Source organism: Mya arenaria, chromosome 2 (genome assembly GCF_026914265.1).
Source record: "Mya arenaria isolate MELC-2E11 chromosome 2, ASM2691426v1".
Taxonomy (NCBI): Eukaryota; Metazoa; Mollusca; class Bivalvia; order Myida; family Myidae; genus Mya; species Mya arenaria.
In genome coordinates, this window is record NC_069123.1 from 32834845 (window position 1) to 32959135 (window position 124291).

General features: G+C 35.8%; 5 protein-coding genes, 2 long non-coding RNA genes and 1 pseudogene across 9 annotated transcripts; 1 reads left to right on the forward strand and 7 right to left on the reverse strand.

The window, feature by feature from the left end:
* Positions 1-21623: 21623 nt before the first annotated feature.
* Positions 21624-22274, reverse strand: LOC128214292 (class A basic helix-loop-helix protein 15-like). The gene has a single exon (XM_052920690.1). It carries the CDS (start codon positions 22272-22274, stop codon positions 21624-21626), a length of 651 nt encoding a protein of 216 aa, XP_052776650.1.
* A 4192-nt stretch (positions 22275-26466) lies between these two features.
* LOC128224755 (diacylglycerol kinase epsilon-like) lies at positions 26467-36252 on the reverse strand. The gene is made up of 10 exons (XM_052934774.1): positions 36120-36252; positions 35076-35738; positions 34519-34662; positions 33957-34102; positions 33299-33353; positions 32458-32571; positions 31414-31485; positions 30682-30812; positions 29880-29991; positions 26467-29164 (listed from the first exon to the last, which is right to left on the reverse strand). The coding sequence occupies exons 2-10, from the start codon at positions 35736-35738 to the stop codon at positions 29033-29035; spliced, it is 1569 nt and encodes a 522-aa protein (XP_052790734.1). The 5' UTR covers positions 36120-36252; the 3' UTR covers positions 26467-29032.
* Positions 36253-44557: 8305 nt separating this feature from the next.
* On the reverse strand, positions 44558-48686 carry LOC128246485 (meteorin-like protein). Its single transcript, XM_052964712.1, has 5 exons — positions 48247-48686; positions 47511-47567; positions 45523-46057; positions 45177-45265; positions 44558-44939 (listed from the first exon to the last, which is right to left on the reverse strand). The coding sequence occupies exons 1-3, from the start codon at positions 48551-48553 to the stop codon at positions 45750-45752; spliced, it is 672 nt and encodes a 223-aa protein (XP_052820672.1). The 5' UTR covers positions 48554-48686; the 3' UTR covers positions 44558-44939; positions 45177-45265; positions 45523-45749.
* Positions 48687-63846: 15160 nt separating this feature from the next.
* Positions 63847-65591, reverse strand: LOC128246551 (uncharacterized). The gene is made up of 3 exons (XR_008263275.1): positions 65417-65591; positions 64869-64928; positions 63847-64103 (listed from the first exon to the last, which is right to left on the reverse strand). It is a non-coding gene; the product is annotated as an uncharacterized LOC128246551 (long non-coding RNA).
* Positions 65592-65694: 103 nt separating this feature from the next.
* On the reverse strand, positions 65695-68113 carry LOC128214302 (uncharacterized). Its single transcript, XM_052920699.1, has 2 exons — positions 65875-68113; positions 65695-65708 (listed from the first exon to the last, which is right to left on the reverse strand). The coding sequence occupies exons 1-2, from the start codon at positions 68078-68080 to the stop codon at positions 65695-65697; spliced, it is 2220 nt and encodes a 739-aa protein (XP_052776659.1). The 5' UTR covers positions 68081-68113.
* Positions 68114-74667: 6554 nt separating this feature from the next.
* On the reverse strand, positions 74668-99093 carry LOC128203538 (uncharacterized). Of its 3 annotated transcripts, none has more exons than XM_052905001.1 (3): positions 98989-99093; positions 79477-82413; positions 74668-79197 (listed from the first exon to the last, which is right to left on the reverse strand). In XM_052905001.1, the coding sequence occupies exon 2, from the start codon at positions 82388-82390 to the stop codon at positions 79484-79486; it is 2907 nt and encodes a 968-aa protein (XP_052760961.1). In that variant the 5' UTR covers positions 82391-82413; positions 98989-99093; the 3' UTR covers positions 74668-79197; positions 79477-79483. The 3 variants fall into 3 exon arrangements, with proteins under 3 accessions (XP_052760961.1, XP_052760969.1, XP_052760953.1); XM_052905009.1 differs by having other exon boundaries at positions 74668-79207; XM_052904993.1 differs by having other exon boundaries at positions 74668-82413.
* LOC128203557 (uncharacterized) lies at positions 95785-98832 on the forward strand. The gene is made up of 4 exons (XR_008255974.1): positions 95785-96131; positions 96438-96564; positions 98321-98405; positions 98507-98832. It is a non-coding gene; the product is annotated as an uncharacterized LOC128203557 (long non-coding RNA).
* Positions 99094-115923: 16830 nt separating the features above from the next.
* On the reverse strand, positions 115924-121068 carry LOC128214311 (leucine-rich repeat serine/threonine-protein kinase 1-like; annotated as a pseudogene).
* Positions 121069-124291: the final 3223 nt, after the last annotated feature.

Genomic DNA, 124291 nt, shown 5'->3' on the forward strand with positions numbered 1-124291 from the left:
GGCAGCGACATGCATTGTTTTATCGGCATCTTAGTTATCAAATTGAAATGTCCGCATAAGATATTTTCCATGGAAATTCGACACTTGGATTGAATTTGTTTATTGTAAATTTGCATTTCTCAAAATTGTTATAATTACAGGTGACAACAATATTGATGCATCCATTGTAATAATGTGTGCCCATATAATACCACTAAAGACAAAACGCTTCAGGAAGATTTCATGAACATTAGCGATTTAGATCATAACTGGAAACAATAAATTACAGACTTGAATGTATAACATGACGGTGGGAGTGACTTTTTCCGGAAAATTTCTCTTCTGCCGAGTGCTTCGAGACCAGAAAATATGTGATCAAATTTTATAGAAACTTTCCCGAAGGTAATCAAACGTGACTTCAGACCAAAAATCAGCGTGGCTTCGGGTAAAATTTATCGCTCTGATTTCAGCGACATTAATTACAGAGCCGGGTTCCATCTAGTGGCCACGCCTCTTTCACGACTTCTCTATTTCAAAACCAGTAATTACAACAAAGTCGGTGCTTCTCAGAGGCTTGGATCGCTGGAAGATACTCGTTTTTCTGGAAGATACGGGGAGCTATGCGTCAAGTCTTAGATCTTGGCAATGCAGGTGTACCCTGTTAAAAAATAAATCAGCAAGAAACAAAAGCCCCATTCTCAGCGAATCAATTCATTCTTTAAAGCATTTTCATAAAGTTGAAGTCTTCTGACAGCGTGTATTGTACCGTCGAAAATTTCCTACGGGTAACAAGACTGATTCTTGGATACGGTTTGCTTTCGGCTAATTGCGGGAATTGGGTTAAAATAGAGAAGGTTAAATGTCAGGAGGCATGAAACCGGAAACAGAATGAGCTTGTCAAAAAGTCAATTTCACTCATAATTAGTTATCAATATTTCGCATAATATATTAAGATTGAGGTAAGAGAACATTCTAATAACATGTTTCACTTTTGCTGCCTTTGTTATGCGGTTAGATTTTTTGTTAGATTTTTTCGATTGCAAGTTTCTTTTTCCGATCATTGTCGTAAAACGGTTCTTTATCTGTGAAAAATGCACATTAAGAGGCACGGATTCGGAAAAATCTGCACATTTTATGATAAAAAGTACCGCCATCTCAAGAAAAAAGAAAAGACCTGCATTTTTAAGCATGCAGGTTTTTGCAGATTCAAGATTTTTTTATGATTAATGGCAACGATAAAAAGACAAAAAAAACGTTGTTCTTTTGAAAATATTAGGCCTGATCGGAAACTAACAATATGCAGCAGTAAACGAAGCATTCTTTCTCCTTCTTTTCTAGCACACTGTTTTTGGCTCTAAATTCGGCCATGTAATTTGACACCGAATGTCCAGTTTACTTTACACTCAGTAAACAAAATTGTGTATGATTTGATACCATAGTAGAAAATGGAAGCTTTAACAAAATGATCGGTTTCAGTTACGGATTTAACGCCTTGTGTGACCTTTCAGCGGCCGGTAAGGTCATTTGTTTGCCTCGCAGTGGGCGAAGGTCCACCCATGTTGACCACATACTGACCAAATGGTGTCCGGTTACCATGGACGTGTGTCGTCTGCGCCGAAATCTGCAGGCACGCGGCGCCATGTATAAGTCGTCTGCTGAAATTGTCAGCACGTGCATTTTCCCCTGTATCGTCTGCAAATATTGATATTAAGATGTTCCAATGCAGTGTCCGGTCATTTATCACCATTTGACAAAACTTTATCTTATTGGCATCACCTGCCGCTATTGACCACTAAAACTTCATTGAATTCTAAGATAAATGATCTACGACCACCGCCGCCATTTCTCGGGAATTAATTCACAATTTACAAAGAATACATCCATACAACCACAGAAAGAAGAAGAAAACAGTGGTTGCCATGTTGTAATAATTTTATGAACCTAGTTTATCAAAATATGAACATGTATTTTTGATAAACATTGTTCACCCCTTTGCTCTTGTAATGGGGAAGTTGGTGCTATACGCCATCGTAAATGGTTAGACGTAAAGAAATGTGTTTGTTTTCGGTTTCCCAACCTATCTTGTATTTTGCCCCGACCCTCAACCTTCTCATTGCCTTGAGAAATATTTGTTTGTCATTTGTCATTTTGATTTATTTCTTTCTTTTAAAATTAAAAAAAATATAGTGTTTTGGGTTTTTTTAAACAATACCAGTGATGCTAATACTGATTGAATAGATATGCTTCAGCAGATAATTTATAACTTTCGGTAACTGAAAAGTCTCAAGAAATAATTGGCCTAATAAAAATATAAAAAAGAATTTCCGACGTACCTATCCTATTTATTTGGGGGACAAGAAACCGGAAACAAGCATATTATTTTTAGGCCGTATTTAGCATCAGTCTAATCCAACCTGGGCACGTTTTCTTTGCTTGCCAAAACGGACACCAGTACTTGACTTTACAGAGAAAAGGGGCCCGAGAGTGATTCATACCAAAATGCAACTTGCTTCACAAGCTCGAGCTTTAAAAGATAAGTATACATTTACATGTATACTTAATGTATCAAAGTGTTTCCACCGTGTCCTCACCATCATCCATACGACACAGGTCCACCAAAGGCGCCCCCTAGCGGACAGCTGATCACCCGGGCACGCACGTGGCCCCAATAAAACACGGTTTTACAGTCCCTTAATGGATAGGCGGGAACCTGTTTATGACCGTAATGAGGAATTATTGTAGGGGTTTTGATACTGAATTGTTCCAGCCTAACATGGAACATTTTCCGTGAATGATTGATTGTCTGTTACTGGCGATTGACAATAGTTCATAATGTCATATCTGTTCTTGGCCAATACATGGTGTTTTTTGTTCCGATCAGTCGAAGGTTGAAGAATTCAATCGATAAAAACAAATTGTCTGTTGTATTGCGTGATTCGCTTTTTAGCTCGACTATTTTAAGAATATGGAGAGCCTAGCGGCACACCTTGGTTAGGGTTATGCATGTAAGCACATTTCAGTTATTATCTCAGCAAGTGCATCATGTATTGCATTCAACTATCAGACAAGTGTTCCCAACTATTCAACCTATCTTAGAAATTTCGATAACTTTAGTTTTCATGTAATGCATAGTACGGCCCTTTACTATTCGATTTAAAAAAAAAAATAGTCCAGGTTTTGTATGCAGGCACACAAAGATCAATATCTCAGAGCAATTTCGTGACTTTATACAACGGTACTCACCAATCAAACCTACTTACGTATAATCCAGTAAGATAACTGTATTAAGCATATTATGTAATTTAGGGTCCTTTAATATTACTTCCATCCGAACTGTTATTGGGAGGGCGGTATTGTTTTGGTGTTGTCTGTCCGTTACACTTTTTTGTCCGGAACCATATCTTGGAACGGATTTGTCAGAAAGTGTTCAAATTTGGTCGGAATGTTCTCCTTGATTAAATTTCGACCGATTGCAAAAGTTGAACAAACCTAGGTCGCTTTGTCAAATCTTTTGAAGACTCTAGAGACATTGTAGTTGGTCCAATATTCATAAAATTTAATCAGAATGTTTCCTTGATGAACTCTTGAATTTGTTTGAAAGTAGGTCATGTGGTATCAAACACTAGGTCAAAACATTCTAGAGGCAATATGTCTGGTCTCATATTTATGATTTTTTTTTCAGAATGTTTTCCTTGATAAAATCAATGACTGGTTTGAAACTTGGTCATTTGTGGTCAGAAAATAGGTAACTAGGACAAATCTTTCAAAAATCATGTCCGAAACCAAATAGTGGTATTTATTGGTCAGACTTTGTTCAAATCGTGACCAGAATGTTCCCCTTGATGCAATCTTGGTGGACTTTAAATATGGGACCTTGTGAACAAACAGAGGCAATATATCCACTCAAATCTTCATGAAACTTAATCAGAATTTGCCTCGATGAAATCTTGGCTTAGTTTGAAACTAGGTCACAAAATTCCTGTTAATGTTATTTTGGTAGACTTTAAACGTGGGTCACATGGGATCAAATGTTAAAAAATACTTGTGAACAAACAGTAACAATGTTGAATTGCTTTCAAACTTTATAAAAAGATACTATAACATCCAACCTACATGAATAATCAATATGCATATTACTCCAATTGTGGCCCTTTATTAATTGATTTAGACATTCTGATTAAGGTTTTGCAGCTACAATGTAACCATAATTATTTAATTTCTCCGCAAGTACAATTTTTGTAATGGAACTTTAGACAGGAGATCCCAAATATGAAAATGACTTAATTAATCAAGTAGGATAACTATATTATGCACACAATGTAAATTATGGCCCTTTATTACTCGACTCAGAAATTATGGTTAACTTTGGTTTGTATGTAAGCATGCATTAGTCTATATATCAGTTACTACTTGATGCATTGCATTGAATGTTTATACAAGGACTCCCAACCATCCAACCTATTGGACTAATCAAGACAAATAATTATCTTGTATGTAATGCAAATGATGACCCATTATTTTTGAGAAAATAACCAAACTGTGAGCATTTTAATTATTTTTATTCACGGTTTGACAGTTTTTGTAATGTTCAGATTGAGTATGCAAACCATATACATGTACAACGAAAACAAATTGTAAACAAGTTTTAACACTACATGTATTTACCGTCGGACATGGTTAAACTTTGTACATGAAAGATAATCTGCCAAGCATACTGATTAATGTCTGAAATTACAATGCTATGTGTATTGTATGCTCTTACAAATGTCCAGATCTAGTAAAAGCTATCAATCCATCAAACCTCATCGAACAGATTTGAGGTACTTCAGGAAGCTGTTGCTTTTTATTTGTTTAACAGAACACCGTCACTTGTTGTGATGAATTGGCTTCCACCTTGGAATGGCAGTTTGCGGTACTTTCATTCTTCGTTGGAGAAAGGGTCAAGACTGTGACATGTTCAAGAGTTGCAAAACATGGCAACATGAAAAATACATATGCCAGAATTCCCATCTAACATACTTTTTAATGCTCCATTTGATTAAGATGGATTCCATCTTGATTTGACACTTTCAAGACCGGTTGTTAAGAGTGTCCTGATTGGTCAACGCCAATTATGTCATATGAGTGTATTGGTCAGCTGTCAAAGGTCGAGGTTGACACGTGGCAGTGACGTATGTTTACAGGTGAAAGGTTTGCAAAGATCCCCCGGTGCCAGCATCATGCTATGGTTACCTGTTCAAACAATTGCTACAATAAAGACAAACGATGAGGAGAAATAACAATCATTACCGTGCAAATTGTGACATGGCGCTTGCAACTTCCTTTTTTCCTCATGTGACGAATATTAATTGTTTGCATTGAGGGTGACAATGGCGTCCAGCAGGGATGTCGTGGATTGCATTACCGACATGTTCCCATAGTGCACCGCGCAACAATGGCGGTCCCTATCTGCTTACATCGTGCATGGATGTCAGGGGTTGCACTTGTCCTGGGACAATTAGAAGTCTCGCTGTGATAAATAGTCCTAGATGAGCCCAATATAGCAGGTGAGTGCGGCCATACAATGGTCAGTATTTATTGGTGGACAGTTACATGGTCATCAGGATTTTCTCTCTGTCTTGAAATATTTGACAAGATAATAGTTTTAACGAATTGAAGATATGACCCAAGACAAAGCGCTCTCATTTTCTATTTACTTGTCACGAACACACAAGATGGATATGGAAAAGATCGAATCATGGGAAACAAGCGATTGTGATTAGCTGCTGGCCAGTCATGCAAATTACGAAAACATAGAAATTACGGTTGGCACCTACTGTCACCATTTCAAAAGTTTGAAATTACTTTTCAGGCTTCATTCCGTACTGCACATTATCATTTGGATACACAATATGCGACAATATGGCTGCAAGACACAACTTGGCATTCTTACAATGCAATTGCTTGCAAACAACACGCCAGTTCTGAAATAAGTCCAGAAAAAGGCATTTTTAAATATGCCTAAATTTTGAAACTTGTCACAAGCTTTGAGGTACTTAGTAGTACTTCTCAGAATCACAGCTACAGTTTAGTCTCAAATAGATAAGTTAAACAACATGTAATTTTCGAAAAGTTTTACGGTATTTTAGACAAATTTCGTAATTAGGTACAGTTTATTTTCCCGCTAGTATACTTCAAAGAATAGTTCGGACTTATTTGTTTGACTTGAGCTTTAGCTCAAGACTTTTGTAAATGCTGTATGAATGTTTTCTATCTCGCAACTGTTACAGTGGTATTTTGTGCTTGCTTCTTGATATAAGACTAGACTTGAAGAGCGTCAAATTAAGCAACCTTCACAAAAGCCAGGACAAAGAATGCATATATGACTTTTGAGGTTTCTATTGCATCTCTCCTAGAAGATCTACCCTTGATATGGAAAGATGTAAAGTACTAATCAGTGCATGTGAGCATTGTTGCGAACATGGACACCTCTTTCATATCCTCATCTGGTCTTATTTGTTGTTGACCATGCGTTTAACTATTGCTAAAGGGCGCAAAGCCTGCAGCTGCAACTGGCTATAAGAGTTGCACAATTGTCACAGTCCATCTTGAATAGCCGAGTTCATTGGAGAGCAAGCTCCGAGTATCAATCAGACTCAATAATATGAACCATAATCTGGGTCATCCGCGGACAAAAGATCAAAGGTCGCTGCAAGATCCTCTCCGAGAGATGCATCTGTCTGTTTATGTCCATACGCGGTTGATTCAGTCCTCGGGGCACTTGTTTTAAGCCCATTCTCCCATTCTATGTGCACATTATCTGCTGTATGCAGGCCAAGCCCCGGTTATTAAATGGATATAAATTTGATACCCAGTGATTGGATAGGGCTTTGGGAACAAGTCCTTTGCTGGAATCATTCAATATTTGAAAGAAACCCTTGAAATTGAATGCTGAACACCGGACACGGATGTCATCTAAGTCCAAGAGTGTTTATATCTATGCTACCTGGAAATTTGCATACATTTTAAATTCATGTTCTATTTGTTTTGGTGCATCTCCTTTGTTACAAACTATCAATTTGGAGCGTGCAAAGGTGGATATCCCGTGGCTATCCATGAATAAATTCAAACTTAAGACACTGGAATCACTATGTCGGGTCCACAGTTTAGGGCAAAGGGGCTATTTAATGCGAAGGTTTTGTTACAATTATCTCTTAACACTTTACAGTGACCATTATGTGTTGACATTTATCTATTTTGAATCTAATTTATTCTCCACCTGATCTAAATTGTACGCCTTATCGAAAGCATCTTCAAAATCGCTTAAACCAAAAAGGTCATTTTGAATACTAACTATACATGATTTAAGACTTCACTTTTCTTTGACAAGGTTAATGCATTCTCATTTCCCAAATTATCAGAAATTTACATGCTTAAAAAAGGAACACTTAATGACTTATTTCCAAAAACGCCTGCGCGTGCTGGTATCGAATAAGCATGAAAAAGCAAGTTAAGGAACAATGACAAAACTCTAACTGAGTTTAATGGTTGACCACCAAAGCAAACGAGGCAAGCGGCACATCAACGCCGCATGGGTGGCTCTCAAAGTAAGAACTTTATGTGCTAAACTTGCGTCCCAAGATCAAGAGGTCAGCATTGTTGTCCAGCGGTCATAGACGACTGGACATCGGTGCAGACCTTTCAGATGTAGCTCAAGCAACTGCATCTATCCCAGCAGGACTGGGCAGTGGTTAGGACCCATAATGGGACTGATGTCGTCTGCTGTCGGTATGGTGCAATCTTTATGACGGCTGGACGCAAACAAATCACAACACTCGACAAAAAGTTGAAAAACTGCAAAAAGACGTCTATTGAAACCAGTAAAGACATTCCATCTGATTTACCGATTAATTGACAAAGAACAAAACCCCAGAGAGCTTGTTTACTGAACTTTAATGTTCTCAGATGTTTGTTTGGAGTATTGTACTCAGAGACCAAAAGTCTGGAGGCTACAAAATTATCCGTGACTGGGGCCAATGGATGCTGAAAGTGAAGACACGCGAAAATACACTACCCTGTATTTACAATGGCCTTATGTAGAAACAAAGATCCAATTAGGGATTATTTGTTGAAATATGCATACAAGTACAGTTGAATTAGAAAAAGAGCAACTGAAGACAATACCGATTATTAAGTTGTAACCACAGTGGTCACGTTAAGAAAAACAACAGCAACAACAACAAAAACAACAACACGGAAATGTTATTTGTGTGATGTAAAAGACGGATATACTAGAATGGGCATGCATGGGTTTTGTTGTTTGTCTACTAGCTTTTGAGTGTGATGCAGGCACATCCTAATGATTAGGGAACACTACAATACGTTTAGCAGGAAACAGCCAAAATGGATAATGATGGAACAAATGTTTACTTTTGTCCATAGCATCAGCCACATAATTTATTATGTACCTTGAAGGTCAAAAACATCTACTCATTAAACATAAATTCATTGTTTACCTCGTTTATTGTACGGTAACACACAACTATCATAGAAAGCAAAACTCGATTGACAATTCATTCTTGCGTTTAGTTTTAAGTGTATGTAATTTCTTTTGTTGTTGTTTGTGTGTTTGTTTGATAGTATACACAGTTTTGCTGTAAAAAGCCACTAACACATCAATATCAACAAGCTTGCGTCTTTGACGTCTTTTTGGCCAATGTTCTTGACAATCTTTTTTTAATATGGTGACAATGGAAAAGACTAATACAAACCATAGTGATCATGACCATAGACGTACAGTTGGCTTTCTTGTACTAGACATCCCTAGGCATTCATTATGGTTTTCTGTACGATTTTTAAAACCTCTGTGCAACAAAGATCGTCAAAGCGGTAATCATGTCGTTGAAAACGAATTCACTGTTTTGATGTTATGAAATGTGCACTCAGAAATGGTCTTCAAGTGTCAGCTTATGAAAATAGAATTAATTCTGATCAAAGGTATTACGGTGCAAGGCTTCATTGGGCTTTCTGTTTGTTTTCATTATTAAATCTCCATTCTTGTACGCAGTTTTTGTAGTTCAGGAGTTGGTTTTATACAGGTTTAATGCACTGTAATCTCATCAAAGATTACTATTAGTTCAACCCCTAATTGACAGGGGGCACCGTTTCCATTTTAAGAACGTTGACAAGAAAGCCACCTGAACTAGCTTTAACTGTCTCTGCTTAGTTATCAAGTGTTTCTATTTTCATTTCATTTCATATTCAATTTAATTCTGAAAATGATAACGTGCTAGAGAAAGTGGCTGTTGAAGACCGGAGTTTAATTAGCCATAGATTACCAGTTTCAATCCCCTTAAAGGGGCAGTGGCCACTTAAGGCTGAATACGGGTCCAAGGCAGGGTGACGTAATGTGTCCACCGCTTTTCAGTTTGACCTAATGTAGCCTGGCGAATTATGGAGCAAACCCAAACAGGACTTCTTAAAGGCGGGGTCACAAGTCGCATTTATTCCCCAACTTTCTAATTTCACGGCAGTTAAATGCTATTTAAAGCTAGTAATGTTAGGGAGGCATGGAAATTGATTAGCAAAAGCAGCCATTACCACCAATTAAGGCACTACATGACGAGAAAGCGATGTCAATCCTTTAAACGTATGGATTATTTTTCTAAGATTTTCTGGTTAAAGAGTTTAACGGGTGTTCAATAAATGAAGTAACTTTAGAAAATAAAAACACGGCAAAAAGTGAGTTTTGTCATTAACTATTGTTCCTTGCCAATTTATTGAAATGGCGTGGTCCTTAATTATAACTTCAAGCTGATGTCTATAGAGTTATTTAAATATCTAGAAATATAATACATGTATATTTATTTCTGTGGGAGGTTAAATGTTGTGCCTGAAATCCGTACTTGGAACTTTTCATGGCATTAGTTAAACTCTTTGTTTATATTTCAGAAAACAGAAGTGGATTTTTTTTCTTTCAAATACATTTAGCTGCTTTATGATTAATCTTAGTAAATACATATGTGGATGGGAATGGGAATATGATCATTCTGGCCCAAAAATGACATTTTGAGATATTGTAACCTTTATGATGCCAAGTATTTCTAGAACAAAAATCCAAAGTTTCAAGTCAAAATTCACAAAAACTAAAAAAATATAGTACTTTTCGTAACACGGGTGTAGAAATCGAAATGAACAAAATGTATGGTCTAATGTGTTTATTTAGAATGAAATATCCATGTCAGATAAGTATCATGTCAAGGACTATTTACATGTAACATATAAGTTTTAGCATGGAAACAATAAGCACTCATAGTTTGATTACAAAACTTAACGAAAAGTTCATAACTGCATTTGGTTGCTATGGTAACTATTGATAATGCCATTTTCACTCATTTTCTAAATGTTTCTCAAAACATAATGTTTTTCATAAAGTTGTGTTTTAAGTTATTGACATTTTTATGATACCAAGCAATTGCAGAAATAAAATCTGAAGTTGTAAGTCAAATATTATTTAATTTAAATATCAAGTTAACCATTCCAATTTTATTCGAACAAATTATTTTCTATGAATCTTAGTGATTGTATATACATGTAGTATTATAGATATATAATATTTTTAGATATCCTGTTTACGATTTAATTTTTATTAAACTATTGACTTTACTCTCAATTTCAGTAAATATAATTACATGTATTATCAAAATCATATGAAGTTTTTTTTTTTAAAAAACAGATTTTTTATTCCAATATTTATTTAACAATTATTGCAATGTTACATTTAAAAGTGTTTCTTCAGCTCTAAATTTCAAAGGTGATAGTCCTAGACATTCAGTTATATGTAAGACATTTGTGTTGATTTTTTTTCACATGGAAGCACAAACGTTACAAACAATATGGCTGAACATCATAATCTGATCCACAGCATATTTCCAACACCTTAGTCGAATGTTGTAGAACCAATCTGCAATTTAATAGACACGAAGTTCTTAATGATAGGTCTAATTTCAAAACAAACATCAAAGCAAATTAAACAGTGGCAATTTACGGGTACAAATTAAGCCGTGTTTAGGTAAACGCCCCAGCCAGGTTGGACCGGCATGACCTGACGCTTTAGGTGAACATGTTACCTCTGTTGACCTGGGGAAGGAAGTTTACCTTACGCTGGATCTCTTGAAAGATCTAACAGTCTATGGTATCCATGCCATCTGTTCTAAGGCTTCCAAGAGGATTAATTTCCAGCTTTAGTCAGATATAATAAACTTTTGGGGAATACTAAACAAACAGTTTACACAAGCTTTTGGATAGTCATACGTTGACAAAGATTCTTTGCGTTTTTTGAAATTCAGGTTTTTGAATAGTGTTTGGCTATTCAAGAAAGAAGTTATTCGTATTATGTTATGTGTAATTGTTAGACTCTTGGATCAGAGGGTTTTGGAACGCAGTGGGTTGTGATCGGAATGCGCCAACAATGTTTGCTAACCTAAGAACATGGAGACAAAGTCGTGTGTCCGGCGTCCCAGCACGAGTCTAATGTTTATTCTTCGGGATGAATAATTTGCAGTTTTGGAAGCCGTTTTTCGTCTTTTTTGAACATAATTCATTTCACCGGATTTAATATCTTCGCATGCGCGTTCGGTTTAATGAGTGTATGTATTAATAATCGGCACCCCCTGTGACCACTGGCTCCCTCTAGTGGACATGCAGCAATTGTAACAATGGTAGATGACCCATGGTCACTCCAGCTTTCATGATTCGTGAAGTCCAATTCTGGCCGGACAATAACAATGCCATTTCGGACCGGTCACTCTACGGACATGAGGTCAAAATGGGCAGGAAATAGCGCGCGCGGTCAGCGGTCAACGATTGGCCAAAATTGTCCGGAGTGGTCACCTGGCGTAAACCCAATTTCGAATGGTCAAACTTCTTGAAAAACTTTATTCAGATATAAAAATAGTAAATGGGCTTTAATGAAGCTTTAATATAAAACGTTGCAGATTTCTTTGCCGAGTTTTGACGGGCTGACACCCAAGAATTTCTCATGTTGGCATAACCTTTGGTCCTTTTAAGGGGCCATTTGAGTTCATGTTGCGCTGTGATGCTGAGTTAAAAATTTGAATTTAAGAAAACTTGAATTTATATCCGAATTTGATTACTTTGGGTTTAAGTTTCATTCGCGTCATTGCGTTTTGTCGGAAGAATAATGTTTTGACAGTGCAATGAAATATGGAATTCAGTTTCGAAGAGCATCATATTTTGCCACTGTGGAGCGAACTTAAAGATAACGTTTTATATTTGAGCAATATAACTTGGGACAGCTTGACCATAAGTCCAAATGGATAATATTTATGTCGAAGTAGTTTTACGGTATTTAAGGTATCTGATGTACAATTGAGATTGTAATATAATCAAGCATTGGAAATGTTAGGATTCATAGGAATGTCTGATACACGTTTAGTATCATTTAAAACGGAATTTGTTGCCGATAACTAAGATGTTAAATAATTAACAACATTACACTTCATATAAGTTGATGTCCTTTTTTTCAACTGAAAACGGACGTGACTGACTATCATAGTTTGCAATCTCTCAATGCCAGTTCTATAGGCATAGAACCCATTCAAATGAAGCAAAAAATAGGTAATTAAGCATCCAAAACTCAAACTCCCTGGTATTTGAACATATGTTACATTAAAAAATCACTTCTTTCAATGCCAAGTAAGCTTGTTTGTTATTTGTTTACGTATTACTTTTACAATTATTTCTCAACACATTCAAAAATGATGCCAGTGCTTTCTGGCATACAAAAAGCACATACCCTGTACAGAATATACCTTAAAATCACTTTAATTGGACATTTTGCTATTGTTTGCTATACCTCTGACATGTTGTTGTAGTTGTTCATGTTGCTGTTGTTGATGTTGTTGCTGCTGCTATTTCTTCTGTTGATGTTGTTGCTGCTGCTGCTGCTGTTATTATTGCTGTTTATGTTGCCGTTTGTTATTATTCAGTAAAATAAAACGGTGATTCAAGATGACGCAATAACAACAACAATAATAACAACAACAATTACTTTCATTTTCCATGGTAACATTTGTTACAACAAACTATAAAATTGCCGTTTTTTACTTATTTTTACTATGGATGTACTGCGTCTTAATTCATTTTCAAGTGAATCAAATCTGTTTTGACGTCGAATTATGGTGTAGGATTAAATGTAAATCCTTCTCGACAAACGATTGAGTGCATGCTAGTGCATACTTGCAAACATGCAATCTTATTGGCTTATCAGCATTGCTGCGGTTAGGCTGGGGACATTGAACCACTACACACCGAGGCACGCCTACTTTCAAAGGAGAATTGCACAAACTCCGGCACTTTTATCAGTTTTGATAATGTTCATTTGCTTTTAGTAATGGTCATTAATTTTTCGGAACGGAAGACTTGACGGTATTGATATCAAATGAGATCGGGCTGCCATTTACGAAGTTTTAAACATTTTAAATATTTTTCGCAAACAGTTTAACAAAGGGTAATGTGAAATACTTTCTTGTATATACATACTGGTAAGTTACCTCAAACCAACCGGTACATCAATTCCAGCCAACCCTTTTAAAGAACTTCTTCAGCCCTCTGACATTTATTATTAAAATAATATATACAATTAGACAGAATATGTTATAAACGTATAAACAACTTAAGACATCCGTCTTTATGATTGTTAAAGCGCCTTAAGTGTGGAGCTCGGACCAATGCGCCTTGGTGTGGAGCTCGGACCAATGCGCCTTGGTGTGGAGCTCGGACCAACGCGCCATGGTGTGGAGCTCGGACCAACGCGCCTTGGTGTGGAGCTCGGACCAACGCGCCTTGGTGTGGAGCTCGGACCAACGCGCCATGGTGTGGAGCTCGGACCAACGCGCCTTGGCGTGGAGCTCGGACCTACGCGCCTTGGCATGGAGCTCAGACCAACCCGCCTTGGCATGGAGCTCAGACCAACGCGCCTTAACATGGAGCTCAGAAAAACGCGCATTTGTGTGGAGCTCGGACTAAGACATATTAATTAATTATAGTGTTTTATTGTGTAAATTGTATTACTAAGTTCAAATTGATTCCCAGTGAAGTATAATATTGCATAAACCTTTTAAGTTCCAAAAAAAAACAAAGTCCTTAGGATTCTCTGCTGATTGAAAATACTACGCGATCTACATGCAGGGTAGTTGAAAGAATTCTGACGTAATAAACCGAGTTTTATTTTTAAAGGAAAATGGTCGACGTGCTCCACTTGCTTACAGTCAACTAAAATGGTTTCACTTCATAATGAAACCTTGTAAAAGGCAACTTCATGTTTCCATGCAAATTGCTTGATGTGCACGTGGTGCTCCAGGAATTCCATCTCGGTTGTTGCCAAGTGCCTCGGGGCATTCTTTGATACGTACCAAAGTTTGCTTTTCGGTTTGTTATAAAAAAAATATATCGTTGTCAGTATGGGGCACCAGCTTCCTTGAGGGCCTGTCTGGTGGGGCCATTGATTTCTATATTCTATCTCAATTATCTTCAAGTGAGCCATCACTAGGGATCTTACTAGTTTGTGATCCCTGCCGAAGATCTGCATATGAAAACATTCTTAAGGCCATATTAACGCGCTACACGTGCTTGTTTTTTCGTGCAAACTCTTAGAAGCATTGAAACTCAGAAGTTCCTGGTATAATGTTAAAATTTTGTATGCATAATTAGCTCTGATTCCTGATAGGTTTTGAAAGAGATTTTCAATAGATCACGCTGGGTTTGAAAAGGAGATCGAATCGAGCACGTCAAAAGAATAAATCGTCCTTTTGGGTCTGCTCGATTGATAAACCGGTTTAGGTTAAGAGTAGCCATTGTCTGCGAGTGAGGAAAATGGAAGTTTTTTTGTTATTTCAACAGAAGACGCGTGAATTGTTGAAGACCTTTGCGTCAGAATTTCAATTTACATAATTAGTTTAGATTTTCCCTAATTATTACGGAACCGTCAGGGCCAGGGATTAGTGGTTGTTACATAAAGACAATGTCGTTACTGTAACCACGTGACGTGGAAGAATAGCCATTAAATCATTTCTAGGGAAGTTGAAATACGGAATTGTAGCGTGTTTCTCTTCTTCTTTTTCTTTTTCTTTCTTTTTCATTCTTTACATTATAAATTTACAAATGACTTTTCAGTAGATTTAACATTTATTTATGTATTCAACATTGTATATCGACACCTGTGTGACATATGCATTGAAAAATCTGTAAACACTGTTGAAAAAACTCTAAACTATTTAAAATCAATTTATCAATATTGCGTTGAAACGATTAAACTTCCTTTGTTGATGGTATTTTAAGGGACTAGTCAAAATCCCAAAATTATCAACTATAGTATTGCCTCAAACAAGTCTAGAATTATCAAAAAGAACTAGTATGAGGCCGATAATACATGATTTAACATGATTAAAAATATTTCGACGCTGTAAAAAGTAGCATACTGGTTGTAAAGTTAATAATGTGTGAAAGTCACGTGATTTGTACAGATACAAATACCGACGCTATTTTTAAATTTACTGGGAATACGGGATAGACAAACCCAGTTAGTTTCGAATAAGAAATAAATACGCAAATTCTGCGAAAGACACATGTGTCGTAATCGATGTGATACATCAGTTAGTAAGATTCAATGAGTGTACTCAACGACATTAATTTTATGTAAGTTTTTAACAATGTTCTTTTTCATGCAATGGTCTCATGTGGTGTATAGTCCCTTTAAGAGTCAGACTTCATGCGAATACGTTGTTATTTAGCAGACAGAATAAATGCGCACCCGTGGTGTTTGGTATTTAAGTGTCAAAATAAATGCGGATCTGTGCGTGTTGGTCATTATGAGACAGAAAAGTATAAATTTAAACTGGTCAATTCGGTATGTACGTGAAGTTAGCAGCATAGCGGCCTAGCGGCGTGAAGCTAGCGGCCTAGCGGCGTGAAGTTGGCGGCCTAGCGGCCTTATTTTCCCCTCTTTTAAAGCAATTGTTAATGCGGGTTTTTTTGGAAAACAATGATAAATCAATGTTTTTATTCATATATTAACATAGATTTTTAGAAGAAAATGCATGTATACATGCTTTGAAATAGGATGCCATTATAGGTCGCTAGGCCGCCCAGGCCGCTAACTTCACGCCGCTTGGCCGCTAAGCCGCTTTACTACTTGAACAACATTTTGGAAACAATGTTGATAATCGTTTGAGATTGATAATTTGTGCATTAAAACAGTTAATTTATCATTGTTTTAGAAGAAAACGCATTATACAAATGCTCTGAATAGAAAACGATTTATGGCCGCTATGTTAATATATTAATAAAAAACATTGATTTATCATTGTTTTCCAAAAAAAACCCGCATGAACAATTGCTTTAAAATAGGGAAAAATTAGGCCGCTATGCCGCTAACTTCACGCCGCTAGGCCGCCAGGCCGCTATGCCGCTAACTTCACGTACATCAATTCGGTTTACATTCGTAGGAGGATTAAACATACCTTACCTCGAGCGAGTATATATGTGTGTAATACATAAAGGAAAACGCATGATTATACATTTAATTAATAAAATTGCCCTTAGATGATTTCTAATCCGTGTAAAATGATATTTAAGAGTGAGAAAACGAAACATAATTCAACCTTTTCAGACTGTTTTCAGACCAGATGGTAACGTTGATTACAGATAAAAATGCACCATACGGACTGTTTGCGTTTCGTTTTATAGTTCAATAACTTAAAAAAAAAAACATGCTGTTATAAATTGACTTAAACAATTAAAATCTGTGAATAAAGTTGGATTTTTCGAAGCTCGCATCAATGACCCAGTTATGCATTAAATTCAGAGTCACCATCAAATAGAATTAAGATCTAATCTTTTTATAGCATTACTATTGTAACTTTTTCATCACAAATACATTTAAATAATTACGCATTAAGATTAATAGAAAGATATTGATATTTGGTGTTACTGACGTTGTTCGACACATGGGCGTAAGGTTGAAATGCCCGCCCGTACTGCAAAGAATGGGGTAGCAGTCAACATTCGAAACATGTAGGCATGGTTGAAATGCATTCGGAACTCCTCGGCCATTTTTATCGAAAACAGCCTCGGATGTATTTGGACGGTTTACATCATACTCAAAAAGCGGTACGTTTAAGGCCGCTGCAAGTAGTAATTTTATTTACTTTGTTTCAAAGTGTCCTTAAACTATTTCCCAACTATTGTATAGTGTGCATTGTATTTTACAATTTACGTTTGAGTTACTGAACAAACTATGTTGTATCAACAATGTTGGGAACGATGTAATTTAAGTGGGCACGAATATATTTGTTGGTGCTGTTAATTTCTTAAGGCTTCCAGAAAAGACGCAGCTACTCAGATGGTGTTGCCTTTGTAATTGATCGCGATGATTGACGTCGTTGTCAGCAAATGTAAAAAGTTTACTTTAGGCAACAAATTGAAATCGAAATTTATCGAAAGGTGACGTAATTTGCCAAATTGCAAGGTGATGGAGCCACACACATTAACCTCGCGTTTTTTTTCTTTCTTTAACACTTCTGAGAGATTTCCAAAATCGATAGGAGTCAAAAAGCAAATTAAAAAATGCGTTAAGGTTTCTTGGAGTGTCAACAAATCTACAAAAGATCATTGACTTTCTTTTGAAATAAAGAAGTGTCTCCAATATCACTTTGAAGATGGGCACGCGAAGTTCGCGTGCGAAGGTTTCATTTTTAATTAAAGCTGCACTCTCACAGATTTATCGTTTTGACAACTTTTTTTGTTTTTGTCTTGGAATGTGCCAATTTCCGCGGAAATATCTGCAAACCAGTGATTTAAGACTGCTGACAAAAGATCAGATCGTAGATTTTCATATTTCCGTTCGAAAATTAACGTTTTATGACTAAAAGCGTTACTAACAGTTTAAGAAAACTGCATTTAACATCAATTTTTGAACTTAAATATCAAAATAAGCGTTCTGATCTTTTGTCACCAGTCTTATGTCACTGGCTTCTATGCATTGTCGCAAAAATTGGCTCGTTCAAAGACAAAAAATAAAAAAAAAGTTGTCAAAACGTTCAATCTGTGAGAGTGCAGCTTTAATCTATACGGACTTGCGCGCATTTAAAATTCAGCAAACATTATCTGTTAACCCTAGATGTTATATTAAGATAATTATCTAAATTTATCACAGAGGTTATGATGATGGCCATAAAGGGCAAAACTAGATGAAAATGACTCGCGGCCGTTCGTTATTGGTTAAAGTCCCATATTTCTACGTCGGCTGATGTTTGATGTAGAGTTGTAATTACAATTAGGGCGCTTTCATGGCAAGAAAATGAACTTCGATTTCAACATCATACTTTATGCAAAATGCACTATTTATGACTTAATTAGGCTCATCGTTTATGTTCGAGTTTAACTACAGAAAGCAATTATGACAATTGGAAACAGAAAATGTACCCGTTTAGGGGTTACTATAACTCTCAGTGCGCTAATAAACGAAATACGCAGTGTATTGACATCATCAGGCGCGTAGCTGACTGTACGCAGATACGCAAATGCGTAATGAAATTTTGAAAGGTCGAAGTTTTTGTCATACCGAAAAATTCCGAATTTGAAATAAAAACCGAAGGAGGGTAGGGGTGAAGGGGTTAATATGCTGTCCGTTATCGATCTGCGTAATCCCAAACCGGCCCTAGCTACGCGCCTGATTATGGTTACTATCGATTTTCAGCAAACTTGCCGTCATTTCTTACGTATGATTATATTATTGTGATCGTAAATACTTTAATAAGATTTGCACTTTCAAGTTAATTGTTAACTGTGTTAGTTTTCTATGTGTTTTTATGATGCGGGTATTTCATTTAAAACCCTTATACACGTGAGGTTTGTGGAGATGGATTTCTATCTTTACGATTCAGTCAAAACTCGCTATGTCGAAGACGTTGGGATCCCGGGAAATACTTCGAGAAAACGAAAGCTCGAAATACAAAAAAGTGTATAACTTAACCGAACAAAATAAAAAAAAAGATCGACATGACCAGAATGTCAAGATGAAATAGTTCGGCATATCGAGCTTATGACAACTGTACACTATTTTTGTCAACGCTTCCTAGAAAGGAACTAAAAGTTCACCACACCATAAACTTATTGAGTTCTAGAGTTTACTTATACCATAGCTTTCAGATTCAACACATTTATTCAGTTAATTGAACACAAACGTATTCCTCATTACATTATCAAAATATTAATACAATTATACATATATCGACGATAACACAATAGGTTTGGATGTGAGACAAGAAAAATATAATATGATCACTATTAATAATCAGAATTTTAAACATTAAATTGTATTAAATATTGTTTTACATAAACATTGAGGATGGACAAACAAACGTTATGTCAAATATTTATATTCTATTTGCCACGAACAAAGACATATCATATAACAAACATAGGTTATGAAAATACATAGAGGATAATTGTTTGATACAGTGTAAGATCGTAATAAATTTCACCGAGTGAGCATGAGTTGCGCAGCATAAAAGGATATTAAATGACATTTAATTGCAGTTTTTCAGAAAAGCGTCAAGTTGTATGCGAACGTAACGTCATTTCTGAAATGACGTCGTTGAATGCGTGTCCAAGCCCTGTGCGCGCTGAAGAATTTAGACGTGAGAACGGGCCAAAATTTCAAAACAGTGAAAACTATCAAAGTGATATTTTCACTGTTTTAAATATCTATAAACCACCGGAAAGCATATAATATTAAAGTATATTATTAGTGTGGACATATATAGCTTAAAATTTATTCAGGCCGCATCAGAAATATTCCCAGTTTTTTTGTGATACCAATACTTTCTGAATGTTTGAACAAGAATCAGAAAGAGTGTGATTTATTTTCTTCAAAGACTTAAGTTCATTGTTGGTGGATACTGTTATAAAACAGATACATGTATTACAGATGCAAATGAGCAAGATGCGAACTCAACAATAGGAATACAATTAAAATTTGAAGTTTGAAATTCTAAACCGTTCTTATTTGAAAATAAAAATCGAAAATGACGTTGGTGGTATTGTTAAGTCGCGACCTTTCTAAAACCCACCGAAATCAATGACAATTGATAACCAATGATTAGAACATTATAGTAAAACTCATTCGCCGATTTAGAAATGTGCACTGTTACAATTTTGAGAGTTTGAATTAAAGATCAAAGGCAGTAAGTGATCCATTTTGACAGGCTAACTGTCGTTTATGAAGGATTGTTTCCACGCGTGGCACGAGGGTCCCGAGCTTTGCCCATCTGTCAACTGTAGGGCGCCGTTTTTTTCTGAGACGCTTCCGGATAGGACAGTTTTATAGAAAACAATTTTAAGTTATGCTCTAAATATTCAATAGAAAGGCATTTTTTCTGTAAACTTTTTCTACCAATGGTCGCAAAAAGTATAAAATGAAGTCTATCCAAATATCACATTTTAGATTTTTTTTTGTAAAAACCCATGATTTTTAAGATATGTGTTTTCAAAATGCCACCTAATATTCCATGCTTATTTTCAGTTGCTATAGGAATTGATTATTTTTTGAGATGTTCGTTTGTTGAACACTTTTGTTATTTTTTTAAATCCAGAAAAAAATAATTTGTGAACATGCAGAAGGCAGTAGACATCCAAGTCCTTTCTTAGAAGATTCAATTTACTTCATTTTTCATTTAAATTAATGCAGATTGCATTTAGCTCGGTTAATCGAGTTAGGTTCATTAAACTCGGCAATACTGCTGGGCCTCTTAATTTTATGAAGACCGAATCCCAAAAGACTATAACCAACAACTGCGTATGGACAGAATTTAATGGTCAATTAAGGATTTATTGTTACAACAAAGAAAGAAACACTCTTAAAAAAGCATCCATATTAAAATTTAACCCGCATAATTTAAGATAAAGCCGAAATTCAAAATAGGAATTATGCATTCATCATAACCCATAAATTACACAACGCTTTTTATGATCGATATTTGATAAAAGTAACTACTTTTAATCAACTATATTAGCATAAAGCAATTAAATTCTCATAAACATAGATTATCAGTGTAAGACCTTAAAGTGGGAACAATTTTACAGCATCAGGCCAAACCTTGTAGAACAACACTGGTCTCTTATTTCCAAAAGGATGGAAACGCTGAAAAGTCAGAGTTTATTTGGTGAGCAGATGAATTAGCGCCAATTATGGGCCGATAGTGGAAGATTTTCTAGATTCTAACCCCTCATCAAGCCTTGGTATCGTATCTTTGTTCATCTTGGCAGAAAAAAATGAAGCTGCTACCATAGGGTTATCGCATCAAATCCTCAAATTGCGAAGCCCTTTTCTGTTCATGCAAAGATTTACGATCTCCTGGAAAATGCTTGGACGACGTTCGCGATGGTTGAAAGATTCACTTGCGAAAATCTGTACATTGTATTCCTGTCTATCAACACATGGTTTCAGCCATCATAGTTTTGTATAACAAGGGCGTTGTAACAAAACAAAATTATCTTTTATGCGTCACTTCAATTTCATTCATGTAACACATGTATAAGAAAATCAAAATCAACACAGCAATTGCGAGTCAATCATACACTTTTTACTCTAACTGTACAGCGTTTTTTTTCGCCGACGTCTTTCGACGTTTTCCACGTCGATCTCCGACGCAATGCCCCCGAATTTTCCGTATCTCAACTCCGGAATTCTGAAGGGTAAACATCAGTGAAGAAATGTACTGAATCGCCAGTCGTAGGGTCGCAATTTTGGACATTTTCTGATGGTCACCGACGTTCTGGCGAGGAACTACTTTTCGCAACTCATCAAAAGCGTCGTTCAGCATATGCATTCGGCTCCTCTCGCGTACGGTTGCTCCGATACGAACTAGTTCCGGAACTTTTCGTTGCTCCGAGTTCTGTTTGCCCGAATTCGTTCGACATCGGGAGCCAAACGCGTAAGCTCTTGTGGATTTCGTTTGCTGATGTTGTACGCCGTCCGGAAAAGGCGTTGCTATTTCGTTGTCAACTGTCAAATTTCCTGTGTAATTTCCAGATACACTTTCTGAAGATTCGCAACTTTCAGAACTATAATATCCGGTGTCTCCAGTGCGTCCGTCGACAGTTGTCGTATCGTAATTTGTATTGTAAAAGTGATATTCGTTATCTACAACATTGCCTGTGACAGCGTCGGCAATTTGTCCGTACCGTTCTAAACACTCGTCTGACCCAAAACTACTGTAATAAACCACATCCATGTTCAACGTTTGGTTTGCACAAACAGAGTAGCTAAAGTCGTACATATTTTCTATGTCGCATAATGTTGCAATTAAATCATAAACGTATGTTTAACAACTTCTGCAAATGAAGTTAAATTACTGAAAAAAGTTCTTTTCACAATAGTTCTCGAACAAGATTGTAAGCCTTTTTTAAACACCAAGACGTGTCAAAACTCGGATCTCGTAAATCTGAGAATTAATGGGTTGGCTCTTTAGACGTTTTTATATATTTATATAAGTTTTCAATCAAAAACACCTCCCATTGCTACTGTATACTAAAGAACTTCAACAATTATCCCCTAGTTCCAGCGATTGGGATCTTGTATTTCATGGCTGGGATTAATGCATTTCTAATGAAAATAAACAATAATTCTTATTGCACTTATCATCAAAACTTTGATAATCTAGGCGATAATTAGAAACCATTTTGCCGCTGTTTACTAAAGAGAAGTAAAATTTGTAAAACTCACTAGGAATAATAGCGTTGTATTATGATAAAGACTTTCATGACGCCAGAAAACAATGTTTTGTTGACAGATATAAACAAGTGAATCATTTATGGAACGTTGAGTAATTCTAGTCATCTTTTTTATAAAAATGCTTGAAATGATGAAACAGGAACCTTCGGGCAAAAACAACAACATTTCCACAGCACTGAAATGCCGACAACAGGGTCTTAACTGATTGGCTTTTCGGATAACAACACATTTAGAACAGATCTATATTTATATCATTCTTGACGTAAGTTCAAGTCGAATACGTATCTTTAATCATCGCCATCCTCCTCATTTCCTCCTCCTCCTCCCCCTCCTTCCCTTCCCCCTCCTCCTCACCATCAACAACAACGACAACAACAACAATATCATCAGCATCATCACCATCATCATCACCACCATCACCCACAACCACTACCACCATCAACAACAACAACGACAACAACAGCAACAACAATATTAATAATAATAATAATAATAATAATAATAATAATAATAATAATAATAATAACCATCATCATCATCATCATCATCATCATCATCATCATCATCATCGTGCTCATCATCATCGTGCTCATCATCATCCTCATCAATTTAATCATCATCAATTCCATCAGCATCAACTTTCGGTTCGTGTATACATGTACACTTAACTACTATAGTGGTTGGGTTGAGCGACATAAGATTGTGACTACCAATACATTTGATACCAAAACATAAATAACAACATCGTTGCCAACTTAAAATGTTATTTTTTCATGATGTGAGGGCTAATATATTTAAATAAAACAAGTACAGTTGGAACAGCTGTCTAAAAGCTTGTTACAAATATTGCAATTACATATGTATCTAGACTATTAAACTTCCAGAGCAGTAAAAAAAACAATAATGTTAACAGCGTTATTAACTTTAACAAAGTAAAGTTATGAACAATCGTCCAAATGTGTTACAATTGCTTTCATCAAATTATGATTCTGTTTATAAAATTGTCTGTATCCCATCTTTACAGACACCCGATTCATGTTAACATTGTAATTCCCGATGTTGATTTTAGATTCCAGGAGCTTTTGAACAATATAATATCTTAAATAAAACAATGGTTTCAATAACTATTTAGTATTTATATATGCACATAAATTATATGATTGATTAATGAATGGTTTTGTTGTTTGGATAAATATTTTGCAAAATACCATTCCTAGGCCTAGTCTTGTAGCACTAGCACGTTTGAATACAAATGCTCTATGAATTGATTTCTGTTAAATTCATTTTAGCTCATAAAACTCAAGAACGAGTATGAAAGGATGCATGCTTGCTCAAGATTGGACCTTTAAGAATATTTTTGGACTAAGGGAAACAACTCGTTTTCGATTACAAAAACAATCATACACCTCAGGTTATTTCCCTTGAATTGCAAAACGCCTCATATTAGAGGATCGAATACTTGAAAGGACTTTTGAATTATACCTACAGTTATTGAAAACACACCCCGATGTCGAAATTATCTATTATTGATTTAGCATGTTCAATGAAATAGGGTTGGCAGTATATAGCCAGCAAATAACCAGCAAAGTTTTTGGGTTTCGTGCACCTCAACCGGCAAAGACACGTTGTTTGTGACTGCTTGATTCTACACCTTCAGTAAACTTAAATTTTGCGATAAAACAGAGCAGAACAGTTTATATGGAGAGTAATTCGTACGAACAATTGAAAAAGCTTAATTAGACAACTGATGAACATGAAACACCTTACCATGAAAAATATTATAGAGATTATTTAATTATAAAGAAAAAGAGTAGGAAATAATCAGTTAAACATAGGTCCTATTAAAGACAGGATCTTGCACCAGACCGTTACTTGTCTTGTAGCGCTTTCACGTTTTAATACAAATGCTCTGTGGATTGATTTCTGTTAAAATCTTCATTTTAGCTCACAAAACTCCAGAACATGTAATGAAAGGATTCATAAATGTAATAGTTGTGGACTAAGGGAAATAACTCGTTTTAGATCACAAATAAAATATACACCTCAGGTTAGTTCCCCTGCAATGCAAACGCCTCACTCATATTAGAGGATCGAATACTAGAAAGTACTTTCGAAATATACATATAGTGCTTGAGAACGCACCACGATGTCGAAATTATCTATTTTTGATTTAGCATATTCCGTGAAATTGGGCTCGTAGTAAAAAGCCAGCAAATTACCAGCAAAGCTTTTGTGTTTTGTGCACCACATCGTCAAAGACACGTTGTTTGTGACTGCTTAATTCTACAGCTCCAAAAGACTTGAAGTTTGCGATAGAAACAGAACAGAATAGTATATTTGGAGAAATTCGTACGACCAATTGAAAAAGCTTAAGTAGACAACTGATGAACATGAAACACCTTACCGTGAAAAATATTTTAGAGATAATTTTTATTATAAAGAAACAAATGTCGTAAATAATCCGTTAAAAATGGGTCCTATTAATGACAGGATATTGGTCGTACCTTCAAAAATCTCAGATCTGTGGTAACATCACAGATGGTAACGAGCTGACCTTTTATTACCTCAACTTCTGTTCAATCAATACTGGCATAAGTTCTGTTCACACAAATATACAGGGCCGTCATTCATAAACAATCTTAAGTCATTTTCCTGACGTATCTCACTGATCATTTGATATAATAACTGAATAATATCTATAATACTTTATCATCATTAATTTTATTGAATATACATACCTTTATTTTAAAACACTTATGTTTCTAATGTAATTTGACTATGACAAAAATGACTCAAGATGTTTCATGAATACCATCCCATCAATATAACGAAAATATAACACTAAGATTCATTCATACTAACGCCTTAAGGGCAACACATGCATGATAATATCACTGTCTCGAAGGGATATTTCTGAGAAGTTTTGAAAAGTTTTTAACTTAATATAAAACCTTATATGTTAGTTTAGGCAGTTGTTTTGATTATGCAAATACATTTTCTTCAATTTGATTTGTGGCATTCACCCAATCAGGTTCATCTCGTAATATTTTTATATCCCAATATTTATGATATCACAATATATAGATATCCCTATATGTTTGATATCCCAATAGTTTTGGTATCCCAATATTTTTATCCCAATTTTTCTGATATCCAAATATTTTTCATCCCAATTCTTTTGATACCCCAATATTTTTTATCCCAATTCTTTTGTTATCCCCAATGATTTTGATATCCCTATATTTATGATATCCAATAGTTTTGATATTCCAATAATTTTAAGATCCCAAAATTTTGGATATCACAATTTATTTAATATTAAATTTAAAGCAAATCAAATCCAAAGCTTATTTTAGTAAATAAAGCCTCCAGCACATATTATAAACACATATTACACTGTTGTACAACAGAAGTATGTATTTAATAAGTGTGACAAAGGTATAAGTATGCTATATCTAATCTTTGGTACACAGTTCATTAGATGGAATATAATGTACAGCGACTCTTCTTATTGTTCTGTGGTTACTACTGAATAATATTATTAATTCATACAAGTTATTCAAATGAATGTCAGAGTCACACCATTTAACAAATATTGACTTCTTATATCTGTATATCTTGACATCTTGAGTGCTTCCAGAAAAAAGTTTGTTTATCATTTCAACTTATACAGAAAACAACATACGATAGAATCATTTATATCATTTATTGAGCGACATAAACATAACATAAAACACGCACTAGTGACTATGTTTTGAGTAAATGTAATAGAAAATCTCATATAATAGAAAAAAAAATCAAAAGAAGATTTTCTTCGAATGTATAGCGCTGTTTAAATTAAGAACAATAGAAATAAATAATTTAAATATCACACTATTTTGCACTAAAAAAAGGCTACAACTAAATTATACAACAAAATAATCATTTATAATTCATAAACAGTTAACTACATCTCAATTCATTCCACCAATTTGCACCATTCTGGGTGGATTTCAATATACATGTATGTTATAAAACACTTTAAAAATATATTAACAAAAAGCGACTGAAGTACTGCAGGCTAACGTGATGATCTGATGTTTACATATTGGGATGCATGATTAGAGGGATCTGCAGCTATTTATAGCAATGTGCCTTACGATTATATATGTGCAGTATGTTTTAATGAACCAGTCAATTGTAACCACGCCCCCCTCCCCTCCAGGTCCCGGGAATAGCGAGGACTTTGACTTTCAGTCAAGCCAAACATAGGTAAAATCCCCACCCTGAAGGGGCAAACTGCACCCCTGGGACTTCCTGGGTAAGGCCTATTATGATGTACATATTTAAAACATACCTTTTGTTCTTGTTAAACTCTGGAAAAAGCTTGACTAAAACGCCAACAAATCCCATTAAAAGAACATAATTTCAAAGCATAAAGCCCATTCTCCACTATTTTCAGTGTGAAAACAAAACCACTACTTTCACTCAGCACTGCGGGGGCCACCTGGAAGGTAAAAACACTGCCCATTTCCCCCGCTATTCCCTGTCGACCCCCGGCCCTTAATGAGCTAATGGATTACAAAAAATATGTTGAAAAGTTTGCTTTAACTTTCAATATTATATCTCTGTTTCAATTTTGGAATCCCAGCTGCCTATTGGATAAACTTTTTTGCTGACTGATAAAATTAAATAAGGAAGCCTTGGATGTGCTGACAGAAAGGTCGCCAGAAGATGGCCTCCACTGTGTGATCCCAAGATAATCCTAAGAATCTACGATCACAGAGTGTACATTTAAGATGATTTTAATGGGATTGCACATAAAAAAGGTGACAATAAAACAACATCATAAACATTCATAGTTCATAAACAACTACATTGCAATGCTATAATTTGAGTGGAATTCAATACATGTGGTTGTAACAATAAATATACTATTAAAATACAATAATACAATTCGATGAAGACAAGCAAGTATGAGCTGTAAAAAAAAATCTCTCCAATTTTGAGTCTGTCGGATAGTTCAAGATTAAAAATCTAACAAAACCCGTAATAGTTCATTGGACAGACATTTTAGATTGATTGTTAAAAATTGATACCAGCTAAAATGGAAAGAGATGTTTAACATTAGTATCTACGTGTTTTATATTATTGACATATTAGATAATTCGGCTCACTGGTAGTTAAAATCTTGCCCCAAACTTCCTAGGAAGCTGAATATAATATATGGTTTGGGCTAAATAACGTAATAAAATGTCCATTCCGAATATTAATATGTAAATTCCATTAGAAAAGTATAATTGTTATTGTTAGTAATAATACATTTTAAATATCATTTGATATCACTGACTTCAGATGGAAACACTCAATCTTCAACAATATTCAATAATCTTTTGATCATAATCAACAAACGTTTGTAAAACTCAATAAAATAAAACATTTTTGATTGGTGTACATGTAATTCACTGTTTTTTTCCAAATGGTTGAACTTCTGTGATACATGGACAGGGTTCTCAATAAGTTACAGTTAAACTGTCTAAAAAAGTGAGGTAACCGACCAGCTACTGCTTGTTCTACTTAAAATTCAATTACTTTTCCAAATGTGATCTTGCCCAATTGCCATTTGAACCATCTATTTTGGCCAGCAGCTGGTTCTTATTTCAGAACACTGCCTGATTTCTTTAGGAAAGGTTTGTCCTGTGATAGATGATTTTGTTGAAAGTTTAATTGGCTTAATAAATCCCTAATCTAGTTGAATTATCATACAGACTAGTTGAACCTAGCCAGTCTTTGTATGCAATAGAATAAGCATGGTGGCCCTTGTGTCAAAGTTGAATTTATCATAGCTTCATTCCTTGTGTGATACCTGTAGATGATTTAAATAAAAGATTTAGTAACTTTGACAAAAAGTAGTTTAAGTTGAAAATTCAGGTTAAAATTCACTTGTGATAGGTGATATTTGTCAAAGACTTATTAGACTTTCACCACAATCAAGTTGCAATTAACATATAGTATGATATAAATTAGTCCATCTTATATTCTTGGGTGAAGTTATTCAGTCATAATTTCTGGTTGAAGTAAGCCTGTCTCAACTTTCTGGTTGAAGTAAGCCTGTTTCACTTTCTGGTTGAAGTCAGCCTGTCTCACTTTCTGGTTGAAGTTAGCCTGTCTTCCTTTCTGGTTGAAGTTAGCCTGTCTCACTTTCCAGTTGAAGTTAGCCTGTCTTACTTTCTGGTTGAAGTTAGCCTGTCTCACTTTCTGGTTAAAGTTAGCCTGAAGTTAATCCGTCTCAGTGAGTGCTGGTGAGAGCATGGTGGCTCTTCTGTGGAAGTTGATGTTAATCTCTGCCGGATGTTGTTCCCATGGTTCTCCGTCACATTGCATCGGGGCATTGCTGTCCTTCAATGTGATCTAGGGAGGAAACACAATATTTACATCATTCTAGTTTACTTTTAAGAGAAAAATTGACTTTTATGTAGTATGAATAATTATTTCAATGTCAATAGAAGGATAGCTTAGCCTTTGTTTTGTACAATTATGCTGAATGAAAGTAGCAGGGCACTCTTGCAAATTGTCTAGGAATCTCTAGTACACTTTGTTGCTTAGCTCACATGCCCTCCTACGTTCATACAGCATGAACACACAAACTATGTGAACAAACCTTTAATGAAAGCATACAATTAAAGATAAACTATATGCTTTTTATAATGAAGAATCTGACTTTTGGTATCATATTAAAATTTAAAAGAATGGGACAGAATGGCTATAAAAAATAATATATATCATTCCATGAAATAAATCTGAATTTCACAGATGTACAGACTATGAACTAACAAAACAACACTGTAACTCCTCATTTAATTACAAAACGTTATACCTAGGGTTATACCATTTATAATAATTTTGCATGTATTTTAATATTAATCTGTCTTCTAAAACTGCAATGAACTCAGTAAAACACCAGATCATTACGACATAATTATGCACAGCTGCAATGGTTTGCTTATTGTAAACCAAAAAGGTAAGTTCCTATATAGGAAAATGATTTGTCAGAAAGTAACAACTCCACAAAATAAATTATGTGTCAGAAAATAACATTCCCACAAAATGAAAGATCTTGAATTACCTTCACATGTCGTGCCTGGCCTAGGAGTATTGGAGCGGCAAGCCCCACTTGGATTTGTGCGATATGGAATGATGAGTAGAGAGCCATCACTTCTAGCAGACCATCGTCGTACCTTTAACGTGGGGGAAATAAACATTAGTAAATACTATTATACTGCCATGATATTATGTCATGGTAACGAAGTAAGATGGAAACAGTATATTGAATAAAATCCATTTAACACCAACTTATATAATATAAGATGTAAGCTGATAGCCTCCATCCAAACTGGCAATGTTCAGTGCAACAAGACCTATAATTTTCAATTAATTTGAAACCCCCTTTCTAAATAATGAAATGCATGTAACATGTACTTTCTTTTTTCAAAACACCCCTCACCTACTGGATTTGGTCATAAGCCAATACCCACAGGGACCTATTTTCTGTGATGTAATTGAAAACACCTTCTTGTTAACCTTGCTAGATTGAAGTCATCTTCACAAATTTCCATAGCCAGTCCCAAACATCCAAGATACCTTTAATTTAATGTTCTGTGGTGTACTAGAAAAAAAACCTAAACCATGAAAAACTTCTCTCTAATATTCACACAAAATAACACCACTAACCTTGCATAGTTGTAATCATTTTTAACGTCCACCAATTTCCATAGCCAGGCCCCACCATCCAAGATACCTTTAATGTTATGAGGTAGCCAGGCCCCACCATCCAAGATACCTTTAATGTTATGTGGTCTATTGGCAAACCTGTTTATTAATCATGAAAAGCTTCTCCGTTAAATATTCACCCAAACCACACCACTAACCTTGCTGGATTGTAGTCATCTTTACTATCCGACAATTCCCATGGCCGACATCCGCCTCCCCAACTGGCAATGTTCAAAACAACGAGACCTTCTATGTTATCTAGCTTAATTTCTTCACCATCCAACTCAACCTGGAGACAAACACATAGATAATAAAAACATTGCGATGCACAGTCAAAAACAGATTACCTAGGCTATTGCACAAGAAATATACAGATTTATGATTCGACAGGAACACACTCACTTACGTTTTCACAAGGAAACATGGATTTATGTTTTGACAGAAATACACAGATTTATATTTTGACAGGAATACACAGATCAATGATTTGACAAGAATACACTGATTTATATATTGATGGGAATAAACGGATTAATGATTTGACAAGAATACACAGATTTATGTTTTGACAGGAATTCACAGATTTATGTTTTGACAATAACACACAGATTTAAGTTTTTACCAAAAAAATGGATAATGTTTTGACAAGAAAAGACGGAATTATGTTTTGACAAGAAAAGGTGGATTTATGTTTTGACAAGAAAACACAGATTTATGTAGTGACAAGAAAACAGATTTATGTTTCACAAGTAAACATGAATTAAAGACACAAATTTTTGTTTGCACTAGAAGACACAGATTTTTGATTTGATTAACTACTCTAAATACATGTTTGCTATAAATGATCTGGCAAAAACATTTCCTTTTATGGTAAAATATGAACATCGTACCTTGACTTTTTCATTGAGATTTTTACACTCTCTCTCCAACACATCTTTTGTGCCATAAGTCAGGTAACATGCCTGGAAGAAAAAAAACAGAGTATGGAAAGTTAAAGACATAAACAAGAATAAATAACTTTCAAGGATTGATTTCCATTTTTCATGCAGTCTGACAACTCAGGTGCGATCTTGCAATGTGCGTCATAAGACATTTGAAATATTATGCCAGAGAGTTCAAACTGCATGAACCAGTTAAACACACAAAAACATGAATCACTCCTTATAATTACCAATTTTTGTCTGTTATTTACAAGCCTGTCTGTTTTTTTCAAAGGAAATGTTGAGTTTTCGTCAAATATATTGGCTTAGTAATGTCTTCATTGACCTCATTATCGTAACGCTTAAACTTGAACTAAAGCCGTTCTCAAAAACAATTTTTAATATTCAAATGGAATACAAATGTTGCAAGAGGCAGCAAGCACAGGTATTGCAAGGCCCATAACTCTGTCATTAAAAATGGTGGAGTAATGCACCTTTTTCAACTACAACAAAATGGGTGTTAAATCAGCGGTCTTGTTTTTGTTTGTTTGTTTCTTCGGCTAAACAATATTAGTAAGGTTAAGGAAATACATTTTAATTGACATTTAACACATATGATAAGCAACCAATGGCATCACACTTACCGGTATTCAATCTGAATGTGGCAATGAAATAAACAATGAAGTCAGAATGCCTTGCATTTCATGCAATATGAATGTCAGTTTTTCTCTTTAGAAAATACAAGGTCAATGTAAATATTAAGAAATGAAACAGTTATGAATTAACGAAAAATTGCCTTTGTGTCTCTTTACTTTGTATGCATTGACCATAAAGCATAAGTATTTTACTATGAACATACAACTGTACACGAAGCTTTTAAAATTAATATCTTCCAGCAAATACATATTATATGCACATGTAACTGTTTTAAACACACTGTGGTTCATTATTTTATGACTATTTAATCTTATTTAAAATACATTAACTTAAGTTCAGTTATAAATGATTCCTTACCTTGTTAATTAGCCTGTTGGCAAACAGCCATGGCCAGGATTTTCTTGACTTGTGGAAGTTGAGGGTGACTAGAGCATCCACACCAATGGACACATAGTTGTTCATGATCATCTCCTGGTAGAAAACAATACAGCATACATGTATAATAATGTCTGTAGCATGATTTAAAGATTGTGGGAATTCATATTGCATTTAAATTACATTTTTAGGACTCTACAACTTGAAGAAAAGCTTTTCAATAGAATCACAATTAGAAAAGTATGTTTTTGGCCTTACCCTACCTTGAGATAGGTTTTAAGTGTTTTTTAAAATTCTTATGGCTGTCTCTCAGCTCAAGAGAAATGGGACTGGGACCCTTTGACCCTTTTGTCGTCAAAAAAAGGGATCCTCAAATAAAACTATCATTTTAAATCCTTAACAAAATTAGGTGTTACAACTGAAATGCAGTGTCATCTAGACAATAACATTCACATTAATAATCTCTGGTATCAGTTGAATTTGGACACAGAATTGGGGAAATATACTTTTTAATTGGCGAATCGAGTCAACATTCGGCCCAAATATCACTAGAAAGACAGCCCAAATTTTTTAACCCTTTAATTCGGTAAAAAAACTGGAGAAATAAATATGACCACCGGAAAGACTGAAAATTATAATTGTTAACAACATCCGAACAACCACCTGCCCGGCCTACAATCTAAAACACAGATTTTGTTTAAAAAATCTGGCTTAAAAATGCACAAGCTTGCGGTGCACATGTACAATTTTGTTCTTTTGTTGCTCATATGACCTAAGAGACAAATACAAATATTTTTATTAAGGGCATTGAATAAAACATTACCTTTTTCGGTCTGGCTATCCCCAAATGCTTCTTGTGGTTAATATTGATTTTCCATCTGAAAATGTGAACATTCATCAAAGCCTAGTGATGTCAAAAGAGTTGTGAACAATTCCACATTATACAGTATCGGTGATTTTTTTAAAATTATATTTACCGCCTGTGCCTTGCAAATTGGGGGAAAAGTCGACTTTGTAAAAATACAAAACCATGCCAAAATAGCTGCAAATATATATGTTTTCAATTTTTTATGCATTCATTTTGCTGTGAAAGAGTAAGTCTTGTCAAGATTTCGTTTATTTTTTTCAAGAATTTTGTTGCTTTTTTTATTCATTTATGTAGTCTGCATTTATCAAAATGGGAAAAAATATAATTTTTTGGGAAAAATGGACATTTTTTCTCATGGGGAAACAGCCTATAGAAGGCAGTAAATTGCACCAAAGAAATCACTGAGTATATTTAATTACAGTGGTCGAAATTAACAAAAGCCGGCAAGCCCTGCACTGGTAATATGTCTTCCGGGGTTGCTCAAATTCTTAATTTTATATAGCAGGGCTTGTTGAAAAATTTGATGCCAAGCAATAGAAGAAGAATTCGGGCTTGTTCATTTAAAAGTCTTATTTCAATGACTGTAATTATATTTTAATTCTGAATGCCATACCTATCGAGGTAGACTGGTTTAGCTGTGATAACGTCCTGGACAATATGATCAATGCCATCATCTGTGTTGTGCCCCTCACCCCAGCCCAACACTCTAGCAAGGTCATTACCGGTTCCCAGCGGTAAGATACCTATCTCTGGGAGGGTCTGAAAATAAGAAGTTACAAGATTTACTAAATTAGGCAAACAAATCCTTTATCATATCTTCTGCACTGAGTTACTAGTACATAGACACATTTGTTTAGTGTAACATCGCAATATAATTCATGGAATGAGCACCAAAAGCTATATTTCATGACTCACTTTTGGTGTTTGAGGTAAAAAAAAATGAGATTTTACATCGAATAAATGTTTTTATCTTGTTATCATGTGCCAAAAATGAAAATAAAATTGTAGTTAATGAGAGACGGATGTCAGATCTGTAATAAACTGTATGTCATATCTATTTCAAAACAAGATTTTTAGTCAATTTGAGAAAACTGTTGGGGAAAGAAGTCAACTTTTATTCTATACAAAATTAAATCTAATTATTTTGAAAAAACATTTTTTCACAATGCATATACCTGTAGTTTAAGATTTTCTATTGCATTGAGTACCCAGCCAACTGTGCCGTCCCCTCCACACACGATAAGTCTGAACACAGTATCAGGCAGTAGGTGGCACCACTCTAGGGCATTTTCTGGCTGCATGTCATGCAGATCTACAACCTGATGATTGTTGCAAAGGTTAATATTTGAAATTGGTATGGTGTAGACTGATTTAGAAACAATGTATATACTGCTAAGCCATAAGGGTCTTGTATTTCTGAATATTTCTTAAGCTTTGATCTAGGCCGATTTTGCTGAAGAATGCTGCGTTTCCTTTTTACCGAACAAAACTGCACATTAATTTGTTAAAGCTACATGCATACTAATAAATAAATTAATAAACAACCTAGTATGACCATCCAAATTGTAATTTAATTTATTAGTGTCTGTGATCAACTTCATTTGAGAGAATGTTAATAAAAATACATGGAGACCCACAGTTCATTTACTTCTAAAATTGATAAAACTAACAGTACATTACCTAAGTAGAACTTTTACTACTTTTAGGAGGTGTTCACAGTTTCATTACATACCTGTGCTGGATTGAGAAGGTCTCTAAACTCACTGAGCACAACCTCGCCTTCCATATTGCCACTTTTTCTATTTCCAAGAACAATCAGTGGTTTCCAGTTCTCAAAGTTTGGAGAACGAGCTTTAGATACAATCAAATGTCTTCTACCTTTAATTCCCACTCGCTTTAATTCTACACAATGTGGTGGCATTATTACAGGTCTGTAAATGCCAAAATCACAGAATTTGCCATTACTATTACAGTCATCATGAACAACCCTTTTGCACCAAACACATTTTCTATCACAAATTTGAGGCAGTCTGCCGCATTCTGTCCCGCAGATGCAACACAGACTGCATCCTTGAAGATTCCCTTTGATCCACTGATGTTGTGTCCCTTCACCTTTAATTGATAATGGTTTGCATGGCATTCTTTTGTTCGCCTCACGCATGTTACTGTCATCAACACAAATGCCGCATGAGCTACATTTAGCTCCGTGTTTGATCGAAAAGTTTCCAACATTGCAAAAGGTAGGTTCAGTGAACACGTCCATCATTGACCACCTGTGGCCTTTGGTCACATCCCAGACAAGAACGTCATAGTGCATGCGGCGATAGCGTTTGTACATTTGCATCATAATGAAGATAACCACAAAGATAGCACCAACCAATAACGGCGCAGTCATCTGTCAGAAAAAAGGGAACAATGTTATTAAGTCATTAGTTTTTTTAAGTAGTTGGTTTATCACCTCCAATTCTAACGTGGAGTTTTATTCTTCATATTTGATCGACATTTAATGTTAAATTAGTTGTGGTTCGTGGATGCAACACACACTCTGAATTCTCCACAGTTTTAGAAAGGCTCCTGTTAAATGTTTTTTCAGCTATCCAAAAATCATTTCTTAGTATTTTTCATATAAAAATAAGAAAACACTTGAGATAACTGACGTACAGTCATTACCGAATGATTACGCTACAAATTACAATGTTATTCAATATTTTAGACGTTTCCGGGTGGACAAAATAAATCTGAAGTGATCTGTTAATGAAACATAGTTTGGATATACCTTTTTCCTGTCAGATTTCTTCAATACGCAAATAGATACTTAACATCGTGAGAAAACTCTTCAAATAAGGTGAAATGTCAACAAAAACGAAGACATCTGGAACATTTTTGATCATTGTCAACAGACGCTTGGCTTAGAAACCATGCGTTTCGCTTAAGTCAAAACGGCTCGTCATAAATCGGCACAAGTAGCACACAACACTTTTTTCTGTGAAATATGATTTTGAAAACAGATTTATTTTTGAGTCTATGTTTCTTCTGAACGCAATTCATAGAACGTGCTCGCTAGAAGATCGGTAAATATCATCTGGGATTAGATAGTAGGGAGAGAACATCAAGCAATAAATAGTAAGTCAGTCTGAATATGCTGTTGTCGCTTGATTTAGCCATTGACAGCACTGATTCGGCCGATATCAACACTCGCTAAAATAAAGGGTATATCTGTATAGTATCACTGAGGCCAATGCGATAAGCTGTCTAATGTCGCTTTTGATCATATAATGGTTTTTATTTATATTATATTTCAAAACAATAATGCCGCTTAACATCATTAACTTCACGGAAAATTCGTTATTAGCGAAATGCTCATATTCTGAAGGGTGTGTATAGTCCGTAACCCTGAACCTACACACGAGATATAATGCCAAAGCTTCTTTGCTAAGTATGTGTATACCACTTAATTAATTACGTCTTTTGTGCTACGGTGTATGGCAATGTTTGCCTCAGATAACGACTTAAATCAAAGATAACTTTGGTATTTCTTCATCTTTTTTTTATATGACATGGCGCAAGTCTGCCCTCTTTTTACTGACCAAAGACAACCGTTAAGCTCAGCTCTGTGGAAGCTTTGAGGGACTTTATGCGTCGCAATTTATAATATGGTGATACTTCCCTGACATTAGCAATCGAAACACCTCGGCCATTATCCAACATAATTGACCATTTCGAAGCTTGCCGGAGATGGTCGAGTTGTTACGATTGTGACCATAGAGCAAAAAAAAGACATTGTTCGATGCAGTTCATCTCTTTATTTAAATGTCAAAAAGATCTGATAGCCAGTTATCTTTAACATCCAATTATGTTCTAAACTTGTGATATTCAGCACTTTTGATCGTTTCTCAAAGATTGGTGGAATATTTGGCACTGGGAGTATACTATATGTAAACCAACCACTCTATCCTCTTTCGTCTTCTTTAACTTTCTCATAAACCGAATTTTTGAAGTCGATTTCTGATAGTAAACTAAGATTACATTAACATTGTTAATAACACAAATTAGTTGTATTACACACTACTATCCTGCCAGTTTAACTCGTCTGTAAATAATTTGCCTTAAAATATTTATTAGTATTAAATAATTTAAATTATAAAAAATAATATTTCACAGTTAGCTTTAATACAACTTCTTAATTAAATTCAAAAATATCCATCTCATTGCCATCGTTACTGTAAGCTGAAAAATTCGTATACATCGTGGTTCGTCTAGAAACACATGTAAATGGTCTCTCATAAAAAAGAAAGAGCATGGATTTAAATGAATTAAAGATAAAATAAAATGTCACCCACCGCCCCCATTTAAAAAAAATGATGACAATCTAGCAATTAATTTATATTGGCCTTCTGTTCGATTATCTATAAAGCACTCTCAACAACTTACATTTTTTTTAGGAAAACAAAGACATGTTGTTTTATCAAAACTCTCCCTCTGTTTTTTTTTACTGACGTTCCCTTCAGTTTTTGACTTCTTAACCTTTTTTCTTATATATGTTTATCGCCAATTATTTATCAAAATTGCTTTTTAGCTCGACTTTTCGAAGAATAATGAGGCTTTACTCTGGCCCATGCATCGGCTTTGGTGTTGGCGTTGCATTTTCACTTATAGTAGTAGATTGTTTATTATAGTGACATGTGTATCATACAAATAAATAACATAATTTATACAGTGAGAGTACACCCGGCCCCATGGGCCTATAGGTCACCTTTAAGAGTGAGTTAACATAATTCGATATATAAGTTACAAATGATTTTCAAACATATATAGTAACAACATAAGATATGATTCACGATTCAATTATGTACATAGAAAATAGGCAGAATTAAACGTAAGTATTTTAGAAAAAAAAACAATGATGGTATTACATAAAGTCGCGAAACTTATAACTCCAACACCCTTCATTCAATTCACTTAATACTTCACACAGTTGTTTATGACGATCACACAATGAGGTTACATAACTCAATGTTATCCTAATAACAAATTATGGCCCCTGATTTATTTAGGAACTTAGGTTAAAGTTTTAGGGCACATTGGGCCAGGTTAAAGTTTTAGGGCAAGTTGGTATTTTTATTTACTTCTTTACCCTCCATTCAATTGGCTTTATACTTTACACAATCAATTACGACCATCTTACCTAAATACAAATTTTGACCCTTGCTTGACTTAAAGTTTTGGGGCAAATTGTGTCCGGTTTAAGGTTAAGGGCAGGTTGGGATTTTCACTTATTACTTCTATACCCTTCATTCAGTTGACTAAATACTCTACTCAGTTGATTATGGCCATCACACACTTAGGTAACAAAAACTCCATGTTAACTCCATAATACAGTTTATGGCCATTGATTGACCTTTTTATCTCTTTTTATTGCTTTTGACAGACGTATTTTTATTTTTAACCGTGGTGAAACCTGGTTATTAGAATGACGTACGCCGTTGTTGGGGCAGGATTCAAACTCACCTATGGTGTCGAATAGTTTAAGTAAGGTTTGACATAATGCGACCAAACTTGGTATATAAGAAGAGTTTATGCAGACCTTTCATGGAATTGCGTTTTGAGCCCCAAGGTCAAGGTCACTGTTACTAAAAATAGAAAAAAATGGTTGATACTGAATAGCAACTTTAATTAGGGTTGACATATTGCAACCAAACTTGGTATATAGGAAGAGTTTGTGAAGACCTTTCATGGGATTGGTTTTTTGACTCCGAGAGTCATAGTCACTGTCACTAAAAATAAAATGAGCCGCATCGCGCGATTTTGGGCCTTCGGACATAAATATTACAAATGAAATAATCATTAATAAAAAATGCCAAAAATTATGATTTTTCTATGTTAATCAATTTCTTCCAAACTTCTTTCTTTTTATGGTTTGTCATTGGTGCGTCATTTTCTCGACAATTTATGACCATTGGTTTACTCATGTTTCCATAGCAACCATGAATTTTGTCCCAACATATTTTGCCTGCATTAAAAGTCTGTGTTTAAAACTGCCAAATGTATTAAAAATACAAAACTGATTCATTATGTTTATCTTAATTTATGGTCATTGAAGATTCTATGATAAGAAAATAATTTAAATTGTAAGCTAAATGTGATATTGATACGTTAATTTTGCACGTCATTTAAAGAATGTGCTTTCGTGACGACGTCATTTGAATGACGTCATATTTAGTATTAAAAATGTGCAATACATGGTCTTACTTGTAAGCACGTATCTTACGCAATTTAAGTGATATCATCATGAAATTTTCAGAATATCTTCCTGAAATATAATTTCATTCAAATACCTTAAAACATTGTAATAGCAAATATATGTCCGAAGGCCAAAAATCGCGCGACGCGGCTCAAATGTTAAGTACTGAATTACTTAAGTTGGGGCTGACATATTGTTATCAAACTTGGTATATAGAGACCTTTCATGGGATTGCGTTTGGGGCTCCGAGAGTCAAGGTCACTGTTACTAAAACTAGAAAACAAGGTTGGTACCGAATAAGTCTTGTTATGGCTGACATATTGCAACCAAACATAAAATAAAGGAACATTTTATGGAGATCTTTTATGGGATTGTGTTTGGGGGCACTAGGGTCAAGGTCAAGGTCAATATTACTTAAAATAAAATAAAAACGTTTGGTACTTAATAACTTTAGTTAGGATTGACATAGTGTGGCCAAACTTGGTATGTAGGAAGAGTTTATGAAGGACTTCCATGGGATTACATTTAAGTCTCATAGGGTCAAGGTCAAGGTCAGTGTAATTAAAAATTAAAAAGAGTTAAAAATGAATCTCACAACGAAGGCTGAAGTTCTTTTGTCAATCATTGAAAACCTGGTTTCGTTGCATTCATTTTTTTATTTGTTGTTTAAAGGCACATATTGCATCATTATTATATTCACTTCTAAGACAAAGCATTTTTATTGGTGTAAGTACTGATCATGTGAAACGAAGAATAAAAAAAGATAAATGATTGCCTCTGTGAATTTCAAAGAACATCAACTTATTTTCATCATGTTGGAGGGGGGACAATAGCGTCTGGAATATATTTACATTATTATATAGTTGCTTCCCTTCCCTAGTATTTACGTCTGACTCTCATGTGCAAATTACTATCAAAACCTGCATTCAAAATTGTTGACCAAAGCATCGCCACTGATTTCCCCAAAATGGTTAGAAACAAAACATGGTATATCCCTCTTCTATTTGAGTTCCAACAGCACCGAGTGTTTTAGCAATTTAGCAAGTCTCAATGGCGGATCCAGGTTTCTCAGTTGGGGGGGGGGGGGGGGCGTAACTTCTGAAATTGACTTCTGTTTGCCGCTAAGGCCTCCATGTGTTTTCATGGTAATTCAGGGGGTCGGAGGCCTTCGCGACGGCCTCAAGCTCTTAAACGATTGCATGTGTTTACTATGGAACGCCGGGGCTCAATGCTTCTTGCGAAATGCGTTATGCAAATGCTATATATAGAACAATAGTTTCATTTTCGACCAATCGAATGGCCGGGTACGGAATTACGGAAGCTCGTGCTATGTGAAATCTAAATATAGTAGCACCTCCTGAATAACTGATTTCCTTCGCATCTCGCATTTCGCATGAAGCATTTTAAAAGCATTTAGCATCTCGCATTTTGCACAAAAATCATTTCCCAAAAAGCATTTCGCATATGGCATAACACAATCAAATTGAATCGGACGAAATATTGTGCACGTTCCGAACTGCTCCCGGCAGTGAAGGGGATGTAAGACATAGGCTACTGATACTGCTACAGAAATATTATTATACGGTGGAAGAAACGATGCTCTTTCTAACCTAACGCGTTTACAGCAATATACAGAGTTGCACATCTTGCTATTCGCAATCTAACTGACTTTCTGGCATATTTTCTCTAGGACACCTCTTTACTTTACCGTTTCTGGATATTATATTGTATTGGTGTGTTTATATATGTTATTCTAATGAATTGACACAACAAACGTATTATTTTTCACCTCTATTACATGCAGATAAAAGTATTTTTCAAATTAATGTGTTCCTTTTTTCATTTCATACAAAATGATTCTGCTCAATTTATGCTAACAACGATAAAAAAATATTGAATCGAAGCTTTTCGCATTAAGCAATTCGCAAAAAGCATTTCGCATAAAGCATTAAGCGTTTTGCAAAAAACATTAAGCATTATGCAAAAAGCATGAAGTATTTTGCATTTCGCAAGAAGCATTGCGCCCCGGTGTTCCATAGTTTACACTGTTTTTACAAAGCTTGAACTGCGAGAGACACTTTGTAACGTAGTAACGCCGTTAAGCTGATCGTCACCTCCCTATAGATCAAGTTTTTTACAATGATGGAACGATATTAATAATTTATACATACATTTAGTTATTATGACGAACGGTCGGAAAAGTGAAACAGACGAGCAAACGTCTGTTTCACTGACTTCTCAGGGTTAATACATTCAACACAATGTCGAATAAAACCAGAACATATTTTATTAAAATAACTGTTGTGTCCGATATTCCCCGCATGTATTTCAGCCGTCCGATATTCACTACAAAACTACGCATGTGTCCGATTGAACGGCGTTTTACTTCCTGCGTATAGCCGTAAAAACGGAGGATAGCCAAACGCTAACACATTCTACTGAATACGTCATAATAGATAATTTAATCGATAAGAGCTTCCACAACGTCTCGGACCAATTATGTTTCGTAAGAGTCCAATGTGGCCAAATAGATGTTCGATACAACCACGGTAAATCGAGATCTATTTTTTGTGTGGAGCAAATCATAACCTTAAAAGCTACCTACAATGATGGAACGATATTAATAATTTATACATATACTTGGAAAAAAAAAATTGGGGGGGGGGCGCCGGGTCCCCCCCCCCTGGATCCGCCTATGAGTCTGTTCGTTAAGAGAACACGTCGAGGTATTGTGCCTCTGCGTCGTTCTCGTTGCCACCGTGCACAGGCATTTAGCTTGGCCATCACTCTTAAACGTTCAAGATATTCAAATGAAACTTGGTACATTTGCTAGAGACAAAACGAACTTGTCCAACAAGGCCCGTAACTCTGACTTTGATGTTTGTTGAGTTATCTCCCTTTCAATACCATACAAGAGTTGGTGTTCGCCTTTTCATTTTTCCATACAGGTATAAAACCGTTCATTTACCTTTATATTATCAACTTGTATGCAGACTGCGATTTAATCCTTGCCAAATGTGATCATTTTATTGCAACTGACTGTTATAGCTGCAGTCTCACAGATTGGTCGTGTAAACAACTTTTTTTGTCGTTTTGGAATGGGCCATTTTGGGGTTAATGTCTTAAAAAACAGTGATATCAGACTGCTAAAGAAGCGCAGATCGCAGTTTTTCATATTTATCCTGAAAAATGATATTGTATGGCTAAAAGCGCTACTATCGCTTTAAAAAATAAATTCGGCAGTTCCCTAAACAATTGAGATCTGTACTATAATAAGTTATCTTATGTGACTGAATTGAAGGCATTGATACAAAAACCAGCTGATTCTAAACTAAAAAAATGTCAAAACTGTTCGAGTGCAGCCTTATTACTGAGTGACTGTATAACGCGTCCAAATTCAGGGCACGTGTCGGTATCTGCCAATCATTTGATATCAGTATCAAATTTATAATCTTCTTGAAAACCGGAAAAGGGACATAGAGTAGACGCATCTTCACATTCTTTAAAAAAATGAAAAAAATGAAGGAAATACGTTCAATATGCCCATTCAAGAACAGGAAATCGAAGTACTCAGTTTTTGATATCGTGTTCAGGTCACGTGTCGTTCGTCTTATCTCCAACAATTAAACAAATTATAAAACGGTAATGACGGTAAAGGAACAATGCTCCTCTTGTGGGTCCGCCATTAAAAGAGTATACATCAGCTATTCATAGAAGACATTTCCTTTCAATAGAACATTGCGCGTGGAGAAATTAGAAAATAATAATACCGCACTGTTAAGGACTCGAACTAATAGCCCGCAAGAGCTGAATGATCAAAGATATTTTAGGTTTAAGGACAGGGAAATAAAAACCAGTGAATGCCACTTTTTTGGAAGGCCTTAGTGAAAGAAGTTTCAGTTGAGATTTTTCTACAATTATTCATCCTTGACGCTATCGTAGTAAAAATCACGAAAGAACGCGCCCGTTTTTGAATACACCTTTTATTATTTAGATTATTTGGTTAAGGCTTTACCTTGATCGCATCACTGACTGCTTACCATACACCCGATTCAGACGATGTGTAACTTCTTCAACTACTAATTTCAATGCGTTTGCGGTAAATTCAGTTGACATTTCTTTTGAATTCACAATGTAATTTTTGTATATAAGAGTAGATTTGTAATAAAGCATTGAAATATATTCATGACAAGTGCATTTTACTTACAAAAGTAATCCGACTTAACATCAGTTTTAAGTACAGTTTTATTCGAATGTATTGTATGAAAGACGATTACAGATTCAGTGCTCAAAACATACATTATTCATATTGGCTAGGTAAATAAGAAATTCATGCAAATATAAACAGCTGTTTTATTTATGTCATACCCAACATTATACCTCGAAGGAAAATTAAGTATTCGGTTGCAAAGACGGTGATAAATGAGTAGATAAAGAAAACATACAAAACATCAGAATGTGACATACATTCATAGATATAAATTTTGGTAAATTATAATCCCCAAATCATACTTTTCGTCTAAATTCGTTTAAAGATGCAGTCTTACTTCCAAATCAGATTTACCACAATTAAAACTTTTGTATTAATATTCCAAAAAGGATGAATAAATGTCAAACTCAATGGTTTCTTATGAATGCTACCGAGTACAATTTGAGAGAAATGTGCATAAAACGCCGTCTTTCTACCTTATGAAACTATACTAGATCACAGTAAAGCTTTTAGCATTCACCAATCATTAAATATGTTTGCGTTTTCAGTTGTTAAATAAACGGTTACAATCTTGTTATCAGTTAATAATGTTTTCCATAAATGCATTATTTAGTAATAAGTTTTATCAGTCAAATATACATGTGTGTGTGTTATTGGTTATTATTCCATAGATGTAAAGACATAATAGTCATTTCATATACAGCTATTAATTTCTGAACTTGTAATGTCTTTTTTGTGTTAGACAAAAAATAAACAACGCAGCTTATGCAAGTTCAAATTTATTTTTAATATATAAATAAACATGCTTTCAGAAGAAAAACAGTCTTGTAAATATGGATATGAGTATGGCATTTCACTTGAACGTTAATGGTCTCTGTGAAGTACGATTAAGTATGTTAATTTTATCACTTCATGGAAACTCTATACAATCTGGTATAGGTATGCCCTGCACTGGATTTCCAACGTCATTCTTCGGAACACTCGAAACACGGCGACAATCTAACGAGCCAATCGAATCACGCTCCGCTATTTCCACGAAATAAACCGAGTCTGTCGAAGATGTCCGAGTTGTTACGATTGTCTGGCGAGCATGTCGGTGACGTCCGAGTATCGTCCGTTGTGATCCGAATTGTAACCATAGTGACCTGAAATGAAAACACAACGCTATGAAAATAAGTGACACTTAGAAGTAAAACATTTTCTATATCGTATATACTATCAAAATTTTGAGGTGTAAAAAAGTATGGCCCTAGGTTTTTTTCACTTCCGCCGGCTGAACCTTTTGAATCCCGTTGTTATAATGAACTAAAACTCAAATAAGGGACATTAAGTAATCCACTCATGTTTTAATGTAAACTGGATTTAAATCAAGTAATACACACCTCATCTCCTTCAGCAAGGTTGCTTGGGCCAAAGGGTTTGAATGCTGCTGAACTCCAAGGCTTGCGTCCACATCACTGGTCCACAAATTCTGAAAAAGACAAGTCGTGAGTGAAGGAGTTGAATCGGCATTGTTCCGACAGACAAACATATGATCACCCTCCAAAAAATGGGCTTATAGTTGTATAGATGATGAATAAAGGTTTGGTGCCTTAAGAATTTTAAATTGCAATATTTATCCCCACAATGGGTCTTACGAAATTTCAGTGCGGTCTTTAGAAATTGCAGGATTCATCCATAAAATCGGGCAATTTCGAATAGAACAAACTTCAGACGAATAAAACCTACCATTAAAATTGCACCATTTGTCATGACGTCATATTCACATTATGACGTATATCACCGCGCCGCCTGTTAGTGCCCGCGGACCCATCTCTTGGTTCCACAGCGCCATGACGTAACATCGCTAGCGAGACGTGACTTAGGTCACCTGGGCTAAGGTTGCAGTGAAACTTTCACATGAGGTAGATTACCGGTACCGAAGCCGTCATGGACGGCAGAGGTTCCGGTTGCGTTCATTCTCGGATACACTGCAACTTCCCATCACGTTCCGCGGCGCTGACGATAGACTCCCATTCATCGAGGTAAGGTGCGCATCCCAAACGCAATTCACCCAGTCTTTCTCTTCCGGTCAGGAGGAACATTCCGTCGCCTTTGACAACACCGCACTTCCGGTGCGTGGTAACGGTTCCCTGGAGTTCCAATGTGTCTCTGCGCATGCGTGTGAAGTGGGAACCAATCTGACGCACGATCTGGGTAACAGCGACGCCAATACGCGTTTTCTGGTCAAAATGTTCAACATTGTTCATCTTTCCGACAACGACTGAAAAATACAAAAAAAGAAATACTAAAACTTGATAAGTAAATGAACAATTAGTAAAAATAATAGTAGGTTAAATAATATAGGTTAAAATAAAGCCTCGGATTTGAATAAAGGGTTGTTACAAGGGTGGTGACCTATTTTTAGAGATAAATTGTATAAAAGGACTTATAAAAGGTCGCTTAGATCTTAAAGGTAATGGAATACCAGCCAATAAGTTATGCCATTGTATCTTTCAATTAGACATTATGAAAAGTATCCTTTGCTAGTGTCATTCACTTCGCTATGTCAAACTGTTCTTAAAGTATGAAGTTTTTTTTGTCCTAAAAAATGAAAACGAGATGCTTCATCCTATTTCAGTATGAGATTTTAATTAAAACATAGGAATCATGTCCAGCATCCCTCATACTTAGCGTCAGCCACGCGAATGCGGCTTTTAATATGTATGTCTGCGTGACAAGATGTCTTTTCAGATAAATCATGGGTACGTAATGTTCAAGATATGTACGGAACTCGAAAATGAAATAAAACATCTCATAGAAGTTACACAATCGCGTGAGAACAAATGATAAAGAGACCAGATATCATGTCAAAAATGCGACTAGGATGTGTCTTAGCATTTATTGGTGATAAAAATGGTTTCAGATTTTAGGTGTTTTATGCAATTTTCTGACACATTCTTTTATAATCATGGGCAGACTCTACTTGGCTGTTTTTGCAATGTTTGTACGACACAATTGAAACTCAGCATATTCGCTATGCATAATAATTACCTAACGCTAAAAGCACATTACAATAAAAGCAAACTCTGGTTAATTCTCCATAAAACACAAGAAGGTGACATCAAAATGCGTATCCATTAAGCAAGAATGTCTTAAGAGGAGTGATTACACTAATTTTTACACTTGTATATAATGAACACCACTCTAATAGCAAGTTTCTTATGGAAGGTGTATTTAAATCAACGACTTTATTGTCGTTTTACTTAAACCAAATGAGCAAAAAAACTTAGAAACCACTAGAATTAGCATTCCACAAGGATGAATTACTCTAAAAAGCAGAACCTTTGAACTATATGTACTGAACACTGATGTTAGGTCACCTTTCACGTGTTCATTATGGCAAATTGACATTTTTATACGTTATTTTATAACAATAACAATTCCACATTGTTAATTTATGAGGTGTTCAAAACATGTGGGCTGTTACAACTCATGCAGATTTTAACACCCTGGCGTCAACGTTAAAACTAAACGTCGATAAAATTAACTTCGTATATATCGCTATCCTTGAAATGGCTCTTTTAGATCGATTGAATTTTATTGATTTTATTACAAACGGCCATGTATTTTCGCATCAACCTCACACTTGCTTAAGTTATGCATTCTTATTTTTTTAATTAACTGATTATTGAGGAAAATGGCGACGTCATCATAGTTATTAAATTGTGACGTACCAAAATCGCTGGAGCAGTAGGCAGTAAGAAGCTCTTCCGGACTGCACGGGCGACACTCTGAAATAACGGAAGAAATGTTTATACAACTTGTCAGGTTACTTAAGGTCAATTGTTAAAGCAGTTATAAACACATCTTAACCGTTTTATCCTGTGTTACTGACAGACGCCATGATTGAGGTCCAACTTGACAAGGTAAGGGAGGCTCATGACCTTAACCATGGCATATCATATCACGAATAATTGGTTTTGTCATAATTGGTGCCTTGTACATGCATGTACGTGTATGCTAACCCAATATATGATATGTACAGTCGATCCCCGTTGGCTCGAACTCGGTTGGTTCGATTTCCTCGTTAGCTCGAACTGGATATAAAGCAACGATTTGTTTTCTACTGAATAAAAACATTCCCGCTTGGCTCGAATTTCCTGAGGCTCGAGAATTGTTTTCGCCGGTCCGTGGGAGTTCGAGCCAAGGGACTGTAGACAATACACTATCATATCTATTACAATGTGTCAGAGTATTAGAGGACATTATGCCAGTGAAAATATGTAAATACAATTATGGCATAATCTAAATATTTCAAACTCGGCGCTCCAGCGTATCATTACCAATATGATATCATATAGGTTGCCGTGGATGAACTATAGAAGCCCAACAATTAAATCATCATTTAAATGGTTCATGCTCCGTGACGTTATGAAATGAAAAATGAATTGTCCATTGTTTGCTTCTTACCTTCTATTGAAGTATCCTGTTGATCGGTTCGGTATTCAGATATGTCATACTGAATTACCACCTTTCGAGAGCCTAGCACAGCGGATTCTTCCGCTTCTAAATATAAACTCAGAGGCCCTTTTGAAGTCAGGCAAATCTCTTGGCTGCGCCCCGTCCCTGTGTAGACCTCTTTCAAGTTGTGATCATTTAATACGTGTCTGGTCCGCTCCGTTGGCGACCTGGTGTTCACTGTGATGTCATTTTCGCGCGACATCTTTAACATGACGTCATCGGAATCGATGATCATGCACGCAGTGAATGAGCGCATCTTTTGAGGTTTGACCTCGAGTCGTAAAGCGCTCGTTGGATTGTACCACGTGACTGATCCGCTTTGACACGTGAGCTGTGCCACGTGGACACCTTTTACGTCATCTCCGCCACTGAAAGAATAAAACACAGATATTGTATGAAAACAGTCAAGTTAAACAAAATACATAGTGTCATTTTGTGAGATTCGTGTCCTTCAATCATTGAGCAGCCAAGTAACATGTTTGCAACACATGAATGTCGTTCGAAAGAAGGTTTTTCAGGGGCGGTTCCAGGATTCGACGTTAGAGGGACGTAACTTAGGGGGCGTAACCTTTTGACTTGCACCACTCCCTTATAACCGAAATTTAGTTGGTTTAAAGTCTTGGCAGGGGTGGTTGGGGGTACTCCTCCAAGAAAATGTTAACAAGTTTAAACAATTTCCGGGTGCGCCCACTCCCTCCCTGGATCCGCTAGTGGTTTTGTATTGGGGCGGACTTCGGGCGACCTGCTCCAACCGTAGACATATAACATTGGCATTAGTACAGAAGAATTGCAAACATTTATACAACATATCATTCAGTTGTTGTTTTGCTGGGTTTTGTAGTTTAATTCATGTGTTGTTTTTGTCTAACTGTTTTTCATATTCAATTGAGACTTGAAATGTCTTTCTAACTGTTTTGCGACGTATGGCACTTCACTGTACTGTTATATCTAGCGCACAAGTGCAAATAACTGGGAAATGAATTACTTAGTCATAAATTCTGGTCCGATATTAATCATGCACGTACACATGGTTTCTGTTTTATATTATAGAATAATATACGAGACAAATAACAATCTAGGGTTTCACTTGTAAAAGCTATCACTAACAAGAACATGATTGTTTCGTAATAACCGCAAAGACAGGTGGGTTCTAGTGTTGCAAATTGAAAAAGTCAACTGCAAAGGCCTTTTAGTATTTTCCGCCCATTAAAAAGGACGGGAAAAATAGACTGTCAATTTACCAGCACCTGTCTGTAAAGGCGTTATGGATATCTAATCAGACAAGATTTTAAGTAGACATCTACTTAAAATGTATAATACTGACGGCGGACTTGAAGCCCTAATTTCACTGTAAAAGTGGTTTCATTATTCAAATGCTTGAAAACCCACTAGATAAAAGAAATGTATATATCAAAACGGTCTGAAGAATACCTTGAATGATTATAAATCGGTCGTGTGGCGGGGCAATTTATTACAAAAACGTTGAAGCGAAATAAGTATCATTTATACACGTTTTCTTTTGATAATTTTATGCAGTTTTTGACGAAACGGATTTTGCTATTATAAAAAAGTCCTGCGGAGAAATGTTAATGCACTGTTAAATATATTTTCTTTATAATGCATGTACTGTTACGTATCCGGGGTTTTCTTTTTCAAAAGAATGTATACGATAATGATATTAATGACAGCATAGCATGTAAGAATTTGGTGATTATAAAATATAAGTATTAAATGTGTTCATGCATTTTATTGTAATGACTACGAATCACGGTATTTATTAATCATAAAAATGGTTTGAGGAATTTCGATAATTACAAATATTCATTGTGATGAACTGATTTATAGAAAACTTTTATATCAAAATGTCAATCTTGCAAGTTTCGAAGGTAAATATGTGCACTCTTAGAGTCATAACGAAAATAATGATGTATTTTTAAAAGTATCGTTCATAAATTCTTAAATCTTAATCATAATGCCATAAAATGGTCCAATATTAGAGAACTGATTATATAGTAATAACAACAAAGAGTGTCTTGTACTGTAGGTTACAGAACAGAACATTAATTAACCAGAAGGTCACAGACCCATGTGGCTGAACATTGAAAAAAAAAACACAAGTATTCATACATTTTTTAGAAATCGGAATTAAAAAAGAAAGTTTACAAACTAAATACACGTTATAGTGTTTAGTTTAGGGGAGCCCTTGAAATTTAACCAAAGTTTAAGGTATCTGGGGCCCATGTCATCAAGGGGGACCCTAGAAGAGATTACTGAAAGATTATCAGTATTACTGCACTGCCTTACATCCTAGGTTTGAAATTGCCCCTAGGATTATTAATGAAATGCTTCTGGTTCGGGTTACCCGACCCTACCTAAGAAATATGCGCCGACCCTACCGTTTCTATAGTCAGTTGACGTTATGACCAAGGCCTAAAAAATAAATCTGGTTCGGGTTACCCGTCCCTACCTACAAAATACGGCGCCAACCATACATTTTCTATAGACCTTTTTCGTTAAAAAATGTGTGTTTTATATGAGGCTGTATACGATATACTGAAGATTACTTTCACGCCATCACCCAATGATGGCAATAACAAACGTTTTAAAGCCTAATAAAAAAACTTCTACCCTACCAGTCTTTGGACAAGATGCAACCCTAACCACACAATTAACCACACACTTATTTGGCCTAAGATGGACCACCGATATACAAATAAGCGTGTCACTTCATCGGGTCACTAGCCGTAATGTTAAGTGTGGCCCCATATAGTGTTGGTATTATTTGGAACGATATCGTTTGCTGATTACAAATACGTCTAATAAGTGCAATGCTGATAAAGTTATGACGGTTTGTATTTGTGTTATAATTTTAACTGAAATCGGATCTAAACGTACAGACAAAACTCGCTATGTCGAATTCGTTGTGACCTAGTGAAATACTTTGAGATAACATATATTCGATATAACCGGAACACAAAATGTATAACTAAACCGAAAAAGCGTTCGACATAATCAGAACATCGAGATTATAGAGTTCATCATAACGAGGTCTGACTGTACCTATTTTGGCAATATTTCAAGGCCACAGATTAATTTGTGTTTGATATAGTTTAAATATTCTGAATCATCCAAAAATAAAATGGGATCACTAAACACATAATTGTTATTATGACGCCTTCGTTAAAGAGTATAGAATCCTTGAAGAAAACAGGATCAAGGCTTGAGAACAAAACGTATGCCACGCCGCTGTGGTTTCGTCCATAGTCAGATCGGTAAAATATATCAATTATCAGTTTTTCAAACCATATTCCAACGCTCCATCCAAATTCCAAAGCCTTTTACAGCATTGACCACACGCAGGCAAGTTTAACTGCGTACAAAAGTATTTCTTAAGGAATTCAGAGGTGCAATACACAACACTTGAGCACCATAGTTATCGGCATACCTTTTATCCATGAAACCTTTACAACCAGAGTGGTACTGCATTAATGGAACAAAAGCCCCCTTTGGGGTCTCCGGCTTAGCCCTTTTCATCCACAACTATGAGTGATAAGTACCGCCATTTACTGAAGACTGAGTCAGATATCACTTTCGTTGATTTTTATTGTAATTATATTTTATGTGAACTATGGTAAGTCGTCATTAGAAGTTTAAAGAGAGAGTATTAGGTTTGTTTTGTTTTTGAATACTATTTATTGAAAATTATGACTGAAAATACTACTATTTTGCAGAATTTTTTTTGCAAAACTATTGAAAATTGGATGAATTTTGGTTTGGATATTCGAACTTCGGATCAAATAAATATGTGTCATTTTTTGTTTGGTCTGTGCTCAAACAGATAAAAACTCCGGATAAACATATTCTTGAAAAAGCGTTGCCAACAAAATACGCGCGAACGTCTCTTTAATAGTTGCGTAACCTGGTGAATGTTTTATCTAGCAAGAGATACAGTAATGTAAACATGAAACGCCTGTCGTAATTTTATGTAACCAACCAGCTGGATCTTAAAACTGATTTGCAGTTTTGTCATGTCAAATGTCAAAGGCCGTCCACTTAGTTGTACCTGAGCGTCTATAGCCACGAGCCCAGGGTTCGTATTCAATATTGATCTTAATAGGTTTTAAGAATGGTGTAACTAATCGGATTGCGTCATAAAAATAACAGACCTATACAGCAAACGGAGTCAATGATGTATGGCCATAAGATCGACTAAAGTTGCATATTGAATACCACACCAGTGCAACCGTTGCCTGGCAAGTTTCGTGCCAATAGCTACGTACATAGAATTAGGCAAGGTAATACTTATTCACATAGAAAGATTGCAGCGTATTCAAAAATACGGCCCTTAACGGCTCTGCATGTTATTCTTGCAAAAAACTTGATCTAGTGCATGCAAACTTTACTACAACATATAAAATTTGAAAGAGAACATGCAAATCCAATTGCAATATCGAATAAATTCACTTGGATACAGACTTAAGCCTTATAAAAATCGATTCCAATGTTGATTATGTATTCGTTCTTGCCCTCTTAATGACGGTTCGTCCCAACCTCTTTTCAACTGCTTTATTTAAAAGGATTTTCAGACAAGATCGCAAAGGTGCGCCGCATGTTGAGTGCATCACTCAAGTGCACACAAAATCAATCGGACCATCTCGGTCATTATCCAACAGACTATCACGAAGCTTGCCGGAGATGGCCGAGTTGTTACGATTGACACAGTTATAGAAGGGTTGAAGTTAAGGTGGGCCACAGAACATTCAATTGACGGCTTCCTGCACGCTGTTGTGTAATAAACAGCTGCAATACAGAATGAATTTTAAGTTGTATATTCTATTTTTAACAAGCTGTTGCAGGCAAATGTATGTGTTGGAATAGCTTTTAGAAATAGAAATTCGTGATCACAGTCTGATCCATCTTAAGTCCCTTATAACCGGATCAAGCTAAGCCGTATCCTTTTGATGTGGTATAATTTGTGAAACATTCTAGTTTTCAAGAATTTTGAAACTTTTAAGGAAATTGTATTGCTTTCAATCCCGATAAACAACCCTTTATTTCGTTTACTCAAGTCTCAAGAGACTGAAGTATGTCCAGAATCCTTTACTGTCCTTAGCTGAAATACTGCTTTGTATAATTGAAAGAAATTTTGTAATCAACATCTGTATCCCATAGTGTCGTTGTTTTGAATTACTTCTTTGTATTTTTAAAAGAAAATTCGGTAATCCACTTATCAACATCTGAATCCCATTCTTTCGTTATCTTGAATGGTTTCTTTGTCTTCTAAGACTTCGTAGACAGGGGCGGCTCCAGGATTTGGTATTAGAGGGGCGTAACTTTTAGACAGGGGCGAATCCAGGATTTGATGTTAGAGGGGCGTAACTTTTAGACAGGGGCAGTCCAGGATTTGATGTTAGAGGGGCGTAACATTTTTGACTTGCGCCCCTCCCTCAGAACCAAAATTATTAAGTGTTGACAGGGGGATACTCCCTTAAGAAAATTGTAACAATATCTTGCCCGGAATGGTGCATTTGGGGCGTATTTCTTTGCCCTTTTTCTCCTTTATTGAAATAAAAGGTAAACTTTGGCATTTAAGGGGGGGGGGGGGCGAGTGCCGGTTGCTCCCCCGCCCCACTGGATCAGCTAGTGGTAGACATTCAATAGTGATTCATTCATGAATATTGCATTCAAGTGTTCGATTATTGCTTTTATTAGCAGCCTCTTGAAGCGACATAAATGTTAAATGCTTATCCCTTATCCAGGCAGTTAACCTCTAATTGCTGAGAGCAGACGGCTATAAATTATTCAACCTCAGAAATATCTGCGTCAAGATGCATTTTGTTTGTCTATAGGTCAAGAGGGGTCGTCTGGGAGATGCACTATTAATTGATATAACGCAGCTGGGTATTCTTTTTGGAAATCGTGAAAAATCAGCGGTATTTTGTGAACAAATATTTATATCAGTTAAAGAGCCCCGTCTACGTTTAATTACCGAAGTTTCATAAGGTGATTAGTTTTATCAAACACTTCGACAAACCTGTTTCGAAAACAATGTTTTGACAGTGCTCCGTCAGACGGCCGTATTGTAAAAAGGTTTGTCGAAGTGTTTTAAGAAACTAAACTCTCAATCAATCTCTTGTAAAAGACCGAAGGCAGAGCCACTTAAGAGGCGTATGAACAAATATTTATATCAGTGAAAAACATACAAAACAACAAGCTTAGCTTTCGTTTATCTGAACAGGATTTTCATGTCACAAAAATGTTCCTTTTAAAAGTGAATACCGCCCGTGCACTGGGAAATCTACAGTTAATGAGCATAAAAAACAAACTTTGAAATATACAACGTAACGAGTTTGTCATTGCGGCCTGCACAGTGTAGATAAAACATGCAAACTTTGTAAAAATTGCATCTTTGCATGGGCGCTCAGTGGTTTTCAGTTTCCAGATTGTAAGAAATTGAAGGTGAAGATAAACTGATTATTGCGCAAAAGTATGCACGCTCCGCCAACGTGCCTCTACTAAGCACATGCAAAGATGCGAAGATGTAACTGCAAGTCGCATTAAATTATATTTTAGGATACATTAAATTGCGTGTTTTCAGTATTATATTTCGTATATGGCGGAATGAATTAATTTCTTTATTTGGACATCTAAAGGATGGGCGCTTTTAGTACTTTTTCGAAATAAGAGGGGTGTCCAAAAACTAGTGTTTGTGCAATGTAACTAATGCTGTTCTAAAATGTACATGCAAAGGGCATTAAGAAGCACACATACTTCTTAAATTCCAAAATGTGTCGCTACATTGCGATTGATTTTTTCCTCTAGAAATGACGAACCGAAAAAAATCCCGGTATTTTATAGACAAATCTGAGATTTCTGCAAACACTTCATTCAACCAAGTGCACAAAGGTTTTTTTCCTGCACGTGCACACCTGAGTCACTGCACGATTTATTAGAACTTTATGTTGCATATTTTTTGGCACACCCCTCTTCATAGCTTAGGCACTTCTCAGTATTTAATTAAAATCCCATCAAACATGTCGTCAAAGGCTCATAACTTAGTCACCATTTGCAGATAAATAATATTAAATATGATTCGCCTTGTCTTATGTATAGTTTCTTAATAAATGTAGTTTTAATAGTCCCCTCTTCAAATAACAATGATTTATTTTCAAATAATAAATGAAACATAATCCCGGAGGAAGAAGATTGCTCCTTGTATAGGGTTTTATTATATCTTTATATCTAATAATATAATGTCAACAGTCCCTGATCTAAATCAGCTTTCGTTCGAGACTGTAGAAATGCTATCGATCAAGATTTTTTCGATGCTCGCATCTTAAACAACATAAGCTCGCCGTTAACATGATTTTAATTCTTAAAAATATATTAAAGCTGCACTCTCACAGATATACAATTTTTACATTTATTTTTTGTCTTGGAAAGAGCATTCTTTTGCGTAAATATCTGCAAACCAATGATATAAGATTGCTGACAAAAATCAGATCGCAGATTTTCATATTTCCGTTCGAAAAATAATGTTTTATGGCTTAAACCGTTACTAACGGTTTAGAAAAAATGCATAAAATATCATTTTTTGACCTTAAATATTAAAATCTGCGATCTATTATTTTTGTCAGCAGCCTTGTATAACCGGTTTCCATGGATTTTCGGAAAAAATTGGCTCGTTTCAAGACAAAAAATAAAAAAGTTGTCAAACGTTCAATTTGTGAGAGTGCAGCTTGAATACAACCTGTTCAACTGTTTTACTTGTATATCAGTTTATCAGGTATTTTTATTTTGTAGAAAATTTGCTCTATTGGCATTTTTTAGTAAACCAGATACCAAATAATGAGACTGTTTCTGTCTTTTACATAAGGAACAGCAATGGAATTTACTTTGATTTCATTGTTGATTGTGATGGGTCATTAATAAAAGGAGGTCGAAACAGCGCATCTTGAGCTACCAAACTAATTAACAGACTTTTGTCTGCACCCTAGCTTTTTGGCGGGAAATGTGGAACTTGTAGGAAGTGATTTGGAAGCTCTCGAAATGCTTCGTACCTTTTTAATTACATTTAGGACTCTAGCGATTAGAAAGTATTCGGGAAATAAACTGTAAGATGGGGATCTTTCAGTTAATGTCAATTTTGTTTACCCCTTATCTCGAATGAAAATCATGCAACGTGGAAAATTTAGAAGCTCGTAAGCGTGACAGCGCGCTCATTTTGCACGGGTACTTTGCACTTGAAATATATCGACTGGTAACATTAGAAGAGGGATTTTAAATGAAATAAATGATTCCAGGCTGGTGGTTTGAGTTAAGGCTAATTATATGGTACCAAAGTGATACTGATACCAATCTATGATGTCTTAAGGGTGTGTGGTTGTTTTCTTTTACCCAAATTAAGTACAAATGGGAATTTTAGAGACTGAATTGCCAAGATACCATTTCAATTCAATAGAATGAATACATTTAGCTACTTTTTGGTAGATTTTTAAGCTTAAACTGTCGCCGGATGAGCTAAAGGATATAATGAATTGTATGTATTCAGAAATAAAATACATTTTGCATGGTGATTTATTTTCGTGTCTTCATTAAAATGGAAAATGGAACTAAGGAGATAAATCGGTGACATTTTGATTGATGAGGAAGATCCCATTAATTCTGTACGCGTGCAGTGTTAAATATAAAAAACGTTCTGAATTAATATATTCTAAATTAGTAGGCGGTCCAGGCTTGCAAAATAAAGAAGTTCTGGATCCGACGGCCGACATCATAAGTGTTGCACGCTTCAAGCCGCTTTTATGAATAAATTATACTACGATTTGCATATGGTTATAAATGGGTAAAATTTCACAGATTATTAATTTCACATTTGAAAACTTAAAACATATATTAACACTCGCGAGTAAAGAAAGTCATAAAAACATAGCCATTACGTAATAGGCCCTGTATAAATCAAGGTGTCGTTTTAATGCAAAAGGAAATTACACCTATTACAATTTACATTTTGGATCAGATAAAATTTGAAGTAGGGTAGTATGCATATATTACTTTTTAAAAAACATACCAAATGGATGCTTATGGAAGATTGATAAACATCGGTTAAGTGATATTGTCGCATATATATGGTTTCGTTAACTGCTTTCCTATGACGCTTCGTAATGATATAGAATGTCTGTCTGAAATTACAGGTTTTCAAATTTACCCATTTAAGGGTTTTATTGCAATTTTTACACCTAATTGCGAAAACAACATCCAGTACGGTTTTCAATACACCTAGTTTAATGAATCTTTTCATTGCATTTATAACCAGGAGATGTCGCCATTTTGTGTTTAATTGGAGGTTTAGATGTTTCAATGAACTCTTACAGATGTCTGAATGGATTTCTCCGATAATATTCTTCTTTATCTACGTAGGTTTTTGTCCAATTATGGTGGTCTAAGTATTTATTGCCATTGTCAATTTGTCTATAGATGTAATGACATGCATTGCATAACGAGAAAGAACTGCACTTGATTCAACCTTTTACGGTATTATATAAGAGATACTTGTACAGGGATTTTTTTACGCTTTTCAGTCAAACCTCGTTGGCTCGAACTCCCAGGGACCGGCGAAAATACATCGAGCCTCGGAAAATTCGAGCCAAGCGGGATTGTTTACCTTCAGTATAAAGAAATCGGTCCTTTACCTCTAGTTCGAGCCAACTAGAAATTCGAACCAAGCGAGTTCGAGCCAACGGGATTCGTCTGTATATATAGTTTCTTTACAATATAATATATAGGTTTGGTCGTTAATAAGGCTTGTAGCACAATATGAGTTCGAAAATTAAATCACCGACAAGCAACCCTTCCGTACCCCCTCCGACGCCTCCGTAACACACAAGTTCCCCTTCTCCATGTGAACTACTTAAACAACAACCTTCAACCGAGACATTCCTAAACAATCAACCCCAAAAACCTTTCGATTCTACAAACTTCTTTATTTTCTCGGATAAACATGTTCGCATATAATGCATTAACCAGTTTAATTAATGAGAATTTACCGTTCTATTTGGTGGTCCAGGCCATGGACATATTTTATATATCACTCAACCAGATACTCGACTTTGTAAACGTAAATTCGTTCTTTACTTCAGTGCTTAACTATAGTTAAATGCCAAAGGAAAAAGTCCATGTTCTCCCTTTCTTTTTTTTGTTTTTGTTTGATATAGTGGGATTATTGTATCGCTACATCATTGGTTATGGGTCATACTTCTCACTTGTTGTGAAACAGAAAACACAAACAAACAATTAAACGTTACTAATCGTATACCAACGTGATTGCCGCCTGTTTATTTTTACTCAGAGTCATATCACTATTGGTACTAACCAATTTAGCATAACAGTATAATATATAAAAGGCTGAGTGTTCACAGATTCGTTTAAGTTAACAACGTTGTTAACCGCATCGTTGTTAGCTTTGAAAGGTGATTGAGCTATTGTGTAGCATGCTCATATATTTAGATTAAACTCGTACATCTGAAAAATATGTCATGAACGTTGTTAGAAATACTGCAGGTCACAAATGTGTCCATTTCAAGATTCAGAGCAATAAAGATTGGAAAGTTAACAACGATGACCTTAACAACGTTGTTAACTTTAATATACTTCTAAACAATCGGTCCAAAAGTCATGGTTCACGTTCATAACAAAACCATTTAGATTGTTCATATGGTGTAGCCAGTCCAAAGCTTTATAGCTTACAGAGAGGTGTCAAAACTAGCCTTTACGCATCCTAGCCCAAAAATTAAACAACATGCCATGCAGTTGCCAGTAAAAATAAAACGTAAACAAAAATTGTCTGAATCCTCTATGTTTACGTTTGCGAAAACATTTAAAGAATAGGGCATTTGTAAATCCTATGTATCAACTGCTGATTAGCGTGATATTTGAGTGACAACAATTTGTTTCAAACAATAAATAAAGTTTATGTCACCTGGCGTGGCCTATCAGTCAAGTGTAAAAACATATAGGGCAGACGTATTTGACAGATATACGGCGGTGGAGTTTTGTACCCCCATCAGTGTAAACATTATACATGCTCATACAATCTTGAGCAAACATTTGAATGTGTTTGAAGTCCATTTGCAAACAAATAATGGCTGAATTTGAACGGCAGATAAAAAGGAATTTTAAAACCGAACTTTTTCACATCTAGTACACAATTTCAGCAATCAAACGAAATGCAAATCTGAGGATGTTTATCATAAAATGCACACGTAAATTTATCGCTTTATCATAAACTCATTCATGGCTGCAACTCAAGGAGATAGGTTTCGGAGAAAAGGTCACCGCGGCGATGAATATATGTCACGTGATGTAGATTACGGTCACATGACCTAATGTCACGTGCAGATCGTGCCGTTTGATGCAGATAAATTATCTGCACGCGCTAGCGTGTGCAGACGACAATATCTTTAACCAGACGTCTACTAAGTATTAAACTATCTAAATTATCATATCACGAAATGTAAATTTATATAATGATTGTTATACATTAAGAAACAGAGCAATTAAAAAAATATGTTTATGCGTTTCAAATTGTTTGTCAAATTCAAGGTTTATGTAAGGCGAAAAAAAAAGTAAACTTCGTTGTCGATAAAGCCATTAGAATCTCATTATTGAAGAATTTTCGCGTAAATTTATTACTCATTATCTCGACTTTTTGTGCAAATTTGAACGATTTTGGATCCTTAACTGAATTAGCCATTGAGTATAATAGTAAAATAATGAAAAGTGTCAAATTGAAGTGTGATTTATACTTTCGGGTCATTTACCTTGATTTGAAAATTGTAAGGTAACGAAAAACAGGGTTTTTGAAGCGGTTTGATGCCGTAAACATCAAGTGAACAGCTTTTAGACACTGAATTCATTGCTTTATGCGTTTTAAACTGGGTGTTATTGTTTTGTTTTATCTGGGTGTAGGATTTTTATTTGTCACAGGTTTCATCAACGACTTGGAGCTAAAATAGTGTTGTTGTTTTTAAAGGAACTAAACATGCATCATAACAAATAATAAACGAATAATCTGTTTCTCTAGATTGGCATATGTTTTCAGTTTATGAATATAATATGTGTAATAAAATGATATATGACCGTATCAACTATTATTTACCTAATTATTGTGTACATAACGAGCTTTACGAACGGCATACTTGGTCTTAATAGCATATATTTTCAGAGGTATGTTGTACAAGTTTCGTTCAAGTCCAGCTACTTCTGACATCGTCAAGTTAAATATATCAAGAATATTTACGTGTATACTTAGATTTCTCAGTATCATTTTCAGCTGATCTTCTTGTGTAGCTAATATAATGAGGAACTCGTTCACGTTTGATAGTGTCAGACTTTAAAATAAGTTTATTTCGTGTGGAATGGGAACAATATGCTTGTTATAATGATAAAACATCATATTCATCACGTTCAAAAAAGACCTCAAATATAAATAGATTTCGAAATTTGCTGCATAAACTGCTCGATTTTAGTAACGTGATTGAAAAATATATTTTTTTAGGATAACAAATGCAAAATTTCGCTTAAATGAATGGTAGCTTACAGTTGGTGTTTGGTGTCTGTTTACAAAAGCAGGTAAGATAAAAAATAAATTATTGGCCAAGTTAGAAGAACGTAATGTTTATTTATTTCATTATGTTAGCTACTTTATCGATGCGTTGGACAACAACAACAATATTATATTTCTATTTCCTTTTATTCATGGCTATTACAGTATTTTGTAACAACAACTTTTATTATTATTGTTGTTATTATTATTTTATTATTATTATTATTATTATTATTATTATTATTATTATTATTATTATTATTATTATTATTATATTTATTCTGAACTCTTAAAATATATATATTTAATATTTAACACCTACATGTAGGTCCGTTATATTTTGTTTTTGTTTATCTCTTATTGAAAATCTAGTTCTTAATCATTCCATCAAATTTATATTTTTCCATAATATTTCTACATACAGGAGCTAGATCCCAATATAATGTTGTGTCTTATATTTTATGTGTGTTTATCTTAAAAAGCAATTTAACAGATAAAATCAACTGGTGATACTTCTTCAAAACAAAACAAATATAAAAGCATGAGACAGTCAAATGACTTGTCTCCTGTGTTGGGCGAGGCGCTGTGCTCCAGTGAGATTCACCATGTTACGCATAACCCTATGGTGCACAGTTGTCTGCTTCGAGCTATTGCAGGGATTGGGGAGTGAAGCTGACCAGCCAGGAATCTATATTTCAAACCGGGATCACAATCGGGCAAGCTCCTCCCCCGTCTGGTCACAAGAGCAGTTCCTCGTGGGCTCTTCTCCTTGAACTGGTTTCGGCCCAGGCTATTTGCAAACTTTTGAACATGGGCACTTGTTCTATTTCTATATCGTCTGCACTAATCACACAGATGAATTGTTGAGTTTTGTTTTATTTCTATGTAGTCCGCAAAATTCAAAAATATGTTTTGTTGAGTTTTGTTTTATTTCTTCATCGTCCGCACTATTCAAATAGATGTAATGATGAGTTTTATCCACTTATATGTCGTCCGCAGTATTCCAATAGAAGTAGTATTGTAGTTTTGTTTTTCACATCCCTTCTTCGTCCGCACTATTCAAAGCTTTCTATATCGTTGCTTAAAGGACCGCGTTTTAGTGCGACCCAAATAAAAGTAGAATTTTAAAGTATTGAATAAAAATTTACCTGTTCATCAAGAGTGAAAATTCCAACATGGCGGCGTATTTACAATTTTATAACGTCAGAGTGCTTTAGAGGGTGATATTGCGGGGTGATTGTCGAAAATATTGCTCTGGCATTTTTACTTTAATTATGTTCTATATAAATGATGAATAATGATAAATAAATATTGACTGCCTTGAGGGTGACAGTGCATATTGTCAGCGTGAGGTAAATACTGTCGACCGAGGCGATGACGAGGTTGACACTATTTTCCAAAAGTTTACAATATGCACTGTCACCCTCAAGGCAGTCAATATCTGGTAATATTTGATTATATTGAACAAAACCTGTAGAACTTTAAAGTTTTCGAACTTCACATATAAAGCAAGAGAAAAAAATCCAAAATGGCTGCGCATTTAAAGCTACTAACTGGGCTTGCCCCTATAGTTTATATTATATTATTGACATTTGGAGTGCAGACCTGGGTCGTTTACGAACCTTCATGGCAAGCTTTTTTGTAAACCTAATAATGCGTGGTCAAGATACAGACTGGACAAGCATCATTTCTACCTTTGATCTCCTGACCATAGCTTTTTTATGCACAAACCGGGGACTTGTGCACGACACGCCACCTTAACATGGTGAACCTTCATTGTATTTTTTTAAACCCTATAATGAATGGTCAAGATACAACCCGAACAAGGATCATTTCCATTTTAGACCTCTAAGGGTGACCTTGACATTTAAGGTACATACAGGTTCAGTCCGGATGAACGCACTACCGCACGAACAACTATGTATCGCCCGGGGTCGACAAAAAAGCATTGACAAGTCCTAGCACTAGTTATGAAAATAACGGTCTCGCTCAATCGTCATTTATTAAGAGCTATTGTTGTGCGATTGCAAAATAGACGATGGAGAAATCCACATATACATAAAATGACGGTGCCATAACTGCCGGCTCATCATTAGAAAACGGGAACTTCACTTTCCTTAAGAAACATCGAAAGGTTAATCAGAAATCAAAACTAAAAAAATGAGCAAAAAAGGCTAAAAACTACTTGCAGTTATTGTGTTCGTGTGTTATGCAGAGATGCACTTAACGCCATTGACTCCCATCGGCAACTGTTTATGATTGACCGCTTCTATTATTTGAGCATGAGACAAATTGTGACAAATACCATTGTTTATGTCTAAAAAAGTGTTTTATAGCTTATGGGGGGACCGGAGTACCCAGTGGAAAGCCACTTTTCCGGCTTGGCGGCCACTAAGCAAAATTAACATACGCCAAGGCCGGGAATCGGGTTGCGTAGGTAAGAAGCGAGTGTGCTAACCACTGCGCTCTTTATTGACACTTTGTGTCATTATCAGCTTTTTAAATTAGATTATTTTTTGGCAATACTTTTTAACGTTTAGAATACTCAAACCTACATGCCCCACGACGTTAAGCATTGATATAGTATAGCTTAAATATTAATCATCACATTGCAAACCGGATGTACAAAGCATCCCATTGCAAATCTGGCAAAACAATATAACAAATATATAAAATGATATGATTATAATTTCAAATTAAACTAATCGATAAACTGCTAGTAATGTACAGATAAATTTAAATCACAAAAAGCGAGTTGAGAATTTAGTCCCTTTTTGAACACATTCTTCAAATGGATGCTGCTAGTAGCAAACCTGCTTCTGCATCTTCCTGTAAAACCAAGTACCGATACCCATATCAGTGGTGGCTCTATATGCATAATGACAAACGAATAAAATCCTTCATTGAAATGAAAAGTTTATTGGCCAATTCACAAACAGAATATACAATAGCAAAAGCATGAATGTGCCAACTGTAAAACAGACTGACGAGTTCTTACATCACAATGATTAGACGGGTGATTTCCCGCTTCACGAAAACCTTACACTCTAGACCACTTTCACTACTCTATAACTGGAGCTAGACAAAATGTTATGTCTGTAGCCAATACAAACACTGAACACGACACAGCCATGTTTTTTCATGAGTGTACACAACTGTGTTTACTGTTCCCACGTAACTTATTCGGAAGTGCCTAGAGCTCCTGAAACAAATGGCATAAAATATACCTTTTACATTTTATAACAGAATATCAGATGAAGAATAAAAGAAAAGGGCAGATAAAGAGTTAGACTGACACAACTTCAGTGATATCACCTTGGCAAAGGTTGGTATGAAAACATGCATGTCGAAAGAGGTTTTCAGTTTCCGGTCCTACTGCTTTTCATAAATCATAAATTATATTATAAGTGTTGCAAACCACCTAAACCCATCCCAGAAAATAGAAAAATATCTTAATCGTTAACAACGCTAGACTCACACTTCACCAGCCTTATAAGAGCTGCTTATTAATTATTTTTATATATTCTTGTTAAATAAACCAATCAAGACCTAAGAATGATTTAAAGTCAATTTTTGTTTGATTGATGACATATAGATGTATATTTTTCTGTCAAACAAGGGTTATAATTTAACAATGATTCCATCAAGTGTTCTGTGCCTTGACGTATATTATGTGTACCGTGATTGACAACAGGGCTACCAAGTTTAGTTTGATTATATTGTTTTTGAGTTAAGGTCAAGCTGAAAGGTTTTACATAACGATGCCGATCCTGAATATGTCGACGGCTATGACAATATCTTGACATTTCTTTCTCGTAAAACAGACTAACAAAAAACGTTTATCACAACAATCATAACTTTGTTGAAGCTCATAAATGTGCTTGTATTAATTCAGTTTTATATGAGACACCATACACATTGTTTCAATAGACCCTAAATAGAAATATTGCTCTAATTCCTTACTCACCAGTTTATGTGTCCATCTCAGAGCTCTCTGGCGCTTCATCATCCTGATCTCCAGTTTCTTCTGAATAAAATGTTGCATAAACATTCCGTTAAAACATGTCACAATGATGTAACACAAATTGTAAAATAATGCATGAGACTAAGTGTGATGAAACAAGACCACTGCGCCAATGCTTCTTCAGTACAACAAGGGGCATAACTGAACAATTGTTAAGGCCCAATTTATGGGCCTGCATGTGCATGCTATCCCTGGACACATGTGTATCAAGTTTTATTTGAATATTTTGAACATGATTTGTTTTAAATAATTACCAAAAATAAATTGGTTTAATTTGTGTAGTTTTTACATACTTAAGAGGTTTTGGAAATACCTGTATGGTAATCAAGAAATACTAATTTTGCATGGTTCATGAAATAAGTTACTAAAGCTTGCTACGTATAAAAAATTTTCTAAGAAAACGATGTCATTCATAAGCAGAAATTTGAATTTGTATACAATTTGTGACAAGCGGATATTATTAACATCATAACTAACTAGCAATATAATACCTTGGCTTCTTGTCCCAAGGCATCTGAAAATGCTGACAAGATCAATATCTGAATTCTTATGGACAGCAAAGACCTTCCTCTTCAAACTTGAAAGGGTTGCATTTTTGCCCTGTGAATGTTTCCACTCATATAACACATGATATATGAAAACAGACCTTGATTCATTCCAATGATCTTTTTTAATCGCTCCATGGTTGGTTGAGAGATGCCCAGTTCTATACCCAACAGCCAAAACTCTTTGCTACCTGCAAGACCTCTTGCTATTTTTGGCAATTCCTCTACTGCAGGAACCCTTAAATCCCCCAAGTTATTCTGTTTAATTGTTTCCATCTCTTCTAATGCATCGTGGTACCAACACTGAAGAACTGATTTTTCAATCAAGTGAGCATCCTTGGCGTCATGGTCTTCGCTGCAACTCATGTTTTCATAAATTATGAAATAATTGGCTCTAAACAGGCCATGAGTGTGTTTGTTCAAATCTGGACACTGAATGTATTCTTCGAAAGGTGTAGTCTTTGTGATATATTTTGATCTCGGTAGTAGTCCAAGGATTGCCATAAGATGTCTATGCAATTGTCTGCGAACATACTGACATTTGCATCTGTCTATCGCCTCTTCTGTTTCTTGCTTCTGTTTTCGCATGAATGTCATTCTGGCATAAATAATGTGGTCAATATACCACAGTCGCAATTGTGATCGTTTGCAAGTTTTGAAAACTCCTATCCCACTGAACAGCAGCGTCTCTTCTCTACCGTCGTCCTTTTGCTTTGCAATTTCCCAGCTGCGAATACAAGCAGCTAGCAGCCTATGAAAAACGGCTGGAGGCATGAAATTGTCATTGAAGACAAAACACGGCGCTGGAGTTGTTTCCCAATTCTTTGGACAAGTAAGTTCTTCAATTTTCTTTTCTTTTGGTTTTACCTTCAGCTGACATGGAACAATATGAAAATCATGCATCTTCGAATTGTAACTTGGTATTCCAACAACATTCGTTCTGCGGTCAAAACATTCATCAGCCATCTCTGACAATGCCTCCTCCTCCCCGAAGTTTTCAATAAAGACAGGTTTTGACATTATGTTCAAATGTTCCATGTACTTTACAACAGCTTCACCATGAATTCTGATTCTGTCTTTACTACGATTTATGATTTCTTTCATCAGTTGTGGCTTTATGATAGCATATTCTTTGTACTCGTTCCAGAGCTCTAGCTGTTCTGGTTTCCGATACTTCTTCCGTTTATGGGTTATAAAACATTTGAAAGCTTCAATAATCCACTGGGGAGCCAGTATTACATACTTTTTGAGCTCTGCTGTATCAAAGTGTAGGATATTTCCAAACAGGTGCTGCAATTCCAGAAACAAATGCAATTGTCGTTCATCAACAGGCTTTATATTGTTCATGTTTTCATCTTGTATATCACACAAAAACACCAGCTCCTTGCCTTTTGCACGCATGTTATCAAAAGACTTCTCCAACTGAACAAAACTTGTCGGGCTTTTTTCATTCCAGTAATGCTGCTTTTCAGCCAGCATCTTCACCTCAGCTCTGAGTTCAGCAAACACTGGATCTCCTTTTGCAATGTTATTCACAAGAAACCTTTTTGCGTGTATATGTTGTAGAATTTCCTTATTTTTCATAAATGATTTTAAAGCATCCTCGAAAAATTCATTCATTTTGTCTTCCTTTTCTTCTTCTTTGCATTTCATTTTATCTTTGTGTGTTCCAACCAAAATGACTGTTGGCTGTACTTCATGTTCTTGATCGTGAATAGAACTATACATGTGAATTGAGTTAAGCCAAAATTTGAATGCTTCCAAGCAGGTGAAATTTTTATTCAACAGTCCACAAAAAGAGTCACTTTCTTCAATATTAGTGTTAAGGTCTTTCGTCATATTCATCAAAAGCAAGTAGATTGAGCGCTTGTTCAGGAAAAAGTGGTGGGTCGAGTAGTAAAGGTTTTGCCCAGCAAAATCCCAAACAGATACCAGAGGTTCTTTACCAGTGATTACTCCTTTTGGGGCATCTATTTCATCTTTATTCGATTCAATCTTGTTTTCTGTCAACTGTTCAAGAACTTCCCTTATTTCTGGTTCATTTTTCCTTTCTAAAACTCTTTGCTTTGTTACTTCTAACGTATAGGCAGCAGTCGGTTCCGGCGGTTCCTCTGCGTCTTGAACAACTGTGTTAACCATTGTTTCTTTATCATTATCCATAGGGTATCCATGCCCCGCACCTACCCCATTTACATGTGGTTCTTCATAGTGCTCATCAAAATTTGACATTTTAATCCTATCAACAATTCGAGACTTGTTCGCAAGTTTCTGTTTTCTCCACTGATTATCCCTATCAACTAGACATAAATGGACATCTATTCCTTCTGTACTTGGTGGAAACTGATCTTCAAATGGAGCGTGTGCTTCCTTTTTATTCGAAAGGTCTTCAACCAGATTATTTACAAGTGAGGTTTTCCCAACTGAAAACATGCCAACAACCATCAGGCGAATCCTTTGGACCTCTTCAAAACCTTGATTCAAAGCTTTAGCATACACTGCAATAGCATCACTATCCATTCCTTTTATTTCAGCTGGCATCTGTCCATCAACCTCATCTTGTCCATCAACCTCATCTTCTTCATTCTTATCCTCACCGTAAATCTCTTTCATAATGGTCTCTGACAATCCTTGCTTGTTCCAGCAAAGAAGGAATATTCGGATAAGTTCATTGTTTCAAGGCGTAGACCAAGTTTCACATTCACAGTATTTACAAAGTTCTTCATGAATTCTGACATTATTCTTAAACTCAGTTTCCCTCTTTCTGTGCATTCTTTGGTAACCTGCTTGACCTCATTATCAAGCTGGGCCTTTCTGTTATCACTGAGTTTAGCCCTTATATCTTTCAGAATTTGAACCACTTCTTTAGTCTGTTCATCGTTATTTTGCATGCGGCTGTCTTCTGAGGCTCCATCGTCAGCCATGATTAATCAGACCACGCTTCAGACTAAAAATAAAATATGCATGGTATGATGTGATGTAGAAATACTTAAAGCTGGTAGCTAAAATATAAATAGAAAGGGAGATAAAAAGATATTTGGGATGGTATTATTGACAAACACTTTAAAAAAAGTTAATGCGAGATTTCACTACTTTTCATCAGCGTTTGAAATAAAAAGGAATAGTTTATGGTAATTTTCATTTGCAATGTTTTTATAACCATTTCATCAAATCTCTTTACAAAATATCCTATATATAAGTAGTGTATTCAGGTATACTTGTCGGCTTGCAACTGTTTAGACATGTAGGATGTTAGGCTGACTACAATTTAGGAACAGTTTTACTGTTTTCAGCTTATCATGTACATGTATCATGCATAACTATTCATTTGATTGAAAAAGTGGCAATGAATACAACTTTCAAGGAACTATTAAATACATAGTAATAGGCAACCCACTTTGCCATATAATAGTAAATACAGATGAAAAACTGACATGGCAACCCCTATATACTGATATCTATCACTTCTGTTCTGTATCGCAACATATCGGTTCATTTTTCTGCCATAATTAAAACTTTATTATCTAATGCAAAATTTGAAAAAGCAAAAGGACAGTCGGATGCACGGACGGATGAACGTCATGATTTTTATATGCACACCTTCATTCAGGGACTACAAACTACAAAGGGCATAGCCTATGTCTGACAAAATTACAGCCAAGAAACGATCACCTTTTCTTTATATTAGATAACATGCATCAACCCATATCGTTCAGCCTATAACTGTGACCTTGACACATGTTCTTTATGTACCAAACACATGTGGCAAGTTAAATTAAAATTCCCGCAGCATAGCAAAGTTACAGCCCGCAAACAACCAGCTATACTGCATATAAATTATTCCATAATAATAAGCCAGTTATTGTGACCTTTGACGTAGGGACGAGGGTCTTGCACGCGACACATTGTCTGGACGTACCGAACACAAGTAATTTTAAACTCCCTCCCTGGATAAAATGCTACAGACCAACCGCGACCAACTATACTCTATATATGTGCATATATACAGTATTCTACAATGATTAAACTCTAAGTGTGACTTCAACTTTGAGGTAGGATCATGGGTCTTACGCATTACACATCGCCTTTATTGTATGTTTGTGAACACTTTAAATAATGTAAACAAAAGAAACAAAAACCCTAGCACTGGATTACATTTAAATAAACGTTGTAGGCAAATGGTTTCATTATATTAACCGTATTGAACTTCTGGTATCCAAAAGGGTCATCCATGTAGCCGAAAAGTTCAAAATGCCTACCAACTTTAAGGTTCCCATGCCCAAGTTTTCGTCAGTTATTAATACATAACGGATTTAAGCTGAAGATCACCACAACATTGACCCACTGACCAATAGGGTTCATCTACTGGTCATGACTAACCCGACTACCAAGTCTGGGGTTTCTTTGGCCCAGCCTTCTTAAACAAATTAGTTAATGATCAGAAACGGAATTTCAACCAAATGTCACTACAACATTAACCTTTGAAACCTAGAAATCGATAGGATTAATCTATTTGTCATGACCAACCTTCCCACCTAAACTGAGATCGATCGGAAATCGATATTAGCTCATGGTACTTACCTCACCCTTGGGCTTTGACCTCTAAGTCAATAGGGTCCACCTGCTAGTCATGACTAACCCGCCTAACAACCGAGGTTCCTGGAATCAGCCCTCGCATGTTAGAATTGTGGGATGGACGGACAGACGGACGGACAGATGGTCCGATAACTATTATGCTGGCATAAAAACATGGTACATGTATTATTTACCTACGCTTTTTAATCAGAATGCTTTTTCCCTTTGATATTTTCACTGCTGTGTCAAAGACTAAACTATCAGTTACGCTAAGATTTGAGGACTGCAAAGTATTGGGGAAACATGCATCGATCACTGAAAAATTAGATTGAAAAACCTTCCAAAAAGCGCCCAAATTATCCTCGAAATAGCGGTGAAATTGACGGTCATATGTTACGCTGAAAACGTCCCAGAATGCAATGCAATATTTTGGCGCCTTTTAACTGGGAAATATGTGGGAACAAAATCGTTTATAAATGCTGATTATTTTTATCTATTCACAAATCATATACTTTTTGTTTTCATCATTAAAACATATTAATGCATTAAAATTAGTACGTTTTTTTCTGTGCATCGAACTATATTTTTCGCTTTTAACGCCGACTATAAAATTTTCTAATAACTTTTAGCATAAAAACAATAGAAATATTCTTGAATTTCACAGTAGGTTCAAAATTTGATTTGTTGTAGTAAATGATTAATTGTCTTATTTGAATCTTGTACTGTAAAGAGATTTCTCATTTTTAGAAGTCGCAAACTTGGATTTAAATCGCATAATCGATGTAATATTTGCCGTTTTAATCATCAATCCAGTACCATGCACATACATCACAACATATATTTTTGCAGCTATATTTCATAAATGATATTTTGATACTTTTGCACAATGCCCGGCAAGATTTGTTCAATTTACCAAATCATCATTGTTAAAGTGCGTCTAAGATACATGTAACAGAATAACAATAGTAAATTTCAAATCTTTGTTTTGAGGAGCTCTATTTATTTATACATAATTTGCTTAGTTCAGATCTAGGGTTCATTACCAGATAAAATAGTTACTGCAACTGTTCACTTGATGATCATAGAGATAAAAGACAATTGGAATAATAGTATATATAGCAAGTGTCTCTGGTCAGCATAGAATAATCCGACCCGAGGGCACGCGCGTATAGTTTGCTTAGTTTCCGGCACGCAGCGTGTCCGAGAATCGATTTTTTTTATCTGAACCAGAAAAACATAATTGATATTTTTTCTTGCATGTAGCTCAAATTATAAATTTGTGAAAACATTGTGGAAACATTGACATAGAAGACGCGTTCTTGTGCATTTCACCAAAAAGCGCGAGCGACATTGTTTATTGCAAGACAGCATGAAGCGTAGTATTTTTAGATCACTGTTGACGACGAAAGTTCCTCTAAATTGCGTTTATGACGAAAACATTTTTAATAAATGTCTCCAATACTGATTTATTTATTTGGCTTTATTGAAACGATCAAAAGTACTTTTCATTAACCATACAATAAAAGAAATAAGAAGTGGAGCGTTGTTACGCGTGACTCATATCTGGCATGGAGCTGCCAAATTTGATTTTCGAGTAAGGCAAAATTCATCGGAAATGCCTATCCGGAAATGCCTATCAAGAAAATTGATACACTTGACATGGACATAAGTGCTCAATCTTTGTAGAGTGCTGCACTTACTACTATTTATTAAGATTAGAAACCATGTATAATGTAACGTATGTTCAAGAGGTTCTCTCTTAAGTGTTAAATGCTTTTGTTTCGTAGTTCAATTATATACATGTTAATTTTGTTTTAAATAAATTTGTACATATTATGATACACTTATACAATATAGAATAATTAAAATAAACATTACCAAGAGGGCCAACCGTCGCAAAAAAACACCAGTCCAATTTTAAGGACACCAAGTTTGGAAACTTTTAACTAACTACTTAGATAAGTTTAGAGAGCGGTCGCTCTAAATACAGTTTTTGCCAATTCATGTTTCATAACTCTGGATTGTCTGAGGCCCAGTAAGCAAACCTGACCGAGATATTCTGCCCATACACATTCTGATCAAAAATGGTGATCATTGGACAATATCTCAAAGACTTTTCAAGTTATGCTCCGGACAGAACATAAGTATGAGAATTAACAATGGGCAACCAATTAAAATACTGCAACCAGAGTTATGATTCCCGTGCACTGCACTTCTCCTAAATTAAATCTCGCAAAAATCTACAGTTAGAGCTATGGGTCATGAGCACTAGACTTCTACTCAATGAGATCTATCTGTATATGAAGGTTGTAGTATATATCTCAATGACCTATAAAGTTATGCTACGGACACACAAGCACGCACGCCTATCATTACTACACCCCCTTTGCCTTTCGACGAGAAATAATAAAAGTGATTTTCTGAGTCTGAGACTTGACCTTAACTTGAGATTGTTCGTAATCATGGCCTCTAAAGTTAACGTCATTTTGACCAACGTTGATGCAACATCAGCATGCTATCTGGGTATATATAATGTTCTTGATCAGTATGCCCACTTTATTTGAGGATCATTGGCTAAAGTCTTCTGGATATAGTGAGAAGTGAAAGTCACTATGGTATTACACTTTTGTCAACTAGTCATGATCAACCCTACTAGATTTGAGGACCGTAGGTCAAGTGTTTGGATATATTAAGCGCAACACAATTTTAATGTCACCACTTCCTTGACTTTTTATCAACTCACCTAAAAACAAAGCGTTAATGCGGAAACCGCATTAAAGCCGGATTTTTTATTTTGACGAATGCGATTTTCCAGCAGGATCTGTTAATAGAGGAATAAGTAAATGCTGCTTTTCACTACCATTTATAGCAATGCTTGGAGGATAATGAAGGTGTTATTATAATTATGAAATACCTAACGTAAAATTAAGATGCTGAATATTTAAAATGCATTTATCATAACTTTATGGTCACCCTTGAAGGTTTCCATGGCACCTGTTTTGTGAGAGTGACGTCAACCATACACCCGCCGCCCTTTCGATTTACGCAAATCTATGACTCGGATTCTTTCGTTGATAAATCCAGCAAATACAGATAGATTATTAACTTGTTGTTACCAGTCATCTAGTGAGGACCACTATGACGTTGACCTTTGACTTACAAACTCAAAACCGGATGGGCTCAAAATTCACCTTTAGCAATGTGCATTTATGGCTTTCGGACTCTACTGCAAGTCGTACAAAATTCAGAATTCGGAAACAGTTTTCACTTAATATGACCTAGATCATTGACCCAAAAGTCAAAGATCTTTTGTTTGCTGCTTATATCTGAATGAAACTGCTACGGTTTTACCCTTCTTCGGATCATTAGTGAATGTCCCTTCTGAAGCTTACAGAATTAATTGCATTAACGGGACATATGTTGGCAACAGTGATGTCGTACACACCACAACTACTGTGTCAAAGACACAAGTGTGACCTTTGATCTTGCACGCGACACGAATACTCATCAGGATTAAAGCAAACTCATTTTGAAATGCCTCAATGCAAAGCCACGTTAAAAAACAATTAAAAGAACATCCGACTAAAGACCTGTTGAATGTGACCATGGCCTGCACGCGACACGCCGGCTTCTCATGATGAACTACGCTGTCAGTTAAATTTATAATCAGCTTATGCAACTTCACACACAAGCTTATAGTGGTCTGCTATTCTGACGACCGTGGTTAAACAAACCTAAATAGGTCTGACCAATAGACCCGAATGTGACCTTGACCTTTGACTCAAGCGACACACTATTAAACCGATTAGGTGAACATATTCTAAACTTTTTCTTTTAAATCCTCAAATGCATGGCTAGGTTACAGCACATCCAAGGAAAATACAAGTAATGTTGACCAATGACCCTTTGAGCGTGATTTGACCTTTCAAAAACAGACATGGTTCTAGTAGCAATAAACCTGCTGGTCATGGTTAACATCTGTGCAAAGTTATGTTCAAATCCCAAATACACGGCTAAGGTAAAATTTCGACAAGTAACGTGCTAGGAATTGTCAGTGTGACGCTGACCTACTTATAGCAGTGTTGAAGACCGGTCAAGGCAAAATACAAGTTAAATTTACAAATGATCCTTAAATATGTCCATGATCTTTAACTTACAGATGTTGGTGTTGCATACGACACGCCGTCTTCTCGGGATGAGCATCTAGGTCAGGGTATATAAAAACAACAACACTGCACGCCAAAGTCAATGTTCATATCAGGACAATGCAATATACAATGAATTTTGACCAGTGACCATTTTGTGACCTTGACATTTGACCTATCGACACACGTCTTATACGCGACACACCGGCCATATACGCTGAGCCAGGTTAGTTTAACATCTCAGATATTCGAGGACAAGTAAAAATACAACGAATTTTGACCAAGATCCTTTTTTTGACAATGTTTTAGCCAAGACAACAACGGACAAGCGCACGCATGCACCTAGACTAACACAAATTCCGTTTTCATTATTTCGGTCTCATCATAAATTCACAATTTTAAGGTGATCAGGTTTCAGAATGCGGCAGAGCAATGTCATGGGCATTTAATGATCTGATGGGCTTAAATACAAAGACGGTGTATAAATCGAACATTTTAATCACATGCACACATTCTGTCCATAACAATCAACATTATGTCCTTTAAAGGAGGCGCATAAATAATCGATACATACATAAGATATGTGGACTTAATTTTGGAAGTTTTAGCCCGTTTGTACGCATTTGTATACGGTTTATATGCGTATTTACATAGTGCTATATCAACATGCTAACACTAGCATATATGAACACAAATATTAATAAACATATCACATATACAGTCCTGTAAATGAAAGTTGAGAGAAGTAAAAATTAGGTATGAAAATAATCAAAGGGCAATAACTGGAAAATTACCATATATAAGTAATGTTTCTTTTACACTGCATTTCTCCTGAACCCAGTCAGTATAAGAATAAAGTTCGAAGTCAATAACTCAGTAACAAGAGTAGTAATGAAGAGAAGTAAAAATGTATAAAAAATAATTAGTAACTCTAAAAATACATTCGCAAAATAATGTTTTCTTTTTTACAGCACTTCTCAACAAAGTCAATATGTGTATGAAGTTATGGAGAGAAATAAAACAATAGGTATACAAAAGTCAAAGGGCAATAACTCTAAAAAATGCCATACACAAAATAATGTTTCTTTAGCACCGCACGTTTTCCCAACACGGTCAATATATGGATGATGTTCAAATTCAATATCTTAAAATATATGGAGTTATGGAGAAAATTCGACTTCTCCCAGTAAAATAGTGATCAAACAAGAGATGTTTGTCAAACATTATGCCCCCCCCCCCCCCCCTGAGCGCCATGTTGTCAGGATTATATGGACAATTGAATGAAATATGCATGGACCGAAATGACAGCTGATTTGTCGCTAACATTGTATGCCGTTGAGGCAGTTTTAAGATTATGACCATTCAAAGTTTGAGGATAGAGTGTGTTATGACCATGACCTTTGACTCTATGACCTCAAAATCCATAGTAGTCATCAGCTGGTCACCAAAAATCTAAATGTTAAGTTTGAGGGCCATGGGTGCAGGCATTGACAAGTTATCACACAGACAAGCAATTTTTTGTTCAAGGTCACTGTAACCTTGACCTTTGATCCAATGACCTCTTAAATCATAAGGGGTCATCTACAGGTCAGACACAACTCCAAGTCAAGTTTGAGGGCCATGGGTGCAGGCATTGTCCAATTATCACTTAAACATTTTCGCATTCAAGGTCACTGTGAACCTGACCTTTGACCCAATGACTAATAAAATCAATAAGGGTCATCTCCTGGTCAGGCCCAACTTACATGTCAAGTTTGATGATCATAGATTCAGGCATTGTTGAGATATCACTGGGAGAAGATTTGTTAACCTTTTTGCGTTAAAGGTTACTGTGACCTCGACCTTGGCCTGATGACCCCCAAAGTCAAGAGGGGTCATCTACTGGTCAGGCCCAACCTTCATGTCAAGTTTGATGACCATAGGTCCAGGAATTGTCAAGTTTACTTTCAAGGTCACTGTGACCTTGACCCCTTAAATCAATAGGGGTCATCTACTGGTCAGGCCCAACCTCCAAGTCAAGTTTGAGGGCCATGGGCGCAGGCATTGTTGAGTTATCACTCGGGCAACCTTTTATCGTTCAAAGTCACTGTTACCTTGACCTTTGGCCCAATGACCCCTAAAATCAATAGGGGCCATCTACTGGTCAGGCCCAACCTCCAAGTCAAGTTTGAGGGCCATACGTGCAGGCATTGTCGAGTAATGACACGGACAACCTTTTACCATTTAAGGTCACTGTGACCTTGACCTTTGGCCCGATGACCCCCAAAAACAAAAAAAGTCATCTACTGGTCAGGCCCAACCTCCAAGTCAAGTTTGAGGGCCATGGGTGCAGGCATTGTCGAGTAATGACACGGACAACCTTTTACCATTCAAGGTCACTGTGACCTTGACCTTTGGCCCGATGACCCCCAAAAACAATAGGGGTCATCTACTGGTCAGGCCCAACCTCCAAGTCAAGTTTGAGGGCCATGGGTGTAGGCATTGTCGAATTATCACATGGACAACTTTTTACCATTCAAGGTCACTGTGACCTTGACCTTTGGCCCGATGACCCCCAAAAACAATAGGGTTCATCTACTGGTCAGGCCCAACCTCCAAGTCAATTATGAGGGCCATGGGTGCAGGCATTGTCGAGTTATCACTCGGACATCCTTTTACCATTCAAGGTCACTGTGACCTTGACCTTTTGCACGATGACCCCCAAAAACAATAGGGGTCATCTACTGGTCAGGCCCAACTTCAATATCACTCGGACAAGCTTTAAAATTATTTTACCATAAAAGGTCACTGTGACCTTGACCTTTGACCCGATGAGCCCTAAAATCAATAGGGGTCATCTACTGGTCAGGCCCAACCTTCATGTCAAGTTTGATGACCATACGTCCAGGAATTGTTGAGTTATCACTCGGACAAGCTTTGGTCTACCGACGGACCGACCGACCGACCGACATGCCTGTGCAAAGCAATATACCCCTCTTCTTCGAAGGGGGGCATAAAAACAATAGTAAAAGATACTATACACAAAATATTGTTTGAATCTGAACACAATGCTACATCTTCGGGACAAAATAGATTTACCGGACAATTCAACGCGCTCGTCAATTTGTGATTTGATATTTTCGCTTAGATTGACATAAAAGTCGCAACCATGCACACCATAATTTTGATAGACAAGTCGAACCAGTTTTATTCCCCGCTGTTTCACATTACATTAAGATTAAGTTATTTACAGAACGATTTCCTGTATGTTAAAATAAATATTGAAGGAAAATATTTATGAAATGTACACTATATTTTAATTAACATTTAGAATAAATGTATGGGTACAATCGAAATGACTCTTTCGTCAACAAAAACTATTACATCTAACCGGAAAATGCTGATCACAACCTGAAATCCTGTTCCAAGTCAACATATTCATATTGTTAAACAATGTAACGATGTCAATATTTTCACTGAGCATACTTTTCTTCCACCTTAATCGTGTAATTTTGATGTGCGTTTTATTTGCTCAACAAACCAAATATTTATTTGTATAAATATATATAAGGACAACACTTTTCTTGATTGATATGAGAAGGTAACCAAACTAAACAATTGACAAACACAATTGTCTGAATTCTGAAAGCATAGTATCATGTAGTCGAAATATGTTTTGAAGATATCATAAGCAATGGCAACACACGTACGTTAATCATCAACAATGGAAATTTGCAGAATATACACACGTACGATAATCATTATCAACAATGGAAATTTGCAGCATATACACACGTATGAAAGTCATTATAAACAATGGCAATTTGCAAAAATTTACACACATATGTCAATAATTATAAACAATGGAAATTTGCAAAAAATACACACATATGCCAATCATTATAAACAAAGGCAATTTGCAAAATATACATACGTATGCCAGCCTAAAAACATCTTTAAAAAACAGTAACAGTACCTGATAAAATGATAACCTTAAATTAGTACTGCATAAATGTTTTAAGGCTATCATATTTCTGACCTACTTGCGACTCGATCTTAGCAATCAGTTTCATCAATCAATATCAGCACACGTATGCCAATCATAACAGGCGATGACAATTTGCACAATATTCACACGTATGTCGACATAGAAAATAAATTTGCAATAAACAGTATCAAATAAAAATACAAAACCAACATGTATTTAGAAAACTTCATAAAAAGGCTATCATATTTCAATCATTATCAGCAATGGCAATCAGAGAATAAAGACACATACATGAAACACTATCAACAATTGAATCTTGCAAAATTGTCAACTTACGTCAATAATTATCAGCAAAGCCAATTTTAATTCGGTGTCCGCGTTACAATATGCTATTTGTTTGTATAAACAAAATGCTGCTGACGCACATTCTCACTGGTCCGACCCAGTGTTTGACCTGACATGACCCATAATCACCCTGTTCATAAATGGCATGCTGCGAAATTTTCTGACTGAGTTTCTTGAAGATTGGATGCACTGATGAATTTGTAAAAGAAAAAAGAAACTTTAACATATTTTCTGTTTAATACTTCACCTAGTGCCCTACTTTTTTTACCTGAAATGACCCATATTGACCGAGTTTCCTGAAGACTGAATAAATGTTTTCCTTGATTTGACGTAGTTATCTAGTTTTTTACCCGAGATGATCCGAATTCACACTAGTCTTAAGTTTCATACTGACAAATATTCCGACCAAGTTTCATGATGTAAAAAACATTCTTTCACGACACCCGAAAGCCCACCCGCCTAGTTTTCGCTAATCTATAAAACATGTTTTCGATGAAAAATCGGGCTTAAAATTAATCTTAAAACAACAACAAAGATATAATTTTGAAAACAATTCACAATCTGATATAAAACCTTTTGCATCAGGAAGACCTATCACCGTTTGGTCTGAATGCAAAAGTTCTTGACTGTCTTGTTGTCATTCCGTGTAGTTGAAATGCCATTTACTTCAGGTTTACACACAATCGATAAACCAATCTCTAGAAAAAAATGTAAAATAAAAGAGGTCATATAGATACTGGTTGAAATAATCTTTCGTACATTAATTTGAGAACGACACTTCGAGCAACAGGTTCGTTTATACCTGTTTAATTGCCTCTACTCAAGCAGCTATAGTTTTAATATTTAACTTAATGAGAGAATTCTAGATCATGCAGCATTAGTGAAAACATACGATAATATAAAGCTCATATCAGATGCTTTAAATCTATATTTTAGTTTTGTTAGTGCGTCATTATTAGCAAGATTTGCATATATACCTTTTGTCTACTCCTTAAGGGCTGCAAATATATCAAAGATGTCTCCTGGTGAATTTTTCATCACGGCGACACAAACTTGCTTCAATGTCTTGAGTGTTTCATTCTTCTGTTTTCTCCATTCGAGTAGCACATGGAATACAAAGTCCACTCTTGCATCAAAGTGGTCTTTTCTTATTCGTTTCATATCAACTTGCTTTAATCCAAGCTCTATGCCTATAAGCCAAATCTCTTTGTTTGTTCTCAAAGATGATGCAATCTTTGACACGTGTTGATCAGTTGGAACAATATCTAAATCTACACCTATGAATGTCGTTTCTGCCTTTTCCCTGTCGTCTAGAACATCGCTGTACCAACTCTTCAGATCTTCGTCTGTTTGCATTGCATGTTGGTCACATATCTCGTGATCAACACAACAAATTTCTCCATCTGTAAGTAGGGCATTTACTCGGAAAAGTCCGACGCCTGGTTCATTTATATTAGGACACTGAACATATTCTTCGTATGGTGTTGTTTTCGCGAAGTTCTTTGACCTTGGTAAAAGGCCCAGGATCGCCATCAAGTTGCTGTACAAAATACGTCTGACATCCGTACAAACACCGGAATCTATTGCTTGTTTCTTATGCTTCGACATAAATGACATCCTTGCATAGACGATGTGGTCGACGAACCATAATCTGAGCTGAGCCTGACTGTTCACTTTAAACACGCCGAAGTTATTGTACATCATATTTTTCCTGTTCAGTTTTGCAATTTCCCAGTTCCTAATGCAAGCAGCTAATAGCCTGTGGAAAATAGCTGGTGGCATAAAATTGTCTTTGAAAACAAAACAGAGTGCTTCAGTGTTTTGCCATTTTGGTGGATTTGTTAATTCTTCCCGATCATCTTTAGGCTTTGCTTTGAGCTGGCAAGGTAAAATGTGAAAGTTTGTACCTGAATGGAGAGGCGCACAAATGGGGCCTGTGTAATTAAGATCCACACAGCTGGTGTCATCTTGTTGAACTCTGTCTTCATCTTGTTCTTCATAATCTTCCAAATGTATTGGCTTGGACATAATATTTAAGTATTCCATGTATTCAACGACAACATCAGCGTTGGCTTCGATCTGTGGAGCACTGTGCGTCAAAATTGCCTGCAGCAGTTGCTGTTCTAATATAGCAGACCCTTTGTATCTTTGCCACTCTTTAAGGAGCTTTGGTGGTACATGTTTCTCTTTGTGGTTGATGAAGCACTTAAAGGCTTCAATGATCCATTGTGGGGACAAAATGACATGATTTTTCAATTCCGTTGTGTTAAAGTAAAGGATGTTCCCATACATGTGCTGAATTTCCAAGAACAACTGTAGCTGGGCACTTTCCAAAGGCTGTGGGTTCTCTCTGTTTGCAGCTTCAACCTCACGCAGTGTTACCATTTCTATTCCGTCCCCTCTCATTTGTTCAAAGGTTTTCTCAAGCTGTATCCATTTCAGCGGATGCTTTTCATTCCAATAGGGTTGGACTTCAGCCACCTTTTTGACTTCATTTCTGATTTCATCAAAAACTGGGTCTTTTGCATCAAGATTGTTCACGAGAAATTTTCTATCATGCACATGCTTTAAAACATTTGTGTCAATAAATGGTCTCAATGCTTCATTAAAGAAGGCATTCATGTGTTCTTCTTTGTCTTCATCTGTGCCGGACATCTCGTCCTTATGAGTGCCAATCAGGATGACCGTTGGTTTATCTTCGTGTTCTTGATCATGAATTGAGCTGTACATGTGGATGGAATTCAGCCAAAACTTGAAGGCATCCAGACAGGTGAACTTTTCATGAACCAGACCAGCCAATGATTCACTTTCTTCAACAAGATCACTTAATTTTTTTGTCATATTCATCAACAAAAGGTAAATTGACCGCTTGTTCAAGAAAAAGTGGTGGGTTGAATAGTACAAATTCTGCCCTGCAAAGTCCCACACTGAAACAAGTGGTGGATTTCCTTGGATGTCTGTTTCTTTTATGATTTCTTCATGAGCTTTGGTAGGAATTGTTCGAGGAATTTCTTCTCTTGGTTCTATTTCATCTGGTTGAACAAATTTCTTTAACTTCTCCAAGTCAACTTGAACATTAACAGGAGGCTGAACAGTCTCCTTTACTTGTGTATTTTCCTCAGGCGGTTCAGATACATCCATATTTTCTTCCTGCTGTTGTTCATGCTCTACAACAGGCGTAATAGAATCAGGAAAGTCATACTGTTGAAAAGCCCGTTCTAATGTACGTTGTACATTTCGTTTCTGCGTCAAGGCCAGCTTTTTCCATTTTTCATTTTCAATCTTACACAAGTGTACATCAATGCCTTCAGTACTTAATGGATATTGCTCATTAACCGGAATCTGTGTTGGTCTATTATTCTTTAAAGCGTCAATTAGGTTATTGACAAGGGATGTTTTTCCAACGGAAAACATGCCGACAACCATTGCTCGAATTCTTTGTACCTCTTCATGGCCCTCTCGTAAAGCTCTAGCATACATGGCAAGTTTTTTGTCATCCAATCCTTTAACTTCCATTGGCATCTTTTCATCAACCTCTGGTTCTTCTGGCTCATCCTCATTATAGATATCTTTCATAATGGCCTCTGCCAATCCTTGCTTGTTCCAGCAAAGAAGGAATATTCGGAGAATTTGCTTCGTTTCTTCAAGGCTTACACCAAGCTTCACAGACACAACATTTACAAAGTTCCTCATTATTTCAGACACAATTCTCAAGCTCTGGTCTCCTTTTTCGATGCTTTCTTTGGCTACCTGCTTTATCTCATCATCAAGTTGGGTTTTTCCGATTTCAGAGAGGTTAGCCCTTACTTCCTTTAGAATGTTAACCACTTCTTTAGTCTGCTCATCATCATTCTGCATCAGGCTGTCTTCTGAGCCTCCGTTGTCAGCCATGATGAATCAGGCGACGATTTAGACTGAAAATAGAATATTATGCACAGTGTGATGAGTTGAAGAGATACTTACTCTTCGTTGTTTAATTAATACGAATATAGTCGATTGGATAGCTCGGAAGACATGTCAAAGGTTTCAATGCAAAACATGATGTATTTGCTATGATATTGATTTAAATGTGGTTACATGCAAAACATAAACCAGATTTTGTAAGAAGAAGAATTATGGCCATAATTTGCATTATATGTAAAACAGAGTTATTTAACTCGATTATATATGTAGGTTTGGTGGTTGGGTTCCGTTGTGTAAAGTATCAAAGTAATACATCAAGTAATTGCCGAGATATTAAACTATGATTTTAAGTCAAATAAAAAGGGCAATCTTGCATTATATGGAATCTGGAAGAGTACCAACCAAGAAACATTTCTGTGAACTTTGGTTGAGATTGTCCCAGTGGTTTAAGAGTTGTTTGAAGGAAAATGTTGACGACGGACGGAAGGACGACGTACAATCATCCTATAAAATAGCTCACGTTCAGCTTTTTCTGCTCAGGTGAGCTAAAACTAGAGCTGTCACAGGAGTGACGAATACCCCCAAATGCCGCCTGGACACAGGAATGGCAAACCATTCCTTTGAAAAGAGGCCATAACTCCAAGGTTACTGCATACTGCATCTTCTTTTATCATGCATGTATTGTTTAATTTAAATCTGTTGAGTAATTTAGAAGTTACACTGCTACTTGACCTGTATCTTCTGATGTTACACCTGTGTACCAAAAATTGTTCAAATCTGTCTAGCCTTTCATGAGTTATCGTCCGGAAACCGTTTTTCTATTTTTAGTAACAGTGACCTTGACCTTGGCCCCACCAGCCCCAATATCGAACTTGACCTGTATCTTCTGATGTTACACCTGTGTACCAAAAATTGTTCAAATCTGTCTAGCCTTTCATGATTTGTCGTCCGGAAACCGTTTTTCTATTTTTAGTAGCAGTGACCTTGACTTTGGCCCCACCAGCCCCAATATCGAACTTGACCTGTATCTTCTGATATTACACCTGTGTACCAAAATTTTTTCAAATCTGTCAAGCCTTTCATGAGTTATCGTCCAGAAACCGTTTTTCTATTTTTAGTAACAGTGACCTTGACCTTGGCCCCACCAGCCCCAATATCGTACTTGACCTATATCTTCTCATGTTACACCTGTGTACCAAACTGTATATTCTGATGTTACACCTGTGTACCAAAAATTGTTCAAATCTGTCTAGCCTTTCATGAGTTATCGTCCGGAAACCCTTTTTCTATTTTTAGTAACAGTGACCTTGACCTTGGCCCCACCAGCCCCAATATCGAACTTGACCTGTATCTTCTGATGTTACACCTGTGTACCAAAAATTGTTCAAATCTGTCTAGCCTTTCATGAGTTATCGTCCGGAAACCATAAAAACCGACAGACCGACCGACCGACAGACAGACAGACAGACAGACAGACCGACCGACCGACCGACCGACCGACCGACAAGACCACTCCCATATACCCCCTCAAACTTCGTTTGTGGGGGTATAACTAAGGTGAGCATAAAGACAATCTTTGCCCTTTTGTTTAAAATATGACTGGAATTATTTACATAGGCAAGTTGTACCATTCATACCAAAAGCTAGTCTGTGGTTTCATGATAAATAGGCCTGGTATGTCATTACGATGGTTTAATCATCGCTGTTATAGTTAAGTGTGATCTTATTGTTTCCATACTTTTTTAACAATATTCGCATTGAACTGGGTACACTTGGGCAATTATCAACAAAAAGCCATGAACAACAATGTATTATTCTATAAATAAAACATTTATTTAGGAAAATTTACAATCATAGGAGTTACACAGTATTTACAATATGACACAATTATCATTAATGTTTGTGTCTGTAACACAAATGACAAAGCCATGAAAATATATATTTACATTGAAATGTTACAAATTGTAAACAATGATGAATTTAATCAAGAGCTGTCATAAGACAGCGCGCTCGACTTCGCCGCTTTGACTTAGAAGTGAATACATTAACAATGTAATATTACTAAGTTTGGTCTATTTATGTCAAACCTAACTTAAATTATTCAATACATAAGGTGACTTTGATGCTGCCCTCCCAACACCCGAAAAATGACGCAAGTCATTCAAATAACTTGATTTCCCATTAAGAAAATGTGGTCAAGAATATACAAACATGCCTTTTAAAAGAAATTAAAATAAAATAAAAATAAAATAATAATAAAAAAAAAATAGTATAGCCCTCTTTGTTTTCCCTTGGTAAAAAACTGGTTAAGAATGTAAAAATGTGCCTGTCAAAAGAAATTTAAAAATAAAATTATTCAAGGGACATAATTTGTATTTAGGGTTAAAATGGAGTTATGTTTCTTGTTGTAAGATGGTCATAAATAATTTTGAATTTTATTAAGTGCATTGAATGAAAGGAATAGAAGTATTTTTTTATTAAAATCCCAACTTGCCCTTAACTTTTACTTGCCTAAAACTTTAACCTAAGTCAATCAGGGGCCATAACTTGTATTAAGGAAATGGAATTATGTAACCTCATTGGGTGTTAGTCCTGAACAATTGTGTGTAGTATTAAGTCAATTGAATGAAGGGTATAGAAGTTATTTATAAATATCCCAACCTGCCCTAAAACTTTAACCTAAGTTCCATAGTCAATCAGGGGTCATAATTTGTATAAAAGATAATATGGAGTTATCTAACCTCATTATGTGATGGCTCTGAACAACTGTGTGAAGTATTAAGTCAATTTAATGAATGGTATTGGAGTTTTAAGTGAAAATCCCAACTTGCCCTAAACCTTTAACCCGCCCTAAAACTTTAACCTAAGTCAATCAGGGGCCATAACTTGTATTAAGGATAATATGGAGTTATGTAACCTCATTGTGTGATGGTCCTGAACAACTGTGCGAAGTAATAAGTCAATTGAACAAAGGGTATAGAAGTTATTTATAAATATCCCAACCTGCCCTAAAACTTTAACCTAAGTTTCATAGTCAATCAGGGGCCGTAATATGTGTAAAGAATAATATGGAGTTATCTAACCTCATCTTGTGATGGCCCTGAACAACTGTGTGAAGTATTAACTCAATTGAATGAAAGGTATTGGACTTATAAGTGAAAATCCCTGGGGCGAATAGTATAGCCCACCTATTCTTCGAATAGTCGAGCTAAAAATGAAATGTTTAAAGTTTTCCATCTTTTTCAAATTAAATAGTATTCTGACATTGTACCGGTAGCTTAAAAGTTGATCCAAATTAAAACTATGGCGAACAGTAAACACCATCTTTTCAATGACTTTTTCATTGTTTTTCACTTTCTTCACTGACATTATCCGAAAAGTGTAGTTAAAACTTACATCCTATATTTTAATTTCTTGCAATTAGTAAACTCATTTACATTCGCACAATGAATACATTGGTGAAAGTTTAATAGTTCAGAAATACTGAAAATCGTGTGACTGTAATGACATTTTTTCGATGAATTGTATAGGAGAAATGTTTTCCATAGTACGGAATCAAGGGTCTTAATCAAACTGAAAAACTCTTACCAAGTCAGAACAATTATTTTATTAGACAGGGCTTCCATCAAAGGAAGTTTGGAAGTATATTACTCCCTAGAAATGGGTGTAAACTTCCAAAATTGATTCTTTGGAAGTACAAAAATTTCCATAATTTCAAAGAAAACTTCCAAAGTTGAAAGCTTGGAAATTCAAAATATCAAAACCTTTTGTCAATATTACTTTTGAGGTCACAAATGCAATTAGTTTAACTGTTTTTAAGTAAAACTAATGAATATACGTCGGTCAATTTGGCAATTTAAAGTTGCAAATTATTTGATTTTTAATATACTTGATTAAAAAATAGTTGAAAAAGATATTGTATTCGGGAGACTTAAACTTCCACATTTCAGTGTACAACTTCCAAAATTGATTGACAGGAAGTTCATACTTCCAGTTTCAAATTCTTAATGGAAGCCCTGACTAGAACTAGATATTGTTTTATATAAATGTGATGGACACGGAAATAAAACAAACAAGTTTTTTTGACCTTCAAAGATTTTAAAACATGTCAATTGCGTTCATTTTCAGTTAAAAATTAAGAGCAAAACACAAACTGTTATACCTTGATATATGATGTTTGTAGCCGTTTATTATAGATATTAGAAATCAGCAAGCAGATAACATTATGGGTAAGGGAGCTATCAGAAAACTAGCTTTTTTGTTGTTTGGATATTCCTAAAAGAATGATGATGCAAATTTTCATCATGATACAATGCGCATCTGTTACAGTTTATGCTAAATAAACTTAACTAGAAGCGCCGCAATGTGACGAAACCAGGTTTTTGTTATGGGCAATCAGAAATTATAGCCAATTAATTTGTTGTATGAGCAAGTTCAATCTGCAGCTTCATATAAGCTATATTCACACTAAGATTCATCACTATCCATCAATTCTAACTAAGATGTTGGGCAGAAAAACATTTTTCTATTTTTAGGAACAGTGACCTTGACCCCCACCTCCCAAGCTAGCTCTTCACATAAGCTACTTTCGCTCTAAGTTTCATCAATATTTATCAATGCTAACTAAAGTTATTGGGCAGAAACCATTTTTCTATTTTTAGTAACAGTGACCTTGACCCCACCCCCCTCAAAAGAAATTCCAAGCTTGCTCTTCACATAAGCTACTAGTACCTACACACAAATTTCGTCAATATCTATCAATCCTAACTAAAGTTATTGGGCAGAAACCATTTTTCTATTTTTAGTAACAGGCGACCTTGACCTTAGCCCAACACCCCTCAAAAGCAATCCCATGCTAGCTCTTCACATAAGCTACCTACACACCAAGTTTCATCAATATCTGTCAATGTTAACTAAAGTTATTGGGCAGAAACCATTTTTCTATTTTAAGTAACAATGACCTTGACCATTTTTCTATTTTAAGTAATAGTGACCTTGACCTTAGCCCCATCCCCACTCAAAAGCAATCCCAAGCTAGCTCTTCACATAAGTAACTTACACACCAAGTTTCGTCAATATCTATCAATGCTAACTAAAGTTATTGGGCAGAAACCATTTTTCTATTTTTAGTAACAGTGACCTTGACCTTAGCCCCATCCCCACTCAAAAGCAATCCCAAGCTAGCTCTTCCCATAAGCTACCTACACACCAAGTTTCATCAATATCTATCAATGCTAACTAAAGTTATTGAACAGAAACCAATGTTTGACGCCCGCCCGCCCGCCCGCCCGCCCACCCGACGACAACCTCATTCTAATAACCCGGTTTTCGTTAAAAACCTGGTTAAAAACAGGCTTAAATGATTAAAACTTAAATGTTCTGACTGCAGCTTTAAATTCGGTTATAAGTTTATGAGTACAAAAACACATATTTACAACCAAGCCTAACATCGAAGCAATGCCGATCTACCTTCGGTGTGTAATAATCAATACATTTCTATACGAGTGTTCTAAAATATCAAAACATTTATCATATCCAAAAAAGAAACACCAGCAACAATCCAGTCTGTGATCACAAAACTCACGCCACATTTGTCAGTTTCGGAGTTTCTACAAGACAGCACCCTGAAAAAATATTATACACATATTTTATATCAAGTAACAAGTACTTACAGTAAAGCTCTGGTCCCAATTTCTTAAAACTTCATAGCTCAACAGATTTATGTTGCTTATTTCAATTAGCATAAAAACATTGAATGTTGATAAACGATTTTTTTAATTGCGGCCATAATATTTTTTTTTGGAAGTATAAAAACTCTGAATGAAGTCAATATTGCTCATATTCCTGAAAACTAAAATAGGGGTCTTAGCTCAATCCTGTTATAAGGGACTTAAAGCTGCACTCTCACAGATTGAACGTTTTAACAACTTTTTTATTTTTTGTCTTGGAACTAACCTATGTATGCGAAAATCCATGGACACCAGTTATATAGGACTGCTGACAAAAAATGAGATCGCAGATTTTTATATATAAGTTCAAAAATCGATGTTTTATGCATTTTCTTTAAACCGTTAGTAACGGTTTAAGCCATAAAACATTAATTTTTGAATGGAAATATGAACAAGAGGCCCAAAAGGGCATATGCTCTACTGGCTGGGTTTGTGTGGTCAACATCACTGTTTTCGAAAAGAACCAACCCCTTATGGGTATCTGAATACTCAAAACTGAAGACTGTATCATGTTCGCAAGCATTTATTACACAATAGCATTTTTTTATACTATCAAGGCCCATAATCTAATCATTTCAAGGCCCATAAACTAGGCATGCATGGGCAGATCTAGTTGGTTTTCGAAAGAAACCCAGCTCTAATTGATATCCAAATACTGTACAAGTTTCATCAAGATACAATCAAAACTGAAGACTGTATCGTGTTAATGAGCAATTGTTTACTGACATACTGATTTTTTTTACTATCAATGCCCATAATCTAGGCATGCATGGGCGGATGGTTTTCGAAATGAACCGAGCTCTTATGGATATGTAGATACTGTACAAGTTTCATCGAGATAAATCAAAACTGAAGGCTGTATCGTGTTTACGAGCAATTGTTTACTGACACACTGATTTTTTTAAACTATCAAGTCCCATAATCTAGGCAGGCATGGGCGGATCTGGCTGGTTTTCGAAAGGAACCGAGCTCTTATGGATATGTAGATACTGTACAAGTTTCATCGAGATACAATCAAAACTGAAGGCTGTATCGTGTTAACAAGCAATTGTTTACTGACACACTGATTTTTTTATACTTTCAAGGCCCATAATCTAGGCATGCATGGGCGGATCTGGCTGGTTTTCGAAAGGAACCGAGCTCTTATGGATATGTAGATACTGTACAAGTTTCATCGAGATACAATCAAAACTGAAGGCTGTATCATGTAAACGAGCAATTGTTTACAGACGCACGGACGCACATACTACGTACACATTACCATTGCATAAGCTCTTCTTGCCTTTGGCCAGTAGAGCTTAAAACTACGATCTGATTTTTTGTCAGCAATCTTATATCATTGGTTTGAAGATGTTTACGCAAAAATTTGCTCTTGCCAAGACAAAGGTAAAAAAGTTGTAAAAATGGTAAATCTGTGAGAGTGCAGCTTTAAAAGTTTCGAGAAGCCCGGTGGTCAAAGTACAAAGGACAAGCTCAAAAATCAGCCTAGCATTCATCAGTCTTGATACCTTATATCAACACAAAACGTGATCAGAATCTGTCAGAAAAATACTTTTCTAAATTATATAACACTTCAGATGGTTAAAGGAGTGAACTTATAATCTAACCTTAATGTGAAATCTTTTTCGAACTTCAATTGTAAGTTTAGCCTCAATCTATTCGCAATATTGGGTGTGGGGGGATGTTACTATTTTTCCCTTTTTGCCAAAACAAGCTATTTTTTCCCTATGAAAGCCCCTGCCGCCATTCTCTTAAAAGTGGAGAAAAAAACCCATAGAACTCATTACCAATTTCAACTTACCATTTTCACTCCAATACTTTGCAAGCCATTCCAGATCTGTGCTTAAACTGAAATGCGTATGAATATTTACTACAATGTTAAAACAAAGCACCAACACAATTATGCCAAAATATAGTATAGCCTGAATAATTGATATTGCTACATATACATGCATTAAATATTATATATTAAATGAAGAGATGTTTGTCAAGCATTTTGCCCCCCATCTCCACTGAACACAGACTATAGATACATGCTTGAATGGTACAAATTGCGTTGATAAACAAGCAAATTATGACCTAGTTTCTGACCTCAACTAGTCATTGATATTATCAAGGAAAACATTCTGATAATTTCATAAATATAGGACATATTGCCTCTAATATGTAAGATTTTTTCTAATATTAGACCTACATTTAGTAACCTATAGTTTTTAAACCACACGACACTGTTTCAAATTAATCCTAGAGTTCATCAAGGAAAACATTCAGCAAGTTTCATGAATATTTGACAAAATGTAATTATTCTAAAGTGTTTAAAAGATTTTTCCTCAGATTTGACCTATTGACCTTGTTTTTGATCCTATATGAGCCACATTCAGGAGTCGAGATTTTATTAAGGAAAACATTCTGATCAAGTTTCATGAATATAGGACCAGATATATTGGCCCTAGTATGTTCCTACCATTTTCTCTAAGATTTGAAATAGCAAAATAGTTTTTGGCACCTAGTTTCAAATTAATCCTAGAGTTCATCAAGGATAACACATTTAACATGTTTGTTTTTTCCGAAAAGTTTCAAGAATATTAGACCAAATATAATATATCCAGTGTTCACGAACAACTGTTCTCACATATATATCAGCCTTTGTTAGGTACTTTCCCATTACTCCCATTATAAAAAATACCCACTTATGCCCTATTTAGTACCCAATATATACCCAATCATGTGTGCGGATTAAATGACGGAAGGACAAACAATGCCAAATCAATATTCCCCTCCCGAAACCTACAGTCTAGCGTGGGATAATCATTTAATGCACATTTTAAAGAATATCATGAACAAATTAAACTTACCACATAACTTAGGTCATCCTTTACAAACGACACACAGACTTCTGCCACTATCGACTTTGTATTCTGGGTATTGACTGGACATTCTGGCCCAACTCCTCCTTACAGACCCTGTTTGTATTAACGACACAAGAGTACAAAATAAATCAAATGGTAAATGGTTTTCAATCATAGGTATACATGTGTAGCAGGGTTTGTATGTTGGAGAGTTTTGTTTGTTTTCGTCTAAACAAAAACTCTAATATTCGAGTGATAACATGGAGGTTGGGTTGAACCGTGCTGTACCTATTGTGCAGATTCAATTACATGCAGGTTAATAATTGAAGGTCGTCCTTGACAACATTGTACACAAATACGGTTTCTTCACCCACTACAATCATGATCGTTTCAATAACTTTGGTTGTGGGTGTAGGTACTATAACTTAAAATGGATTGTCCTATGATCGCTATGAAAGCCTTTTGATTTTATGTTACAGTAAAACTGCAATCCCTCGAAGACGCCGGGAATTGAGCAAAACCCTCGAGTGATCCGATGTTTCCATTTTAGTCTGTAATGAATGTCTTACAATGTATTTTCAAAGTTTGAAGTCATCAGTTTAATTCGACATCGATTATGAATTGCAGTGTGTAAATCGCTCATACATGTATATTCAAAAGCTGCACACTATATGTCTAAAGAAAAATGAAAAAAAAATTAATTAAAAAGCAAAGTTTAATGTTATTTAAAAAGAAATTGTAGACAAACAACATAAGAATATGATTTATTTCTCTTCATTAACTTTTCACAATTATCTCCTAAACTGCCCTTATCAAGTATTAGCGGTCATGCGTAAACGGGGATAATCGTTTTTTCATACCTTTTCAAATTCAATTTCATCTGTCATTGCAATTTTTACAACTTGCGAAAATGTTAGCAACTGCCAATTGTCTTTTATTTTGGAACATGCTTTCGGGAAAGTGTATTGATTTGTGTATTTTGGACTGGCAATGGTGCTCGTCTCCTTGACTTATTTAGGTTTCAATAAATAATGTGCGATATAAGTGAAAAGCTTAGTTATTTATCCAAATGTTAGCTAAAGAATGGTTACGCCTATTCAATTTGATACCATTCCAATATATGAGAGTAACTACTTTGATACCATTCCAATATGACAGTAACTTCTAACTTCTTTGATACCATTCCAATATGAGAGTAACTACTTTGATACCATTCCAATATGAGAGTAACTACTTTGATACCATTCCAATATGAGAGTAACTTCTTTGATACCATTCCAATATGAGAGTAACTACTTTGATACCATTCCAATATGAGAGTAACTACTTTGATACCATTCCAATATGAGAGTAACTACTTTGATACCATTCCAATATGAGAGTAACTACTTTGATACTATTCCAATATGAGAGTAACTAATTTGATACCATTCCAATATGAGAGTAACTACTTTGATACATGATTCCAATATAAGAGTAACTACTTTTCCGGTTATTGCGTAGGCAAAAACAAAGAAACCACTCTCAAACATTGTATAAGTTAAAATTGAGAAAAAATAACTTATTTTACTTATGTAACTTTTTTAAATCTTTTTTTTTTGCATTGACTGTCAAACTGAAACATATTCATTATCATATGTTTAGGTTTTATGATGACGATGTTTGCAGTTTAATCTTTCTGAAATAATTTAACAGTTTTGTATTTGTAGAGAATTGTTGCCTGTGCTTTTACGAATAAATTAATGTACGTTCATCACTTCTTTCCAGTGGTATGACCAACTTATCTGGCTAATGTTTTTCTTTTCTTTTTATAGCCGTGGCGTATATATTCAGAATCACTTTAGATGCCATACTTTTTATTTTCGCCACGTGACTACCCATGAGTTCTTAACTTAACTGCATGATATCAATAGCGTTATGTTTAATTGATTATAGCACAATTCATATATACATGTACAGTTTCCACTGCATCATGATGAATTAACATACATGTATAAATGAAATAAAACACACAAAAACATGATGCTTGTCACCACTTACTTGTCATCTTGCTTGAATGCAAGTTTGTGGTTTAAGTCTTTCAGTGTTTTCATTTTCATTTGACAAACATGTATAAATGAAATAAAACACAAAGAAACATGATATTAATCACCACTTACATGTAGCTTGCTTGAACGCAATTTTGCAGCTTACAGTCTTTCAGCTTTTTCATTTTCTTTCTTGCCAAATGACAACCAAACGGAAACTACACTAATGCTATAAACAAAAAACATTCAAATGATAACTGAACATTTTTATGTTTTCTGACAAAGTTAACAACAAAATGTAAAATTATGAAAATGGCATAAATATAAAAATATTGTAACATTTCATGACTGGTTTACACATTAACTTTTAAATTTAAACAAGAGATGTTTGTCAAACATTATGCCCCCCTGAGCGCCATGTTGTCCTGATTATTTGGACAATTGAATGAAATATGCATGGACCGAAATGACAGCTGATTTGTCACTGACATTGGATGCCGTTGAGGCAGTTTTAAGATTATGACCATTCAAAGTTTGAGGATAGAGTGTGTTATGACCATGACCTTTGACTCTATGACCTCAAAATCCATAGGAGTCATCAGCTGGTCACCAAAAATCTAAATGTTAAGTTTGAGGGCCATGGAAGCAGGCATTGACAAGTTATCACACAGACAATTTTTTTTCGTTCAAGTTCACTGTAACCTTGACCTTTGACCCGATGACCCCTAAAATAATAAGGGGTCAACTACAGATCAGACAAAACTCAAAAGTCAAGTTTGAGGGGCATGGGTGCAGGCATTGTCGAATTATCACTTGAAACATTTTCGCACATAAGGTCACTGTGAATTTGACCTTTGACCCAATGACTCCTATAATCAATATGGGTCATCTCCTGGTCAGGCCCAACTTCCATGTCAAGTTTGATGATCATAGGTTCAGGCATTGTTGAGATATCACTGGGAGAAGATTTGTTTACTTTTATGCATTAAAGTACTTTGACCTTGACCTTGGCCTGATGACCCCCAAAGTCAAGAGGAGTCATCTACTGGTCGGGCCCAATCTTCACATAAAGTTTGATGACCATAGGCCCAGGAGTTGTCGAGTTTGCTTTCAAGGTCACTGTGATCTTGACCTTTGACCCCTAAAATCAATAGGGGTAATCTTCTGGTCAGGCATAACCTCCAAGTCAAGTTTGAGGGCCATGGGTGCAGGCATTGTCTAGGTATCACTCGGACAACCTTTTATCGTTCAAAGTCACTGTGACCTTGACCTTTGGCCCAATGACCCATAAAATCAATATGGGTCATCTACTTGTCAGGCCCAACCTCCAAGTCAAGTTTGAGGGAGATAGGGTGCAGGCATTGTCGAGTTATCACTCGGACAACCTTTTACCATTCAAGGTCACTGTGACCTTGACCTTTGGCCCAATGACCCCTTAAAACAATAGGGGTCATCTTCTGGTCAGGCCCAACCTCCAAGTCAAGTTTGAGGGCCATGGGTGCAGGCATTGTCTAGTTATCACTCGGACATTTTACCATTCAAGGTCACTGTGACCTTGACCTTTGGCCATATGACCCCCAAAAAACATAGGGGTCATCTACTGGTCAGGCCCAACTTCCATATCAAGTTTGATGGTCTAGGCATTGTTGAGTTATCACTCGGACAAGCTTTAAAATTATTTTACCATTAAAGGTCAGTGACCTTGACCTTTGACCCGATGAGCCATAAAATCAATAGGGATCATCTACTGGTCAGGCCCAACCTTCATGTCAAGTTTGATGACAATACGTCCAGGAATTGTTGAGTACTCACTCGGACAAGCTTTGGTCTACCGACGGACCGACCGACATGTGCAAAGCAATATACCCCTCTTCTTTGAAGGGGGGCATAATAATATGTAACAAAATGAACATACCTTTCAAACAGCCAGTTGATATTTTAGTAAGTTGTCCCTGGTGATTGCGGGAAAATCTACGCATGAGTAAGTGTCGGTGGGCAAATAAGATCGGATATAAATTTTATCAATAGTTTATTGTGCATGTAAGATTTGGGACAGCGTTTAAAGTCACCCAACAAATATTTCCCAACTTATGGTTGTAGTATATATATATGCATGAGCGCCTTCGGATATAATACTTGCCAATAGTATTTGTTTGCTTTTTTATGAATTAAAGCCACACTCTCACATATGTCCAAATGTAACCAAAAGGTCCCTTAAATCGCATTATTCATTTTATTGTGCCTACATGTAGCACCAACCTCAGTGAAAACTAAAGTAATGTAGTGTGTGTGGGTTAGAACCAGCCGCCCGGTTAGCTCAGTTGGTTAGAGGGCCGTGCTAGTGTTCCGGCGGTCGTGGGTTCGAGCCCCACACCGGGCGCACTTTTCCTCCCAGGTTTACTTTACTGGTGGCAGCGGTAAACGGCAGGAGTGCCTTCGTCGGCCATTAAAGGTTAATGGGGGGAGGAGTGTAGTGTGTGTGGGTTAGAACCAGCCGCCTGGTTAGCTCAGTTGGTTAGAGCGCCGTGCTAGTGTTCCGGCGGTCGTGGGTTTGAGCCCCACACCGGGCGCACTTTTCTAGCGTCAACCGCGCATGTGCAAAGCCAATTATTGCGCAATAGGTGTTTTCGCTAAAACCTGACCCGGAAATTTAGCATATTTTATATGCGTCAATGCGAAGAAAAGAAAGGTTAACCAAATGAAATATTAGCATAAATGGGTGGGATTAAGTCCAAATATGGCATATATGACCTACATATTATATAAATGCTGATTTTTAGTAGGGAGAATAAGGTTTGAAAACTAAACAAATCGCGATTTTGTTGAAAACGGCCATATACGCGGATCTTTCTGTGGTTTTAATGAAGTTTGATCATTATTCTAAATAAAATGGGTAACATTTACACCGTACTTAACCGTAATATATGTGAATTTAGGTTATTTTCAATATTGGTGCGCGACCGCGAGGGGAGTTAAGAATGGATAAAATTACCTCCCCTGCCAATCGAGCACTTGCTAATGTGGACGTTTCCTGAACAATTGCAAACAAAAACTAATGCGTATTACTTCGTAATTGCAACAGCGATTTGTATCTGGTAGATGACAATATTGCCGTTTGGTGCAGGTTGGTTATATTGAGTTATTGCATGTATGCATTTATTGAATCTTATTTGTTTGTCTGATAAATTGATGCATTTTTGTGATATCCTTTTCGTACTCAAAATCGTTCGTACTTTTCATACATTTTTTTTGCAATCGATGTTAAATATATAATCTAAAAAAAGCAAAACTAATTTTAGGCAAGGCTTTCTTCTCATTTATCATGCACAAATATTGGTTCCAGTGTCAAACCTGAAAGTAATGTGTATAACTGAGTTAACAAATGGTTTTGTTTAAAAAATAAGTGCATTTGTATTTAATTCATTTTCAGAAGAAACTCACTGACTCCGTGACAGAGTGTGTCCGCCTCGGGCTGGTTCAACTTTGATTTGAGTTTTATTATGAGTGACCGAGACCTATTCACAACTGATATCAGTGGTTCCCAGCTTTGGAGAATGGTATAATGTTAAATATGACAATGATGATGCTATTTATGCATATAACTTATGTCAGGATTACAAACAAGGTGATTTGCAGCTTGTGGTAGAATAATTGTGCTATTTATAAAAGATCAGCTTAAGCAGTATTTAAAGTTCAATGAAGATTATTTGAGCTTTTCAGATATTGACATAGAAACTGGTGTTGGCATAATCCACATTATTTACATGTAAGACACATTTAACAGTGCACATGTTCCAGTTGAAATCCTCTGTGTCTGAGGGTGTTAACTTTCCATTAACATTTATTATTTTCAGGTGCCAGTTTAACACTCTCATCTCATCCCTCATCAATCATGTTTCATTGTTAAGTTAATACTATTAAAAGGCACTCATGTTTCATTGTTAAGTTAATACTAAAAGCATTCATGTTTCATTGTTAAGTTAATACTAAAAGCTAGTGATGGGCAATCGGTTGAATTTTACAATCGATAATCGGTTACAATCGGAGACCATCAACCGATTAGACATCGGCTATAATCGGATATTATAGAGCAGTGGTTGCTAGTGATATACTTGAAGGTAATGGGTATCACTTCGTCTATGTAAGCTGAATTGAATATATAAACCAAACAATAGAACTTACATATTCATTTTTCAGGAAACTAACAAACATAAAACATAATTTTTTTATATTTTTAAGTTAAAAAGAAAAAAAACATTAAATTGAAATGTATACATCAGAAATTTCAAAGTCACCAGTATGAATCTACCAGTAAATGTTTATTTAGAAATATAGTCTGGTCAATGAGATATGGGTTCATTCTACATCTCTTCTTGCTCATCGCCTGTGATCTAGTTACTGTATACCTATTTTGCGTAAGCCTTTTTGCAAAGGCAACAATACGCCTTGCTTATGTCAAGGTTTTCTTTGGTTGGAGGTCCTGGTTTGATTTTTCTAAATGCAAAAAAGAGCCAGACTTTAGATTTTGCTTTCCCACCCGGATAATTGTACAGCATATCTTCATTGTCGTCTGCCATTCTTACGAATTGTACCCAAAGAAAAATGAGCGGAAATGTCGGCAAGATAAAAAAAATCGTATATGATACTGAGTAACCTCCCTTGATAAATTTGTATGATGTTCCGCGATAATCGATTATGATAATTTACAATCGATTATCGCCGATTTTGAAGCTTTCCGATCAATTTTCGATTATAATCGATCATCGGCCCATCACTACTAAAAGCATTCATGTTTCATTGTTAAGTTAATACTAAAAGCATTCATGTTTCATTGTTAAGTTAATACTAAAAGCATGTAGCATGTTGTTAAGTTTAGATGCTTTATAATGTTAACAAATGTTGCTTGCCTAGAACAGTAGATTAGTTTCCGAGTTTTAGTTAAGAAAAGTTAATTATTTTTGAATAAAACATAAGGCAGTTTTTTACATACTAAATGACAAATATCACATTCCATTCTTTGGTTCTTAAGCTAATAATGCTTGCTATTTTGGTTTATTTTCTGTAGATAATGTAAAATAATAACACATGCTAACAACTCTTCAGTTTATCTTCAGAATTGTATTAATAGTTGGTTTATGGGGTAACTTCATAGCTTCTAACCTGACATTATATCATTCTTGCAGTGCATTATCATTTCATAATTGAGAAACTAACCTGTTTAATATGTATTTTTATAAAACTAATGTAAAATATAATGTGATGAACATTTTTTCCCATATAAATGTCTTATATGTATGTTTTGCCTATTTTCAGGTATTTCTGTCTTGGCGCGGCGCACTTCGATTCATCTTAGCAGCATACTAAGAAGTTGCCTGGTCCAATACAAGATACGGGATAGGTCAGTTTAATATGTATTTATATAAAAGTAATGTAAAATATAATGTGATAAACATTTTTCCCCATATTAATGTCTTATATGTATGTTTTGCCTATTTTCAGGTATTTCTGTCTTGGCGCGGCGCACTTCGATTCATCTTAGCATACTAAGAAGTTGCTTGGTCCAATACAAGATACAGGATAGGTCAGTGATGGTTATAGAAGCAGTTTGGAGTGAATTGTGCACTGGAAAAACATTCTAGAGTGGAATAAAAAAACTTGGGTCAGCTTTTTGTGAAAAGTGAAAAAAGTGACTTTCCGAATGTTGATTTTTTGCATAATCTGGAGTTGTTAAATTCTATGTGCTTTGACATAACATATTAAAAGTATACATTTTTGTTATAAGTATGGTTATATCTATCTGAAACAGTAAGGTTTAAGCTGGATTTGATTTTTTTTTAAATCACTGATTGTTGCTAACTTTTCCTCCCAGGTTTACTTTAGTAAGTTTTTCGTTTCCTTTACAGACTGACAAAGAGTGAAAACTTGTAAATAATAAAAATAATATTAAATAGCACTGAACAAGCACGACAATATTATCTTACCGGCTGATTTGGTGTGTATATTCTATTATTTCATTTCTACTTTCTTTTTCGCCATCGTCAAAAAAAAACCAGAAACACTTCAAAACCCTGTACCGTAGGGTAGAAGGTTACGCACTATTAACTTTTTTCAGTTCGTTTGCCTAAAAGTCTCAGTACGTATGGAGGAGTCCCAATTACACATTACCAAAATTAAAGATGTGTGATGGTTTTGTCATGCTAAAGTTATTGTGACGCTGTGACTAAATTTATTTAATATCACTATTTTCGCCTAAGTATCATTCGAATTATGAGCAATGTACATTTACCTACTAATTGAAGGCATGCATCACATAATGTTTTGCAAGTATTAAAATGATAGTTACATGATGTGATTGGACAACGTTATATTAACGTTGTTAACACTTTGAGAGACTCAAATCGCTCAGGGTCGCGTCCCACCTTAAACAATAAAAAAAATGTCCTAACGTTGTAACAACGTAGCTCTGAATAATGTATGACTAATGCACGTTGTGCTTGTTACAGTAACATAAGTGCCACCGTCATGGTTTAAGTTTATTTTATTAATATTCGCACGTGTCAACTCGACCAATATAAAGTGCATGATTCAGAACGTTAGTTTTGAAATATATACTTTTCTTTTCTCCAAAGAAACAGAAATTGTTTTATCAAATTCATTATAATAAATACTTTACATTATATGATACTGGGCAGTTGCCGGACTTGTCTTAAGGATTATTTCAGATTTAATAAACAAGTGGATTCAAGCGTTTATACATATTGCTTATCTTGTTCAGTGATAGGATGACCGATATAATCAGCCAATTATCATGGCCTTCCGCCCGAAACGTGATAAGGTTCAGTCCGACCCTCGAGTCCTTTCAACAGTACCCATTATGATTTTTGCGGCCTCTCAGTATTATCTTGACCTTTGAGGTTTAGACCTGGGAGTTGTACGCAACACGCCACCTTATCTTGATGAGCATTCAATTCAAGGTTCCATGAAATCCATTACAGATTGGGTATTGGTATAGTCTTATCAACAGTTATCATCTGAACTTTTGACCTATATGCGTGACCATGACCTTTGACTTAAGCGTGCGCGTGGGCGCGCGCGCGCGTGTGTGTGTGTGTGTGTGTGTGCGTGTGGGCTTGTATTACCACCGTTTTGAGGACGTATAGTGTTACGCACACCAACGGTCTGAGGACTGTTCGTAGTATGAGGACTTGCACACGAGTCCTCATAAAGATTTTTCATTATTTGGCATCTTCGTGAGGACTATGTTTAAATTTTCCAAAATCTACGAAGTCCTCATAAAATAGCGTTGTCTTGAATTCGTGTATGCCACCATGCACATTTTTCCCCGGTCTCTTAAAAGTGTGCATAGGCGAACCAATCAAATTGCGCCTGAGTGGTAGTATCTGTCCAATCAAATGTAAGTCCTCATTTAAGCGATATGGTGTATAAAGTGTATCCATGTCCTCAAAATATCGGCACAGCTAAACATTGTGCATCCGAACTTGAGTTTGTATGTTCGTTAATTTGTTGTTTCTTTTTTATTTACCTATTGTGACTGATAAATAAGAGTGTTAATTATTTAGCAAGTTATGTAGCTAATGCCTTTTGTTACGTTGCGTTACTAACGTCTACTGTCTCTGTTATAAAAGTTATAAGGAAGTTATAAAAAAAATCTCAAATTAAGCCATTTTAAGATTTGAAATTGTTTATCATTTCAATGAAAAAAACGAAATGCCACCATACTTCCCTGTGATTTTTATCTGGTCTAACAAAGCATTCGCATTCAGTTTGACGCGTACTTTATTTGGACGTGAAAAGTCCAAGATCACGAATTTACAATATGCTTTATAGCTTGAATTGTATCCTTTTTATCAGCTAGAGTTCGAGTGAAACATGTCTGGTACCCGTGTTTGATTTTCAAAGCGGGGGTATATGGACATAAACATTGAAAGAGTGTTAATAGAAATCAAGACCGACTTTGTATATATTTAACCATGTATGCCCAAATCTTTGAATAAGCCAGTCGTCTTTCAATAATTGGACCAGTTCATTTTGGTTTTCACGGTAATGTGTACATGCATTTAAATAATGACAAATTATGAATACAAACACTTCAGACCCAGGCCAGAAGGGTCCTTCCAGGAGCTCTCTCGTCTGGGTCTACAGTGTTTGGAGAGCTCAAATTGATGGGACCTTGGGCACAAATGGGTTTTTATTTTTCCGAATGTTAGTTGAAACACTAACCCAGTCAGCAGACGTATATTGGGTCTATATAGCAAATATATCGGCATGGACGTCGGCTGGATATCGGTACCGGATATCGGGGCGATCGAAATCTTGCACATCCTATGCTAAATCCCCTGGATATCGGTATTGTTATAGACGGTATATAGCCTCAATATAGTTCCATATCCCCTGGATGTCATATTTCTGATATAGGATCTATATATCGGCATGGATGTCGGCTGGATATCGGTACCGGATATCGGGGCGATCAAAATCTTGCACAGTGTATGCAAAATCCCCTGGATATCCGTATTGTTATAGACGGTATATAGCCTCAATATTGTTCCAAATCCCCTGGATGTCGATTTTCTGATATAGGATCTATATACGGAAGCTGATGTCCTTTGAATTTCAATATTAAACCATAATCACTTTACCAGTTTTGCATATTTATTATATCTATATATTTAGATTAGCTTCCCATTTACAACTTTCGCTGTAAAAGGGCAGCTGCTTAAATAGAGATGCCAATATCCATCTTTTCAAATATTACTATAGCTATTTGAGCTTTAGTTTGTTTGATGACAATTTGAAATATACAAATATTAATTCTCCTAATTCTCTCTACTCTTAATTTAAAGATATTTATTTTTTAAAGAAATGGTGTATTTATCCTGAAATGTAACAGCAAACAGAAATAAAGTCTTATTTAAAATTATATGCAGGATAAAATATACAATTGAAATGGTCAACTCATTTTTATTCAAATTGTTTTGGTTTTAAATGAATAAAAAGGGAGGTAATAAGACAATATAGGGCCAATATTGGACAAATATATTTTCAATCTCAATGTTATCTACAGTCCTATATCATACCGACATTGGGCACACTGAACATGCCTCAATATCATTAAAACTATATTCTAATTCATAAATCAATGCTACATCTGTAAAATATCCGATTTTCTGTGTGTAGTGGTATCAATTTGACATCGAGTTCAAAACATCATACTAATATTGCCTCAATATCATTAAACTATATTCTAATTCATATATCAATGCTATATCTGTGAAATATCCGAATTCCTATATCAGATTACTGATAATCCCCGTGATATGACATCGAGTTCAAACATCACGCCGATATTGACTCGATATCATAAAAACTATATCCTAAATCATACATCAATGCTATATCTATGTAATATCCGAATACCTATATCAGATAACTGATAATCCCCGTGATATGCCATCGAGTTCAAACATCACGCCGATATTGACTCGATATCATAAAAACTATATCCTAAATCATACATCAATGCTATATCTATGTAATATCCGAATACGTATATCAGATAACTGATAATCCCCGTGATATGACATCGAGTTCAAACATCACGCCGATATTGACTCGATATCATAAAAACTATATCCTAAATCATACATCAATGCTATATCTATGTAATATCCGAATACCTATATCAGATAACTGATAATCCCCGTGATATGACATCGAGTTCAAACATCACGCCGATATTGACTCGATATCATAAAAACTATATCCTAAATCATACATCAATGCTATATCTATGTAATATCCGAATACGTATATCAGATTACTGATAATCCCCGTGATATGACATCGAGTTCAAACATCACGCCGATATTGACTCGATATCATAAAAACTATATCCTAAATCATACATCAATGCTATATCTATGTAATATCCGAATACGTATATCAGATAACTGATAATCCCCGTGATATGACATCGAGTTCAAACATCACGCCGATATTGACTCGATATCATAAAAACTATATCCTAAATCATACATCAATGCTATATCTATGTAATATCCGAATACCTATATCAGATTACTGATAATCCCCGTGATATGCCATCGAGTTCAAACATCACGCCGATATTGACTCGATATCATAAAAACTATATCCTAAATCATACATCAATGCTTTATCTATGCAATATCCGAATACCTATATCAGATTACTGATATCGCCCATATATATGCTTGCTGGCTAGGAATAATGTAGACCTGTATGGCGAAAATGTCCACTTAGTGTAATTCCAAAATAGAAAAAAAGCGTACATATGTTTTATCTGAATTTAGTTGATGATTTTTTACGAAATTAAGACCGGCTGGCTTGCGGTAGGTCAGTGGTTCTACCCAGTTGTCCGTCTGTGCAACTCAGACGGGTTTCTGGGGTCTTTCTCCACTTGAGGTTAGCCGGACTTCGCGCAATGACTGCAATACTGTCGAAGTGACGTAAAACCCAACACAAAACAAAACAAAACGGAATTTAGAAATGAGTGAATATTTAGCCTACCAATACATTTCCATGAATTCCCTTGTGTGAATTGGGTTGATGAGAGGGCTGAGTTGTTTTTGTTGTTGATGTTGTTGTTGATGTTGTTGTTGATGTTGTTGTTGATGTTGTTTTTGTTGTTGTTGTTGTTGTTGTTGTTGTTGTTTAACGTACGCAGTTTTTATCACCATTTAGGTCGTATCACGATCAATGCGATCACTTTACCTGCATATACTTTTCATGGTCTAAACTTACCCGAACAGAGTTTGTTTAATCATGTCGTTCACTTAAGACTGACATACAATGAATCAGAAAAAAGGCAAATGGCCGTAAAAAGGATTTTGTGATATATTTAGACAGTCACAAACTATGTGACGGAACCCGGGTTCAAACCTCTACGACGAGACGACTCTAGGACTAGGAGCCAGACCTCTAATTATTTCGCTTTCGGGCTCCGCTAATTGCTTCAGCGCATTGCTTTGTCAATTAAAGACGACATGATACAGATAATTTGAGTAAATAAGTTTAGATGAACGGATTTTTTATATATCCCGTTTACATGTTTGATGGTTCGGCTAGGGCGATGGTAACCAGTCAAAACGTACCCAAGTTAAAACGTACCCAAGTCAAAACGTACCCACATCCTGGTCAAAACGTACCCAAACCAGGTCAAAACGTAAGCGCTTTTCTGGTCAAAACGTACCCACATAAAAAGTTTCACACAATTTTTGAAAAAATGACTATTTAATATAAAAAAATGTTTCTGCAACGCCGAATTATGTTCTTTTTCTGTGTTTAAAGCCAATTTAATCTCATATAAATCGTGTTTGTTAATGTTTAATGAAAGATTTAAAAATCGCTTTTCCGGATATTTTATTGACTAGTATTTTGGGGCGATTATGGAAGATAATCCCGGTGCAATCGATGAAAATTGAAGACAGGCAGGCGAAAAATTAAATAAGTTGTTATGATATAAACAAGTAATTTTATATTGCCGGCTTCCCAATGTGTGTTTTGTCTACGTGGGTGTGTATCGAAATTCGAGGGAAGTTATTGACGAGGGCGGAGCTTACCTTTGGCACCGGAAGACCAGTTTCCATATTATATTAGGGTGGTCAGTTTGATCCGATAATCGTCGCCATTTCCCGTCACTTGACTTTATCGAGAAGCAAGGCATTTACTCTTAAGATGTCGCTGTTGAAATAACAATAGCAATATTGTTACTCCTCCATGCAACTACGCAAAACGGAAACAGAATGCGAAAGTTTGCCAGAATGCCACTGACCTACCGCAAGCCAGCCGGTGGCTTCCTCACATAAAGATATTCACTCCTTTTGGGATTCAAACCCACAGCAGTGAGGGGCTAGAGATTATGAGTCAGCGACTCTAACCTTGCTACCACAGAGGCCCTGCTAACATATTTTTAGGTCTCCTGCAGCAGAAAACAGTTGAAAATATTTGTCAAAGGGGGAGTAGCAGTAACAATTTCTCACTTTGCCACAATTTTTCAATGCTTTCTAAACATGGAATTTTCATTTCGATAAACAGTTAGATCTTTTATCCACATCTTTCTAAATGTTGTTTGCTGCAGAAACCCCATATTAGGGAATGGGTTAGAAGTCATTTTATGCTGTTTTTTGAACAGGTCAGAATGATGAGATGCAGGAGAGGTCTCCAAGTGATGATTCCCAGCAAGGGTACCAGTTCCCAAATGCTGTACTATCCAATACTGACAGACAGCTCAATGGTAAGATTAGGTTGAGTAAGTTGTGGCTTGTTACTTATTAATATTTAGCAACTCAATTGATATTTGAATGCCTTTGTTTATCGTTCAGTTTGTATAATTTAATCTAGAGATATTTAATTAAAGGGTGCTTTTTACGCTAGTTTGTGCAAGTCGTCTTCAGGATCGCAAGGTCCTCAAACTGATTGTTTATCTTCCAAAGTGCAAGTCCTCTGAATGTAAGGTCCTCAAACTGATTGTGGGATCTTTCAAAGTGTGTATTTCAAATGACTTGTTATGCTGTTTTTTCCAACAGGGCAGAATGATGAGCAGCAGGAGAGGTCTCCCCCCAGTGATGATGGTCAGCAAGGGTACCAGTCGCCAAATGCTGTTACATCCAATACAGACACACAGCTCAATAGTAAGAACTGGCGGAGATAAAACTGGCCTGTTATTTAGGAAGTGTTTATCTTGTTAATCAATAGGTATTAAGTTGAAATTGGAATGCCTTTGTTTATCTTTTAGACTGTAGCACATAATCTGCAGGTATTTAATGAACTGTTGCCTTTTAACGATAATTGGCTATATTTTGTGGAAGTCCTCTGAATGTAAGGTCCTCACAAAGATTGTGATATTTTTCGAAGAGTATATTGTATTCCAATACTAGATACTAACATGTCTTTGCTTGTTTTGTCGGGTTTTTCACATCACTTCGATAGTATTTCTGTCATTTTGCGACGCCCGGCTTATAACAAGTGGAGGAAGATCCAAGAATCCCACCTGAGTTACACAGACAGACAACTTGGTAGAACCACTGACCTACCGCAAGCCAGCCGGTGGCTTCCTCACATAAGGATATTCACTCCTTTTGGGATTCACACCCACAGCAGTGAGGGGCTAGAGATTATGAGTCAGCGACTCTAACCTTGCTACCACAGAGGCCCTGCTAACATGTTTTTAGGTCTCCTGCAGCAGACAACAGTTGAAAATATTTTGTCAAAGGGGGAGTAGCAGTAGCAATTTCTCACTTTGCCACAATTTTTTAATGCTTTCTAAACATGAAATTTTCATTTCTGTAAACAGTTTGATCTTTTATCCACATCTTTCTAAATGTTGTTTGCTGCAGAAACCCCATATTAGGGAATAGGTTAGAAGTCATTTTATGCTGTTTTTTGAACAGGTCAGAATGATGAGATGCAGGAGAGGTCTCCAAGTGATGATTCCCAGCAAGGGTACCAGTCGCCAAATGCTGTAACATCCAATACTGACAGACAGCTCAATGGTAAGATCAGGCTGAGTAGGTTGTGGCTTGTTACTTCTTAATATTTAGCAACTCAATTGATATTTGAATGCCGTTGTTTATCATTCAGTTTGTATAATTAAATCTAGAGATATTTAATTAAAGGGTGCTTTTTACGCTAGTTTGTGCAAGTCGTCTGAACGTAAGGTCCTCAAACTGATTGTTCATCTTCCAAAGTGCAAGTCCTCTGAATGTAAGGTCCCCAAACTGATTTTGTGATCTTTCAAAGTGTGTATTTCAAATTTTTGATTTTGTGCTTTTCTCATCCGGTAGGGACTTATGTATTATGTATAACTTGTTCTGACAAAGTGGAAGTGGGGACATCTGTGTCCTATGGACACATTTTCTAGTTTTCTATTGGAATTCTGTTTTATGGAAATACTTTAAGGGAACCCAGGGGCGGATCCAGGGTTTTCCGATGGTTGGGGGTGGGGCAACTGTTTGGCAATGTAACCCCCCTACAAATGAACAATAAAGCGACCATGATTATATGCAAGAAACTTTGGGTCTTCCCCAAGGGTATCTTAGACTCTTAAAGTCTTAATAGACAAATTAATGTGTTTAACATCTAAAAATACATGTAAACTGTGACGAGTTTAGTGAAAATGCACACCAGGTTTTACAAAGCAGGGGTCTGTCAATGGGTATAAACGACAGTGTTTGTGATAAAGGAAAAGTAGATAAATACCGTATTTCCCCTAATAGAAGCACCCTCCCTAATAGTAGCGCCCCCCCCCATGTTTTGAATCCAAATGTCAACCCCACCCACTGACTAAAAGATATCAATGCACTGGTGAATCTTGTATTGCGATCGAAAAAAAAAAGGTTTCTATTGCTAATTAGGCTGAAAGTAAACTAAACATGAATACATCATTTGTAAAAAACGAGATTTTCCGCCGTTTCCATACACAAATTCTATTAGAAACTCTTAAGTGTTTCGTTTCATCGTAAAACGTAAACATTACTGCACTACCATTCGGGACCGGTCTCTTTTCCCCCGGATACAGCTGGATTGTTTCCATTCGTAAACAAAGATAATACCTGATTATTTTAATTAAATTCCCAGTTTAAAATATATCCGTCAAACATTCTGTTATAAAAAATGAATTTCATATTTGGTTAAAGTAGATCTTAGGGTACTCAGAGAAAATCCGATCCACTCCCGAGTGCTAGCCATTGACTCCAATATTGTCAACTTCTGCTTTCCTCTCCGATGATATTACAAGTTAAAATTTGCGGAAAAGATCGTTTGGCAGGCATTTTGGATCTCTTGTAGATAAAACTTGGTGTCTACAATTTCAAATAATTGAAAGATAACGTCGTACTATCAGAGAAGCTGCAATTACCGATCGGTATTTGTGTATAGAGTTTCATAGCACTTAGTGACCGTGAAATTTCTAGATAATGAAAAATAAGGTCTGAAATAAGAGCGCCCCCTGATCGGTTTGCACGGCGCCCGGGCGCTACTATTAGGAGAAATACGGCACTACAATAACATGACTTATTTCACTCAATATGGTTCTTTTCGATCTCATTTTATCAAAGTTTGGTCTTTTTTAGGCGATTTTCCTCTTTGAAAAAATGCACCTTGGCAAATTTTAGTGTAGGCGTACGCTGCTTCCTACCCCTTTAAATCTGCCTTTGGAACCCTAGTTTACTCCAGATTCAAAATGTTAAGTATATGAGAATCGGGTCATTCAGTCTTTTGATTGTCGTGGAGGAACATAAGCATGTCAACATTTTCTGACCATTCAATTGGATCTTGCTTTAATTTTGACAAGAAAGCTGTGTTTGTGAAACAGCAATGCCCCCAAAGGTTACTGTCACAAAAATTGACATTTGACCTTGAATTGACCTGTGATCTTGAATGGTGACCTTGACCTTGACATGAGACCCCTCAAATTGTTTGGTTCCAGGATACGTACATGCATGCCAAGTATCTAGTATGTTAAAAAGCTATGTAAAATGTTAAAATTGGTTATTTGACCTATATATTTGGCGTATGACCTTGAACAATGACCTTGACCTTGACATGTTTGCATTTTAAATGTGCAGCTTCATGAAATACACATGCATACCAAATATGAAGTCTCTACCTGTATTATTTCAAAAGTTATGGCCAATTTTAAAGTTGCACACAAACCAACAAACACAAACAGACGGGGCAAAAACAATATGCCCCCCCCCCCCCCCCATCTAGATCTTGGGGGCATAAAAAGTGTATTGTTACTTATTTTAAGTGATTTTATATTAAAATGTTTGTGTGTAAAACAGATGGAATAAGCGAAATTATTATTAAATGAATATTTTTCATGAACTTGATTGGTTTAAATGAGGTCACGTGAGTTTCAGTAATTTTACTATATTGAATCATAGGCGTGGCCTAAAAAAATATGGCTCGTAGTCGTGGTCTAAATATGAACTGACCGGATCCGAAGTTTCTGACACAATCGCATCTATTTAACTCACGCTTAACGCTTTCCTACTGACGTCATGTACAATGTCCTGCGCAGCAACGTCACACACGACGTCCTGCGCAGCCATGTTGCACACAAGGTCTGGTATTATTTCCGACATACTTAGAAGTCCGATTTCCTGTAAGAGCAAATTTTCTAAGGAATTCCTAAGGAGCTTTGTGAATACGCCTTAGGGAGTTTCGCTACTTAAGGGAAAATCTCACTTAGGTGAAACTCCTTAAGGGAAATACTTAAAGGCTTTGTGAATATAGGCTCTGGTGCGAAACGATAACATTAAGTCAAAGTTATTGAAAGCGTACATGTAGGCTTTATTTAATTATTAAACAATTGTTGCCTTTCAGATTCAGTCGATATGACGATTTATCAACCTGGAAAAAGTGATATCGACCTCGGGCTGCGCCCTCGGTCAATATCACTTTTTCCAAGTCGATAAATCCTCATATCGACCTCACTAAAAATCAATAATTGTATATTGTTACCCTGCAAATGAGTTTCAACAAACCATAGTATTAAAAACAAATTTTACAGCAGCTTATTATTTACCTTGCTTTTAAATTTGGCACCAACATCGAATGAGATTGTATGGTATAATGTATTGCATCGTATAGTGCACTATACTACAGCTGACACTATTTTGTGTGTCCTCTGGACTAAGGTCCTCTCAAAGAGTGTATGATATTACAGAGAGTGAATTTTAAAGGTCTTATGTTGTTTTGTTTTTAAAACAGGGCAGAATGATAAGCTGCAGTTGAGGTCGCCCATTAAACATTGCCAGCAATGGTAAAATACCAACACACAGCTCAATTGTAAGATCTAGTTAAGATAATGTCTCTTCGTTAGTAAAAAAATATTTACAGTATTAGTCTCTAGCAACTATGTTGAAATCGGAAAGCCTTAGTTCATAATTCAGACTTTATCACATAATTTGCAGATATTTAAGGAACTGGTTAGTTATGTAATAGTTGACAATATTTTGTTTAAGTCCTCTGAATGTTAGGTCCTCACACAGATTGTGTGACCTTACAGTGTGTATTATAAATGTCATATTGTGCTGCCCCCATTGAAGTTGGAATGACTTATGTTATTTTGTCAAATTGTTTCACATAATCTTCAGATAAAAGATGAACTGTAACAATATAATATTTTATAATTTTTGCAAGTTCTCAGGATGTTAGGTTCTCATACAGATTGTGTACTGATCTTACAAAGTGTGTTTTTTATACCCCTAGATCTAGAGACATATTGTCTATTTGTTTGTTGGTTGGTTGGTTTCTTTGGGACCAACTTTAACATTGGCCATAACTTTTGAAATACAGGTAGAGAATTCATATTTGGCATGCATATGTATTTCATGAAGCCGCACATTTTGAATGCAGACAGGTCACGATCATTGTTCAAAGTTCAGAATATATAGGTCAAGGTCACCATTTAAGGTTAAAGGTCATTTCTTTTGTGACAACAAACTGTGGTGGCATTGCTGTTTCACAAACACAGCTTTCTTGTTAATGTCATTATATTATGTTTATAAAACAGGGCCAAATGATGAAATGGTGAGGTCGTCCAGTGGTGATGAATGTGATGATGGTCAGCTAGGGTACCAGTCGTTGGTAGTTCTACAACCCCACCCCGACATACATCAAAGTGGTAAGAACTAGTAGAGTTATTAGGCCCCACTGATGGGGTGTGGGGACTAGAGATTTACACTCTGTCCATCGGTCCTTACGCCTTTCCATGCTTCTGTCGGCCTGACATATTTTGTCCAGACAATATCTAAACCGCTTTGCTGTTAGCTGGTTACTTGGTTGTGTCAATACATCATGGGTAGGAAGTGTGCCATTTCCTATTTGTGTTACTCTGTGACCTTAACCTTAACCTATGACTTCAGTTAAAGAAAAAAACTATTTTGGATCATTTCTCCTTTACCATCCTGAGAATACCAAAAGTAGAAAATAGAAAACGCAAGCCAAGTTAAATACACCCCATATCCACATCCAAAAAGCCAACCTGTGTAATGGGAAGCAAACAAAAGAAAACACTTAAATGGCCGAATGCAATGCAAAAGAAGGTAAAGCAACACATGCTTTATCTACACCGACATTACAACTATAAAAGTACAAGTATCAGCAATAAAAAGGTTTTAAAAAAGATGTGTGTTTGTGGGGAGGGTGGGGGTAATTAACGTTTTCAAGAAACCATTAAGTACCTGTTAATAAGCCAATAAATCAATCACTAAACCAACACTATATAGGCATATTGGCAAAAGAGTGCCATACACATTGAGAAACCCGTTATTGAGAAGGGGGAGGGGGGGGGGGGCTATGGGATTGTATTTAGTAAGTGTTTACCTTTTGAATTCAAGGGAATTAAATTGAATTGGGATATTTCTATGCCCCCAGCATCTATAGATGTGGGGCATATTTTTTTTTTGCCCTGTCTGTTTGTTGGTTTGTTTGTTTGTGTGTGTTCAACTTTAATATTGGCCATAACTTTTGAAATAATACAGATAGAGACTTCACATTTGGCATGCATATGTATTTCATAAAGCCACACATTTTGAGGGCAAATATTACACGGTCAAGGTCATCGTTCAAAGTCAGCGGTCAAATATATAGTTCGAGGGTTTGGCGCAAGAATATTGTTACTCCTTCACAATTGTGAAGGAGTTACAATAGTCTTTCGCCAAACCCCGATTACCAATTTTACCATTGTCCATAACTTTTGAACCATTATATACGCATACTTGAAACTTGGCATGCATGTACATCGTCTGAAACCAAACATTTGAGTGGTTGCATGTCAAGGTCAAGGTCACCATTCAAGGTCAAAGGTCAAATTAAATTCAAAGGTCAATTTTTATGCCCCCACCTCTTTTTTGCCTTTGTCCGTCTGTCCGTCGGTCATTCCGTCCGTCCGAGCCAACACATGTGGGTTTATGAGCTTAGGGGAGGAGCCTAAGACAAAAGAATACAATAGGTTCATTCCGTAAGCCCATAATATCTTTGTTTATTACGGGCTTTTCCTTTGATCTTTTAAAGAACAAAATGCCCATAAACACACAAATTTTGGTATGTCCGTCCGTCATTCCGTCTGTCCGTCCCGAAAAGTTTGTGTCGTCCATAACTCTAAAAGCGTTTGATGTACAGACTTGAAACTTCATGGATGTATTACTCGGGGTGTGAACTAGCGCACCTGGGTATTTTCATCCGGCCAAAATTTATATTTACGGAGTTATGGGCCTTGATTTTGTGAAAAAGCGGCATTTTAAGTTTGTGTCACTCTAAAAGCATTTGTAGTACAGACTTGAAACTTCATGGATGTATTATTCAGGGTATGAACTTGTGCACCTGTATTTTCATCCCTCCAAAATTTATATTTTCAGAGTTATGGGCCTTGATTTAGTGAAAAAACGGCATTTTTAGTTTGTGTCGTCCAAAACTCTTAAAGCGTTTGTAGTAGTGACTTGAAACTGCATGGATGTATTATTCAGGGTGTGAATTTGTGCACCTGAGTATTTTTAGTCAGCTAAATTTTATTTTTACGGAGTTATGGGCCTTGATTTAGTGAAAAATCTGCATTTTTGACAAAGCGCTAGTGGGGGCATCTGTGTCCTATGGACACATGTTCTAGTTTTTGTGACAATAACCTGTGGGGGCATTTCTGTTTCACAATTTCTTGTTTGTTCTGCTGTCAGACTGCATCACATAATTTGCAGATATTAAATGAACTTGTGCAAATAGTTGACAATATTTGTGCAAGTCCTCAAAATGTTAAGTCCTCAGATTGATTGTTTGTTGTTGCAGTGTGTTCAGTGTGTGGCACAATGTATGTACGTCCCGAACAGTTTGTGTCTCGCGTAACTCAAAAAAAGCGTGTTTTTTCTACAGATTTGAAACCGTATGGATATAATATTCAAGGTGTGAACTTGTACACCTGGGTATTTTCATCCGTCCGAAATTATTATTCACGGAGTTTTGGACCTCTATTTTGTGAAAATATGGCATTATTGTGAAAAAGCAGAAGTAGAAGTTTAGGGCATCTGTGTCATATGGACACATTTTCTAGGTTATCATGATTAAGCAATTTCTGTCATCAGGATAATTCCCCATATAAGAAAGTCCCCACAAATAGAAAAAAATTACCATGGTCCCTGAAAACGAAGGTCAAATATTTCTACTAATGTTGACAATGACCTTTCCTTGTTGGAGGACATAAACATTTGAGTCTCTTAAAATACGCTATATCTACGATATGTGTATGTTTTATGTTAAAATCAATAAAATCGAAGAATACCAAGCGAAACTGCTTGTAACTTAATGACTCCATGAGTGATTCACTCAACTTAAGTTTCACTGTTATAAAAAGACAAAATATAACTTTTCTGATTTTCTATCCCATGTAAAGAAACATCATGCCATTTACAGAAAAAATGCTACCTTACAGATACATATATAGAAAAGAAGAGCCACTGAAATATCTTTAAGATATATGATTAAAAAATGCAATGAAAATAAATTGGTAAGAAAATATGGTTGGAATTAAACAATAGGTTTGCTGGCCCATGGCGGTTTAGAACTTCTGAGTAGTATGCATATTTCATATTTGTCAAAGAAGATTGTACGGCGGCCGCTGTCTCGGCTCTGTTTCTTTCTTTAAAAACACACACATAAACATGTTCTTTGTTATAGTGTTTGAGAACTCAGATATTCAACTGAAGCATATTAAATGTTTTGTTTAAAGGCCTCTCAAAGTTGGCAAGCATTGTAATATTTAGCACTGTCCTCGTAATGCCGATAGGTTATGGGGGTCCTCATTGCCTTCGAAAACATTGACAAATAAATAAATGGCAATTTCATAGAAACCAAAAATAGAAACAATATATTATTTTCAACATTGGAAATTGCCGTTCATGAACAATATATACTGAAAAAGACGACGATGTAGCGTCCATATAAACAATGGGTCCTCCGAGCGTCGATATATGTCAAGGTCCTCAAAGCGCATGCAATACACGTATGTGTGTGCGTGCGCGTTATTGTGTGTGTGTGCGTGCACGTGATGTGTGTGTATGCGTGTGTGTGTGTGTGTGTGTGTGTGTGTGTGTGCGTGTGTGTGTGTGTGTGTGTGCGTGTGTGTTTGAGTGTTTAATTCTTCATTGTTTACTAGTTGGTAATTGTACTAATAAGGCTTAAAGCTTTAGTTTTGTAATAACCCGGTATTTATAAATGATGGGACAAGTGTGGGGCTAAGGCCATATAAACTAGTTTAAGCCCCCAGTAGACTTGAGTTCCTGAGTACTCGTGTTGCAGTGTCCGTTCGAATATGGTAATCCCATAATTTATCGGTAAATCTCTGTTGTGGTGTTTGTTTATATGTATGTGATGTTTAAACGTTTGTGTTCATCGTCGTATTGACCCTAACATTGTGCCTCTAAAAAGGCTGTGTGTTTTTTTGACAACTGGGCTTGCCTCTATAGTTTAATTTGTATTATTGGCATTTGGGGTGCAGACCTGGGTCGTTTACAAACCTTCCTGGCAAGCTTTTTGTAAACCTAATAATGCTTTTTTATTGATTTGCTTGATTTAAATAGATTGAAATATGTATTTTTGTTGTTTTTAGTATATATTATTTGAAAATCGGTTGATAATTGAAACCCGATTTATGTTTTTTATTGTTAATAAAAAGTTTTTATGTCGGGCTATTTTCTTTCCTGCGGATAAAGCATCCTAATAACACACAATGTACATACTTCGAACATTGACAAGAGAAGTGTATTGAAGAAACTTTGATCTGCGACCGTAAATGAGTTATGAGCCTCGTTTTTATTTTTTAAATGAACTCGTTTAATACATTTGATACAAAGTAAACACTCATTTGAGATCCTTTTTTTTTATTTTGCGATTGCCAAATAGACGATGAAAAATTAGACACATACATAAATGCCAGTGTCATTACTGCAGCCTCATCATTAGCAAACCGGACATTCTTCACTTACTTAAAGAAACACCGAAAGGTTGATAAGAAATCAAAACCAAAACCAAGATGAGGTCAACTATTCAGTTGCATTTTAAACATTGATATTCTGAGTTTAAAAAATGAGCAAGAAAGGCTACAAACTATCTTAACTTGCAGTTGTGTCCGTGTGATATGCAGATATGCACATAACGCCATTGACCCCGTCGATAACTGTATATGATTGACCGCTTCTATTATTTGAATATTAGACAATTCGTGATAAATACCATTGTTTATGTCTAAAAAAATGTTTGATAGCTTGGGGGGGGGGGGTGCGAAATACCCGGTAGAAAGCCAGTTTTCCGGCTTGATGACCACTAAACAAAACTTGATGATCACTAAACAAAACTAACACACGCCCAGGACGGGAATCGAACCAGGGTCGCGTAGGTGAGAACCGAGTGTGCTAACCACTAGGCTCTTTATTGACTCTTTCTGTCATTACCAGGTTAATTTCAAATCGGATTATTTTTGGCAATAGTTTTTTACGTTTAGAATACTCAAGTTCACGTTAAACATTTATTTAGTATAGCTTTAATATTAATCATCATATTGCAAACCGGATATACAAAGCATTCCATTGCAAATCTGGCTTTTAAACAATATAACAAATATATAAAATGATATGATTATAATTTCAAATTAAACTAATAGATGAACTGTACAGATAAATTTAAATCACAAAACGCGAGTTGAAAATTTAGTAATTCTACGAACATTCTTTAAATGGATGCAGCTAGTAGCAAACCTGCTTCTGCATCTTCCTGTAAAACCAAGTACCGATACCCATATCAGTGATTGCTCTATATGCATAATGACATACGATAAAATCCTTCATTCAAATGAAAAGTTAATTGGCCAATTCACAAACAGAATATACAAAAGCATGAATGTGCCAACTGTCAAACAGACTGACGAGTCCTTACATCACAATGTTTAGACGGGTGATTTCCCGCTTCACGAAAACCTTACACTCTGGACCCATTTCACTACTCTTTAACCACTGTGTGGGAAGGGACACCGGATATAGCCCAAAAAGTGATAAGTTAACAGACAATTATGCAGTTGTTTTAATTTACCAGAGGTAAGATCTTGCTGTGTTAACGCATATCTACCGATACGGATACCACAAATGAAGCAAGTGTTTGAACTAATAGCTGAATGCTAAATTTGGCCTATGGTATACTTTAAAGTGCTTACGATTTAGCAGACCTCGTAAAAGGTTTCTTCAAATCTGAGATGATCACCTCAAAACTTACTGAATTTCGACAAGTATTGATATTTTTAGGAAAAATATCGAATAAATAATAAATCTGAATCGAAAATGTTCACAAGAATAAGTTCAACTATTTTTATTGTAAGAAATGGCAATGTTACTTTTAAACTGTTAAAGATATGCCCTTAGAAATGTTCACAGTACTGTACTGGGGATAGCCGTATTATGTACTGGGGACAGTTTCAAAGCTGAAAAATGTGTGCCCTGATGATACCATGTAAAATGGGACAAAAATTTATAGTAACACTGTTAATATACACTATACATGTATATGTCTATTTCGAACTTTCAAATAATCTGCAAGAAGTGAGAGAACAATTTGATAAGAAATTATTGAGCAAACTTTAGATCCGTGCTCTCCTAAATGAACGTATATATGCAAGCTGCGTAAATATCAGGGTTGCTCACAATACATTCTTTCTCACTGAAGTGAACGAGCAGAGACCATTATTCTGTTCTAAGTAATACCAACATCGACCCAAGCTTAGAACAAAGCTTTACGTGTTCCAAATTTGATCACAATATCCCTACTGGTGACTTTCTGTTTGCAAAAACGTACCTACTTGATTTACAAAGCAATATTAAATATATATATATGAATAGCAAACACCACATAAATTCTACGGCCATATGTTTTGTGTTTCTCAATAAATCAGATTACCGGCGTATTTCAAATATTTAGATATTGATGCTTGTGAAAAAATACATCATGGTTGACTAATATGTATGAATGAAACAGTTTTAAGTGCATACAGATACAAAGAACAACAACATGTTTTTGCTCTCATCCCTCGATATGGACAACATCGAACAATTTCCCTCGAGCTCGCGTATAGATAAATAGCCGTAATCATTATCACAGTCTCGTTTTTCTAAATACATCGTTACTATCCTCAGTCCACTTAATAGCTATCACCTGTGCAGTTATTAATTTGCTTCATCTATCCCCAGTACACTGCCAAGGCATCAAAAGGTATGAATATCTCCGTAACAACAAAAGATATCATATTGATATTTTACACATTACTAGATTATGTAATTACAATGAAATCGCTCGATTCAGTTTTTATTCTTACTTTCAATTTGTTGATTTATGCTTGAAATCTTACCACATAAATGAACATTTGTGAGCGATCATGCAACTTTCGGCGAGAATTGGGCTATTATACAAAAGAGGAGACATATTTCCATCATAGTCGTATATTGCACAGTATCAAGTAATTTAAAACTCTTCGATTTTGTTAAATATATCACCATAAAATACAAAAAAAAAATGACAGAAAACTGTCCATGTGTCAAAACCAAACGCTTATCGATTGATCACTTTTTGAGCTATATCCGGTGTCCGTTCCCACACAGTGTTAACTGGAGCAAGACAAAATATTTGTAGCCAATTCAAACATTGAACACGACATAGCCATGTTTTTTCACGAGTCAACACAACTGTGTTAATTAACTGTTCCCACGTAAATGAGTCAGAAGTGCCTTGAGCTCCTGAAACAAATGGCATTAAATATACCTTTTACATTTTATAACAGAATATCAGATGAAGAATAAAAGAAAAAGGCAGATTAAGAGCTAGACTGACACAACTTCAGAGGTATCACCTTGGCAAAGGTTGGTATGAACACATGTATGTCGTCAGAGGTTTTCAGTTCCCGGTCCTACTGCTTTTCATAAATCATAAATTAAATTGTGTTGCAAACCATCTAACCCCATCTCGGGAAAGAGAAAACTATCTTAATTAATCGTTAACAACGCTAGACTCACACTGCACCAGCCTTATTTGAGCTGCTTATTAATTATTTGTATATATTCTTGTTAAATAAACCAATCAAGACCTAAGAATGATTTAAAGTCATTTTTTGTTTGATTGATGACATATAGATGTATATTTTTCTGTCAAACAAGGGTTATAATTTAACAATGATTCCATCAAGTGTTCTGTGCCTTGACGTATATTATGTGTACCGTGATTGACAACAGGGCTACCAAGTTTAGTTTGATTATATTGTTTTTGAGTTAAGGTCAAGCTGAAAGGTTTTACATAACGATGCCGATCCTGAATATGTCGACGGCTATGACAATATCTTGACATTTCTTTCTCGTAAAACAGACTAACAAAAAACGTTTTTTTTTTATCACAACAATCATAACTTTGTTGAAGCTCATCAATGTGCTTGTATTAATTCAGTTTTATATGAGACACCACGCACGTTGTTTCAATAGACCCAAAATAGAAATATTGCTCTAAGTCCCTACTCACCAGTTTATGTGTCCATCTCAGAGGTCTCTGGCGCTTCATCATCCTGATCTCCAGTTTCTTCTGAATAAAATGTTGCATAAACATTCCGTTAAAACATGTCACAATGATGTAACACAAATTGTAAAATAATGCATGAGACTAAGTGTGGTGAAACAAGACCACTGCGCCAATGCTTCTTCAGTACAACAAGGGGCATAACTGAACAATTGTTAAGGCCCAATTTATGGGCCTGCATGTGCATGCTATCCCTGGACACATGTGTATCAAGTTTTATTTGAATATTTTGAACATGATTTGTTTTAAATAATTACCAAAAATAAATTGGTATAATTTATGTACTATTTACATACTTAAGAGGTTTTGGAAATACCTGTATGGTAATCAAGAAATACTAATTTTGCATGGTTCATGAAATAAGTTACTAAAGCTTGCTACGTATAAAAAAATTCTAAGAAAACGATGTCATTCATAAGCAGAAATTTGAATTTGTATAAAATGACATGCGGATATTATTAACATCATAACTAACTAGCAATATAATACCTTGGTTTCTTGTCCCAAGGCATCTGAAAATGCTGACAAGATCAATATCTGAATTCTTATGGACAGCAAAGACCTTCCTCTTCAAACTTGAAAGAGTTGCATTTTTGCCCTGTGAATGTTTCCACTCATATAACACATGATATATGAAAACAGACCTTGATTCATTCCAATGATCTTTTTTTAATCGCTCCATGGTTGGTTGAGAGATGCCCAGTTCTATACTCAACAGCCAAAACTCTTTGCTACCTGCAAGACCTCTTGCTATTTTTGGCAATTCCTCTACTGCAGGAACCCTTAAATCCCCCAAGTTATTCTGTTTAATTGTTTCCATCTCTTCTAATGCATCGTGGTACCAACACTGAAGAACTGTTTTTTCAATCAAGTGAGCATCCTTGGCATCATGGTCTTCGCTGCAGCTCATGTTTTCATCAATTATGAAATCATTGACTCTAAACAGGCCATGATTGTGCTTATTCAAATCTGGACACTGAATGTCTTCTTCGAAAGGTGTAGTCTTTGTGATATATTTTGATCTCGGTAGTAGTCCAAGGATTGCCTTATAAAACATTTGAAAGCTTCAATAATCCACTTGGGAGCCAGTATTACATACTTTCTGAGCTCTGCTGTATCAAAGTGTAGGATATTTCCAAACAGGTGCTGCAATTCCAGAAACAAATGCAATTGTCGTTCATCAACAGGCTTTATATTGTTCATGTTTTCATCTTGTATATCACACAAAAACACCAGCTCCTTGCCTTTTGCACGCATGTTATCAAAAGACTTCTCCAACTGAACAAAACTTGTCGGGCTTTTTTCATTCCAGTAATGCTGCTTTTCAGCCAGCATCTTTACCTCAGCTCTGAGTTCATCAAACACTGGATCTCCTTTTGCAATGTTATTCACAAGAAACCTTTTTGCGTGTATATGTTGTAGAATTTCATTATTTTTCATAAATGATTTTAAAGCTTCCTCGAAAAATTCATTCATTTTGTCTTCCTTTTCTTCTTCCGTGCATTTCATTTTATCTTTGTGTGTTCCAACCAAAATGACTGTTGGCTGTACTTCATGTTCTTGATCGTGAATAGAACTATACATGTGAATTGAGTTAAGCCAAAATTTGAATGCTTCCAAGCAGGTGAAATTTTTATTCAACAGTCCACAAAAAGAGTCACTTTCTTCAATATTAGTGTTAAGGTCTTTCGTCATATTCATCAAAAGCAAGTAGATTGAGCGCTTGTTCAGGAAAAAGTGGTGGGTCGAGTAGTAAAGGTTTTGCCCAGCAAAATCCCAAACAGATACCAGAGGTTCTTTACCAGTGATTACTCCTTTTGGGGCATCTATTTCATCTTTATTCGATTCAATCTTGTTTTCTGTCAACTGTTCAAGAACTTCCCTTATTTCTGGTTCATTTTTCCTTTCTAAAACTCTTTGCTTTGTTACTTCTAACGTATAGGCAGCAGTCGGTTCCGGCGGTTCCTCTGCGTCTTGAACAACTGTGTTAACCATTGTTTCTTTATCATTATCCATAGGGTATCCATGCCCCGCACCTACCCCATTTACATGTGGTTTTTCATAGTGCTCATCAAAATTTGACATTTTAATCCTATCAACAATTCGAGACTTGTTCGCAAGTTTCTGTTTTCTCCACTGATTATCCCTATCAACTAGACATAAATGGACATCTATTCCTTCTGTACTTGGTCTTCAAATGGAACGTGTGCTTCCTTTTTATTCGAAAGGTCTTCAACCAGATTATTTACTAGTGAGGTTTTCCCAACTGAAAACATGCCAACAACCATCAGGCGAATCCTTTGGACCTCTTCAAAACCTTGATTCAAAGCTTTAGCATACACTGCAATAGCCCCTATATACTGATACCTACCACTTCTGTTCTGTATCGCAACATATCGGTTCATTTTTTTGCTTTAATTAAAACTTTATTATCTAATGCAAAATTTGAAAAAGCAAAAGGACAGTCGGCTGCACGGACGGATGAACTTCATGATTTTTATATACACACCTTCATTCAGGGACTACAAAGGGCATAGCCTATGCCTGACAAAATTACAGCCAAGAAACGATCACCTTTTCTTTATATTAGATAACATGCATCAACCGATATCGTTCAGCCTATAACTGTGACCTTGACACATGTTCTTTATGTACCAAACACATGTGGCAAGTTATTTCAAAATCCCCGCAGCATAGCAAAGTTACAGCCCGCACACAACCAGCTATACTGCATATAAATTATTCCATAATAATAAGCCAGTTAATGTGACCTTTGACGTAGGGACGAGGGTCTTGCACGCGACACATTGTCTTGATGTACCAAACACAAGTAATTTTAAACTCCCTCCCTGGATAAAATGCTACAGACCAACCGCGACCAACTATACTCTATATATGCATATATACAGTATTCTACAATGATTAAACTCTAAGTGTGACTTAAACTTTGAGGTAGGATCATGGGTCTTACGCTTTACACTTCGCCTTTATTGCATCTTTGTGAACACTTTAAATAATGTAAACAAAAGAAACAAAAACCCTAGCACTGGATTACATTTAAATAAACGTTGTAGGCAAATGGTTTCATTATATTAACCGTATTGAATTACGGTGTCCAAAAGGGTCATCCATGTAGTAGAAAAGTTCAAAATGCCTACCAACTTTAAGGTTCCCATGCCCAAGTTTTCATCAGTTATTAATACATAACGGATTTAAGCTGAAAATCACCACAACATTGACCCACTGACCAATAGGGTTCATCTACTGGTCATGACTAACCCGACTACCAAGTCTGGGGTTTCTTTGGCCCAGCCTTCTTAAACAAATTAGTTAATGATCAGAAACGGAATTTCAACCAAATGTCACTACAACATTAACCTTTGAAACCTAGAAATCGATAGGATTAATCTATTTGTCATGACCAACCTTCCCACCTAAACTGAGATCGATCGGAAATCGATATTAGCTCATGGTACTTACCTCACCCTTGAGCTTTGACCTCTAAGTCAATAGGGTCCACCTAGTCATGACTAACCTGCCTACCAACTGAGGTCCCTGGAATCAGCCCTCGCACGTTAGAATTGTGGGATGGACGGACAGACGGACGGACAGGTGGTCCGATAACTAGAATGCTGGCCTTTGGGGGGGGGGGGCATAAAAACATGGTACATGTATTATTTACCTACGCTTTTTAATCAGAATGCTTTTTCCCTTTGATATTTTCACTGCTGTGTCAAAGACTAAACTATCAGTTACGCTAAGATTTGAGGACTGCAAAGTTTTGGGGAAACATGCATCGATCACTGAAAAATTAGATTGAAAAACCTTCCAAAAAGCGCCCAAATTATCCTCGAAATAGGGGTGAAATTGACGGTCATATGTTACGCTATTACGCCAATATTTTGGGGCTTTTCAACTGGGTAATATGTGGGAACAAAATCACTTATAAATGTTGATAATTTTTATCTGTTCACAAATTATATACGTTTTTGTTTTCATCATTAAAACATATTAATGCATTAAAATTAGTACGTTTTTTTCTGTGCATCGAACTATATTTTTCGGTTTTAACGCCGACTATAAAATTTTCTAATAACTTTTAGCATAAAAACAATAGAAATATTCTTGAATTTCACAGTTGGTTCAAAATTTGATTTGTTGTAGTAAATGATTAATTGTCTTATTTGAATCTTGTACTGTAAAGAGATTTCTCATTTTTAGAAGTCGCAAACTTGGATTTAAATCGCATAATCGATGTAATATTTGCCGTTTTAATCATCAATCCAGTACCATGCACATACATCACAACATATATTTTTGCAGCTATATTTCATAAATGATATTTTGATACTTTTGCACAATACCCGGCAAGATTTGTTCAATTTACCGAATCATTCATTGTTAAAGTGCGTATAAGATACATGTAACAGAATAACAATAGTAAATTTCAAATCTTTGTTTTGAGGAGCTCTATTTATTTATACATAATTTGCTTAGTTCAGAATTAGGGTTCATTACCAGATAAAATAACTACTGCAACTGTTCACTTGATGATCATAGAGATAAAAGACAATTGGAATAATAGTATATAGCAAGTGTCTCCGGTCAGCATAGAATAATCCGACCCGAGGGCACGCGCGTATAGTTTGCTTAGTTACCGGCACGCAGTGTGTCCGAGAATCGATTTTTTTTTATCTGAACCAGAAAAACATAATTGATATTTTTTCTTGCATGTAGCTCAAATTATAAATTTGTGAAAACATTGTGGAAACATTGACATAGAAGACGCGTTCTTGTACATTTCACCAAAAAGCGCGAGCGACATTGTTTATTGCAAGACAGCATGAAGCGTAGTATTTTTAGATCACTGTTGACGACGAAAGTTCCTCTAAAATTGCGTTTATGACGAAAACATTTTTAATAAATGTCTCCAATACTAATTTATTTATTTGGCTTTATTGAAACGATCAAAAGTACTTTTCATAAACCATACAATAAAAGAAATAAGAAGTGGAGCGTTGTTACGCGTGACTCATATCTGGCATGGAGCTGCCAAATTTGATTTTCGAGTAAGGCAAAATTCATCGGAATGCCTATCCGGAAATGCCTATCAAGAAAATTGATACACTTGACATGGACATAAGGGCTCAATCTTTGTAGAGTGCTGCACTTACTACTATTTATTAAGATTAGAAATCAGTGAATAATGTAAAATGTTCAAGAGGTTCAAAAGAGAGTGTTAAATGCTTTTGTTTCGTAGTTCAATTATATACATGTTAATTTTGTTTTAAATAAATTTGTATATATTTTGATACACTTATACAATATAGAATAATTAAAATAAACATTACCAAGAGGGCCAACCGTCGCAAAAAAACACCAGTCCAATTTTAAGGACACCAAGTTTGGAAACTTTTAACTAACTACGTTAGATAAGTTTAGAGAGCGGTCGCTCTAAATACAGTTTTTGCTAATTCATGTTTCATAACTCTGGATTGTCTGAGGCCCAGTAAGCAAACCTGACCGAGATATTCTGCCCATACACATTCTGATCAAAAATGGTGATCATTGAACAAAGAATACTACTTAAGTTTTTGATCGGACAATAGTTCAGGTAGATTATATAAG

Excerpts from the sequence above, each read along its gene's own strand:
- LOC128214292 (XM_052920690.1), bottom strand. The coding sequence starts at position 22,274 with ATGGATGTGGTTTATTACAGTAGTTTTGGGTCAGACGAGTGTTTAGAA.
- LOC128224755 (XM_052934774.1), bottom strand. The coding sequence starts at position 35,738 with ATGACTGCGCCGTTATTGGTTGGTGCTATCTTTGTGGTTATCTTCATT. Across the intron at positions 33,354-33,956 it reads AAACCAGTCTACCTCGATAG|ATGGAAAATCAATATTAACC; the intron begins GTATGGCATTCA and ends TCACATTTTCAG. Across the intron at positions 32,572-33,298 it reads GGATAGCCAGACCGAAAAAG|GAGATGATCATGAACAACTA; the intron begins GTAATGTTTTAT and ends GTTTTCTACCAG.
- LOC128246485 (XM_052964712.1), bottom strand. The coding sequence starts at position 48,553 with ATGCGCTCATTCACTGCGTGCATGATCATCGATTCCGATGACGTCATG. Across the intron at positions 47,568-48,246 it reads ACAGGATACTTCAATAGAAG|AGTGTCGCCCGTGCAGTCCG; the intron begins GTAAGAAGCAAA and ends CCGTTATTTCAG. Across the intron at positions 46,058-47,510 it reads CTACTGCTCCAGCGATTTTG|TCGTTGTCGGAAAGATGAAC; the intron begins GTACGTCACAAT and ends TGTATTTTTCAG.
- LOC128214302 (XM_052920699.1), bottom strand. The coding sequence starts at position 68,080 with ATGAAAGAGATTTACGGTGAGGATAAGAATGAAGAAGATGAGGTTGAT.
- LOC128203538 (XM_052905001.1), bottom strand. The coding sequence starts at position 82,390 with ATGGCTGACAACGGAGGCTCAGAAGACAGCCTGATGCAGAATGATGAT.